Below are 144,179 nucleotides of genomic sequence, written 5' to 3'. Positions count from 1 at the left end.
CGAAATTCCCAATGCCTTGAATAGGAAATTTGTTTCCTCTTTTCTTTTGGCAAGTATCTTCATACATTAATGCACAAAAGGAACTCTCTTTCTCTTTGGGTAGTGGGCGCCTATTATGCTCTAGAAAGGCCTTCTAGAAGCTTTTCCATTTGTTCATGACAACATGAAAAAAGCCCATTAAGAATTTTCAATAAAATTCTTATGAAATGAAATTAATTCACAAGGCCCAATGAACAAGTCATGGCCGAGTGACATTAAGTCATCAAATGAACTTGTCAAAAAATTTATTGACATTCATTTCATCCTTTGTCTCAAAAGACAAAAATACCCTTTTGACAATTTTCGTTCTTGTTTTGACTTATCTTCCAGTTTAACTATTCCTATCGATGTGATTCGTGACAGTGACCTCATGGACCCAAATGAACAAAGCTTGAGCTAAACACTTGGACTCAAAAGTTCACAAACCTTTTCCAAGTTTAGCTTAATGCCAACTGACTCCACTAAAGAGTTGACACTGAAAATCTCTCGGTTCAAATGAATTTATTTTCTACTCAAGAATTCACCTAATTATAATGAGCGGATCCACTGAATATTATCTATGCTACCCTTCATGAATGTCATCAGCTAGTCGGGATTTACTAAATTACCATTTTACCCTTCTAGCTGTTATTTCCTCAACTCATTTGTCGCTTGTGAATAAGTTAGAAACAATTTATTGACGAGGAGCTAACAACTCACATCGTTTCATCCAAAAGAGTCAGGACTCAATTTGGACACTGGCCAGTTCATTTATTCACACTCCAAGGAACAAAGCATGAGGTGACATACATTGCATTTCAGCAATCTTGTACATGAATTCCATATCTATGAGAACTTCACAAAGTTACTCATGACATACTCACAACTTAGTACTTCACCAATAGGCCCTGTTCGGAATCACATAGTGAGTCGGAACTCTGACTTTCTCAAATGAGAATACTAATCTGTGAAATGGCATGTCTCATTTCAGGATTAAGGTAAGCATGATGCAATTCATACATAGTGACTTCGAGACAGAAGAGGTTAAATGGTTTGTTCTTATCTTGTCTCTAGAAGTGCACTGGTCAATTCAGTACCTTCGGAAGATACCTAGAAGAACTATAGAGTCTCCAACTCTAAATGCCTCATAACCAGACATCATAGATTCTTCTAACAATCGTACTGAGGTCAATAGTCCTTTGACCCTAAGATTGCGAATATATCGTTTTAAGCAAACTACGAAGAGTTTGTTCATGCAAATCTACATTTGTCTCTTCGTAAGTTGTTTAGTTTGTTTATGGACTAAAAGACTAAGGTTTTATCATAAAGCTTCAAACAAAGAAAGAATGAATGAACGTTTCAACTTTATATTAATGAATAAGCAATTACAAGCAAGAGTCTTCGTAAGACTATATGACATCAAATGTGCATAAATAGACACTACTACTCTTCTTGTGGGCACCATTGACAACAGTAGCGTGTTGTGCGCGCGGCGAATGGCTCGTCTTGCCGGACTCTTGCGGGCCTTCAGGGGTCTTCGAATATCATTCTTGCCACGTGAAATATGAAGGCTCGACTCGAGGAGAACGACTCGAGGCTCGACTCGAGGAGCACGACTCGAGGCTCGACTCGAGGAACAACTCAAGGCTCGACTCGAGGAGCACGACTCGAGGCTCGACTCGAGGAACAACTCAAGGCTCGACTCGAGGAGCGACCCGAGGCTCGACTCGAGGAACGTGAGGATTTGGCACGAGGACCTTTCAGCCGACTCGTGACAGAAGGCTTGCCGCTCTTCAGGACCTCCGGCCTGACCATCGGCCCTTTGCACGGCGTGTCTTCTTGGCGTCTCGGGTTTTCCGAAAACGACCGACAACATAGTACACGAAAAAATTGCAAAATTTGAAACCGCCATAACTCTTTCATATGGTGTGAGATTTTGAAGATTCTTGTCGCTTTTTGGTCGATGGTTACCATGTTTTCGAGAATATGTAGAAGTAGCATTAGTTTTCGTTGCCTATAAAAATTTCACAAATCCTCTTCAAAGCCAAAGGGGTTAGTACACGAAAAAATTACAAAATTTGAAATTGCCGTAACTCTTTCATATGGTGTGAGATTTTTAAGATTTTTGTCTCTTTTGGTCGATGGTTACTGTTGTTGGCCCGTCTAGGGCCAACGGGAACAAGGGCATCTCTTCGACCCACATGGCTAGTACGAGGTATTGGGCGGCGGAACCCTGACTCAACCAGGAGCCGGCCCAAACCAATGGCCAAGTCAAAGCCCAGCCATGGGCCGAGTCAATGGCTCACTCGGCCATTGGCTGGGTCAAATGGCTCACTCGGCCATTGGACAGTTCACTCGGCCAATGGCCGAGTGAACCCTTCAGCCACCAAGGCAGTTCACTCGGCCATTGGCCGAGTGAACCTTCCAGCAGTTCACTCGGCCAACGGCCGAGTGAACCCTTCAGCCACCAAGGCAGTTCACTCGGCCATTGGCCGAGTGAACCTTCCAGCAGTTCACTCGGCCAATGGCCGAGTGAACCTCCCAGCCGCCTCAGCAGTTCACTCGGCCATTGGCCGAGTGAACCTTCCAGCAGTTCACTCGGCCAATGGCCGAGTGAACCTCCCAGCTGCCTCAGCAGTTCACTCGGCCATTGGCCGAGTGAACCTTCCAGCAGTTCACTCGGCCAATGGCCGAGTGAACCTCAGCCGGCCCAAGACCTTCACTCGGCCAATGGCCGAGTGAACCTCACCACCATGTTCACTCGGCCATTGGCCGACCCAGCCTCCTCCAAGGCCGACCCAAACATGCTCACTCGGCCAAGGGGTCTTCAAACCACCCCTTGGCCGCCTATAAATACCAAGGCACACCCTTTGGTCCAGGTAATCCATTCTTGAGTACTGAAGCGCTGCCAAACTCGTACCTCGCTTGTTTCTCTCAAGCTTTGGCCTCTAAACACCCCTAAAACCTCTATACTCCACCTCAATCCCACTAATGTTGAGCGTCGGAGAGGTAAACAGGGGCACCCCCCCTGTTTCCCCTTTGTAGTTCACGTGTTCTCTACTCCTTTTCAGGTACTCTGACGAACTCAAGGGACGTCCACAGCTAAGGGACGACTCGGGATACCGGGTCCGACACGCTCGAGTCAAGACGAGACCACTTGGTCCGGCCTTGGGTCTAACCGTCTTTGGCTCCTAAATAGTTGTCCGAAAAACAGGGACAACAGTTACCATGTTTTTGAGAATATATAGACGTAGCATTAGTTTTCGATGCCTATAAAAATTTCACAAATCCTCTTCAAAGCCAAAGGGGTTAGTACACGAAAAAATTGCAAAATTTGAAACTGCCATAACTCTTTCATATGGTGTGAGATTTTGAAGATTCTTGTCTCTTTATGTCGATGGTTACCATGTTTTCGAGATTATGTAGAAGTAGCATTAGTTTTCGATGCCTATAAAAATTTCACAAATCCTCTTCAATGCCAAAGGGATTAGTACACGAAAAAATTACAAAATTTGAAACCGCCATAACTCTTTCATATGGTGTGAGATTTTGAAGATTTTTGTCTCTTTTGGTCGATGGTTAACATATTTTTGAAAATATGTAGGTGTATCATTAGTTTTGGATCCCTATAAAAATTTCACAAATCCTCTTCAAAGCCTAAGGGGTTAGTACACGAAAAAAGTTTAAAAATTTGAAATTGCCAAACCTCTTTCATATGGTGTGAGATTTTGAAGATTTTTGTCTCTTTTGGTCGATGGTTACCATGTTTTCGAGAATATGTAGACGTAGCATTAGTTTTCGATGCCTATAAAAATATCACAAATCCTCTTCAAAGCAAAGGGGTTAGTACACGAAAAAATTGCAAAATTTGAATATGCCATAACTCTTCCATATGGTGTGAGATTTTGAAGATTCTTGTCTCTTTTGGTCTATGGTTACCATATTTTTTAGAATATTTAGGCGTATCATTAGTTTTCGATGCCTATAAAAATATCACAAATCCTCTTCAAAGCCAAAGGGGTTAGTACACGAAAAAATTGCAAAATTTGAATATGCCATAACTCTTTCATATGGTGTGAGATTTTGAAGATTCTTGTCTCTTTTGGTCTATGGTTACCATATTTTTTAGAATATGTAGGCGTATCATTAGTTTTCGATCCCTATAAAAATTTCACAAATCCTCTTCAAATCCAAAGGGGTTAGTACACGAAAAAATTGCAAAATTTGAAATTGCCATAGCTCTTTCATATGGTGTGAGATTTTGAAGATTCTTGTCTCTTTTGGTCGGTGGTTACCATGTTTTCGAGAATATGTAGACGTAGCAATAGTTTTTTATGCCTATAAAAATTTAACAAATCCTCTTCAAAGCCAAAGGGGTTAGTACACGAAAAAAATTGCAAAATTTGAAACTGCCATAACTCTTTCATATGGTGTGAGATTTTGAAGATTCTTGTCTATTTTGGTCGATGGTTACCATGTTTTCGAGGATATGTAGACGTATCATTAGTTTTCGATGCCTATAAAAATATCACAAATCCTCTTCAAAACAAAAGGGGTTAATACACGGAAAAATTGCAAAATTTGAAACTGCCATAACTCTTTCATATGGTGTGAGATTTTGAAGATTCTTGTCTCTTTTGGTCGATGGTTACCATGTTTTCGAGGATGTGTAGACGTATCATTAGTTGTCGATGCCTATAAAAATATCACAAATCCTCTTCAAAACAAAAGGGGTTAGTACACGAAAAAATTGCAAAATTTGAATATGCCATAACTCTTTCATATGGTGTGAAATTTTGAAGATTCTTGTCTCTTTTGGTCTATGGTTACCATATTTTTGAGAATATGTAGGCGTATCATTAGTTTTGGATCCCTATAAAAATTTCACAAATCCTCTTCAAAGCCAAAGGGGTTAGTACACGAAAAAAATGCAAAATTTGAAATTGCCATAACTCTTTCATATGGTGTGAGATTTTCAAGATTCTTGTCTATTTTGGTCGATGGTTACCATGTTTTGGAGAATATGTAGACGGAGCATTAGTTTTTGATGCCTATAAAAATTTCACAAATCCTCTTCAAAGCCAAAGGGGTTAGTACACGAAAAAATTACAAAATTTGAAACTCCCATAACTCTTTCATATGGTGTGAGATTTTGAAGATTCTTGTCTCATTTGGTCGATGGTTAACATATTTTTGAGAATATGTAGGCGTATCATTAGTTTTGGATCCCAATAAATATTTCACAAATCCTCTTCAAAGCCAAAGGGGTTACTACACGAAAAAATTACAAAATTTGAATCTGCCATAACTCTTTCTTATGGTGTGAGATTTTGAAGATTCTTGTCTCTTTATGTCGATGGTTACCATGTTTTCGAGATTATGTAGAAGTAGCATTAGTTTTCGATCCCTATAAAAATTTCACAAATCCTCTTCAATGCCAAAGGGATTAGTACACGAAAAAATTACAAAATTTGAAACCGCCATAACTCTTTCATATGGTGTGAGATTTTGAAGATTCTTGTCTCTTTTGGTCGATGGTTAACATATTTTTGAAAATATGTAGGTGTATCATTAGTTTTGGATCCCTATAAAAATTTCACAAATCCTCTTCAAAGCCTAAGGGGTTAGTACACGAAAAAATTGAAAAATTTGAAATTGCCATAACTCTTTCATATAGTGTGAGATTTTGAAGATTTTTTTCTCTTTTGTTCGATGGTTACCATATTTTCGAGAATATGCAGACGTAGCATTAGTTTTCGATGCCTATAAAAATATCACAAATCCTCTTCAAAGCAAAGGGGTTAGTACACGAAAAAATTGCAAAATTTGAATATGCCATAACTCTTTCATATGGTGTGAGATTTTGAAGATTATTGTCTCTTTTGGTCTATGGTTACCATATTTTTTAGAATATGTAGGCGTATCATTAGTTTTCGATGCCTATAAAAATATCACAAATCCTCTTCAAAGCCAAAGGGGTTAGTACACGAAAAAATTGAAAAATTTGAATATGCCATAACTCTTTCATATGGTGTGAGATTTTGAAGATTCTTTTCTCTTTTGGTCTATGGTTACCATATTTTTTAGAATACGTAGGCGTATCATTAGTTTTCGATCCCTATAAAAATTTCACAAATCCTCTTCAAATCCAAAGGGGTTAGTACACGAAAAAATTGCAAAATTTGAAATTGCCATAACTCTTTCATATGGTGTGAGATTTTGAAGATTCTTGTCTCTTTTGGTCGGTGGTTACCATGTTTTTGAGAATATGTAGACGTAGCAATAGTTTTTGATGCCTATAAAAATTTCACAAATCCTCTTCAAAGCCAAAGGGGTTAGTACACGAAAAAAATTGCAAAATTTGAAACTGCCATAACTCTTTCATATGGTGTGAGATGTTGAAGATTCTTGTCTCTTTTGGTCGATGGTTAGCATGTCTTCGAGAATAAGTAGACGTAGCATTAGTTTTTGATGCCTATAAAAATATCACAAATCCTCTTTAAAGCCAAAGGGGTTACTACACGAAAAAATTGCAAAATTTGAATATGCCATAACTCTTTCATATGGTGTGAGATTTTGAAGATTCTTGTCTCTTTTGGTCTATGGTTACCATATTTTTTAGAATATGTAGGCGTATCATTTGTTTTCGATCCCTATAAAAATTTCACAAATCCTCTTCAAATCCAAAGGGGTTAGTACACGAAAAAATTGCAAAATTTGAAATTGCCATAACTCTTTCATATGGTGTGAGATTTTGAAGATTCTTGTCTCTTTTGGTCGATGGTTACCATATTTTTTAGAATATGTAGGAGTATCATTAGTTTTCGATCCCTATAAAAATTTCACAAATCCTCTTCAAAGCCAAAGGGGTTAATACACGGAAAAATTGCAAAATTTGAAACTGCCATAACTCTTTCATATGGTGTGAGATTTTGAAGATTCTTGTCTCTTTTGGTCGATGGTTACCATGTTTTCGAGGATATGTAGACGTATCATTAGTTTTCGATGCCTATAAAAATATCACAAACCCTCTTCAAGGCAAAAGGGGTTAGTACACGAAAAAATTGCAAAATTTGAATATGCCATAACTCTTTCATATGGTTTGAAATTTTGAAGATTCTTGTCTCTTTTGGTCTATGGTTACCATATTTTTGAGAATATGTAGGCGTATCATTAGTTTTGGATCCCTATAAAAATTTCACAAATCCTCTTCAAAGCCAAAGGGGTTAGTACACGAAAAAAATGCAAAATTTGAAATTGCCATAACTCTTTCATATGGTGTGAGATTTTGAAAATTCTTGTCGCGGGTCGCCAGGCGCGGCGCGCGGTGCGCGGCGCAGGACGTGCGGCGCAGGATGCGCGGCACGGGATGCGCGGCGCATGGAGCGCGCGGCGCGGGCGTGTCATCGCGTGGCGCGCGGTCTGCCTGGCGCGGCGCGCAGGTTGCTGTGCTTGGTTGGCCGGCGCGTAGTTTCGCCAAGGGGCGCGTGGTGCATGATCCGTCTTGTCGGCCTCTTGTGTGGGCCTTATGGGTCTTTGGATACCACGTTCGCCATGCGAAATATGAAGGTTTCCACTTGACGAGAGTGACTCGACTCGGGGAGCGAAGCTCGACTCGAGGAGACTGACTCAAGGCTCGACTCGAGGAGACTGACTCAAGGCTCAACTCGAGGAGCGAAGCTCGACTCGAGGAGACTGGCTCGAGGCTCGACTCGAGGAGCGAAGCTCGACTCGAGGAGACTGAATGAAGTCTCGACTCGAGGAGCGAGGCTCAACTCGGGGAGCCGACTCAAGTCTCGACTCGAGGGGCTAGGCTCGATTCAAGGAGTCAAGAATTTGGGCGAGGGCTTGAAGACTTGCCGCTCTTCAGGACCTTCGGCCTGACCATCGGCCCTTTGAGCGACGTGCCTTCTCGGCATCTCGGGTTTTCCGAAAACGACCGACAACATTAGCCCCCCAAGTTCATTGCTCGGGAGGCCCCGTGCGGTGAACTTTTAGTTGTTTCCGCCGGGTGTTTGAGGAAAATAGACTTCTTAGAGCTTAAATGTTACGAAGCCTTTGTGATTATAAAGAATATTCTCACAACTGTAAGTGCTTTTCCGTCTCTCTCGACACGAGTGTGTGATCGACATGTGGAGGAGGATCCAAGCGGATAGGAGGCATAGCTCAACGTGGGCGAGGCGAACGCGCTTGCGTCCGTCGCTCTAGCCCCGGAGCAACGGGGATATGCACGCGCAAGTAGGGCGTGCATTTGTGGAGAGGCGTACCAGCGTGTCGCGGTATGTTGGTCTTTTGGTGAAGTCACGTTTTGTTTAAAGATATTTTCAAGCGGAGTCCGTGGGACTCGATTGTGAATAGCAGGGCGACGATCGTGTAATCGTGACCTGTTTAGGGGAAGATCATGGCGTCCATCTCGGCCAGCTTGGAAGGCGACTGCGCTTTTGCGTTTTGCAAAGGCGTGCTCATTCCGAGGTCTCGAAGACGGAGGTTGATGCTGCGGGCTGATGCTTCGAGAAGACGGAGTGGCACCTGGCGGAAGGCTCTGCCGCACCGGAGGGCTTCGACTACTCGGGGATAAACGCGAAAAGTTTGACCACGCATCAAGCATAAGTCGGTCTCACGGGGCATCTGCCATTCCCGCCTTGGTGACGCTTCTTCGTCTGCATTCGGAAGATCGGCCCTTATTCCCCAGACGTGAGCGTGGGTCTCTGCTTTGGCTGACCTGTTCTTCAGGCCGGTACAGGTGTTTGCTCGAGGAGCGGGAATCGACTTGAGGAGAATGGCTCGACTCGATGAGCAAGGCTCGACTCGAGGAAAATGATTTGACTCGAGGAGCGAAGCTCGACTTGAGGGGAATGACTCGACTCCAGGAGCAAAGCTCGACTTGAGGAGAATGACTCGACTCGAGGAGCGAGGCTCGACTTCGAGGAGAATGACTCGACACAAGGAGTGAAGCTCGACTTCAAGGAGAATGACTCGACTCAATGAGCGAAGCTTGACTCGAGGAGAATGACTCGACTCGAGGAGCGGGGCTCGACTCGAGGAGAATGACTCGACTCGAGGAGCGGGGCTCGACTCGAGGAGAATGATTTGACTCAGGGAGCAAGGCTCGACTCGGGGACAGTGATTTGACTCGATGAGCGAAGCTCGACTTTGAGGAGAATGACTCGACTCGAGGAGCAAAGCTCGACTTGAGGAGAATGACTCGACTCGAGGAGCGAGGCTCGACTTCGAGGAGAATGACTCGAATCAAGGAGCGAAGCTCGACTTCAAGGAGAATGACTCGACTCAAGCAGCGAAACTCGACTTGAAGAGAATGACTCGACTCGAGGAGCAAAGCTCGACTTGAGGAGAATGACTCGACTCGAGGAGCGGGGCTCGACTCGAGGAGAATGATTTGACTCGGGGAGCAAGGCTCGACTCGAGGACATTGATTTGACTCGAGGAGCGAAGCTCGACTTGAGGAGAATGACTCGACTCGAGGAGCAAAGCTCGACTTGAGGAGAATGACTCGACTCGAGGAGCGAGGCTCGACTTGAGGAGAATGACTCGACTCGAGGAGCGGGGCACGACTCGAGGAGAATGATTTGACTCGGGGAGCAAGGCTCGACTCGAGGACAGTGATTTGACTCGAGGAGCGAAGTTCGACTCGAGGAGAGTGACTTGTCTCGAGGAGCGAAGCTCGACTCGAGGAGGATGACTCGACTCGAGGAGCGAAGCTCGACTCGAGGAGAGTGACTTAACTCGAGGAGCATGACTCGACTCGAGGAGCGAGGCTCAGTTCGAGGAGAATGACTCGACTCGAGGAACGAGGCTCGACTCGAGGAGAATGACTCGATTCGAGGAGCTAAGCTCGACTTGAGGAGAATGACTCGACTCGAGGAGCGAGGCTCGACTTGAGGAGAATGACTCGACTCGAGAAGCGGGGCACGACTCGAGGAGAATGATTTGACTCGGGGAGCAAGGCTCGACTCGAGGACAGTGACTTTTCTCGAGGAGCGAAGCTCGACTCGAGGAGGATGACTCGACTCGAGGAGCGAAGCTCGACTCGAGGAGAGTGACTTGACTCAAGGAGCATGACTCGACTCGAGGAGCGAGGCTCGGTTCGAGGAGAATGACTCGACTCGAGGAATGAGGCTCGACTCGAGGAGAATGACTCGATTTGAGGAGGAAAGCTCGACTCGAGGAGAGTGACTCGAATTGAGGAGCAAGGCTCGACTCGAGGAGAATGACTCAACGCGAGGAGCGAGGCTCGACTCAAGGGGAATGACTTGACTCGAGGAGCGAAGCTCGACTCGAGGAGAGTGACTTGTCTCGAGGAGCGAAGCTCGACTCGAGGAGCGAAGTCTCAGCTAGTTCAGGCCGAGCGAGGTTCTTGCTCAGAAGCAGGGTTCGCGAGGCTTTACGAGCAACTTCAATTAGCTCGCACGGAATGGGGAGTCTCCTAAGGCGAGTGTGATTGCGCTCAGTAGGCGGTGGTGAAGATGGCACGACCTGCGCCTTGTATGGCAGTTCAGGTGCGTTGCGATTAGTCATCATACGCAGCGCCTTGCGGTGACTCAGAGCGCGTCGTTAGAGACGGCTCTGTACGTTGTTTTAGGCATCGTAGGCACGTCGTGAGGGATGGCCTAGATGCGGCGTGTAGGTTACTTAGGTGCGTCACGAGTGACGACTTAGTTGCGCCATGTGGGGGTCTTAAGTCGCACCAGGTAGGCGTTTTAAGCGCGCCATGTAGGCGTCTTGGGTTGCGCCATGTAGGCGTCTTACGTGCGCCATGTAGGCGTCTTAAGTGCGCCATGTAGGCGTCCTAGGTTGCGCCATGTAGGCGTCTTACGTGCGCCATGTAGGCGTCTTAAGTGCGCCATGTAAGCGTCTTAGGTTGCGCCATGTAGGCGTCTTACGGGTTGCGCCTTTACGTGTCTTACGTGCGCCATGTAGGCGTCTTAAGTGCGCCATGTAGGTGTCTTAGGTTGCGCCATGTAGGCGTCTTACGGGTTGCGCCTTTACGCGTCTTACGTGCGCCATGTAGGCGTCTTAAGTGCGCCATGTAGGCGTCTTAGGTCGCGCCATGTAGGCGTCTTACGGGTTGCGCCTTTACGCGTCTTACGTGCGCCATGTAGGCGTCTTAAGTGCGCCATGTAGGCGTCTTAGGTTGCGCCATGTAGGCGTCTTAGGGGTTGCGCCTTTACGCGTCTTACGTGTGCCATGTAGGCGTCTTAACTGCGCCATGTAGGCGTCTTAGGTTGCGCCATGTAGGCGTCTTATGTGCGCCATGTAGGCGTCTTAAGTGCGCCATGTAGGCGTCTTAGGTCGCGCCATGTAGGCGTCTTACGTGCGCCATGTAGGCGTCTTAAGTTGCGCCATGTAGGCGTCTTAGGTTGCGCCATGTAGGCGTCTTATAGGTTGCGCCTTTACGCATCTTACATGCGCCATATAGGCGTCTTAGGTTACGCCATTTAGGCGTCTTAGGTTGCGCCATGTAGGCGTCTTATAGGTTGCGCCTTTACGCGTCTTACGTGCGCCATGTAGGCGTCTTAAGTGCGCCATGTAGGCGACTTAGGTTGCGCCATTTAGGCGTCTTACGTTCGCCATGTAGGCGTCTTAAGTGCGCCATGTAGGCGTCTTAGGTCGCGCTATGTAGGCGTTTTAGGTTGCGCCATTTAGCCGTCTTAGGTGCGCCATGTAGGCGTCTTAGCCTGCATCTCTGGGATGGCTTATGGCGCGCCGCGGAGGCGTCTTAGACTGCATCTCTGGGATGGCTTGTGGCGCGCCGCGGAGGCGTCTTAGCCTGCATCTCTAGGATGGCTTGTGGCGCGCCGCTGAGGCGTCTTACGTGCACGCTCGTTCCCGTTTTATGTTCGGGTGTTTTGTTTTGATGGAGCGTGCTTTCTTTTTGTGGAGAGTACTTTCTTGAGGATTCTGAGCGTACTTACCATTGCCTATGTCACTAGCCCCCCGAGTTTTGGGTTTACAAGTGTAATCTTTGATGATTGAAAATCTTTGATAAAGTGGATTTTGAAAGAAAAACCTCGAACTTTATTAATATTGCAAAAATTTGAAATCCTAAAACATTGGCTCTTAGGCCTTATTGAATGTTGGAAAGCAAAGAAATAAAATGGAGGGAAGCGCTGGATACTGGTAGTACTTTCTCAAGTGTTCCGCATTCCACAGGCGATAGATCGGTGTCTCGTCCATGTATGACTTGGTAGACTCTGTGGGGTCCCTGATGAGGACGCCGTTACCTTGCACTTGGGTGTCATGCAGGTGTCTTCATTGACTTCGCGGAGGACCTTGGTCGACTCGACGCTATCTCTGAGCTGGGATATTGTGTTAACCGTTTTTCTAGCAGTTTTTCCATCGATTCCCTGGATGTAGCATATTCTGGCTTGGGATTGATCTCCAGCCATGATGCCGATTCCATCCTTGGTAGGGAACTTCACCAGTAGGTGGTATGTTGAAGTGATTTCCCTTAGTCGGTTCAACGTGGGTCGCCCAACGATTACGTTGTAGGGGGACTCTTGGTCGACCACTAGGAATGGGACCATGTGAATGACTTCAATGCCTCCGGGAGTTCCGAAGGTGACCAGTAGATCGATGATGCCTTCGGTCATGACTCTCTCCCCAGTCAACCGGAATAAAGGTGTTCGGGTCGGAGTTGGGCGTAGCCCCCCGAGCTTCATGCGCTCTAGGGTGGACTTGAAAATTATGTCGGCAGCGCTGCCGTTGTCGATGAGAACTCTTTTCACCAAGTTATTAGCCAGTTGGGCTTTGAGCACAATCGCGTCATTGTGCGGATGCACAACTCACTTGGCCTCTTTGTTGGTGAAGTAAATCGTCTCGTGAGGCACGGACGGAGGCTCTTCGTGCGTAAAGTTTAAAGCTCGACTCGAGGAGCGAAGCTCGATTCGAGGAGAGTGACTCGTCTCGAGAAGCATGGCTCGACTCGAGGAGAACGACTCGACTCGAGGCTCAACTCGAGGAGAATGACTCGACTCGAGGGGCGAAGCTCGACTCGAAGAGAATGAATCGTCTCGAGGAGCAAGGCTCGACTCGAGGAGAATGACTCTATTCGAGCAGCGAAGCTCGACTCGAGGAGAATGACTTGTCTCGAGGAGCGAGGCTCGACTCAAGGGAGTGACTCGACTCGAGGAGCGAGTCTTGACTTGAGGAGAATGACTCGTCTCGAGGAGCAAGGCTCGACGCGAGGAGAATGACTCGACTCGAGAAGCAAGGCTTGACACGAGGAGAATGACTGGACTCGAGGAGTGAGGCTCGACTCGAGGAGAATGACTTGTCTCGAGGAGCAAAGCTCGATTCGAGGAGAATGACTCGTCTTGAGGAACAAGGCTCGACTCGAGGAGAATGACTCTGCTCGAGGAGCGAGGCTCGACTTCGAGAAGAATGACTCGATTCGAGCAGCGAAGCTCGACTCAAGGAGAATGACTTGTCTCGAGGAGCAAGGCTCGACTCGAGGAGTGTGACTCGACTCGAGGAGCGAGGCTCGATTCGAAGAGAATGACTTGTCTCGAGGAGCGAAGCTCGACTCGAGGAGAATGACTCGTCTCAAGGAGCAAGGCTCGACTCGAGGAGTGTGACTCGTCTCGAAGAGCATGGCTCGGCTCGAGGAGTATGACTCGTCTCGAAGAGCATGGCTCGGCTCGAGGAGTATGACTCGTCTCGAGGAGCAAGGCTCGACTCGAGGAGAATGACCTGTCTCGAGGAGTAAGGGTCGACTCGAGGAGAGTGACTCGACTCGAGGAGCGAGGCTTGACACAAGGAGAATGACTCGACTCGAGGAGCAAGGCTCGACTCGAGGAAAATGACTTGTCTCGAGGAGCGAAGCTCGATTCGATGAGAATGACTCGTCTCAAGGAGCAAGGCTCGACTCGAGGAGTGTGACTCGTCTCGAAGAGCATGGCTCGGCTCGAGGAGTATGACTCGTCTCGAAGAGCATGGCTCGGCTCGAGGAGTATGACTCGTCTCGAGGAGCAAGGCTCGACTCGAGGAGAATGACCTGTCTCGAGGAGTAAGGCTCGACTCGAGGAGAGTGACTCGACTCGAGGAGCGAGGCTTGACACAAGGAGAATGACTCGACTCGAGGAGCAAGGCTCGACTCGAGGAAAATGACTTGTCTCGAGGAGCGAAGCTCGATTCGAGGAGAATGACTCGTCTCAAGGAGCAAGGCTCGACTCGAGGAATGTGACTCGTCTCGAAGAGCATGGCTCGGCTCGAGGAGTATGACTCGTCTCGGAGAGCATGGCTCGGCTCGAGGAGTATGACTCGTCTCGAGGAGCAAGGCTCGACTCGAGGAGAATGACCTGTCTCGAGGAGTAAGGCTCGACTCGAGGAGAGTGACTCGACTCGAGGAGCGAGGCTTGACACAAGGAGAATGACTCGACTCGAGGAGCAAGGCTCGACTCGAGGAGAATGACTTATCTCGAGAAGCGAAGCTCGATTCGAGGAGAATGACTAGTCTGGAGGAGCAAGGCTCGACTCGAGGAGTGATGCTCGACTCGACTTCGCAGCCAGTCGGTTGTGGTACCTCGCGTTCTTCGCCTTTAGTTGGCGGATACTCTCCTCCAGCTCCATGATGCGGTTGTCCCTGCTATCAGGATATGGAGATAGTGAGCGGGTCGAGCTCTCTTCGTGGAGCGACTCTTCGTCACCATGCGCTCGGGAGCGCAAGAAGTATTTCTTGGTCCCAATGACGTTTTCGGGGTTGTTCACGCCCTCAGAACGTACGGGTGGTTGAGTACTCATCTTTTCTCAAGTTCGAGAAAGCTGAGTTTGTAGAAGAAAAGAAGAAGATGAACAGAAGGGATTTCGGCCTGAACAGGTCGGGAAGTCCCCTCCTTCTAGCGCCAAAATGTTGTCGCACGAAAATGAACAACTATTTAAAACCTCGGGCGGTTCGATCCAAGGCCGGACCAAGTGATCGCACCCGGGCCAAGAGTGTGAACTCGATAGTCTCGAGCTAGGGTTTTCTCCGATCAACCCGCCTCTCGGGAGAGGTAGGGGGTGAGGAGGAGGAGTGACCGTGCCTTGGGTGTCGGCTGCCTACGTACCCGTGTGTGGGATCAGGTCAGAACGTAGTTCAAGCGTGTTAGACACAGTATGACGCGCGGAGCCTTGGTGGAGAGGCGTGCTCAACGAAGGAGACGAGGCGCGGAGTAGTCCTCGGTGACGTCTCAGAACTTCGGAGATTGCGTATGCGAGAGAGAATGTGTGTTTCCTCTCTTTTGGAGACGTGGAAGACTCTAAGTCAAGAGTTCCTTGTTGTGGCGGAGATTCCGGACGCGTAGGCGATTCCTAGTTGGAAATGCCGGACGCGTAGGCGATTTCTTGTCAGAAATGATGGACGCGTCTAGGGTGCTAGACGCGTAGGCGATTTTCAGTCGAAAACCGTTAGAGCACTCGTGGGCTCAAGATTAATCGTTCGATCAAGAGAGGCGGCACTCGGGAGTCCCCGGAAAGCGCTTCAGAATCTCTGAGAACGAGAAATCGAGGAGAATCTGCTTCATGCCAAGGATGGCATCCAGAGAAGCAGAGAGAAGTCTCAAGTTCCTTGAGAATGAATGGGATCGCTTTCTCCTCAATGAGAATGGGTATTCTTAGAAGGCTTCTTTTTCGTCAATTGGAGGCGCACGGAGCGCGCGGCGCGCGGGTCACCAGGCGCGGCGCGCGGTGCGCGGCGCAGGATGCGCGACGAGGGATGCCCGGCGCATGGAGCGCGCGGCGCGCGGTCTGCCTGGCGCGGCGCGCGGACTGTCTGGCACGGCGCGCAGGTTGCTGTGCTTGGTTGGCCGGCGCGTAGTTTCGCCAAGGGGCGCGTGGTGCATGGTCCGTCTTGTCGGCCTCTTGTGTGGGCCTTATGGGTCTTTGGATACCACGTTCGCCATGCGAAATATGAAGGTTTCCACTTGACGAGAGTGACTCGACTCGAGGAGCGAAACTCGACTCGAGGAGACTGACTCAAGGCTTGACTCGAGGAGCGAAGCTCGACTCGAGGAGACTGACTCAAGGCTCAACTCGAGGAGCGAAGCTCGACTCGAGGAGACTGACTCAAGGCTCGACTCGAGGAGCGAAGCTCGACTCGAGGAGACTGAATGAAGTCTTGACTCGAGGAGCGAGGCTCAACTCGGGGAGCCGACTCAAGTCTCGACTCGAGGGCCTAGGCTCGACTCAAGGAGTCAAGAGTTTGGGCGAGGGCTTGAAGACTTGCCGCTCTTCAGGACCTTCGGTCTGACCATCGGCCCTTTGAGCGACGTGCCTTCTCGGTGTCTCGGGTTTTCCGAAAACGACCGACAACACCTATAAAAATTTCACAAATCCTCTTCAAAGCCAAAGGGGTTAGTACACGAAAAAATTAAAATATTTGAAACTCCCATAACTCTTTCATATGGTGTGAGATTTTGAAGATTCTTGTCTCTTTTGGTCGATGGTTACCATATTTTTTAGAATATGTAGGCGTATCATTAGTTTTGGATCCCAATAAATATTTCACAGATCCTCTTCAAAGCCAAAGGGGTTACTACACGAAAAAATTACAAAATATGAATCTGCCATAACTCTTTCATATGGTGTGAGATTTTGAAGATTCTTGTCTCTTTATGTCGATGGTTACCATGTTTTCGAGATTATGTAGAAGTAGCATTAGTTTTCGATGCCTATAAAAATTTCACAAATCCTCTTCAATGCCAAAGGGATTAGTACACGAAAAAATTACAAAATTTGAAACCGCCATAACTCTTTCATATGGTGTGATATTTTGAAGATTCTTGTCTATTTTGGTCGATGGTTACCATATTTTCTAGAATATGTAGGCGTGTCATTAGTTTTCGATCCCGATAAAAATTTCACAAATCCTCTTCAAAGGCAAAGGGGTTAGTACACGAAAAAAATGCAAAATTTGAAATTGCCATAACTCTTTCATATGGTGTGAGATTTTGAAGATTCTTGTCTCTTTTGGTCGATGGTTACCATGTTTTCGAGAATATGTAGACGGAGCATTAGTTTTCGATGCCTATAAAAATTTCACAAATCCTCTTCAAAACCAAAGGGGTTGTTAGTACACGAAAAAATTACAAAATTTGAAACTGCCATAACTCTTTCATATGGTGTGAGATTTTGAAGATTCTTGTCTCTTTTGGTCTATGGTTACCATATTTTTTAGAATATGTAGGCGTATCATTAGTTTACGATGCCTATAAAAATATCACAAATCCTCTTCAAAGCCAAAGGGGTTAGTACACGAAAAAATTGCAAAATTTGAATATGCCATAATTCTTTCATATGGTGTGAGATTTTGAAGATTCTTGTCTCTTTTGGTCTATGGTTACCATATTTTTTAGAATATGTAGGCGTATCATTAGTTTTCGATCCCTATAAAAATTTCACAAATCCTCTTCAAATCCAAAGGGGTTAGTACACGAAAAAATTGCAAAATTTGAAATTGCCATAACTCTTTCATATGGTGTGAGATTTTGAAGATTCTTGTCTCTTTTGGTCGGTGGTTACCATGTTTTCGAGAATATGTAGACGTTGCAATAGTTTTTGATGCCTATAAAAATTTCACAAATCCTCTTCAAAGCCAAAGGGGTTAGTACACGAAAAAAATTGCAAAATTTGAAACTGCCATAACTCTTTAATATGGTGTGAGATTTTGAAGATTCTTGTCTCTTTTGGTCGATGGTTAGCATGTTTTCGAGAATATGTAGACATAGCATTAGTTTTCGATGCCTATAAACATATCACAAATCCTCTTCAAAGCCAAAGGGGTTAGTACACGAAAAAATTGCAAAATTTGAATATGCCATAATTCTTTCATATGGTGTGAGATTTTGAAGATTCTTGTCTCTTTTGGTCTATGGTTACCATATTTTTTAGAATATGTAGGCGTATCATTAGTTTTCGATCCCTATAAAAATTTCACAAATCCTCTTCAAATCCAAAGGGGTTAGTACACGAAAAAATTGCAAAATTTGAAATTGCCATAACTCTTTCATATGGTGTGAGATTTTGAAGATTCTTGTCTCTTTTGGTCGGTGGTTACCATGTTTTGGAGAATATGTAGACGTAGCAATAGTTTTTGATGCCTATAAAAATTTCACAAATCCTCTTCAAAGCCAAAGGGGTTAGTACACGAAAAAAATTGCAAAATTTGAAACTGCCATAACTCTTTCATATGGTGTGAGATTTTGAAGATTCTTGTCTCTTTTGGTCGATGGTTAGCATGTTTTCGAGAATATGTAGGCGTAGCATTAGCTTTCGATGCCTATAAAAATATCACAAATCCTCTTCAAAGCCAAAGGGGTTAGTACACGAAAAAATTGCAAAATTTGAATATGCCATAACTCTTTCATATGGTATGAGATTTTGAAGATTCTTGTCTCTTTTGGTCTATGGTTACCATACTTTTTAGAATATGTAGGCGTATCATTAGTTTTCGATCCCTATAAAAATTTCACAAATCCTCTTCAAAGCCAAAGGGGTTAGTACACGAAAAAAATTGCAAAATTTGAAATTGCCATAACTCTTTCTTATGGTGTGAGATTTTGAAGATTCTTGTCTCTTTTGGTCGATGGTTAGCATGTTTTCGAGAATATGTAGACGTAGCATTAGTTTTCGATGCCTATAAAAATTTCACAAATCCTCTTCAAAGCCAAAGGGGTTAGTACACGAAAATATTGCAAAATTTGAAACTGCCATAACTCTTTCATATGGTGTGAGATTTTGAAGATTCTTGTCTATTTTGGTCGATGGTTACCATATTTTCGAGAATATGTAGGCGTGTCATTAGTTTTCGATGCCTATTAAAATTTCACAAATCCTCTTCAAAGCCAAAGGGGTTGTTAGTACACGAAAAAATTACAAAATTTGAAACTGCCATAACTCTTTCATATGGTGTGAGATTTTGAAGATTCTTGTCTCTTTTGGTCGATGGTTAGCATGTTTTCGAGAATATGTAGACATAGCATTAGTTTTCGATGCCTATAAAAATTTCACAAATCCTCTTCAAAGCCAAAGGGGTTAGTACACGAAAAAATTGCAAAATTTGAAACTGCCATAACTCTTTCATATGGTGTGAGATTTTGAAGATTCTTGTCTCTTTTGGTCGGTGGTTACCATGTTTTGGAGAATATGTAGACGTAGCAATAGTTTTTGATGCCTATAAAAATTTCACAAATCCTCTTCAAAGCCAAAGGGGTTAGTACACGAAAAAAATTGCAAAATTTGAAACTGCCATAACTCTTTCATATGGTGTGAGATTTTGAAGATTCTTGTCTCTTTTGGTCGATGGTTAGCATGTTTTCGAGAATATGTAGGCGTAGCATTAGCTTTCGATGCCTATAAAAATATCACAAATCCTCTTCAAAGCCAAAGGGGTTAGTACACGAAAAAATTGCAAAATTTGAATATGCCATAACTCTTTCATATGGTATGAGATTTTGAAGATTCTTGTCTCTTTTGGTCTATGGTTACCATACTTTTTAGAATATGTAGGCGTATCATTAGTTTTCGATCCCTATAAAAATTTCACAAATCCTCTTCAAATCCAAAGGGGTTAGTACACGAAAAAATTGCAAAATTTGAAATTGCCATAACTCTTTCTTATGGTGTGAGATTTTGAAGATTCTTGTCTCTTTTGGTCGGTGGTTACCATGTTTTCGAGAATATGTAGACGTAGCAATAGTTTTTGATGCCTATAAAAATTTCACAAATCCTCTTCAAAGCCAAAGGGGTTAGTACATGAAAAAAATTACAAAATTTGAAACTGCCATAAGTCTTTCATATGGTGTTAGATTTTGAAGATTCTTGTCTCTTTTGGTCGATGGTTAGCATGTTTTCGAGAATATGTAGACGTAGCATTAGTTTTCGATGCCTATAAAAATTTCACAAATCCTCTTCAAAGCCAAAGGGGTTAGTACACGAAAATATTGCAAAATTTGAAACTGCCATAACTCTTTCATATGGTGTGAGATTTTGAAGATTCTTGTCTATTTTGGTCTATGGTTACCATATTTTCGAGAATATGTAGGCGTGTCATTAGTTTTCGATGCCTATTAAAATTTCACAAATCCTCTTCAAAGCCAAAGGGGTTGTTAGTACACGAAAAAATTACAAAATTTGAAACTGCCATAACTCTTTCATATGGTGTGAGATTTTGAAGATTCTTGTCTCTTTTGGTCGATGGTTAGCATGTTTTCGAGAATATGTAGACATAGCATTAGTTTTCGATCCCTATAAAAATTTCACAAATCCTCTTCAAAGCCAAAGGGGTTAGTACACGAAAAAATTGCAAAATTTGAAATTGCCATAACTCTTTCTTATGGTGTGAGATTTTGAAGATTCTTGTCTCTTTTGGTCGGTGGTTACCATGTTTTCGAGAATATGTAGACGTAGCAATAGTTTTTGATGCCTATAAAAATTTCACAAATCCTCTTCAAAGCCAAAGGGGTTAGTACATGAAAAAAATTACAAAATTTGAAACTGCCATAAGTCTTTCATATGGTGTTAGATTTTGAAGATTCTTGTCTCTTTTGGTCGATGGTTAGCATGTTTTCGAGAATATGTAGACGTAGCATTAGTTTTCGATGCCTATAAAAATTTCACAAATCCTCTTCAAAGCCAAAGGGGTTAGTACACGAAAATATTGCAAAATTTGAAACTGCCATAACTCTTTCATATGGTGTGAGATTTTGAAGATTCTTGTCTATTTTGGTCGATGGTTACCATATTTTCGAGAATATGTAGGCGTGTCATTAGTTTTCGATGCCTATTAAAATTTCACAAATCCTCTTCAAAGCCAAAGGGGTTGTTAGTACACGAAAAAATTACAAAATTTGAAACTGCCATAACTCTTTCATATGGTGTGAGATTTTGAAGATTCTTGTCTCTTTTGGTCGATGGTTAGCATGTTTTCGAGAATATGTAGACATAGCATTAGTTTTCGATCCCTATAAAAATTTCACAAATCCTCTTCAAAGCCAAAGGGGTTAGTACACGAAAAAATTGCAAAATTTGAAATTGCCATAACTCTTTCTTATGGTGTGAGATTTTGAAGATTCTTGTCTCTTTTGGTCGGTGGTTACCATGTTTTCGAGAATATGTAGACGTAGCAATAGTTTTTGATGCCTATAAAAATTTCACAAATCCTCTTCAAAGCCAAAGGGGTTAGTACATGAAAAAAATTACAAAATTTGAAACTGCCATAAGTCTTTCATATGGTGTTAGATTTTGAAGATTCTTGTCTCTTTTGGTCGATGGTTAGCATGTTTTCGAGAATATGTAGACGTAGCATTAGTTTTCGATGCCTATAAAAATTTCGCAAATCCTCTTCAAAGCCAAAGGGGTTAGTACACGAAAATATTGCAAAATTTGAAACTGCCATAACTCTTTCATATGGTGTGAGATTTTGAAGATTCTTGTCTATTTTGGTCGATGGTTACCATATTTTCGAGAATATGTAGGCGTGTCATTAGTTTTCGATGCCTATTAAAATTTCACAAATCCTCTTCAAAGCCAAAGGGGTTGTTAGTACACGAAAAAATTACAAAATTTGAAACTGCCATAACTCTTTCATATGGTGTGAGATTTTGAAGATTCTTGTCTCTTTTGGTCGATGGTTAGCATGTTTTCGAGAATATGTAGACATAGCATTAGTTTTCGATCCCTATAAAAATTTCACAAATCCTCTTCAAAGCCAAAGGGGTTAGTACACGAAAAAATTGCAAAATTTGATATTGCCATAACTCTTTCTTATGGTGTGAGATTTTGAAGATTCTTGTCTCTTTTGGTCGGTGGTTACCATGTTTTCGAGAATATGTAGACGTAGCAATAGTTTTTGATGCCTATAAAAATTTCACAAATCCTCTTCAAAGCCAAAGGGGTTAGTACATGAAAAAAATTACAAAATTTGAAACTGCCATAAGTCTTTCATATGGTGTTAGATTTTGAAGATTCTTGTCTCTTTTGGTCGATGGTTAGCAGGTTTTCGAGAATATGTAGACGTAGCATTAGTTTTCGATGCCTATAAAAATTTCACAAATCCTCTTCAAAGCCAAAGGGGTTAGTACACGAAAATATTGCAAAATTTGAAACTGCCATAACTCTTTCATATGGTGTGAGATTTTGAAGATTCTTGTCTATTTTGGTCGATGGTTACCATATTTTCGAGAATATGTAGGCGTGTCATTAGTTTTCGATGCCTATTAAAATTTCACAAATCCTCTTCAAAGCCAAAGGGGTTGTTAGTACACGAAAAAATTACAAAATTTGAAACTGCCATAACTCTTTCATATGGTGTGAGATTTTGAAGATTCTTGTCTCTTTTGGTCGATGGTTAGCATGTTTTCGAGAATATGTAGACATAGCATTAGTTTTCGATGCCTATAAAAATTTCACAAATCCTCTTCAAAGCCAAAGGGGTTAGTACACGAAAAAATTGCAAAATTTGAAACTGCCATAACTCTTTCATATGGTGTGAGATTTTGAAGATTCTTGTCTCTTTTGGTCGGTGGTTACCATGTTTTGGAGAATATGTAGACGTAGCAATAGTTTTTGATGCCTATAAAAATTTCACAAATCCTCTTCAAAGCCAAAGGGGTTAGTACACGAAAAAAATTGCAAAATTTGAAACTGCCATAACTCTTTCATATGGTGTGAGATTTTGAAGATTCTTGTCTCTTTTGGTCGATGGTTAGCATGTTTTCGAGAATATGTAGGCGTAGCATTAGCTTTCGATGCCTATAAAAATATCACAAATCCTCTTCAAAGCCAAAGGGGTTAGTACACGAAAAAATTGCAAAATTTGAATATGCCATAACTCTTTCATATGGTATGAGATTTTGAAGATTCTTGTCTCTTTTGGTCTATGGTTACCATACTTTTTAGAATATGTAGGCGTATCATTAGTTTTCGATCCCTATAAAAATTTCACAAATCCTCTTCAAATCCAAAGGGGTTAGTACACGAAAAAATTGCAAAATTTGAAATTGCCATAACTCTTTCTTATGGTGTGAGATTTTGAAGATTCTTGTCTCTTTTGGTCGGTGGTTACCATGTTTTCGAGAATATGTAGACGTAGCAATAGTTTTTGATGCCTATAAAAATTTCACAAATCCTCTTCAAAGCCAAAGGGGTTAGTACATGAAAAAAATTACAAAATTTGAAACTGCCATAAGTCTTTCATATGGTGTTAGATTTTGAAGATTCTTGTCTCTTTTGGTCGATGGTTAGCATGTTTTCGAGAATATGTAGACGTAGCATTAGTTTTCGATGCCTATAAAAATTTCACAAATCCTCTTCAAAGCCAAAGGGGTTAGTACACGAAAATATTGCAAAATTTGAAACTGCCATAACTCTTTCATATGGTGTGAGATTTTGAAGATTCTTGTCTATTTTGGTCGATGGTTACCATATTTTCGAGAATATGTAGGCGTGTCATTAGTTTTCGATGCCTATTAAAATTTCAGAAATCCTCTTCAAAGCCAAAGGGGTTGTTAGTACACGAAAAAATTACAAAATTTGAAACTGCCATAACTCTTTCATATGGTGTGAGATTTTGAAGATTCTTGTCTCTTTTGGTCGATGGTTAGCATGTTTTCGAGAATATGTAGACATAGCATTAGTTTTCGATGCCTATAAAAATATCACAAATCCTCTTCAAAGCCAAAGGGGTTAGTACACGAAAAAATTGCAAAATTTGAATATGCCATAACTCTTTCATATGGTGTGAGATTTTGAAGATTCTTGTCTCTTTTGGTCTATGGTTACCATATTTTTTAGAATATGTAGGCTTATCATTAGTTTTCGATCCCTATAAAAATTTCACAAATCCTCTTCAAAGCCAAAGGGGTTAGTACACGAAAAAATTGCAAAATTTGAAACTGCCATAACTCTTTCATATGGTGTGAGATTTTGAAGATTCTTGTCTCTTTTGGTCGGTGGTTACCATGTTTTCGAGAATATGTAGACGTAGCAATAGTTTTTGATGCCTATAAAAATTTCACAAATCCTCTTCAAAGCCAAAGGGGTTAGTACACGAAAAAAATTGCAAAATTTGAAACTGCCATAACTCTTTCATATGGTGTGAGATTTTGAAGATTCTTGTCTCTTTTGGTCGATGGTTAGCATGTTTTCGAGAATATGTAGACGTAGCATTAGTTTTCGATTCCTATAAAAATATCACAAATCCTCTTCAAAGCCAAAGGGGTTAGTACACGTAAAAATTGCAAAATTTGAATATGCCATAACTCTTTCATATGGTGTGAGATTTTGAAGATTCTTGTCTCTTTTGGTCTATGGTTACCATATTTTTTAGAATATGTAGGCGTATCATTAGTTTTCGATCCCTATAAAAATTTCACAAATCCTCTTCAAAGCCAAAGGGGTTAGTACACGAAAAAATTGCAAAATTTGAAACTGCCATAACTCTTTGATATGGTGTGAGATTTTGAAGATTCTTGTCTATTTTGGTCGATGGTTACCATATTTTCGAGAATATGTAGGCGTGTCATTAGTTTTCGATGCCTATAAAAATTTCACAAATCCTCTTCAAAGCCAAAGGGGTTGTTAGTACACGAAAAAATTACAAAATTTGAAACTGCCATAACTCTTTCATATGGTGTTAGATTTTGAAGATTCTTGTCTCTTTTGGTCGATGGTTAGCATGTTTTCGAGAATATGTAGACGTAGCATTAGTTTTCGATGCCTATAAAAATTTCACAAATCCTCTTCAAAGCCAAAGGGGTTAGTACACGAAAATATTGCAAAATTTGAAACTGCCATAACTCTTTCATATGGTGTGAGATTTTGAAGATTCTTGTCTATTTTGGTCGATGGTTACCATATTTTCGAGAATATGTAGGCGTGTCATTAGTTTTCGATGCCTATTAAAATTTCACAAATCCTCTTCAAAGCCAAAGGGGTTGTTAGTACACGAAAAAATTACAAAATTTGAAACTGCCATAACTCTTTCATATGGTGTGAGATTTTGAAGATTCTTGTCTCTTTTGGTCGATGGTTAGCATGTTTTCGAGAATATGTAGACGTAGCATTAGTTTTCGATTCCTATAAAAATATCACAAATCCTCTTCAAAGCCAAAGGGGTTAGTACACGTAAAAATTGCAAAATTTGAATATGCCATAACTCTTTCATATGGTGTGAGATTTTGAAAATTCTTGTCTCTTTTGGTCTATGGTTACCATATTTTTTAGAATATGTAGCCGTATCATTAGTTTTCGATCCCTATAAAAATTTCACAAATCCTCTTCAAAGCCAAAGGGGTTAGTACACGAAAAAATTGCAAAATTTGAAACTGCCATAACTCTTTCATATGGTGTGAGATTTTGAAGATTCTTGTCTATTTTGGTCGATGGTTACCATATTTTCGAGAATATGTAGGCGTGTCATTAGTTTTCGATGCCTATAAAAATTTCACAAATCCTCTTCAAAGCCAAAGGGGTTGTTAGTACACGAAAAAATTACAAAATTTGAAACTGCCATAACTCTTTCATATGGTGTGAGATTTTGAAGATTCTTGTCTCTTTTGGTCGATGGTTACCATATTTTCGAGAATATGTAGGCGTATCATTAGTTTTCGATCCCTATAAAAATTTCACAAATCCTCTTCAAAGCCAAAGGGTTTAATACACGGAAAAATTGCAAAATTTGAAACTGCCATAACTCTTTCATATGGTGTGAGATTTTGAAGATTCTTGTCTCTTTTGGTCGATGGTTACCATGTTTACGAGGATATGTATACGTATCATTAGTTTTCGATGCCTATAAATATATCACAAATCCTCTTCAAAGCAAAAGGGGTTAGTACACGAAAAAATTGCAAAATTTGAATATGCCATAACTCTTTCATATGGTGTGAAATTTTGAAGATTCTTGTCTCGTTTGGTCTATGGTTACCATATTTTTTAGAATATGTAGGCGTATCATTAGTTTTGGATCCCTATAAAAATTTCACAAATTCTCTTCAAAGCCAAAGGGGTTAATACACGGAAAATTTGAAATTGCCATAACTCTTTCATATTGTGTGAGATTTTGAAGATTCTTGTCTCTTTTGGTCGATTGTTACCATGATTTCGAGAATATGTAGACGGAGCATTAGTTTTCGATGCCTATAAAAATTTCACAAATCCATTTCAAAGCCAAAGGGGTTAGTACACGAAAAAATGCAAAATTTGAAATTGCCATAACTCTTTCATATGGTGTGAGATTTTGAAGATTCTTGTCTCTTTTGGTCGATGCTTACCATGTTTTCGAGAATATGTAGACGGAGCATTAGTTTTCGATGCCTATAAAAATTTCACAAATCCTCTTCAAAGCCAAATGGGTTGTTAGTACACGAAAAAATTACAAAATTTGAAACTGCCATAACTCTTTCATATGGTGTGAGATTTTGAAGATTCTTGTCTCTTTTGGTCGATGGTTACCATATTTTCGAGAATATGTAGGCATATCATTAGTTTTCGATCCCTATAAAAATTTCACAAATCCTCTTCAAAGCCAAAGGGGTTAATACACGGAAAAATTGCAAAATTTGAAACTGCCATAACTCTTTCATATGGTGTGAGATTTTGAAGATTCTTGTCTCTTTTGGTCGATGGTTACCATATTTTCGAGAATATCTAGGCATATCATTAGTTTTCGATCCCTATAAAAATTTCACAAATCCTCTTCAAAGCCAAAGGGGTTAGTACACGAAAAAATTGCAAAATTTGAAATTGCCATAACTCTTTCATATGGTGTGAGATTTTGAAGATTCTTGTCTCTTTTGGTCGATGCTTACCATGTTTTCAAGAATATGTAGACGGAGGATTAGTTTTCGATGCCTATAAAAATTTCACAAATCCTCTTCAAAGCCAAAGGGGTTGTTAGTACACGAAAAAATTACAAAATTTGAAACTGCCATAACTCTTTCATATGGTGTGAGATTTTGAAGATTCTTGTCTCTTTTGGTCGATGGTTACCATATTTTCGAGAATATGTAGGCATATCATTAGTTTTCGATCCCTATAAAAATTTAACAAATCCTCTTCAAAGCCAAAGGGGTTAATACACGGAAAAATTGCAAAATTTGAAACTGCCATAACTCTTTCATATGGTGTGAGATTTTGAAGATTCTTGTCTCTTTTGGTCGATGGTTACCATATTTTCGAGAATATGTAGGCATATCATTAGTTTTCGATACCTATAAAAATTTCACAAATCCTCTTCAAAGCCAAAGGGGTTAGTACACGAAAAAATTTGCAAAATTTGAAATTGCCATAACTCTTTCATATGGTGTGAGATTTTGAAGATTCTTGTCTCTTTTGGTTGGTGGTTACCATGTTTTCGAGAATATGTAGACGTAGCAATAGTTTTGGATGCCTATAAAAATTTCACAAATCCTCTTCAAAGCCAAAGGGGTTAGTACACGAAAAAAATTGCAAAATTTGAAACTGCCATAACTCTTTCATATGGTGTGAGATTTTGAAGATTCTTGTCTCTTTTGGTCGATGGTTACCATATTTTCGAGAATATGTAGGCATATCATTAGTTTTCGATCCCTATAAAAATTTCACAAATCCTCTTCAAAGCCAAAGGGGTTAATACACGGAAAAATTGCAAAATTTGAAACTGCCATAACTCTTTCATATGGTGTGAGATTTTGAAGATTCTTTTTCTTTTGGTCGATGGTTACCATATTTTCGAGAATATGTAGGCATATCATTAGTTTTCGATCCCTATAAAAATTTCACAAATCCTCTTCAAAGCCAAAGGGGTTAGTACACGAAAAAATTGCAAAATTTGAAATTGCCATAACTCTTTCATATGGTGTGAGATTTTGAAGATTCTTGTCTCTTTTGGTCGGTGGTTACCATGTTTTCGAGAATATGTAGGCGTAGCAATAGTTTTTGATGCCTATAAAAATTTCACAAATCCTCTTCAAAGCCAAAGGGGTAAGTACACGTAAAAATTGCAAAATTTGAATATGCCATAACTCTTTCATATGGTGTGAGATTTTGAAGATTCTTGTCTCTTTTGGTCTATGGTTACCATATTTTTTAGAACATGTAGGCGTATCATTAGTTTTCAATCCCTATAAAAATTTCACAAATCCTCTTCAAAGCCAAAGGGGTTAGTACACGAAAAAATTGCAAAATTTGAAACTGCCATAACTCTTTCATATGGTGTGAGATTTTGAAGATTCTTGTCTATTTTGGTCGATGGTTACCATATTTTCAAGAATATGTAGGCGTGTCATTAGTTTTCGATGCCTATAAAAATTTCACAAATCCTCTTCAAAGCCAAAGGGGTTGTTAGTACACGAAAAAATTACAAAATTTGAAACTGCCATAACTCTTTCATATGGTGTGAGATTTTGAAGATTCTTGTCTCTTTTGGTCGATGGTTAGCATGTTTTCGAGAATATGTAGGCGTAGCATTAGCTTTCGATGCCTATAAAAATATCACAAATCCTCTTCAAAGCCAAAGGGGTTAGTACACGAAAAAATTGCAAAATTTGAATATGCCATAACTCTTTCATATGGTGTGAGATTTTGAAGATTCTTGTCTCTTTTGTGTTGTCCATGGTGCCCACAAGAAGAGTAGTAGTGTCTATTTATGTACATTTGATGTCATATAGTCTTACGAAGACTCTTGCTTGTAATTGCTTATTCATTAATAAAGTTGAAACGTTCATTCATTCTTTCTTTGTTTGAAGCTTTATGATAAAACCTTAGTCTTTTAGTCCATAAACAAACGTAACAACTTACGAAGAGACAAATGTAGATTTGCATGAACAAACTCTTCGTAGTTTGCTTAAAACGATATATTCGCAATCTTAGGGTCAAAGGACTATTGACCTCAGTATGATTGTTAGAAGAATCTATGATGTCTGGTTATGAGGCATTGAGAGTTAGGAACTCTATAGTTCTTCTAGGTATCTTCCGAAGGTACTGAATTGACCAGTGCACTTCTAGAGACAAGATAAGAACAAACCATTTAACCTCTTATGTCTCAAAGTCACTATGTATGAATTGCATCATGCTTACCTTAATCCTGAAATGAGACATGCCATTTCACACCTTAGTATTCTCATTTGAGAAAGTCAAAGTTCGGACTCACTATGTGATTCCGAACAAGGCCTATTGGTGAAGTACTAAGTTGTGAGTCTGTCATGAGTAACTTTGTGAAGTTCTCATAGATATGAAATTCATGTACAAGATTGCTGAAATGCAATGTATGTCACCTCATGCTTTGTTCCTTGGAGTGTGAATAAATGAACTGGCCAGTGTCCAAATTGAGTCTTGACTCTTTTGGATGAAACAATGTGACTTGTTAGCTCCTCGTCAATACATTGTTTCTAACTTATTCACAAGCGACAAAGGAGTTGAGGAAATAACAGCTAGAAGGGTAAAATGGTAATTTAGTAAATCCCGACTAGCTGATGACATTCATGAAGGGTAAACATAGATAATATTCAGTGGATCCGCTCATCATAATTAGGTCGAATACTTGAGTAGAAAATAAATTCATTTGAACCGAGAGATTTTCAGTGTCAGCTCTTTAGTGGAGTCAGTTGCCATTAAGCTAAACTTGGAAAAGGTTTGTGAACTTTTGAGTCCAAGTGTTTAGCTAAAGCTTTGTTCATTTGGGTCCATGAGGTCACTGTCACGAATCACATCGATGGGAATAGTTAAACTGGAAGCTAAGTCAAAACAAGAACGAAAATTGTCGAAAGGGTAATTTTGTCTTTTGAGACATAAGGATGAAATGGATGTCAATAAATTTTGACAAGTTCATTTGATGACTTAATGTCACTCGGCCATAATATGATTAATTGGGCCTTGTGAATTAATTTCATTTCATAAGAATTTTATTGAAAATTCTTAATGGGCCTTTCACATGTTGTCATGAACAAATGAAGAAGCTTCTAGAAGCTCCTTCTAGATGTGAAATGGGCGCCCAAATACCCAAGGGAAAGAGAAATTATTTTGTGCATAAATGTATCAAGATACTTGCCAAAAGAAAAAGAGGAAACAAATTTCCTCTATGAGGAAAGCATAAGTTCGGCCAACACAAGGGAAAGAGAGAGACAAACTAAATGAGGAAACAAATCCAAGGCTTATTGAAGCACATGTTGGACGTGCAAAGCAAGGGAAAAAGAGGAAATAAGATTTCCTCATAAAGGCTTGGAAAATAAGAGGAAACTACTTCTTTCCAAGGCCAACCCTTCTCCTATAAATAGGACCCTCATTCCCCTCATTCTATTCATTCAACATAAGTTAGAGATTGAGAGCTTCTCTCTCTAGACCTTGTGGTGGCCGAAAATCCTCTCTCTCTCTCTCTAGTTTATTTTCTATTATTTCTTGTCTTGGCACCTAGGTCCTCACTCGACCTAGTGTTTAGCTCTGCGACTTCGAGACTCGTTCTCAAGTCGTAGTGTTTAAAAGTGCCCACTCACTGATTCCTTCTTTTCGAGTGATTTAGTGATAGAAACTTTCGTGGTTGCTCGAGGTGCCGAGGAAAGGAAGAGAGACGTGCTGCGAGGGGAGACGAGCGTTGTAACTTTCCAAAAGCTTCTACAAGGTTCAAGCTTCAAGAAAGGTTAGTAACTTTAATAGCTCATATTAGTTTTTATTTACATGTACATGCTAGTAAAAACTAGTTTTACTTAAAACGAAAATTTTTAAAATTCCGCCGCTTAACGAAGCGTTAAACTTTTTCTTAAACCCTAGATCGATTCCAACATTTTGGTCTATGGTTACCATATTTTTTAGAATATGTAGGCGTATCATTAGTTTTCGATCCCTATAAAAATTTCACAAATCCTCTTCAAATCCAAAGGGGTTAGTACACGAAAAAATTGCAAAATTTGAAATTGCCATAACTCTTTCTTATGGTGTGAGATTTTGAAGATTCTTGTCTCTTTTGGTCGGTGGTTACCATGTTTTCGAGAATATGTAGACGTAGCAATAGTTTTTGATGCCTATAAAAATTTCACAAATCCTCTTCAAAGCCAAAGGGGTTAGTACATGAAAAAAATTACAAAATTTGAAACTGCCATAAGTCTTTCATATGGTGTTAGATTTTGAAGATTCTTGTCTCTTTTGGTCGATGGTTAGCATGTTTTCGAGAATATGTAGACGTAGCATTAGTTTTCGATGCCTATAAAAATTTCACAAATCCTCTTCAAAGCCAAAGGGGTTAGTACACGAAAATATTGCAAAATTTGAAACTGCCATAACTCTTTCATATGGTGTGAGATTTCGAAGATTCTTGTCTATTTTGGTCGATGGTTACCATATTTTCGAGAATATGTAGGCGTGTCATTAGTTTTCGATGCCTATTAAAATTTCACAAATCCTCTTCAAAGCCAAAGGGGTTGTTAGTACACGAAAAAATTACAAAATTTGAAACTACCATAACTCTTTCATATGGTGTGAGATTTTGAAGATTCTTGTCTCTTTTGGTCGATGGTTACCATATTTTCGAGAATATGTAGGCGTATCATTAGTTTTCGATCCCTATAAAAATTTCACAAATCCTCTTCAAAGCCAAAGGGGTTAATACACGGAAAAATTGCAAAATTTGAAACTGCCATAACTCTTTCATATGGTGTGAGATTTTGAAGATTCTTGTCTCTTTTGGTGGATGGTTACCATGTTTACGAGGATATGTATACGTATCATTAGTTTTCGATGCCTATAAATATATCACAAATCCTCTTCAAAGCAAAAGGGGTTAGTACACGTAAAAATTGCAAAATTTGAATATGCCATAACTCTTTCATATGGTGTGAGATTTTGAAGATTCTTGTCTCTTTTGGTCGATGGTTACCATATTTTCGAGAATATGTAGGCGTGTCATTAGTTTTCGATGCCTATAAAAATTTCACAAATCCTTTTCAAAGCCAAAGGGGTTGTTAGTACACGAAAAAATTACAAAATTTGAAACTGCCATAACTCTTTCATATGGTGTGAGATTTTGAAGATTCTTGTCTCTTTTGGTCGATGGTTAGCATGTTTTCGAGAATATGTATTCGTAGCATTAGCTTTCGATGCCTATAAAAATATCACAAATCCTCTTCAAAGCCAAAGGGGTTAGTACACGAAAAAATTGCAAAATTTGAAACTGCCATAACTCTTTCATATGGTGTGAGATTTTGAAGATTCTTGTCTATTTTGGTCGATGGTTACCATATTTTCGAGAATATGTAGGCGTGTCATTAGTTTTCGATGCCTATAAAAATTTCACAAATCCTCTTCAAAGCCAAAGGGGTTGTTAGTACACGAAAAAATTACAAAATTTGAAACTGCCATAACTCTTTCATATGGTGTGAGATTTTGAAGATTCTTGTCTCTTTTGGTCGATGGTTAGCATGTTTTCGAGAATATGTAGGCGTAGCATTAGCTTTCGATGCCTATAAAAATATCACAAATCCTCTTCAAAGCCAAAGGGGTTAGTACACGAAAAAATTGCAAAATTTGAATATGCCATAACTCTTTCATATGGTGTGAGATTTTGAAGATTCTTGTCTCTTTTGGTCTATGGTTACCATATTTTTTAGAATATGTAGGCGTATCATTAGTTTTCGATCCCTATAAAAGTTTCACAAATCCTCTTCAAATCCAAAGGGGTTAGTACACGAAAAAATTGCAAAATTTGAAATTGCCATAACTCTTTCTTATGGTGTGAGATTTTGAAGATTCTTGTCTCTTTTGGTCGGTGGTTACCATGTTTTCGAGAATATGTAGACGTAGCAATAGTTTTTGATGCCTATAAAAATTTCACAAATCCTCTTCAAAGCCAAAGGGGTTAGTACATGAAAAAAATTACAAAATTTGAAACTGCCATAAGTCTTTCATATGGTGTTAGATTTTGAAGATTCTTGTCTCTTTTGGTCGATGGTTAGCACGTTTTCGAGAATATGTAGACGTAGCATTAGTTTTCGATGCCTATAAAAATTTCACAAATCCTCTTCAAAGCCAAAGGGGTTAGTACACGAAAATATTGCAAAATTTGAAACTGCCATAACTCTTTCATATGGTGTGAGATTTCGAAGATTCTTGTCTATTTTGGTCGATGGTTACCATATTTTCGAGAATATGTAGGCGTGTCATTAGTTTTCGATGCCTATTAAAATTTCACAAATCCTCTTCAAAGCCAAAGGGGTTGTTAGTACACGAAAAAATTACAAAATTTGAAACTGCCATAACTCTTTCATATGGTGTGAGATTTTGAAGATTCTTGTCTCTTTTGGTCGATGGTTACCATATTTTCGAGAATATGTAGGCGTATCATTAGTTTTCGATCCCTATAAAAATTTCACAAATCCTCTTCAAAGCCAAAGGGGTTAATACACGGAAAAATTGCAAAATTTGAAACTGCCATAACTCTTTCATATGGTGTGAGATTTTGAAGATTATTGTCTCTTTTGGTCGATGTTTACCATGTTTACGAGGATATGTATACGTATCATTAGTTTTCGATGCCTATAAATATATCACAAATCCTCTTCAAAGCAAAAGGGGTTAGTACACGAAAAAATTGCAAAATTTGAATATGCCATAACTCTTTCATATGGTGTGAAATTTTGAAGATTCTTGTCTCGTTTGGTCTATGGTTACCATATTTTTGAGAATATGTAGGCGTATCATTAGTTTTGGATCCCTATAAAAATTTCACAAATCCTTTTCAAAGCCAAAGGGGTTAGTACACGAAAAAATGCAAAATTTGAAATTGCCATAACTCTTTCATATGGTGTGAGATTTTGAAGAATCTTGTCTCTTTTGGTCGATGCTTACCATGTTTTGGAGAATATGTAGACGGAGCATTAGTTTTCGATGCCTATAAAAATTTCACAAATCCTCTTCAACTCCAAAGGGGTTGTTAGTACACGAAAAAATTACAAAATTTGAAACTGCCATAACTCTTTCATATGGTGTGAGATTTTGAAGATTCTTGTCTCTTTTGGTCGATGGTTACCATATTTTCGAGAATATGTAGGCATATCATTAGTTTTCGATCCCTATAAAAATTTCACAAATCCTCTTCAAAGCCAAAGGGGTTAATACACGGAAAAATTGCAAAATTTGAAACTGCCATAACTCTTTCATATGGTGTGAGATTTTGAAGATTCTTGTCTCTTTTGGTCGATGGTTAGCATGTTTTCGAGAATACGTAGACGTAGCATTAGTTTTCGATTCCTATAAAAATATCACAAATCCTCTTCAAAGCCAAAGGGGTTAGTACACGTAAAAATTTCAAAATTTGAATATGCCATAACTCTTTCATATGGTGTGAGATTTTGAAGATTCTTGTCTCTTTTGGTCTATGGTTACCATATTTTTTAGAACATGTAGGCGTATCATTAGTTTTCGATCCCTATAAAAATTTCACAAATCCTCTTCAAAGCCAAAGGGGTTAGTACACGAAAAAATTGCAAAATTTGAAACTGCCATAACTCTTTCATATGGTGTGAGATTTTGAAGATTCTTGTCTATTTTGGTCAATGGTTACCATATTTTCGAGAATATGTAGGCGTGTCATTAGTTTTCGATGCCTATAAAAATTTCACAAATCCTCTTCAAAGCCAAAGGGGTTGTTAGTACACGAAAAAATTACAAAATTTGAAACTGCCATAACTCTTTCAGATGGTGTGAGATTTTGAAGATTCTTGTCTCTTTTGGTCGATGGTTAGCATGTTTTCGAGAATATGTAGGCGTAGCATTAGCTTTCGATGCCTATAAAAATATCACAAATCCTCTTCAAAGCCAAAGGGGTTAGTACACGAAAAAATTGCAAAATTTGAATATGCCATAACTCTTTCATATGGTGTGAGATTTTGAAGATTCTTGTCTCTTTTGGTCTATGGTTACCATATTTTTTAGAATATGTAGGCGTATCATTAGTTTTCGATCCCTATAAAAATTTCACAAATCCTCTTCAAATCCAAAGGGGTTAGTACACGAAAAAATTGCAAAATTTGAAATTGCCATAACTCTTTCTTATGGTGTGAGATTTTGAAGATTCTTGTCTCTTTTGGTCGGTGGTTACCATGTTTTCGAGAATATGTAGACGTAGCAATAGTTTTTTATGCCTATAAAAATTTCACAAATCCTCTTCAAAGCCAAAGGGGTTAGTACATGAAAAAAATTACAAAATTTGAAACTGCCATAAGTCTTTCATATGGTGTTAGATTTTGAAGATTCTTGTCTCTTTTGGTCGATGGTTAGCATGTTTTCGAGAATATGTAGACGTAGCATTAGTTTTCGATGCCTATAAAAATTTCACAAATCCTCTTCAAAGCCAAAGGGGTTAGTACACGAAAATATTGCAAAATTTGAAACTGCCATAACTCTTTCATATGGTGTGAGATTTCGAAGATTCTTGTCTATTTTGGTCGATGGTTACCATATTTTCGAGAATATGTAGGCGTGTCATTAGTTTTCGATGCCTATTAAAATTTCACAAATCCTCTTCAAAGCCAAAGGGGTTGTTAGTACACGAAAAAATTACAAAATTTGAAACTGCCATAACTCTTTCATATGGTGTGAGATTTTGAAGATTCTTGTCTCTTTTGGTCGATGGTTACCATATTTTCGAGAATATGTAGGCGTATCATTAGTTTTCGATCCCTATAAAAATTTCACAAATCCTCTTCAAAGCCAAAGGGGTTAATACACGGAAAAATTGCAAAATTTGAAACTGCCATAACTCTTTCATATGGTGTGAGATTTTGAAGATTCTTGTCCCTTTTGGTCGATGGTTACCATGTTTACGAGGATATGTATACGTATCATTAGTTTTCGATGCCTATAAATATATCACAAATCCTCTTCAAAGCAAAAGGGGTTAGTACACGAAAAAATTGCAAAATTTGAATATGCCATAACTCTTTCATATGGTGTGAAATTTTGAAGATTCTTGTCTCGTTTGGTCTATGGTTACCATATTTTTGAGAATATGTAGGCGTATCATTAGTTTTGGATCCCTATAAAAATTTCACAAATCCTTTTCAAAGCCAAAGGGGTTAGTACACGAAAAAATGCAAAATTTGAAATTGCCATAACTCTTTCATATGGTGTGAGATTTTGAAGATTCTTGTCTCTTTTGGTCGATGCTTACCATGTTTTCGAGAATATGTAGACGGAGCATTAGTTTTCGATGCCTATAAAAATTTCACAAATCCTCTTCAACTCCAAAGGGGTTGTTAGTACACGAAAAAATTACAAAATTTGAAACTGCCATAACTCTTTCATATGGTGTGAGATTTTGAAGATTCTTGTCTCTTTTGGTCGATGGTTACCATATTTTCGAGAATATGTAGGCATATCATTAGTTTTCGATCCCTATAAAAATTTCACAAATCCTCTTCAAAGCCAAAGGGGTTAATACACGGAAAAATTGCAAAATTTGAAACTGCCATAACTCTTTCATATGGTGTGAGATTTTGAAGATTCTTGTCTCTTTTGGTCGATGGTTAGCATGTTTTCGAGAATACGTAGACGTAGCATTAGTTTTCGATTCCTATAAAAATATCACAAATCCTCTTCAAAGCCAAAGGGGTTAGTACACGTAAAAATTTCAAAATTTGAATATGCCATAACTCTTTCATATGGTGTGAGATTTTGAAGATTCTTGTCTCTTTTGGTCTATGGTTACCATATTTTTTAGAACATGTAGGCGTATCATTAGTTTTCGATCCCTATAAAAATTTCACAAATCCTCTTCAAAGCCAAAGGGGTTAGTACACGAAAAAATTGCAAAATTTGAAACTGCCATAACTCTTTCATATGGTGTGAGATTTTGAAGATTCTTGTCTATTTTGGTCAATGGTTACCATATTTTCGAGAATATGTAGGCGTGTCATTAGTTTTCGATGCCTATAAAAATTTCACAAATCCTCTTCAAAGCCAAAGGGGTTGTTAGTACACGAAAAAATTACAAAATTTGAAACTGCCATAACTCTTTCATATGGTGTGAGATTTTGAAGATTCTTGTCTCTTTTGGTCGATGGTTAGCATGTTTTCGAGAATATGTAGGCGTAGCATTAGCTTTCGATGCCTATAAAAATATCACAAATCCTCTTCAAAGCCAAAGGGGTTAGTACACGAAAAAATTGCAAAATTTGAATATGCCATAACTCTTTCATATGGTGTGAGATTTTGAAGATTCTTGTCTCTTTTGGTCTATGGTTACCATATTTTTTAGAATATGTAGGCGTATCATTAGTTTTCGATCCCTATAAAAATTTCACAAATCCTCTTCAAATCCAAAGGGGTTAGTACACGAAAAAATTGCAAAATTTGAAATTGCCATAACTCTTTCTTATGGTGTGAGATTTTGAAGATTCTTGTCTCTTTTGGTCGGTGGTTACCATGTTTTCGAGAATATGTAGACGTAGCAATAGTTTTTTATGCCTATAAAAATTTCACAAATCCTCTTCAAAGCCAAAGGGGTTAGTACATGAAAAAAATTACAAAATTTGAAACTGCCATAAGTCTTTCATATGGTGTTAGATTTTGAAGATTCTTGTCTCTTTTGGTCGATGGTTAGCATGTTTTCGAGAATATGTAGACGTAGCATTAGTTTTCGATGCCTATAAAAATTTCACAAATCCTCTTCAAAGCCAAAGGGGTTAGTACACGAAAATATTGCAAAATTTGAAACTGCCATAACTCTTTCATATGGTGTGAGATTTCGAAGATTCTTGTCTATTTTGGTCGATGGTTACCATATTTTCGAGAATATGTAGGCGTGTCATTAGTTTTCGATGCCTATTAAAATTTCACAAATCCTCTTCAAAGCCAAAGGGGTTGTTAGTACACGAAAAAATTACAAAATTTGAAACTGCCATAACTCTTTCATATGGTGTGAGATTTTGAAGATTCTTGTCTCTTTTGGTCGATGGTTACCATATTTTCGAGAATATGTAGGCGTATCATTAGTTTTCGATCCCTATAAAAATTTCACAAATCCTCTTCAAAGCCAAAGGGGTTAATACACGGAAAAATTGCAAAATTTGAAACTGCCATAACTCTTTCATATGGTGTGAGATTTTGAAGATTCTTGTCCCTTTTGGTCGATGGTTACCATGTTTACGAGGATATGTATACGTATCATTAGTTTTCGATGCCTATAAATATATCACAAATCCTCTTCAAAGCAAAAGGGGTTAGTACACGAAAAAATTGCAAAATTTGAATATGCCATAACTCTTTCATATGGTGTGAAATTTTGAAGATTCTTGTCTCGTTTGGTCTATGGTTACCATATTTTTGAGAATATGTAGGCGTATCATTAGTTTTGGATCCCTATAAAAATTTCACAAATCCTTTTCAAAGCCAAAGGGGTTAGTACACGAAAAAATGCAAAATTTGAAATTGCCATAACTCTTTCATATGGTGTGAGATTTTGAAGATTCTTGTCTCTTTTGGTCGATGCTTACCATGTTTTCGAGAATATGTAGACGGAGCATTAGTTTTCGATGCCTATAAAAATTTCACAAATCCTCTTCAAAGCCAAAGGGGTTGTTAGTACACGAAAAAATTACAAAATTTGAAACTGCCATAACTCTTTCATATGGTGTGAGATTTTGAAGATTCTTGTCTCTTTTGGTCGATGGTTACCATATTTTCGAGAATATGTAGGCATATCATTAGTTTTCGATCCCTATAAAAATTTCACAAATCCTCTTCAAAGCCAAAGGGGTTAATACACGGAAAAATTGCAAAATTTGAAACGCCCATAACTCTTTCATATGGTGTGAGATTTTGAAGATTCTTGTCTCTTTTGGTCGATGGTTACCATATTTTCGAGAATATGTAGGCATATCATTAGTTTTCGATCCCTATAAAAATTTCACAAATCCTCTTCAAAGCCAAAGGGGTTAGTACACGAAAAAATTAAAAAATTTGAAATTGCCATAACTCTTTCATATGGTGTGAGATTTTGAAGATTCTTGTCTCTTTTGGTCGGTGGTTACCATGTTTTCGAGAATATGTAGACGTAGTAATAGTTTTTGATGCCTATAAAAATTTCACAAATCCTCTTCAAAGCCAAAGGGGTTAGTACACGAAAAAAATTGCAAAATTTGAAACTGCCATAACTTTTTCATATGGTGTGAGATTTTGAAGATTCTTGTCTCTTTTGGTCGATGGTTAGCATGTTTTCGAGAATATGTAGACGTAGCATTAGTTTTCGATTCCTATAAAAATATCACAAATCCTCTTCAAAGCCAAAGGGGTTAGTACACGTAAAAATTGCAAAATTTGAATATGCCATAACTCTTTCATATGGTGTGAGATTTTGAAGATTCTTGTCTCTTTTGGTCTATGGTTACCATATTTTTTAGAACATGTAGGCGTATCATTAGTTTTCGATCCCTATAAAAATTTCACAAATCCTCTTCAAAGCCAAAGGCGTTAGTACACGAAAAAATTGCAAAATTTGAAACTGCCATAACTCTTTCATATGGTGTGAGATTTTGACGATTCTTGTCTATTTTGGTCGATGGTTACCATATTTTCGAGAATATGTAGGCGTGTCATTAGTTTTCGATGCCTATAAAAATTTCACAAATCCTCTTCAAAGCCAAAGGGGTTGTTAGTACACGAAAAAATTACAAAATTTGAAACTGCCATAACTCTTTAATATGGTGTGAGATTTTGAAGATTCTTGTCTCTTTTGGTCGATGGTTAGCATGTTTTCGAGAATATGTAGGCGTAGCATTAGCTTTCGATGCCTATAAAAATATCACAAATCCTCTTCAAAGGCAAAGGGGTTAGTACACGAATAAATTGCAAAATTTGAATATGCCATAACTCTTTCATATGGTGTGAGATTTTGAAGATTCTTGTCTCTTTTGGTCTATGGTTACCATATTTTTTAGAATATGTAGGCGTATCATTAGTTTTCGATCCCTATAAAAATTTCACAAATCCTCTTCAAATCCAAAGGGGTTAGTACACGAAAAAATTGCAAAATTTGAAATTGCCATAACTCTTTCTTATGGTGTGAGATTTTGAAGATTCTTGTCTCTTTTGGTCGGTGGTTACCATGTTTTCGAGAATATGTAGACGTAGCAATAGTTTTTGATGCCTATAAAAATTTCACAAATCCTCTTCAAAGCCAAAGGGGTTAGTACATGAAAAAAATTACAAAATTTGAAACTGCCATAAGTCTTTCATATGGTGTTAGATTTTGAAGATTCTTGTCTCTTTTGGTCGATGGTTAGCATGTTTTCGAGAATATGTAGACGTAGCATTAGTTTTCGATGCCTATAAAAATTTCACAAATCCTCTTCAAAGCTAAAGGGGTTAGTACACGAAAATATTGCAAAATTTGAAACTGCCATAACTCTTTCATATGGTGTGAGATTTCGAAGATTCTTTTCTATTTTGGTCGATGGTTACCATATTTTCGAGAATATGTAGGCGTGTCATTAGTTTTCGATGCCTATTAAAATTTCACAAATCCTCTTCAAAGCCAAAGGGGTTGTTAGTACACGAAAAAATTACAAAATTTGAAATTGCCATAACTCTTTCATATGGTGTGAGATTTTGAAGATTCTTGTCTCTTTTGGTCGATGGTTACCATATTTTCGAGAATATGTAGGCGTATCATTAGTTTTCGATCCCTATAAAAATTTCACAAATCCTCTTCAAAGCCAAAGGGGTTAATACACGGAAAAATTGCAAAATTTGAAACTGCCATAACTCTTTCATATGGTGTGAGATTTTGAAGATTCTTGTCCCTTTTGGTCGATGGTTACCATCTTTACGAGGATATGTATACGTATCATTAGTTTTCGATGCCTATAAATATATCACAAATCCTCTTCAAAGCAAAAGGGGTTAGTACACGAAAAAATTGCAAAATTTGAATATGCCATAACTCTTTCATATGGTGTGAAATTTTGAAGATTCTTGTCTCGTTTGGTCTATGGTTACCATATTTTGGAGAATATGTAGGCGTATCATTAGTTTTGGATCCCTATAAAAATTTCACAAATCCTTTTCAAAGCAAAAGGGGTTAGTACACGAAAAAATTCAAAATTTGAAATTGCCATAACTCTTTCATATGGTGTGAGATTTTGAAGATTCTTGTCTCGTTTGGTCGATGCTTACCATGTTTTCGAGAATATGTAGACGGAGCATTAGTTTTCGATGCCTATAAAAATTTCACAAATCCTCTTCAAAGCCAAAGGGGTTGTCAGTACACGAAAAAATTACAAAATTTGAAACTGCCATAACTCTTTCATATGGTGTGAGATTTTGAAGATTCTTGTCTCTTTTGGTCGATGGTTACCATATTTTCGAGAATATGTAGGCATATCATTAGTTTTCGATCCCTATAAAAATTTCACAAATCCTCTTCAAAGCCAAAGGGGTTAATACACGGAAAAATTGCAAAATTTGAAACTGCCATAACTCTTTCATATGGTGTGAGATTTTGAAGATTCTTGTCTCTTTTGGTCGATGGTTAGCATGTTTTCGAGAATATGTAGTCGTAGCATTAGCTTTCGATGCCTATAAAAATATCACAAATCCTCTTCAAAGCCAAAGGGGTTAGTACACGAAAAAATTGCAAAATTTGAAACTGCCATAACTCTTTCATATGGTGTGAGATTTTGAAGATTCTTGTCTATTTTGGTCGATGGTTACCATATTTTCGAGAATATGTAGGCGTGTCATTAGTTTTCGATGCCTATAAAAATTTCACAAATCCTCTTCAAAGCCAAAGGGGTTGTTAGTACACGAAAAAATTACAAAATTTGAAATTGCCATAACTCTTTCATATGGTGTGAGATTTTGAAGATTCTTGTCTCTTTTGGTCGATGGTTACCATATTTTCGAGAATATGTAGGCGTATCATTAGTTTTCGATCCCTATAAAAATTTCACAAATCCTCTTCAAAGCCAAAGGGGTTAATACACGGAAAAATTGCAAAATTTGAAACTGCCATAACTCTTTCATATGGTGTGAGATTTTGAAGATTCTTGTCCCTTTTGGTCGATGGTTACCATCTTTACGAGGATATGTATACGTATCATTAGTTTTCGATGCCTATAAATATATCACAAATCCTCTTCAAAGCAAAAGGGGTTAGTACACGAAAAAATTGCAAAATTTGAATATGCCATAACTCTTTCATATGGTGTGAAATTTTGAAGATTCTTGTCTCGTTTGGTCTATGGTTACCATATTTTTTAGAATATGTAGGCGTATCATTAGTTTTCGATCCCTATAAAAATTTCACAAATCCTCTTCAAATCCAAAGGGGTTAGTACACGAAAAAATTGCAAAATTTGAAATTGCCATAACTCTTTCTTATGGTGTGAGATTTTGAAGATTCTTGTCTCTTTTGGTCGGTGGTTACCATGTTTTCGAGAATATGTAGACGTAGCAATAGTTTTTGATGCCTATAAAAATTTCACAAATCCTCTTCAAAGCCAAAGGGGTTAGTACATGAAAAAAATTACAAAATTTGAAACTGCCATAAGTCTTTCATATGGTGTTAGATTTTGAAGATTCTTGTCTCTTTTGGTCGATGGTTAGCATGTTTTCGAGAATATGTAGACGTAGCATTAGTTTTCGATGCCTATAAAAATTTCACAAATCCTCTTCAAAGCCAAAGGGGTTAGTACACGAAAATATTGCAAAATTTGAAACTGCCATAACTCTTTCATATGGTGTGAGATTTCGAAGATTCTTGTCTATTTTGGTCGATGGTTACCATATTTTCGAGAATATGTAGGCGTGTCATTAGTTTTCGATGCCTATTAAAATTTCACAAATCCTCTTCAAAGCCAAAGGGGTTGTTAGTACACGAAAAAATTACAAAATTTGAAATTGCCATAACTCTTTCATATGGTGTGAGATTTTGAAGATTCTTGTCTCTTTTGGTCGATGGTTACCATATTTTCGAGAATATGTAGGCGTATCATTAGTTTTCGATCCCTATAAAAATTTCACAAATCCTCTTCAAAGCCAAAGGGGTTAATACACGGAAAAATTGCAAAATTTGAAACTGCCATAACTCTTTCATATGGTGTGAGATTTTGAAGATTCTTGTCCCTTTTGGTCGATGGTTACCATCTTTACGAGGATATGTATACGTATCATTAGTTTTCGATGCATATAAATATATCACAAATCCTCTTCAAAGCAAAAGGGGTTAGTACACGAAAAAATTGCAAAATTTGAATATGCCATAACTCTTTCATATGGTGTGAAATTTTGAAGATTCTTGTCTCGTTTGGTCTATGGTTACCATATTTTTGAGAATATGTAGGCGTATCATTAGTTTTGGATCCCTATAAAAATTTCACAAATCCTTTTCAAAGCAAAAGGGGTTAGTACACGAAAAAATTCAAAATTTGAAATTGCCATAACTCTTTCATATGGTGTGAGATTTTGAAGATTCTTGTCTCGTTTGGTCGATGCTTACCATGTTTTCGAGAATATGTAGACGGAGCATTAGTTTTCGATGCCTATAAAAATTTCACAAATCCTCTTCAAAGCCAAAGGGGTTGTCAGTACACGAAAAAATTACAAAATTTGAAACTGCCATAACTCTTTCATATGGTGTGAGATTTTGAAGATTCTTGTCTCTTTTGGTCGATGGTTACCATATTTTCGAGAATATGTAGGCATATCATTAGTTTTCGATCCCTATAAAAATTTCACAAATCCTCTTCAAAGCCAAAGGGGTTAATACACGGAAAAATTGCAAAATTTGAAACTGCCATAACTCTTTCATATGGTGTGAGATTTTGAAGATTCTTGTCTCTTTTGGTCGATGGTTAGCATGTTTTCGAGAATATGTAGTCGTAGCATTAGCTTTCGATGCCTATAAAAATATCACAAATCCTCTTCAAAGCCAAAGGGGTTAGTACACGAAAAAATTGCAAAATTTGAAACTGCCATAACTCTTTCATATGGTGTGAGATTTTGAAGATTCTTGTCTATTTTGGTCGATGGTTACCATATTTTCGAGAATATGTAGGCGTGTCATTAGTTTTCGATGCCTATAAAAATTTCACAAATCCTCTTCAAAGCCAAAGGGGTTGTTAGTACACGAAAAAATTACAAAATTTGAAACTGCCATAACTCTTTCATATGGTGTGAGATTTTGAAGATTCTTGTCTCTTTTGGTCGATGGTTAGCATGTTTTCGAGAATATGTAGGCGTAGCATTAGCTTTCGATGCCTATAAAAATATCACAAATCCTCTTCAAAGCCAAAGGGGTTAGTACACGAAAAAATTGCAAAATTTGAATATGCCATAACTCTTTCATATGGTGTGAGATTTTGAAGATTCTTGTCTCTTTTGGTCTATGGTTACCATATTTTTTAGAATATGTAGGCGTATCATTAGTTTTCGATCCCTATAAAAATTTCACAAATCCTCTTCAAAACCAAAGGGGTTAGTACACGAAAAAATTGCAAAATTTGAAATTGCCATAACTCTTTCTTATGGTGTGAGATTTTGAAGATTCTTGTCTCTTTTGGTCGGTAGTTACCATGTTTTCGAGAATATGTAGACGTAGCAATAGTTTTTGATGCCTATAAAAATTTCACAAATCCTCTTCAAAGCCAAAGGGGTTAGTACATGAAAAAAATTACAAAATTTGAAACTGCCATAAGTCTTTCATATGGTGTTAGATTTTGAAGATTCTTGTCTCTTTTGGTCGATGGTTAGCATGTTTTCGAGAATATGTAGACGTAGCATTAGTTTTCGATGCCTATAAAAATTTCACAAATCCTCTTCAAAGCCAAAGGGTAACGTACACGAAAATATTGCAAAACTTGAAACTGCCATAACTCTTTCATATGGTGTGAGATTTTGAAGATTCTTATCTATTTTGGTCGATGGTTACCATATTTTCGAGAATATGTAGGCGTGTCATTAGTTTTCGATGCCTATTAAAATTTCACAAATCCTCTTCAAAGCCAAAGGGGTTGTTAGTACACGAAAAAATTACAAAATTTGAAACTGCCATAACTCTTTCATATGGTGTGAGATTTTGAAGATTCTTGTCTCTTTTGGTCGATGGTTACCATATTTTCGAGAATATGTAGGCGTATCATTACTTTTCGATCCCTATAAAAATTTCACAAATCCTCTTCAAAGCCAAAGGGGTTAATACACGGAAAAATTGCAAAATTTGAAACTGCTATAACTCTTTCATATGGTGTGAGATTTTGAAGATTCTTGTCTCTTTTGGTCGATGGTTACCATGTTTACGAGGATATGTATACGTATCATTAGTTTTCGATGCCTATAAATATATCACAAATCCTCTTCAAAGCAAAAGGGGTTAGTAGACGAAAAAATTGCAAAATTTGAATATGCCATAACTCTTTCATATGGTGTGAAATTTTGAAGATTCTTGTCTCGTTTGGTCTATGGTTACCATATTTTTTAGAATATGTAGGCGTATCATTAGTTTTGGATCCCTATAAAAATTTCACAAATTCTCTTCAAAGCCAAATGGGTTAATACACGGAAAATTTGAAATTGCCATAACTCTTTCATATTGTGTGAGATTTTGAAGATTCTTGTCTCTTTTGGTCGATTGTTACCATGTTTTCGAGAATATGTAGACGGAGCATTAGTTTTCGATGCCTATAAAAATTTCACAAATCCTTTTCAAAGCCAAATGGGTTAGTACACGAAAAAATGCAAAATTTGAAATTGCCATAACTCTTTCATATGGTGTGAGATTTTGAAGATTCTTGTCTCTTTTGGTCGATGCTTACCATGTTTTCGAGAATATGTAGACGGAGCATTAGTTTTCGATGCCTATAAAAATTTCACAAATCCTCTTCAAAGCCAAAGGGGTTGTTAGTACACGAAAAAATTAGAAAATTTGAAACTGCCATAACTCTTTCAAATGGTGTGAGATTTTGAAGATTCTTGTCTCTTTTGGTCGATGGTTACCATATTTTCGAGAATATGTAGGCATATCATTAGTTTTCGATCCCTATAAAAATTTCACAAATCCTCTTCAAAGCCAAAGGGGTTAATACACGGAAAAATTGCAAAATTTGAAACTGCCATAACTCTTTCATATGGTGTGAGATTTTGAAGATTCTTGTCTCTTTTGGTCGATGGTTACCATATTTTCGAGAATATGTAGGCATATCATTAGTTTTCGATCTCTATAAAAATTTCACAAATCCTCTTCAAAGCCAAAGGGGTTAGTACACGAAAAAATTGCAAAATTTGAAATTGCCATAACTCTTTCATATGGTGTGAGATTTTGAAGATTCTTGTCTCTTTTGGTCGGTGGTTACCATGTTTTCGAGAATATGTAGACGTAGCAATAGTTTTTGATGCCTATAAAAATTTCACAAATCCTCTTCAAAGCCAAAGGGGTTAGTACACGAAAAAAATTGCAAAATTTGAAACTACCATAACTCTTTCATATGGTGTGAGATTTTGAAGATTCTTGTCTCTTTTTGTCGATGGTTAGCATGTTTTCGAGAATATGTAGACGTAGCATTAGTTTTCGATTCCTATAAAAATATCACAAATCCTCTTCAAAGCCAAATGGGTTAGTACACGTAAAAATTGCAAAATTTGAATATGCCATAACTCTTTCATATGGTGTGAGATTTTGAAGATTCTTGTCTCTTTTGGTCTATGGTTACCATATTTTTTAGAACATGTAGGCGTATCATTAGTTTTCGATCCCTATAAAAATTTCACAAATCCTCTTCAAAGCCAAAGGGGTTAGTACACGAAAAAATTGCAAAATTTGAAACTGCCATAACTCTTTCATATGGTGTAAGATTTTGAAGATTCTTGTCTATTTTGGTCGATGGTTACCATATTTTCGAGAATATGTAGGCGTGTCATTAGTTTTCGATGCCTATAAAATTTTCACAAATCCTCTTCAAAGCCAAAGGGGTTGTTAGTACACGAAAAAATTACAAAATTTGAAACTGCCATAACTCTTTCATATGGTGTGAGATTTTGAAGATTCTTGTCTCTTTTGGTCGATGGTTAGCATGTTTTCGAGAATATGTAGGCGTAGCATTAGATTTCGATGCCTATAAAAATATCACAAATCCTCTTCAAAGCCAAAGGGGTTAGTACACGAAAAAATTGCAAAATTTGAATATGCCATAACTCTTTCATATGGTGTGAGATTTTGAAGATTCTTGTCTCTTTTGGTCTATGGTTACCATATTTTTTAGAATATGTAGGCGTATCATTAGTTTTCGATCCCTATAAAAATTTCACAAATCCTCTTCAAATCCAAATGGGTTACTACACGAAAAAATTGCAAAATTTGAAATTGCCATAACTCTTTCTTATGGTGTGAGATTTTGAAGATTCTTGTCTCTTTTGGTCGGTGGTTACCATGTTTTCGAGAATATGTAGACGTAGCAATAGTTTTTGATGCCTATAAAAATTTCACAAATCCTCTTCAAAGCCAAAGGGGTTAGTACATGAAAAAAATTACAAAATTTGAAACTGCCATAAATCTTTCATATGGTGTTAGATTTTGAAGATTCTTGTCTCTTTTGGTCGATGGTTAGCATGTTTTCGAGAATATGTAGACGTAGCATTAGTTTTCGATGCCTATAAAAATTTCACAAATCCTCTTCAAAGCCAAAGGGGTTAGTACACGAAAATATTGCAAAATTTGAAACTGCCATAACTCTTTCATATGGTGTGAGATTTTGAAGATTCTTGTCTATTTTGGTCGATGGTTACCATATTTTCGAGAATATGTAGGCGTGTCATTAGTTTTCGATGCCTATTAAAATTTCACAAATCCTCTTCAAAGCCAAAGGGGTTGTTAGTACACGAAAAAATTACAAAATTTGAAACTGCCATAACTCTTTCATATGGTGTGATATTTTGAAGATTCTTGTCTCTTTTGGTCGATGGTTACCATATTTTTGAGAATATGTAGGCGTATCATTAGTTTTGGATCCCTATAAAAATTTCACAAATCCTCTTCAAAGCCAAAGGGGTTAATACACGGAAAAATTGCAAAATTTGAAACTGCCATAACTCTTTCATATGGTGTGAGATTTTGAAGATTCTTGTCTCTTTTGGTCGATGGTTACCATGTTTACGAGGATATGTATACGTATCATTAGTTTTTGATGCCTATAAATATATCACAAATTGTAAGGACGAGCTTTTGCGTCACTCGTATTTGGAGATTTGGAATTTATTAACGAGTTTCCGTTGTTACAACTAAATTCCCGAGTGAATTATACTTCAATGGATTTATCGAATTAATTTTAAATATGTTAAGGTTATGAGAAATCTCGGAATAAATAAAGGAATTATCGAATTTATCTCGATTAATAAATTAATTCCGAGGAAATATTCCAGGAAATTAATTTCAGAAAGACATTCTCAAGAACGAGAATTAATTCCGAGAAAACCTTAAATATATTTTAATTAATCGAGAACGAACGAGAAAAATTCTTGGTTCGAATCATATAATTATAATCCGTTCGGTTATGGATTTAATTAAATAATTATATGAAAAAGATATGGTTGTAACAATTTTATGGGACCCATTTGAAAGAAAATTAAAGAAGAGGGGTTAGATGGTGAATAAGAGGATAAGTTTTGCCTTACCACGTCATCAAAGAAATGGGATTTAATCTTAAGTGATGTATATCACTTGGACGTGTAAAGCAAAACCCATTTGGCCTCTTTGTTTTCACCAACACGAGAGAAAGGAAACAAGGATACCATATTGGTTTGAGAATAAGAGGATAAGTTTGAGTGCCACGTCACTAAGGATTTGGAATCTTTTTACAAGTTATTTATATCACTTGGACGGCCAAAATGTACCAGCCCACGCGAGAAAAAAAAAAATAAGAAAAGAAAGGAAAGAAAAGAAGAAGAAGAAGAAGAAGAAGAAGAGATCACGGGAGAGAGAGAGAGCCGAGAGAGTGAGAGAGAGGAAGAGAGCGAGAGAGCGAGACGAGGGTGAGCTCGCGAAGGGGACGCTCGGCCGACAGACACCAAGCTCGAGCGCCACCCACACGCGGCCGAGAAGGGACCAGCGCCGCCGCGAGCAAGCCGAGGACGCCGGAGCAGAGAAACTCGCCGGAGAAGAAGGAGAGAGGGACGGCGACGGAGAAGGTAAGCTCGATTTTGAACTTCTCTTCCTCTACTGCTCGGATTTGAGAAGAAATTATATATCTAGGGTTTGGAGATTTGGGGGTTTTTGTTTGGATTATCCTCTCGTGGATTCGGTGATGATTCTCTTAAATTTAGAGCTGAGCTCGGTTTCAAAAATGGCTTCTCGTTCATGTGCTTGTCCCGATCAATATTTTGTTGCTCGTTCTCTGTTATATGACCGATGATGCGTTGTTGTTATGTTGTGATGTCTCTGATGTTTTGCTGTGGATTCTCGGTGATGTTTTGCCTTGTTTGTGCCGACTGTTGTTGTTGTTGTCATTGTAAGTTTGGATTGGCCGTGTGAACTGTTGGCCGTGTGAAATTGTTTGGCTTTGGTGAAGTTTGTGTGCGAGTTGTTGTCGAGAGTTAGGCTCGGTTTTAAGTGGGCTGAACAGGGCTCGGGGCAACATCTCTAGACGGCGAGGCGGCGCGGACTTGGAAGGTTCGGGCCTCGGCCCGGGGACTTGAGACGTCTCCGATTAGTTAGGGCGAGTCGGGGTTTGTCCCGAGTCTCGACTCGTGCTAGTTACTCGTGCTAGTTACGAATATTTAATTAATATGTTATTATGTTTATGGTAAAGTTCGTTTCAATATAATTAGTAAAGAAAAATAAATTATTATGTTATTGTTATAAACTCGTTGATTATTTAAGTAACTACTTAATATCCTTATTTAAGATATGTACTAAAAATCGAGTTCGACTATGAGCTCGACTCTTTTAATTTTGAAAAAGAATATCAACGAGAAATATTTTATTTACGTAAGAAAATAGAAATAAAAGAAAGGTTCGACTACGAACCGAGGGTTCGGTTATTTCATAAACATTTTATTAAATCGAACCCAAAATTATTTGCAATATGGTTAGACATTTAAAATAAACGACTTGGTTTATTTTAAATGAAAGGTTTTTACGTTATGTATTTCATTTCTCAAATGGTTATAACTTGTCAATAAAAGAGACAAGTCAAAGATATTTTCTAGAACATATTTGAAAAGTATCGTTTTGAGTTATTTTCATATAACTTACATATGCTATAGATTGTTAGTAATAACTTCTATATACGTTCTTTTCTCTTAGTTTCGACCCTCGGGAACCTATTCTAAGCAGTGGGCTTTACCCAGTCAGAAGAATAGGTGGTCGAATAGTGTAGAACGTTCCTTAGCTTAGATTAGAAAAGCGATGTCAAGGCCTTATTCTTAGGCGTCGATTCTTTTTTTGTGTCTCTGTTTTGTCTTCGTGTATTCTCTGTTTCTCGTGTTTGAGACACTCTGAGTAGCGTGAATAGGAGGACGTTTTGAATACGTTCCTTGTGAACTTTCTTTCCAGTAGAAGTATGTACGCTAGTGTATCGAGGGATGAGATACTAAGTACGCTCGACGTTCGATCTTTCTCTTCCATAGATAAGTCCAGATTGCTATAAGGATTAGCAACGAGCAGAAAGCTTACGTGGACTGGGTTACGTGAAGTTAAGAAGAACCCTTTTGTTTGGAAGAGAAGATTTATGGATTCGTGAGAATCGTTATCCAGGTAAGTGGATTTTAGGCACCTACAATATCAAGAAATATTATATATATCTATATATATACATATATTGTACGTGCATTATTTATTTTTATGTGCTTCTAGTAAGCAAGATTAAGATAAGCCAAAAGATAAGTCACTATCAAGATTAAGGGCTTTAAGCCACTAACGAATTGGAAAACGGAATTAGTCCGGCTAACAAAAATGGCTAGAGATAACTAGGAACCCGAGCCTTTGTTATGTGTTTAGTTAGTTCCCCCTTAGAGATCCAGTCCTAGTAAACTGGGTTATGAGAGACTGTTATTAAGACTCGTATTCAAAAGCGAGGATATTATGATAGGATCTTTGGGAGTCACATCCTGAGATCTTATAAGTCACGAATTAATAAGCGAAAAGAATATATGTAAGATCGGGATTGAACCCGAACTAAACAGTCTCTCATGTTAGGTTAATTAAAGAGAAAACATGGAATGGTACCGCCTCCGACATATACCCCATAGACGGGGATTAGGCAGGAGATTGTGCACCCTCCTGTCTGGCGCCAATAAGACATGTGTCGTGCGGATATCATTAAGGGATCCTGAGCAGAAAATGTATTGTATGATGGGAATTGCCGGGACCTAAGCTGGCATATTCTCAAGTAAGAGGAGTTACCGGGACCTAAGCTGGTAATTCCATAGATTATGATGAAAGTATGTTATGATGTGAATCACCGGGACCTAAGCTGGTGAATTCTTAAGTAAGGGGAATATCTCGGGACCTAAGCTGAGTTATTCCTAAGTAAGATGAATCTATCGGGACCTAAGCCGATTGATTCTTAAGAAAGGTGGATTTATCGGGACCTAAGCCGATACTTCCGCAAGTTATGATAAGATATGAATTGCATGTTATGTATTGCTTATGTGTTATGTGCACGATGCATTAGTTATATAGATATCCGCTTACTGAGTCTTTCGACTCACAGTTATTATCTTGATATTGTAGATAAAGGCAAAGCTAAAGAAGATTAAGCAGAGCATCAGCAAAAGCCGGTAAGTAAGTAGGCGTGTGTATGTACGGCTGCCGACCTGTGGCTAAGTTAAGGGCGAATAAGTCTGTTTTGTTTTCAAAAGACGAGTCTTTTGTTTGTGAAGTTTTAAATAGTATGTTTTAAGAAAAACGAAAAATTCGCCCATATTTTTGAGACGTTTAAGTAAATATTTTAAAAGTTTTTCTAGAAAATGTTTTCCGGAAGCGCTTCCAACAAAGTTTTTATGAATTTTATTTATGTCAAGTAAGATATGGAAGATCTCTGCCGCGGCTCGCGGGCGAGCTAAGGCTCGCGGGTCGTGACACAAATCCTCTTCAAAGCAAAATGGGTTAGTAGACAAAAAAATTGCAAAATTTGAATATGCCATAACTCTTTCATATGGTGTGAAATTTTGAAGATTCTTGTCTCGTTTGGTCTATGGTTACCATATTTTTGAGAATATGTAGGCGTATCATTAGTTTTGGATCCCTATAAAAATTTCACAAATTCTCTTCAAAGCCAAATGGGTTAATACACGGAAAATTTGAAATTGCCATAACTCTTTCATATTGTGTGAGATTTTGAAGATTCTTGTCTCTTTTGGTCGATTGTTACCATGTTTTCGAGAATATGTAGACGGAGCATTAGTTTTCGATGCCTATAAAAATTTCACAAATCCTTTTCAAAGCCAAATGGGTTAGTACACGAAAAAATGCAAAATTTGAAATTGCCATAACTCTTTCATATGGTGTGAGATTTTGAAGATTCTTGTCTCTTTTGGTCGATGCTTACCATGTTTTCGAGAATATGTAGACGAAGCATTAGTTTTCGATGCCTATAAAAATTTCACAAATCCTCTTCAAAGCCAAAGGGGTTGTTAGTACACGAAAAAATTACAAAATTTGAAACTGTCATAACTCTTTCATATGGTGTGAGATTTTGAAGATTCTTGTCTCTTTTGGTCGATGGTTACCATATTTTCGAGAATATGTAGGCATATCATTAGTTTTCGATCCCGATAAAAATTTCACAAATCCTCTTCAAAGCCAAAGGGGTTAATACACGGAAAAATTGCAAAATTTGAAACTGCCATAACTCTTTCATATGATGTGAGATTTTGAAGATTCTTGTCTCTTTTGGTCGATGGTTACCATATTTTCGAGAATATGTAGGCATATCATTAGTTTTCGATCCCTATAAAAATTTCACAAATCCTCTTCAAAGCCAAAGGGGTTAGTACACGAAAAAATTGCAAAATTTGAAATTGCCATAACTCTTTCATATGGTGTGAGATTTTGAAGATTCTTGTCTCTTTTGGTCGGTGGTTACCATGTTTTCGAGAATATGTAGACGTAGCAATAGTTTTTGATGCCTATAAAAATTTCACAAATCCTCTTCAAAGCCAAAGGGGTTAGTACACGAAAAAAATTGCAAAATTTGAAACTGCCATAACTCTTTCATATGGTGTGAGATTTTGAAGATTCTTGTCTATTTTGGTCGATGGTTACCATATTTTCGAGAATATGTAGGCGTGTCATTAGTTTTCGATGCCTATAAAAATTTCACAAATCCTCTTCAAAGCCAAAGGGGTTGTTAGTACACGAAAAAATTACAAAATTTGAAACTGCCATAACTCTTTCATATGGTGTGAGATTTTGAAGATTCTTGTCTCTTTTGGTCGATGGTTACCATATTTTCGAGAATATGTAGGCGTATCATTAGTTTTCGATCCCTATAAAAATTTCACAAATCCTCTTCAAAGCCAAAGGGGTTAATACACGGAAAAATTGCAAAATTTGAAACTGCCATAACTCTTTCATATGGTGTGAGATTTTGAAGATTCTTGTCTCTTTTGGTCGATGGTTACCATGTTTACGAGGATATGTATACGTATCATTAGTTTTCGATGCCTATAAATATATCACAAATCCTCTTCAAAGCAAAAGGGGTTAGTACACGAAAAAAATGAAAAATTTGAAATTGCCATAACTCTTTCATATGGTGTGAAATTTTGAAGATTCTTGTCTCTTTTTGTCTATGGTTACCATATTTTTGAGAATATGTAGGCGTATCATTAGTTTTGGATCCCTATAAAAATTTCTCAAATTCTCTTCAAAGCCAAAGGGGTTAGTACACGAAAAAAATGAAAAATTTGAAATTGCCATAACTCTTTCATATTGTGTGAGATTTTGAAGATTCTTGTGTCTTTTGGTCGATTGTTACCATGTTTTCGAGAATATGTAGACGGAGCATTAGTTTTCGATGCCTATAAAAATTTCACAAATCCTTTTCAAAGCCAAAGGGGTTAGTACACGAAAAAATGCAAAATTTGAAATTGCCTTAACTCTTTCATATGGTGTGAGATTTTGAAGATTCTTGTCTCTTTTGGTCGATGCTTACCATGTTTTCGAGAATATGTAGACAGAGCATTAGTTTTCGATGCCTATAAAAATTTCACAAATCCTCTTCAAAGCCAATGGGGTTGTTAGTACACGAAAAAATTACAAAATTTGAAACTGCCATAACTCTTTCATATGGTGTGAGATTTTGAAGATTCTTGTCTCTTTTGGTCAATGGTTACCATATTTTCGAGAATATGTAGGCATATCATTAGTTTTCGATCCCTATAAAAATTTCACAAATCCTCTTCAAAGCCAAAGGGGTTAATACACGGAAAAATTGCAAAATTTGAAACTGCCATAACTCTTTCATATGGTGTGAGATTTTGAAGATTCTTGTCTCTTTTGGTCAATGGTTACCATGTTTACGAGGATATGTAGACGTATCATTAGTTTTCGATGCCTATAAAAATATTACAAATCCTCTTCAAAGCAATAGGGGTTAGTACACGAAAAAATTGCAAAATTTGAATATGCTATAACTCTTTCATATGGTGTGAAATTTTGAAGATTCTTGTCTCTTTTGGTCTATGGTTACCATATTTTTTAGAATATGTAGGCGTATCATTAGTTTTGGATCCCTATAAAAATTTCACAAATTCTCTTCAAAGCCAAAGGGGTTAGTACACGAAAAAAATGCAAAATTTGAAATTGCCATAACTCTTTCATATTGTGTGAGATTTTTAAGATTCTTGTCTCTTTTGGTCGATGGTTACCATGTTTTCGAGAATATGTAGACGGAGCATTAGTTTTCGATGCCTATAAAAATATCACAAATCCTCTTCAAAGCAAAGGGGTTAGTACAAGAAAAAATTACAAAATTTGAATATGCCATAACTCTTTCATATGGTGTGAGATTTTGAAGATTCTTGTCTCTTTTGGTCTATGGTTACCATATTTTTTAGAATATGTAGGCGTATCATTAGTTTTCGATGCCTATAAAAATATCACAAATCCTCTTCAAAGCCAAAGGGGTTAGTACACGAAAAAATTGCAAAATTTGAATATGCCATAACTCTTTCATATGGTGTGAGATTTTGAAGATTCTTGTCTCTTTTGGTCTATGGTTACCATATTTTTTAGAATATGTAGGCGTATCATTAGTTTTCGATCCCTATAAAAATTTCACAAATCCTCTTCAAATCCAAAGGGGTTAGTACACGAAAAAATTGCAAAATTTGAAATTGCCATAACTCTTTCATATGGTGTGAGATTTTGAAGATTCTTGTCTCTTTTGGTCAATGGTTACCATGTTTTCGAGAATATGTAGACATAGCATTAGTTTTCAATGCCTATAAAAATTTCACAAATCCTCTTCAAACCTAAAGGGGTTACTACACGAAAAAATTGCAAAATTTGAAACTGCCATAACTCTTTCATATGGTGTGAGATTTTGAAGATTCTTGTCTATTTTGGTCGATGGTTACCATATTTTCGAGAATATGTAGGCGTGTCATTAGTTTTCGATGCCTATTAAAATTTCACAAATCCTCTTCAAAGCCAAAGGGGTTGTTAGTACACGAAAAAATTACAAAATTTGAAACTGCCATAACTCTTTCATATGGTGTGAGATTTTGAAGATTCTTGTCTCTTTTGGTCGATGGTTAGCATGTTTTCGAGAATATGTAGACATAGCATTAGTTTTCGATGCCTATAAAAATATCACAAATCCTCTTCAAAGCCAAAGGGGTTAGTACACGAAAAAATTGCAAAATTTGAATATGCCATAACTCTTTCATATGGTGTGAGATTTTGAAGATTCTTGTCTCTTTTGGTCTATGGTTACCATATTTTTTAGAATATGTAGGCTTATCATTTGTTTTCGATCCCTATAAAAATTTCACAAATCCTCTTCAAACCCAAAGGGTATCAGTACACGAAAAAATTGCAAAATTTGAAATTGCCATAACTCTTTCATATGGTGTGAGATTTTGAAGATTCTTTTCTCTTTTGGTCGATGGTTACCATGTTTTCGAGAATATGTAGACGTAGCAATAGTTTTTGATGCCTATAAAAATTTCACAAATCCTCTTCAAAGCCAAAGGGGTTAGTACACGAAAAAAATTGCAAAATTTGAAACTGCCATAACTCTTTCATATGGTGTGAGATTTTGAAGATTCTTGTCTCTTTTGGTCGATGGTTAGCATGTTTTCGAGAATATGTAGACGTAGCATTAGTTTTTGATTCCTATAAAAATATCACAAATCCTCTTCAAAGCCAAAGGGGTTAGTACACGTAAAAATTGCAAAATTTGAATATGCCATAACTCTTTCATATGGTGTGAGATTTTGAAGATTCTTGTCTCTTTTGGTCTATGGTTACCATATTTTTTAGAATATGTAGGCGTATCATTAGTTTTCGATCCCTATAAAAATTTCACAAATCCTCTTCAAAGCCAAAGGGGTTAGTACACGAAAAAATTGCAAAATTTGAAACTGCCATAACTCTTTAATATGGTGTGAGATTTTGAAGATTCTTGTCTATTTTGGTCGATGGTTACCATATTTTCGAGAATATGTAGGCGTGTCATTAGTTTTCGATGCCTATAAAAATTTCACAAATCCTCTTCAAAGCCAAAGGGGTTGTTAGTACACGAAAAAATTACAAAATTTGAAACTGCCATAACTCTTTCATATGGTGTGAAATTTTGAAGATTCTTGTCTCGTTTGGTCTATGGTTACCATATTTTTGAGAATATGTAGGCGTATCATTAGTTTTGGATCCCTATAAAAATTTCAAAAATTCTCTTCAAAGCCAAAGGGGTTAATACACGGAAAATATGAAATTGCCATAACTCTTTCATATTGTGTGAGATTTTGAATATTCTTGTCTCTTTTGGTCGATTGTTACCATGTTTTTGAGAATATGTAGACGGAGCATTAGTTTTCGATGCCTATAAAAATTTCACAAATCCTTTTCAAAGCCAAAGGGGTTAATACACGAAAAAATTCAAAATTTGAAATTGCCATAACTCTTTCATATGGTGTGAGATTTTGAAGATTCTTGTCTCTTTTGGTCGATGCTTACCATGTTTTCGAGAATATGTAGACGGAGCATTAGTTTTCGATGCCTATAAAAATTTCACAAATCCTCTTCAAAGCCAACCGGGTTGTTAGTACACGAAAAAATTAAAAATTTGAAATTGTTATAACTCTTTCATATTGTGTGCGATTTTGAAGATTCTTGTCTCTTTTGGTCTATGGTTACCATATTTTCGAGAATATGTAGGCATATCATTAGTTTTCGATCCCTATAAAAATTTCACAAATCCTCTTCAAAGCCAAAGGGGTTAATACACGGAAAAATTGCAAAATTTGAAACTGCCATAACTCTTTCATATTGTGTGAGATATTGAAGATTCTTGTCTCTTTTGGTCGATGGTTACCATGTTTTCGAGAATATGTAGACGGAGCATTAGTTTTTGATGCCTATAAAAATATCACAAATCCTCTTCAAAGCAAAGGGGTTAGTACAAGAAAAAATTACAAAATTTGTATATGCCATAACTCTTTCATATGGTGTGAGATTTTGAAGATTCTTGTCTCTTTTGGTCTATGGTTACCATATTTTTTAGAATATGTAGGCGTATCATTAGTTTTCGATCCCTATAAAAATTTCACAAATCCTCTTCAAATCCAAAGGGGTTAGTACACGAAAAAATTGCAAAATTTGAAATTGTCATATCTCTTTCATATTGTGTGAGATTTTGAAGATTCTTGTCTCTTTTGGTCGATGGTTACCATATTTTTGAGAATATGTAGGCGTATCATTAGTTTTGGATCCCAATAAATATTTCACAAATCCTCTTCAAAGCCAAAGGGGTTACTACACTAAAAAATTACAAAATTTGAATCTGCCATAACTCTTTCCTATGGTGTGAGATTTTGAAGATTCTTGTCTCTTTATGACGATGGTTACCATGTTTTCGAGATTATGTAGAAGTAGCATTAGTTTTCGATGCCTATAAAAATTTCACAAATCCTCTTCAATGCCAAAGGGATTAGTACACGAAAAAATTACAAAATTTGAAACCGCCATAACTCTTTCATATGGTGTGAGATTTTGAAGATTCTTGTCTCTTTTGGTCGATGGTTAACATATTTTTGAAAATATGTAGGTGTATCATTAGTTTTGGATCCCTATAAAAATTTCACAAATCCTCTTCAAAGCCTAAGGGGTTATTACATGAAAAAATTGAAAAATTTGAAATTGCCATAACTCTTTCATATGGTGTGAGATTTTGAAGATTTTTGTCTCTTTTGTTCGATGGTTACCATGTTTTCGAGAATATGTAGACATAGCATTAGTTTTCGATGCCTATAAAAATATCACAAATCCTCTTCAAAGCAAAGGGGTTAGTACACGAAAAAAATTGCTAAATTTTAATATGCCATAACTCTTTCATATGGTGTGAGATTTTGAAGATTCTTGTCTCTTTTGGTCTATGGTTACCATATTTTTTAGAATATGTAGGCGTATCATTAGTTTTCGATGCCTATAAAAATATCACAAATCCTCTTCAAAGCCAAAGGGGTTAGTACACGAAAAAATTGCAAAATTTGAATATGCCATAACTCTCTCATATGGTGTGAGATTTTGAAGATTCTTGTCTCTTTTGGTCTATGGTTACCATATTTTTTAGAATATGTAGGCGTATCATTAGTTATCGATCCCTATAAAAGTTTCACAAATCCTCTTCAAATCCAAAGGGGTTAGTACACGAAAAAATTGCAAAATTTGAAATTGCCATAACTCTTTCATATGGTGTGAGATTTTGAAGATTCTTGTCTCTTTTGGTCGATGGTTAGTATGTTTTCGAGAATATGTAGGCGTAGCATTAGTTTTCGATGCCCATAAAAATTTTACAAATCCTCTTCAAAGCCAAATGGGTTAGTACACGAAAAAATTGCAAAATTTAAAACTGCCATAACTCTTTCATATGGTGTGAGATTTTGAAGATTCTTGTCTATTTTGGTCGATGGTTACCATATTTTCGAGAATATGTAGGCGTGTCATTAGTTTTCGATACCTATAAAAATTTCACAAATCCTCTTCAAAGCCAAAGGGGTTAGTACACGAAAAAAAATGCAAAATTTGAAATTGCCATAACTCTTTCATATGGTGTGAGATTTTGAAGATTCTTGTCTCTTTTGGTCGATGGTTACCATGTTTACGAGGATATGTAGACGTATCATTAGTTTTCGATGCCTATAAAAATATTACAAATCCTCTTCAAAGCAAAATGGGTTAGTACACGAAAAAATTGCAAAATTTGAATATGCCATAACTCTTTCATATGGTGTGAAATTTTGAAGATTCTTGTCTCTTTTTGTCTATGGTTACCATATTTTTGAGAATATGTAGGCGTATCATTAGTTTTGGATCCCTATAAAAATTTCACAAATTCTCTTCAAAGCCAAAGGGGTTAGTACACGAAAAAAATGCAAAATTTGAAATTTCCATAACTCTTTCATATTGTGTGAGATTTTGAAGATTCTTGTCTCTTTTGGTCGATGGTTACCATGTTTTCGAGAATATGTAGACGGAGCATTAGTTTTTGATGACTATAAAAATATCACAAATCCCCTTCAAAGCAAAGGGGTTAGTACAAGAAAAAATTACAAAATTTGTAAATGCCATAACTCTTTCATATGGTGTGAGATTTTGAAGATTCTTGTCTCTTTTGGTCTATGGTTACCATATTTTTTAGAATATGTAGGCGTATCATTAGTTTTCGATGCCTATAAAAATATCACAAATCCTCTTCAAAGCAAAAGGGGTTAGTACACGAAAAAATTGCAAAATTTGAATATGCCATAACTCTTTCATATGGTGTGAGATTTTGAAGATTCTTGTCTATTTTGGTCGATGGTCACCATATTTTCGAGAATATGTAGGCGTGTCATTAGTTTTCGATCCCTATAAAAATTTCACAAATCCTCTTCAAAGCCAAAGGAGTTAGTACACGAAAAAAATGCAAAATTTGAAATTGCCATAACTCTTTCATATGGTGTGAGATTTTGAAGATTCTTGTCTCTTTTGGTCGATGGTTACCATGTTTTCGAGAATATGTAGACGGAGCATTAGTTTTCGATGCCCATAAAAATTTCACAAATCCTCTTCAAAGCCAAAGGGGTTAATACACGGAAAAATTGCAAAATTTGAAACTGCCATAACTCTTTCATATGGTGTGAGATTTTGAAGATTCTTGTCTCTTTTGGTCGATGGTTACCATGTTTACGAGGATATGTAGACGTATCATTAGTTTTCGATGCCTATAAAAATATCACAAATCCTCTTCAAAGCAAAAGGGGTTAGTACACGAAAAAATTGCAAAATTTGAATATGCCATAACTCTTTCATATGGTGTGAAATTTTGAAGATTCTTGTCTCTTTTGGTCTATGGTTACCATATTTTTGAGAATATGTAGGCGTATCATTAGTTTTGGATCCCTATAAAAATTTCACAAATTCTCTTCAAAGCCAAAGGGGTTAGTACACGAAAAAAATGCAAAATTTGAAATTGCCATAACTCTTACATATTGTGTGAGATTTTGAAGATTCTTGTCTCTTTTGGTCGATGGTTACCATATTTTTGAGAATATGTAGGCGTATCATTAGTTTTGGATCCCAATAAATATTTCACAAATCCTCTTCAAAGCCAAAGGGGTTACTACACTAAAAAATTACAAAATTTGAATCTGCCATAACTCTTTCATATGGTGTGAGATTTTGAAGATTCTTGTCTCTTTATGACGATGGTTACCATGTTTTCGAGATTATGTAGAAGTAGCATTAGTTTTCGATGCCTATAAAAATTTCACAAATCCTCTTCAATGCCAAAGGGATTAGTACACGAAAAAATTACAAAATTTGAAACCGCCATAACTCTTTCATATGGTGTGAGATTTTGAAGATTCTTGTCTCTTTTGGTCGATGGTTAACATATTTTTGAAAATATGTAGGTGTATCATTAGTTTTGGATCCCTATAAAAATTTCACAAATCCTCTTCAAAGCCTAAGGGGTTAGTACACGAAAAAATAGAAAAATTTGAAATTGCCATAACTCTTTCATATGGTGTGAGATTTTGAAGATTTTTGTCTCTTTTGTTCGATGGTTACCATGTTTTCGAGAATATGTAGACATAGCATTAGTTTTCGATGCCTATAAAAATATCAAAAATCCTTTTCAAAGCAAATGGGTTAGTACAAGAAAAAAATTGCAAAATTTTAATATGCCATAACTCTTTCATATGGTGTGAGATTTTGAAGATTCTTGTCTCTTTTGGTCTATGGTTACCATATTTTTTAGAATATGTAGGCGTATCATTAGTTTTCGATGCCTATAAAAATATCACAAATCCTCTTCAAAGCCAAAGGGGTTAGTACACGAAAAAATTGCAAAATTTGAATATGCCATAACTCTTTCATATGGTGTGAGATTTTGAAGATTCTTGTCTCTTTTGGTCTATGGTTACCATATTTTTTAGAATATGTAGGCGTATCATTAGTTATCGATCCCTATAAAAGTTTCACAAATCCTCTTCAAATCCAAAGGGGTTAGTACACGAAAAAATTGCAAAATTTGAAATTGCCATAACTCTTTCATATGGTGTGAGATTTTGAAGATTCTTGTCTCTTTTGGTCGATGGTTAGTATGTTTTCGAGAATTTGTAGGCGTAGCATTAATTTTCGATGCCCATAAAAATTTTACAAATCCTCTTCAAAGCCAAATGGGTTAGTACACGAAAAAATTGCAAAATTTAAAACTGCCATAACTCTTTCATATGGTGTGAGATTTTGAAGATTCTTGTCTATTTTGGTCGATGGTTACCATATTTTCGAGAATATGTAGGCGTGTCATTAGTTTTCGATCCCTATAAAAATTTCACAAATCCTCTTCAAAGCCAAAGAGGTTAGTACACGAAAAAAAATGCAAAATTTGAAATTGCCATAACTCTTTCATATGGTGTGAGATTTTGAAGATTCTTGTCTCTTTTGGTCGATGGTTACCATGTTTACGAGGATATGTAGACGTATCATTAGTTTTCGATGCCTATAAAAATATTACAAATCCTCTTCAAAGCAAAATGGGTTAGTACACGAAAAAATTGCAAAATTTGAATATGCCATAACTCTTTCATATTGTGTGAAATTTTGAAGATTCTTGTCTCTTTTTGTCTATGGTTACCATATTTTTGAGAATATGTAGGCGTATCATTAGTTTTGGATCCCTATAAAAATTTCACAAATTCTCTTCAAAGCCAAAGGGGTTAGTACACGAAAAAAATGCAAAATTTGAAATTTCCATAACTCTTTCATATTGTGTGAGATTTTGAAGATTCTTGTCTCTTTTGGTCGATGGTTACCATGTTTTCGAGAATATGTAGACGGAGCATTAGTTTTTGATGCCTATAAAAATATCACAAATCCTCTTCAAAGCAAAGGGGTTAGTACAAGAAAAAATTACAAAATTTGTAAATGCCATAACTCTTTCATATGGTGTGAGATTTTGAAGATTCTTGTCTCTTTTGGTCTATGGTTACCATATTTTTTAGAATATGTAGGCGTATCATTAGTTTTCGATGCCTATAAAAATATCACAAATCCTCTTCAAAGCAAAAGGGGTTAGTACACGAAAAAATTGCAAAATTTGAATATGCCATAACTCTTTCATATGGTGTGAGATTTTGAAGATTCTTGTCTATTTTGGTCGATGGTCACCATATTTTCGAGAATATGTAGGCGTGTCATTAGTTTTCGATCCCTATAAAAATTTCACAAATCCTCTTCAAAGCCAAAGGGGTTAGTACACGAAAAAAATGCAAAATTTGAAATTGCCATAACTCTTTCATATGGTGTGAGATTTTGAAGATTCTTGTCTCTTTTGGTCGATGGTTACCATGTTTTCGAGAATATGTAGACGGAGCATTAGTTTTCGATGCCCATAAAAATTTCACAAATCCTCTTCAAAGCCAAAGGGGTTAATACACGGAAAAATTGCAAAATTTGAAACTGCCATAACTCTTTCATATGGTGTGAGATTTTGAAGATTCTTGTCTCTTTTGGTCGATGGTTACCATGTTTACGAGGATATGTAGACGTATCATTAGTTTTCGATGCCTATAAAAATATCACAAATCCTCTTCAAAGCAAAAGGGGTTAGTACACGAAAAAATTGCAAAATTTGAATATGCCATAACTCTTTCATATGGTGTGAAATTTTGAAGATTCTTGTCTCTTTTGGTCTATGGTTACCATATTTTTGAGAATATGTAGGCGTATCATTAGTTTTGGATCCCTATAAAAATTTCACAAATTCTCTTCAAAGCCAAAGGGGTTAGTACACGAAAAAAATGCAAAATTTGAAATTGCCATAACTCTTACATATTGTGTGAGATTTTGAAGATTCTTGTCTCTTTTGGTCGATGGTTACCATATTTTTGAGAATATGTAGGCGTATCATTAGTTTTGGATCCCAATAAATATTTCACAAATCCTCTTCAAAGCCAAAGGGGTTACTACACTAAAAAATTACAAAATTTGAATCTGCCATAACTCTTTCATATGGTGTGAGATTTTGAAGATTCTTGTCTCTTTATGACGATGGTTACCATGTTTTCGAGATTATGTAGAAGTAGCATTAGTTTTCGATGCCTATAAAAATTTCACAAATCCTCTTCAATGCCAAAGGGATTAGTACACGAAAAAATTACAAAATTTGAAACCGCCATAACTCTTTCATATGGTGTGAGATTTTGAAGATTCTTGTCTCTTTTGGTCGATGGTTAACATATTTTTGAAAATATGTAGGTGTATCATTAGTTTTGGATCCCTATAAAAATTTCACAAATCCTCTTCAAAGCCTAAGGGGTTAGTACACGAAAAAATTGAAAAATTTGAAATTGCCATAACTCTTTCATATGGTGTGAGATTTTGAAGATTTTTGTCTCTTTTGTTCGATGGTTACCATGTTTTCGAGAATATGTAGACATAGCATTAGTTTTCGATGCCTATAAAAATATCAAAAATCCTCTTCAAAGCAAATGGGTTAGTACAAGAAAAAAATTGCAAAATTTTAATATGCCATAACTCTTTCATATGGTGTGAGATTTTGAAGATTCTTGTCACTTTTGGTCTATGGTTACCATATTTTTTAGAATATGTAGGCGTATCATTAGTTTTCGATGCCTATAAAAATATCACAAATCCTCTTCAAAGCCAAAGGGGTTAGTACACGAAAAAATTGCAAAATTTGAATATGCCATAACTCTTTCATATGGTGTGAGATTTTGAAGATTCTTGTCTCTTTTGGTCTATGGTTACCATATTTTTTAGAATATGTAGGCGTATCATTAGTTATCGATCCCTATAAAAGTTTCACAAATCCTCTTCAAATCCAAAGGGGTTAGTACACGAAAAAATTGCAAAATTTGAAATTGCCATAACTCTTTCATATGGTGTGAGATTTTGAAGATTCTTGTCTCTTTTGGTCGATGGTTAGTATGTTTTCGAGAATTTGTAGGCGTAGCATTAGTTTTCGATGCCCATAAAAATTTTACAAATCCTCTTCAAAGCCAAATGGGTTAGTACACGAAAAAATTGCAAAATTTAAAACTGCCATAACTCTTTCATATGGTGTGAGATTTTGAAGATTCTTGTCTATTTTGGTCGATGGTTACCATATTTTCGAGAATATGTAGGCGTGTCATTAGTTTTCGATCCCTATAAAAATTTCACAAATCCTCTTCAAAGCCAAAGGGGTTAGTACACGAAAAAAAATGCAAAATTTGAAATTGCCATAACTCTTTCATATGGTGTGAGATTTTGAAGATTCTTGTCTCTTTTGGTCGATGGTTACCATGTTTACGAGGATATGTAGACGTATCATTAGTTTTCGATGCCTATAAAAATATTACAAATCCTCTTCAAAGCAAAATGGGTTAGTACACGAAAAAATTGCAAAATTTGAATATGCCATAACTCTTTCATATGGTTTGAAATTTTGAAGATTCTTGTCTCTTTTTGTCTATGGTTACCATATTTTTGAGAATATGTAGGCGTATCATTAGTTTTGGATCCCTATAAAAATTTCACAAATTCTCTTCAAAGCCAAAGGGGTTAGTACACGAAAAAAATGCAAAATTTGAAATTTCCATAACTCTTTCATATTGTGTGAGATTTTGAAGATTCTTGTCTCTTTTGGTCGATGGTTACCATGTTTTCGAGAATATGTAGACGGAGCATTAGTTTTTGATGCCTATAAAAATATCACAAATCCTCTTCAAAGCAAAGGGGTTAGTACAAGAAAAAATTACAAAATTTGTAAATGCCATAACTCTTTCATATGGTGTGAGATTTTGAAGATTCTTGTCTCTTTTGGTCTATGGTTACCATATTTTTTAGAATATGTAGGCGTATCATTAGTTTTCGATGCCTATAAAAATATCACAAATCCTCTTCAAAGCAAAAGGGGTTAGTACACGAAAAAATTGCAAAATTTGAATATGCCATAACTCTTTCATATGGTGTGAGATTTTGAAGATTCTTGTCTATTTTGGTCGATGGTCACCATATTTTCGAGAATATGTAGGCGTGTCATTAGTTTTCGATCCCTATAAAAATTTCACAAATCCTCTTCAAAGCCAAAGGGGTTAGTACACGAAAAAAATGCAAAATTTGAAATTGCCATAACTCTTTCATATGGTGTGAGATTTTGAAGATTCTTGTCTCTTTTGGTCGATGGTTACCATGTTTTCGAGAATATGTAGACGGAGCATTAGTTTTCGATGCCCATAAAAATTTCACAAATCCTCTTCAAAGCCAAAGGGGTTAATACACGGAAAAATTGCAAAATTTGAAACTGCCATAACTCTTTCATATGGTGTGAGATTTTGAAGATTCTTGTCTCTTTTGGTCGATGGTTACCATGTGTACGAGGATATGTAGACGGATCATTAGTTTTCGATGCCTATAAAAATATCACAAATCCTCTTCAAAGCAAAAGGGGTTAGTACACGAAAAAATTGCAAAATTTGAATATGCCATAACTCTTTCATATGGTGTGAAATTTTGAAGATTCTTGTCTCTTTTGGTCTATGGTTACCATATTTTTGAGAATATGTAGGCGTATCATTAGTTTTGGATCCCTATAAAAATTTCACAAATTCTCTTCAAAGCCAAAGGGGTTAGTACACGAAAAAAATGCAAAATTTGAAATTGCCATAACTCTTACATATTGTGTGAGATTTTGAAGATTCTTGTCTCTTTTGGTCGATGGTTACCATATTTTTGAGAATATGTAGGCGTATCATTAGTTTTGGATCCCAATAAATATTTCACAAATCCTCTTCAAAGCCAAAGGGGTTACTACACTAAAAAATTACAAAATTTGAATCTGCCATAACTCTTTCATATGGTGTGAGATTTTGAAGATTCTTGTCTCTTTATGACGATGGTTACCATGTTTTCGAGATTATGTAGAAGTAGCATTAGTTTTCGATGCCTATAAAAATTTCACAAATCCTCTTCAATGCCAAAGGGATTAGTACACGAAAAAATTACAAAATTTGAAACCGCCATAACTCTTTCATATGGTGTGAGATTTTGAAGATTCTTGTCTCTTTTGGTCGATGGTTAACATATTTTTGAAAATATGTAGGTGTATCATTAGTTTTGGATCCCTATAAAAATTTCACAAATCCTCTTCAAAGCCTAAGGGGTTAGTACACGAAAAAATTGAAAAATTTGAAATTGCCATAACTCTTTCATATGGTGTGAGATTTTGAAGATTTTTGTCTCTTTTGTTCGATGGTTACCATGTTTTCGAGAATATGTAGACATAGCATTAGTTTTCGATGCCTATAAAAATATCAAAAATCCTCTTCAAAGCAAATGGGTTAGTACACGAAAAAAATTGCAAAATTTTAATATGCCATAACTCTTTCATATGGTGTGAGATTTTGAAGATTCTTGTCTCTTTTGGTCTATGGTTACCATATTTTTTAGAATATGTAGGCGTATCATTAGTTTTCGATGCCTATAAAAATATCACAAATCCTCTTCAAAGCCAAAGGGGTTAGTACACGAAAAAATTGCAAAATTTGAATATGCCATAACTCTTTCATATGGTGTGAGATTTTGAAGATTCTTGTCTCTTTTGGTCTATGGTTACCATATTTTTTAGAATATGTAGGCGTATCATTAGTTATCGATCCCTGTAAAAGGGTCACAAATCCTCTTCAAATCCAAAGGGGTTAGTACACGAAAAAATTGCAAAATTTGAAATTGCCATAACTCTTTCATATGGTGTGAGATTTTGAAGATTCTTGTCTCTTTTGGTCGATGGTTAGTATGTTTTCGAGAATATGTAGGCGTAGCATTAGTTTTCGATGCCCATAAAAATTTTACAAATCCTCTTCAAAGCCAAATGGGTTAGTACACGAAAAAATTGCAAAATTTAAAACTGCCATAACTCTTTCATATGGTGTGAGATTTTGAAGATTCTTGTCTATTTTGGTCGATGGTTACCATGTTTTCGAGAATATGTAGGCGTAGCATTAGTTTTCGATGCCTATAAAAATTTCACAAATCCTCTTCAATGCCAAAGGGATTAGTACACGAAAAAATTACAAAATTTGAAACCGCCATAACTCTTTCATATGGTGTGAGATTTTGAAGATTCTTGTCTCTTTTGGTCGATGGTTAACATATTTTTGAAAATATGTAGGTGTATCATTAGTTTTGGATCCCTATAAAAATTTCACAAATCCTCTTCAAAGCCTAAGGGGTTAGTACACGAAAAAATTGAAAAATTTGAAATTGCCATAACTCTTTCATATGGTGTGAGATTTTGAAGATTTTTGTCTCTTTTGTTCGATGGTTACCATGTTTTCGAGAATATGTAGACATAGCATTAGTTTTCGATGCCTATAAAAATATCACAAATCCTCTTCAAAGCCAAAGGGGTTAGTACACGAAAAAATTGCAAAATTTGAATATGCCATAACTCTTTCATATGGTGTGAGATTTTGAAGATTCTTGTCTCTTTTGGTCTATGGTTACCATATTTTTTAGAATATGTAGGCGTATCATTAGTTATCGATCCCTGTAAAAGGGTCACAAATCCTCTTCAAATCCAAAGGGGTTAGTACAAGAAAAAATTGCAAAATTTGAAATTGCCATAACTCTTTCATATGGTGTGAGATTTTGAAGATTCTTGTCTCTTTTGGTCGATGGTTAGTATGTTTTCGAGAATATGTAGGCGTAGCATTAGTTTTCGATGCCCATAAAAATTTTACATATCCTCTTCAAAGCCAAATGGGTTAGTACACGAAAAAATTGCAAAATTTAAAACTGCCATAACTCTTTCATATGGTGTGAGATTTTGAAGATTCTTGTCTATTTTGGTCGATGGTTACCATGTTTTCGAGAATATGTAGGCGTAGCATTAGTTTTCGATGCCTATAAAAATTTCACAAATCCTCTTCAATGCCAAAGGGATTAGTACACGAAAAAATTACAAAATTTGAAACCGCCATAACTCTTTCATATGGTGTGAGATTTTGAAGATTCTTGTCTCTTTTGGTCGATGGTTAACATATTTTTGAAAATATGTAGGTGTATCATTAGTTTTGGATCCCTATAAAAATTTCACAAATCCTCTTCAAAGCCTAAGGGGTTAGTACACGAAAAAATTGAAAAATTTGAAATTGCCATAACTCTTTCATATGGTGTGAGATTTTGAAGATTTTTGTCTCTTTTGTTCGATGGTTACCATGTTTTCGAGAATATGTAGACATAGCATTAGTTTTCGATGCCTATAAAAATATCACAAATCCTCTTCAAAGCAAATGGGTTAGTACACGAAAAAAATTGCAAAATTTTAATATGCCATAACTCTTTCATATGGTGTGAGATTTTGAAGATTCTTGTCTCTTTTGGTCTATGGTTACCATATTTTTTAGAATATGTAGGCGTATCATTAGTTTTCGATGCCTATAAAAATATCACAAATCCTCTTCAAAGCCAAAGGGGTTAGTACACGAAAAAATTGCAAAATTTGAATATGCCATAACTCTTTCATATCGTGTGAGATTTTGAAGATTCTTGTCTCTTTTGGTCTATGGTTACCATATTTTTTAGAATATGTAGGCGTATCATTAGTTATCGATCCCTGTAAAAGGGTCACAAATCCTCTTCAAATCCAAAGGGGTTAGTACACGAAAAAATTGCAAAATTTGAAATTGCCATAACTCTTTCATATGGTGTGAGATTTTGAAGATTCTTGTCTCTTTTGGTCGATGGTTAGTATGTTTTCGAGAATATGTAGGCGTAGCATTAGTTTTCGATGCCCATAAAAATTTTACAAATCCTCTTCAAAGCCAAATGGGTTAGTACACGAAAAAATTGCAAAATTTAAAACTGCCATAACTCTTTCATATGGTGTGAGATTTTGAAGATTCTTGTCTATTTTGGTCGATGGTTACCATGTTTTCGAGAATATGTAGGCGTAGCATTAGTTTTCGATGCCTATAAAAATTTCACAAATCCTCTTCAATGCCAAAGGGATTAGTACACGAAAAAATTACAAAATTTGAAACCGCCATAACTCTTTCATATGGTGTGAGATTTTGAAGATTCTTGTCTCTTTTGGTCGATGGTTAACATATTTTTGAAAATATGTAGGTGTATCATTAGTTTTGGATCCCTATAAAAATTTCACAAATCCTCTTCAAAGCCTAAGGGGTTAGTACACGAAAAAATTGAAAAATTTGAAATTGCCATAACTCTTTCATATGGTGTGAGATTTTGAAGATTTTTGTCTCTTTTGTTCGATGGTTACCATGTTTTCGAGAATATGTAGACATAGCATTAGTTTTCGATGCCTATAAAAATATCACAAATCCTCTTCAAAGCCAAAGGGGTTAGTACACGAAAAAATTGCAAAATTTGAATATGCCATAACTCTTTCATATGGTGTGAGATTTTGAAGATTCTTGTCTCTTTTGGTCTATGGTTACCATATTTTTTAGAATATGTAGGCGTATCATTAGTTATCGATCCCTGTAAAAGGGTCACAAATCCTCTTCAAATCCAAAGGGGTTAGTACAAGAAAAAATTGCAAAATTTGAAATTGCCATAACTCTTTCATATGGTGTGAGATTTTGAAGATTCTTGTCTCTTTTGGTCGATGGTTAGTATGTTTTCGAGAATATGTAGGCGTAGCATTAGTTTTCGATGCCCATAAAAATTTTACATATCCTCTTCAAAGCCAAATGGGTTAGTACACGAAAAAATTGCAAAATTTAAAACTGCCATAACTCTTTCATATGGTGTGAGATTTTGAAGATTCTTGTCTATTTTGGTCGATGGTTACCATGTTTTCGAGAATATGTAGGCGTAGCATTAGTTTTCGATGCCTATAAAAATTTCACAAATCCTCTTCAATGCCAAAGGGATTAGTACACGAAAAAATTACAAAATTTGAAACCGCCATAACTCTTTCATATGGTGTGAGATTTTGAAGATTCTTGTCTCTTTTGGTCGATGGTTAACATATTTTTGAAAATATGTAGGTGTATCATTAGTTTTGGATCCCTATAAAAATTTCACAAATCCTCTTCAAAGCCTAAGGGGTTAGTACACGAAAAAATTGAAAAATTTGAAATTGCCATAACTCTTTCATATGGTGTGAGATTTTGAAGATTTTTGTCTCTTTTGTTCGATGGTTACCATGTTTTCGAGAATATGTAGACATAGCATTAGTTTTCGATGCCTATAAAAATATCACAAATCCTCTTCAAAGCAAATGGGTTAGTACACGAAAAAAATTGCAAAATTTTAATATGCCATAACTCTTTCATATGGTGTGAGATTTTGAAGATTCTTGTCTCTTTTGGTCTATGGTTACCATATTTTTTAGAATATGTAGGCGTATCATTAGTTTTCGATGCCTATAAAAATATCACAAATCCTCTTCAAAGCCAAAGGGGTTAGTACACGAAAAAATTGCAAAATTTGAATATGCCATAACTCTTTCATATCGTGTGAGATTTTGAAGATTCTTGTCTCTTTTGGTCTATGGTTACCATATTTTTTAGAATATGTAGGCGTATCATTAGTTATCGATCCCTGTAAAAGGGTCACAAATCCTCTTCAAATCCAAAGGGGTTAGTACACGAAAAAATTGCAAAATTTGAAATTGCCATAACTCTTTCATATGGTGTGAGATTTTGAAGATTCTTGTCTCTTTTGGTCGATGGTTAGTATGTTTTCGAGAATATGTAGGCGTAGCATTAGTTTTCGATGCCCATAAAAATTTTACAAATCCTCTTCAAAGCCAAATGGGTTAGTACACGAAAAAATTGCAAAATTTAAAACTGCCATAACTCTTTCATATGGTGTGAGATTTTGAAGATTCTTGTCTATTTTGGTCGATGGTTACCATGTTTTCGAGAATATGTAGGCGTAGCATTAGTTTTCGATGCCTATAAAAATTTCACAAATCCTCTTCAATGCCAAAGGGATTAGTACACGAAAAAATTACAAAATTTGAAACCGCCATAACTCTTTCATATGGTGTGAGATTTTGAAGATTCTTGTCTCTTTTGGTCGATGGTTAACATATTTTTGAAAATATGTAGGTGTATCATTAGTTTTGGATCCCTATAAAAATTTCACAAATCCTCTTCAAAGCCTAAGGGGTTAGTACACGAAAAAATTGAAAAATTTGAAATTGCCATAACTCTTTCATATGGTGTGAGATTTTGAAGATTTTTGTCTCTTTTGTTCGATGGTTACCATGTTTTCGAGAATATGTAGACATAGCATTAGTTTTCGATGCCTATAAAAATATCACAAATCCTCTTCAAAGCCAAAGGGGTTAGTACACGAAAAAATTGCAAAATTTGAATATGCCATAACTCTTTCATATGGTGTGAGATTTTGAAGATTCTTGTCTCTTTTGGTCTATGGTTACCATATTTTTTAGAATATGTAGGCGTATCATTAGTTATCGATCCCTGTAAAAGGGTCACAAATCCTCTTCAAATCCAAAGGGGTTAGTACAAGAAAAAATTGCAAAATTTGAAATTGCCATAACTCTTTCATATGGTGTGAGATTTTGAAGATTCTTGTCTCTTTTGGTCGATGGTTAGTATGTTTTCGAGAATATGTAGGCGTAGCATTAGTTTTCGATGCCCATAAAAATTTTACATATCCTCTTCAAAGCCAAATGGGTTAGTACACGAAAAAATTGCAAAATTTAAAACTGCCATAACTCTTTCATATGGTGTGAGATTTTGAAGATTCTTGTCTATTTTGGTCGATGGTTACCATGTTTTCGAGAATATGTAGGCGTAGCATTAGTTTTCGATGCCTATAAAAATTTCACAAATCCTCTTCAATGCCAAAGGGATTAGTACACGAAAAAATTACAAAATTTGAAACCGCCATAACTCTTTCATATGGTGTGAGATTTTGAAGATTCTTGTCTCTTTTGGTCGATGGTTAACATATTTTTGAAAATATGTAGGTGTATCATTAGTTTTGGATCCCTATAAAAATTTCACAAATCCTCTTCAAAGCCTAAGGGGTTAGTACACGAAAAAATTGAAAAATTTGAAATTGCCATAACTCTTTCATATGGTGTGAGATTTTGAAGATTTTTGTCTCTTTTGTTCGATGGTTACCATGTTTTCGAGAATATGTAGACATAGCATTAGTTTTCGATGCCTATAAAAATATCACAAATCCTCTTCAAAGCAAATGGGTTAGTACACGAAAAAAATTGCAAAATTTTAATATGCCATAACTCTTTCATATGGTGTGAGATTTTGAAGATTCTTGTCTCTTTTGGTCTATGGTTACCATATTTTTTAGAATATGTAGGCGTATCATTAGTTTTCGATGCCTATAAAAATATCACAAATCCTCTTCAAAGCCAAAGGGGTTAGTACACGAAAAAATTGCAAAATTTGAATATGCCATAACTCTTTCATATCGTGTGAGATTTTGAAGATTCTTGTCTCTTTTGGTCTATGGTTACCATATTTTTTAGAATATGTAGGCGTATCATTAGTTATCGATCCCTGTAAAAGGGTCACAAATCCTCTTCAAATCCAAAGGGGTTAGTACACGAAAAAATTGCAAAATTTGAAATTGCCATAACTCTTTCATATGGTGTGAGATTTTGAAGATTCTTGTCTCTTTTGGTCGATGGTTAGTATGTTTTCGAGAATATGTAGGCGTAGCATTAGTTTTCGATGCCCATAAAAATTTTACAAGTCCTCTTCAAAGCCAAATGGGTTAGTACACGAAAAAATTGCAAAATTTAAAACTGCCATAACTCTTTCATATGGTGTGAGATTTTGAAGATTCTTGTCTATTTTGGTCGATGGTTACCATGTTTTCGAGAATATGTAGGCGTAGCATTAGTTTTCGATGCCTATAAAAATTTCACAAATCCTCTTCAATGCCAAAGGGATTAGTACACGAAAAAATTACAAAATTTGAAACCGCCATAACTATTTCATATGGTGTGAGATTTTGAAGATTCTTGTCTCTTTTGGTCGATGGTTAACATATTTTTGAAAATATGTAGGTGTATCATTAGTTTTGGATCCCTATAAAAATTTCACAAATCCTCTTCAAAGCCTAAGGGGTTAGTACACGAAAAAATTGAAAAATTTGAAATTGCCATAACTCTTTCATATGGTGTGAGATTTTGAAGATTTTTGTCTCTTATGTTCGATGGTTACCATGTTTTCGAGAATATGTAGACATAGCATTAGTTTTCGATGCCTATAAAAATATCACAAATCCTCTTCAAAGCAAATGGGTTAGTACACGAAAAAAATTGCAAAATTTTAATATGCCATAACTCTTTCATATGGTGTGAGATTTTGAAGATTCTTGTCTCTTTTGGTCTATGGTTACCATATTTTTTAGAATATGTAGGCGTATCATTAGTTTTCGATGCCTATAAAAATATCACAAATCCTCTTCAAAGCCAAAGGGGTTAGTACACGAAAAAATTGCAAAATTTGAATATGCCATAACTCTTTCATATGGTGTGAGATTTTGAAGATTCTTGTCTCTTTTGGTCTATGGTTACCATATTTTTTAGAATATGTAGGCGTATCATTAGTTATCGATCCCTGTAAAAGGGTCACAAATCCTCTTCAAATCCAAAGGGGTTAGTACACGAAAAAATTGCAAAATTTGAAATTGCCATAACTCTTTCATATGGTGTGAGATTTTGAAGATTCTTGTCTCTTTTGGTCGATGGTTAGTATGTTTTCGAGAATATGTAGGCGTAGCATTAGTTTTCGATGCCCATAAAAATTTTACAAATCCTCTTCAAAGCCAAATGGGTTAGTACACGAAAAAAATTGCAAAATTTTAATATGCCATAACTCTTTCATATGGTATGAGACTTTGAAGATTCTTGTCTCTTTTGGTCGATGGTTTCCATATTTTTTAGAATATGTAGGTGTATCATTAGTTTTGGATCCCGATAAAAATTTCACAAATCCTTTTCAAAGCCAAAGGGGTTAGCACACGAAAAAATTGCAAAGTTTGAAATTGCCATAACTCTTTCATACGGTGTGAGATTTTGAAGATTCTTGTCTCTTTTGGTCGATGGTTACCATGTTTTCGAGAATATGTAGACGGAGCATTAGTTTTCAATGCCTATAAAAATTTCACAAATCCTCTTCAAAGCCAAAGGGGTTGTTAGTACACGAAAAAATTACAAAATTTGAAACTGCCATAACTCTTTCATATGGTGTGAGATTTTGAAGATTCTTGTCTCTTTTGGTCGATGGTTACCATGTTTTCGAGAATATGTAGACGGAGCATTAGTTTTCGATGCCTATAAAAATTTCACAAATCCTCTTCAAAGCCAAAAGGGTTAGTACACGAAAAAATTGCAAAATTTGAAACTGCCATAACTCTTTCATATGGTGTGAGATTTTGAAGATTCTTGTCTATTTTGGTCGATGGTTACCATATTTTCGAGAATATGTAGGCGTGTCATTAGTTTTCGATCCCTATAAAAATTTCACAAATCCTCTTCAAAGCCAAAGGGGTTACTACACGAAAAAAAATGCAAAATTTGAAATTGCCATAACTCTTTCATATGGTGTGAGATTTTGAAGATTCTTGTCTCTTTTGGTCGATGGTTACCATGTTTTCGAGAATACGTAGACGGAGCATTAGTTTTCGATGCCTATAAAAATTTCACAAATCCTCTTCAAAGCCAAAGGGGTTGTTAGTACACGAAAAAATTACAAAATTTGAAACTGCCATAACTCTTTCATATGGTGTGAGATTTTGAAGATTCTTGTCTCTTTTGGTCGATGGTTACCATATTTTCGATAATATGTAGGCGTATCATTAGTTTTAGATCCCTATCAAAATTTCACAAATCCTCTTCAAAGCCAAAGGGGTTAATACACGGAAAAATTGCAAAATTTGAAACTACCATAACTCTTTCATATGGTGTGAGATTTTGAAGATTCTTGTCTCTTTTGGTCGATGGTTACCATGTTTTCGAGGATATGTAGACGTATCATTAGTTTTCGATGCCTATAAAAATATCACAAATCCTCTTCAAAGCAAAAGGGGGTTAGTACACGAAAATATTGCAAAATTTGAATATGCCATAACTCTTTCATATGGTGTGAAATTTTGAAGATTCTTGTCTCTTTTGGTCTATGGTTACCATATTTTTGAGAATATGTAGGCGTATCATTAGTTTTGGATACCTATAAAAATTTCACAAATCCTCTTCAAAGCCAAAGGGATTAGTACATGAAAAAAATGCAAAATTTGAAATTGCCATATCTTTTTCATATGGTGTGAGATTTTGAAGATTCTTGTCTCTTTTGATCGATGGTTACCATGTTTTCGAGAATATGTAGACGGAGCATTAGTTTTCGATGCCTATAAAAATTTCACAAATCCTCTTCAAAGCCAAAGGGGTTAGTACACGAAAAAATTACAAAATTTGAAACTCCCATAACTCTTTCATATGGTGTGAGATTTTGAAGATTCTTGTCTCTTTTGGTCGATGGTTACCATATTTTCGAGAATATGTAGGCGTATCATTAATTTTCGATCCCTATAAAAATTTCACAAATCCTCTTCAAAGCCAAAGGGGTTAATACACGGAAAAATTGCAAAATTTGAAACTGCCATAACTCTTTCATGTGGTGTGAGATTTTGAAGATTCTTGTCTCTTTTGGTCGATGGTTACTATGTTTTTGAAGATATGTAGACGTATTATTAGTTTTCAATGCTTATAAAAATAACACAAATCCTCTTCAAAGCCAAAGGGGTTAGTACACGAAAAAATTGCAAAATTTGAATATGCCATAACTCTTTCATATGGTATGAGACTTTGAAGATTCTTGTCTCTTTTGGTCGATGCTTTCCATATTTTTTAGAATATTTAGGTGTATCATTAGTTTTGGATCCCTATAAAAATTTCACAAATCCTCTTCAAAGCCAAAGGGGTTAGTACACGAAAAAATTGCAAAGTTTGAAATTGCCATAACTCTTTCATACGGTGTGAGATTTTGATGATTCTTGTCTCTTTTGGTCGATGGTTACCATGTTTTCGAGAATATGTAGACGGAGCATTAGTTTTCAATGCCTATAAAAATTTCACAAATCCTCTTCAAAGCCAAAGGGGTTGTTAGTACATGAAAAAATTACAAAATTTGAAACTGCCATAACTCTTTCATATGGTGTGATATTTTGAAGATTCTTGTCTCTTTTGGTCGATGGTTACCATGTTTTTGAGAATATGTAGACGGAGCATTAGTTTTCGATGCCTATAAAAATTTCACAAATCCTCTTCAAAGCCAAAGGGGTTAGTACACGAAAAAATTACAAAATTTGAAACTCCCATAACTCTTTCATATGGTGTGATATTTTGAAGATTCTTGTCTCTTTTAGGCGTATCATTAGTTTTCGATCCCTATAAAAATTTCACAAATCCTATTCAAAGCCAAAGGGGTTAATACACGGAAAAATTGCAAAATTTGAAACTGCCATAACTCTTTCATATGGTGTGAGATTTTGAAGATTCTTGTCTCTTTTGGTCGATGGTTACCATGTTTTTGAAGATATGTAGACGTATTATTAGTTTTCGATGCTTATAAAAATATCACAAATCCTCTTCAAAGCCAAAGGGGTTAGTACACGAAAAAATTGCAAAATTTGAATGTTATCGTCCTGACGAGGTCCGACGACTCGATCGGCATTTCGGGCGGCCGAGCAAGCTCACTCGGCCATTGGCCGAGTGAAAGCCTATCCAGCCCACACTCGGCCGGCCCATCAACTCACTCGGCCAATGGCCGAGTGAGCCTTCTCTCGGTCCAAGCCCGTCACTCGGCCAATGGCCGAGTGAACTTCTCCATATGTTCACTCGGCCAATGGCCGAACGAGGCCCATCATGCTCACTCGGCCCAAGGCCGAATGAAGCCTCAGACGTCCCAGTGTGTTCGCCCGGCCAAGGGCCGAATGAAGTCTCAAGCCGGCCCACCATGCTCGCTCGGCCAATGGCCGAGTGAGGCCCCGGGCGGCCCAGCACGCTCGGTCGGCCGAAGGCCGAATGAAGACCCCTGCCGGCCCAACAGCTCACTCGGTCAACAGCCGAGTGAGTCTTCTCTCGGCCCAGACTCTTCGCTCGGCCATCACTCGGCCGATGGCCGAGTCAAGCTCACCCGGCGTCCATTCCTTCACTCGGCCATTGGCCGAGTGAATCTCACCCGGCATCCATTCCCTCACTCGGCCATTGGCCGAGTGAATCTCCCTCGGTGACCATCATCTCACTCGGCCATCGGCCGGCCCAACCTCACTCGGCCGATGGCCGACTCAGCCTCACTCGGCCAAGGGACCCTCAACACGTCTCTTGGTCGCCTATAAATAGAGGAGTCCATTCTCTAGTCCAGGTAATCCGAATTTGAGTACTGAAACGCTGTCGAACTCGTACCTCGCTCGTTTCTCTCAAGTCTCGACCTCTAAACACTAAACCCTCTACAAACCACCTCAATCCTACTAATGTTGAGCGTCGGAGAGGTAAACAGAGGCAACCCCTCTGTTTCCCCTTTGTAGTTCACACCTTTCTATTCACGTTTCAGGTGCTTGGACGAGATAGAGATCATCTACAGCTAAGGGACGGCTTGGGATACCAAGCCCGACACGCTCGAGTCGAGACGAGACCTCTTGGTCCGGCCTTGGGTCTAACCGTCTGCGACTCCTAAATCGTTGTCCGAAAAACTGCGACAACATTTTGGCGCTAGAAGGAGGGGATCTCTCGACCTTGACGACGCATTCCCTCTACCAGTTTTCTCCTTTTGTTCTCACGACTCTCGAGAGATGAGTCACAATCCCACTACCTCCGCGGGTACCCGAGCGACGAGCTCGAGGTACGGTCTTCGACGCCTCGCACATCGTCTTGAAGGGCAACCTCGCGATAGCGAGAGCCAGCCCCAAGACCCGATGATTGACCCCGAGGCCGTGCTCCGAGAGGACACGGCCCGGCGGCTTGCGGAGCTCCTTGACCGCCCCGGCGTCGACGGTTCGCTCATAGCCGACCTCCTCGGCTATGACGTTGAAGATAGGTCCGCCAAAGACTACTCCGACTCCGAATATGTGGGGGAGTCGAGGACCAACGAGGCAACGCCTAGCCTCGCCCCTTCGCGGCCCGAGAGGCCCAACGACGCTTTGGCCGGGCCGTCGCACTTAGCGCGGCAGCAGGCACGGTCACATTCCCGGGGACTCGCCCCCTCGGTTTCAAGAGGTGGCCGGACACGGCCCCTCGCCGAGGAGAGAGCGACTCTGGTAGACGATGGGGCCGACAGCCGAAGCGCCCGCCGGACGGCCCGACCAAGGGCGACCTCACCTCGCCCCGCACAGAGTGCGGACCTTAGAGAGCGCTTGACGGCGCAGAGAAACTCCCGAGGGGAGGATCTCCGCCAAAGGCTAAACTCTCGAAGGGACGCGCTCCCCGCCGCAAGTCTCGGCCGGCAGCAGGCCAATGTCGTGGACCAAGCGTCCAACGAACGCTAACCGGTGACTCCCGTGGCCCCGACGGTCGGCCCCGCTAACGGGCTCGACATGGTCACGATGATTCAAAGCCTCCAGAATCAAATCATCGAAATGAGGGAGTCGGGAAGGCAAAGGCCGTACGGAGGGATCGAGGAATCATACTCTCCCTTCGCCGCGCAAATCCTCGCGCAACCATGCGTGGGGAACTTCAAGTTACCGTCCATTCCCCCCTACGATGGACGTACGGACCCCCACTTCCACGTCCAACGCTATGAGACGTGGATGACTATGCAGGGGCAGGCGGACGCCACCCTCTGCCAAGCCTTCAGCCTGACCCTCACAGGCTCGGGGTTTGAATGGTTCCGAAGCTTGAGGCCGGGAAGCATCCCGTCTTTCCGGGCCTTGCGAGAGGCTTTCCTCGCCCGATTCGCCACCCTCGTGGCGTAAAAGAAGCCGAAGACCCACCTCCTCTCTATCCGACAAGGAAGAGACGAGACGTTGAGACAATACCTCGCTCGCTTCACTGAGGAGTCTCACAAGGTCGAAGGGTTCGACGACAGGGACGCCATCACGGCGATCACCGAGGGAGTGCGCACGAGCGACTTCCTCAAGTCTATTGTTGTCCAAGTCCCGCGTGACATGGCGGAGCTGATGACAAGAGCCCGCACATACATGGGAGTCGAGGACTATCTCGATGGCCGAGATGGCCGAAAGGCAGGAGGACAGGGGAGTCGCCACCGCGACGATCGAGATGAAGATCGTCCCGACCCCCGAAAGAGGAGGAATAAGGGAAGCCAGGCCCCTAACGGCCGCTCCCTCCCCGGGCCGAAGCCGTCGCATGTCGACAGCTTTCGGAGGTTCTCGCCATTCACTCCTCTGAACACTCCGCCGTAGCAAATCCTAGCTCTGCACCGTGACAAGTTGGGGAGCCCGACCCCGCTCATGAAGGATCCCGCCAAGAGGGATCAAAGCAAGTACTGTGACTACCATCAAGATCACGGGCACCTGACATCCGAATGCTATAAACTCAAGCGTCAGATTGAGGCCCTGATTCAAGATGGGAAGCTGAAAGAGTACGTCCTGAGAACTATCGGGACGGCCGCGGCGCACGGAGGTCGCCCGCGGCAAGGGAAGAAAGGCCCGGCGACGGTGACTGTCACGGACCGCGCAACAAACGAAGAGCCGGAGAGCTCGCAACTTCACGTCGTGGGTGCAATCTTGGGTGGCCCGGAGTTCGGAGACTCGGCTACGCAAAGGAAGAAGTACGTGCGCGAAGTTTCCCAAGGGAAAATAGCGCACTACATCAACCACACGTACGAGGTCCCTCCTCCGGCCCCCTTCGAGTCCATGTTCTTCACCGGACAAGAAGCAACGCGAGTTCTCCATCCACACAACGACGCGATAGTTGTCTCTGCCCCGGTCGCCAACAACCTCGTCCGGAGAATCCTGATCGACAATGGGAGCTCCGCCGACATAATCTTCAAATCTGCGTTGGACAGGATGAAGCTATCCGGGGTAAGACCGACCCCGATCTCAACCCCGCTCTTCGGCTTCTCTGGGGAGAGGGTTATGACGGAGGGAACTATCGACCTCCCGGTTACCTTCGGTACGCCGGGGGGGCTCGAGGTTACCCACATCGTGTCGTTCCTGGTGGTGGATCAGCCCTCGGCTTACAACATCATCGTCGGCCGCCCGACTCTCAATCGGTTGAAGGCCATAACGTCCACGTACTACCTGATGATGAAGTTCCCGACCGATAAAGGGATCGCCGTGATGTTGGGAGACCAATCCATGGCGAGGATGTGCTACATCCAGGGCGTGGACGGAAAAGGGAAAGGGAAGGTGGTGAGCACCGTCTTCCAACTCGGAGACAAATTCCCGGGCAAGTTAGAGGAAGGAGGCACCTTCGGAGAGCTAGACCAAAGGGACGAAGTCGAGCGTCGAAAGGTGGAGACACCGGACGACCTCGTTCCCGTCGTGTTGGACGACGCCAAACCTGACCAAGTAGTCAAGGTAGGCGCCCAACTCCCGTCTGAGACCCGAATCGAGCTCGCCGCTTTCCTCCGAGAGCACAAAGATGTCTTTGCGTGGACACACGCCGACATGCCGGGGATCGACCCCGAGGTCATGATTCATCGTCTCAACGACGACAAGAGAGTGGCCGAGCGCGTTCAACCGCGACGGGCGTTCAGTGGGGAGAGGTACCAAGCCATTGGTGAAGAAGTTGACAAACTTCTCGCCGCCGACTTCATCAGGGAGGCGGAGCACCCCAAGTGGGTGTCCAATGTGGTAATGGTCAAGAAGCCAAACGGGAAGTGGCGGATCTGCATCGACTACAAAGATCTCAACAAAGCCTGCCTGAAAGACAGCTTCCCTCTCCCGAGGATCGAGCAGCTCGTGGATGCCACTGCGGGCCACGAACTGCTAAGCTTCATGGACGCCTACTCAGGCTACAACCAGATCCGCATGCACGAGCCGGATCAAATTAAAACCACCTTTGTTACGAACCGCGAACTCTACTGTTACAAGGTCATGCCCTTTGGCCTCAAAAACGCGGGAGCAACGTATCAAAGGTTGGTGAACCGCATGTTCGCCAATCAAATTGGCAAGACTATGGAGGTCTACGTGGATGACATGCTTGTCAAAAGCCTCAAAGCCCGCGACCATGTCCGAGACCTTAGGGAAATGTTCACGATTCTGCGGCGCTACAAGATGAAGCTTAACCCCAACAAGTGCGCTTTCGGGGTCAAGTCTGGAAAGTTTCTGGGCTACATGGTGAGCCGCCGCGGGATCGAGGCCAATCCTGAGAAGATTAAGGCGATCTTAGAGATGAGGTCGCCACAAAAGGTCAAAGAAGTTCAAAGCTTGACGGGAAGGATCGCCGCCCTGACGCGATTCGTTTCCAAAGCCACTGATAGGTGCCAACCGTTCTTCAAGGCGCTGAAAAAGACCGACGAGTTTGTATGGACGGAGGAGTGCGAGGAAGCATTTTGAGATATGAAAGCCTATTTCACCTCCCCCCCGTTCCTCGCGAAGCCAAAGAATGGCGAAACCCTATACCTCTACCTCGCGGTTTCCGATAGGGCCGTGAGCGCGGTCCTCATACGCGAAGAGGACAAAGTACAATGGCCAGTCTACTATGTCAGCAAGGCGCTCCTCGACGCCGAAACCCGATACCCCGAGATCGAGAGACTATCCCTCGCCCTCGTCATGAGCGCGAGAAAGCTCCGGCCCTACTTCCAGGCGCACCCCATCGTGGTCCGCTCGGGGCATCCCATCGAGAAGGCCCTTCAAAAAGGGACCTCCTCTCGAATGGCGATATGGTACCAAGAGCTGGGCGAATACGGGGTCGAGTTCCAACCGAGAACCGCCATTAAGGGTCAGGCCCTCGCCGACTTCATCGCCGAGTTCACAAGCGCGCCCCCAACCAACGAGGGCGACGAGAGTAGTAAGACCACGGAAGACAAGGAGGACGACCATAGCAAGTCGTCAAAGAAGAGAACCAACGACCCGATAGGGCCAGTCTGGGACTTGCACGTGGATGGCGCGTCAAACGCCCGGGGGGCTGGCGCCGGCGTTGTGCTCACAAATCCCGATAGGGAAAAGCTGAGATACGCCCTGCGGTTCGAGTTCAAGGCTTCCAACAACGAGGCAGAGTACGAGGCTCTGATCGTTGGCTTGGAGCTAGCGAACAAGTTGGGCGCCCAAAACCTGCGCATCCATTGCGACTCGCAATTGATCGTGAATCAGGTTAAAGGCGACTACGCCGCAAAGGAGCCACACATGATCGCCTACTTGTCCAAGGCCCAAAAGAACTTGGAGGCCCTATCGTGGTTCGAGATCGTCCAGGTTCCTCGAGAGGCGAACGTCGACGCCGACGCCCTAGCTCGCCTCGCGTCTGGGATAGACGAGGAGGGCGAGGGCAGCGTCCCAATCGAAGTGTTGACCCGACCCTACGTCTCGAGAGGCGACGTAGGGGTCATTGACGAGACTCCGCCTCCCTCATGGATGACCCCGCTCGTGGAATTCCTTAAACGAGGAGTCGTCCCCGAGGATAAAGAAGAAGCCAGAAAGCTGAGAGGCTTGGCGCCGAAGTACACAATAAGGGAAGACAACTTGTTCAAGAGAGGCTACTCTATGCCTCTCCTTCGCTGCCTGACCGAGGTAGAGGCAAGGAAAGCACTCCACGAGGTGCACGAGGGGGTGTGCGGTAACCACGCCGCTGGGTAATCTTTGGCATTGAAGCTGCTGAGACTTGGATATTTCTGGCCGACCTTGAAAAAGGACTCCCACGAGTGGGCCAAGAAGTGTGACAAGTGCCAAAGGTTCGCCCACATTCCGCGCCAAGCACCGGCCCCTTTGTGTCCGATTATCGTGCCGCGACCTTTCGCGAAGTGGGGAATCGACCTCATCGGCGAGCTGCCTACGGCCCCGAGACAATACAAGCACGCGATCGTGGCTGTCGATTACTTCACGAAGTGGGTAGAGGCTGAGCCGCTAGCAAAGATCACCGAGGCGAACACGACAAGCTTCATTTGGAAAAGCATCATCTGCCGCTTCGGGATCCCTGCGTCAATTGTAACCGACAACGGAAAACAATTCGACAATGCGCGCCTCCGAGAAATGTGCGAACAACTTGGCATTAGCAAGACTTTCTCCTCTCCCCGCCATCCTCAAGCCAACGGTCAGGTCGAGGCGGTGAACAAGACGATCAAGGAGAACCTGAAGAAGAAGTTGGAGGCAAGAAAAGGGGCTTGGGCCGACGAGCTCCCCATGGTCTTATGGGCATATCGCACCACCGCTCGAAACGCGACCGGCGAAACCCCTTTCGCTCTCGCATTCGGCGTCGAGGCTGTGGTACCCGTCGAGACCAAGCTGCCAACCTTGCGCATCGAGGAGTACGACGAAGCCGCCAACGACGACGCGATTAGGCTCGAGCTAGACCTCATAGACGAAAGGAGGACGGACGCACTCACCCGGCTTGCTGCGCAAAAGAGGAAGGTCGAGAAGTACTACAACTCGAAGATCAAACTGCGGAAGTTCGCCGACGGAAGCCTCGTTCTTCGAAGGGTGTTCCAAAACACCAAGGTGCAAGGCGCGGCAGTTCTAGGCCCCACCTGGGAAGGCCCGTACCGTGTGCGCCGAGCCATCCACAACGGCACGTACGAGCTCGAGAACATGGAGGGACTCGTGTTCACACACCCGTGGAACGCGGAACACCTCCGGCAGTATTACCAGTAGACGTTCATTCGTCCTTTTTTCGCTTTTTGTCTTCATGTAATTTTCAATTCTAGCAAAGGCAATTTACAATTTCAAGTTTGGCCAACGGCCTGGGATGTAATTTTTGAACCATTTCGATAATTTAATAAATTACATTTAACTTCAAAACACTTGGTATCTTAGTTTCTAGCCTCCTCTACGAGCACCCAAGAAACTCGGGGGGCTAAGGAGGATAAGGCGAGAGCAACAAGCTCGCTTACTCCACTTTCCACGCGCCAAACGGTAACAAAACACCCATAAATCGGATCCGCGCCCCGGACCTCCGACTTCGTACCCTCCTCGTGCGACGCTCTCGCACGGGTTGAGGCCGTATGCCGATAGAAAGCGAAACGTCGATGAGTTGGATCCGTGCACCGGACCTCCGGCCTCGCACGTCTTTTGCTGCGACCCTCTCGTGCACCGATGCACCTTGCGCACCGATAGGCGGCAAGTCATCGATGGATCACGTCCGCGCACCGGATTGTCGATCTCGGCAGTCAAAACCCAAAACGTGACACGCGTACCAACGAGTACCACGCTCACTGGGAGCCGCAAACCCATCCCGATACGCACGCCGATAGGTAGCGTACTCGCCGGAGGATGAGCGCGACGGCCACCCAGCTCGCGCGCGCCGATAGGCAGCGAGTCACAAATGGATGGCCGGAAATCGCACCCGCCGGATGAAACTGGTCTAGCCTGCGTCCACGGGAAACTTCGCCGCCAAATGCCGCAGTAAGCCGTGCCAACCGGTTACGCTAAGCATAGTAAGTCGGGCTCGTAAGACACGCACTATTCAAATTGCGCAAATCGATTACACTAAGCGTAGCAAGTCGAGAAAATAAGACGCACGATGAAAAGAAAGCTTCAATCAAAGCAAAACGATATTGTGTAAACAACCCAACAAGAAAAGTACGAAAGTACGACGCAAACATAACAATAATCCGAAAGAAAGCATAAAGCGAGCGCTAAACAATTGCGCGTAAAACTAAAGAGAAGCTGGCTACTCCGAGCTGAAATCGATCTGCTCCTCATCTTCTTCGGGGCAAGAAGCGCCGAACCCGCCAACGGTTTCTCCGTCCGGTTGACGGGTCGTCGATTGCGCAGCCTCGGCAGGGATTCGGGGATGCGGGTCGTCCCCCGGCAGCTCATCGTCGTAAGGAGGGAACATGGTGTTGAAAAAGGAAAACGTGGTCCCGCGAGACGCGTTCTCCTTCTCGGTCGCTTCCCGAACTCGCCTGGCCGCCTCATAACGAGCCGCCTCCAATGCCAAGTCCCAGTCGTCCTCCAAGTCAGTCTTGGATCGCACGGCGTCCTCCTTCTCCTCGGCAAGGGTCTGCATCTCCGTCCGGAGGGTATCCCTCTCCCTCTCGACCTTAACCCGAGCGATCTCGCTCGCCGATAATCGAGCGTGGACGATGCTCAGCTCCGCATCCCGGCTCGAGAGTGCCGTCTGAAGCTTCTTCGTTTCCCCCAGGAAGGTGTCGGCTGCCTGCTCCGCCTTCTCGCGAAGCGCCTTCTCGGTGGCCAATTCCTTGCGAGCTCGCTCTAGCTCCCCCTCGAGCGCCTCAAACTCTTGGGCGGTGCGAGCCCCCGCTAGGGCGGCAGCGTGCGCGGCCGCCGCGCTCGTCTTCTCCTTCTCCATGATTTGCATGCGTCGTAGCATATCTCGGAGAATGCGATCGCTCCGCTCTTGGCGCGCGAGCATCTGCAAGCAAATGAAACGCGGATGATTACAATAAGCACGACAACCATACATAACACAAGCAAAATGAGTCATACCTTTCGAGCGTCGCCGATCCCGTTCTGGAAGTGTTCAAGGTCGCTCGTCGTCAGCAGACCCTTGAAATCTCGCAAGGAGGTCTCGAGGATCCCTCGGGAGCACTGGTCTCTCAACTCTGCCGCCTCCGCTAAGAGCATGGAGTCCAAGCTGTCTGACACCGTCGACGTGTGAGCGCGTTTGTGTCCGGACGGTGACCCGAGAGAAGCCGACGACGACGATCGCTTATTGGAGGAGATCGTCTCATTCCTCGCCCGCGATGGCGACCCCCCACGACGGGCCTCGGCTGGAGGACGGGCCACGACCATAGCATCACCAGTGGGCGCTGCTCTCGGCATTTGCGTGCGCGGTCGATGACGTCGGGCCATGGTTCCTGCAGAGGAGAGAAAAACGTCTGTCAGTTAAAACATAACGGCAAGCACAAATAATGGAAAACAATAATAGCACGATAACGCGAAAGTATATGCGCGGCCAGTACCCCCCGCGTCGGGGGAAGGAGCTGACGAACCCCCCGCCTCGGACTCGGGATCCTCCGTGGCCCCCGCGTCGAGGCCAGGGCGCGAAGGAACATCGTCACTAGGCACGAACCACCCAGTCCTCGCCATAAGGTCCGGGGACTCGAAAAGCGACCCTTGCCGCCTCGAGTCGGGGACCGCTCCGATCACGAGCGCGAGTTCGGAGCTCTCGATGCCGTAGTCGGCCGGGAATTCAGCGACGGGGCCAAAGGCGAGAGGTGCCGTCCCGAAGGCAGATTCGGACACCCATACCCAAGGGTATCGGTGCTTCGAGGTCAGCTTGGTGAGGATGGGGAATCGCTTCCGGTGCTGAACCTTGTAGAAGCCGGGTTTCCCGGGAACATCGAAGACGGCCACGAGATTCCTGATGTCGTCGGCCGTAACGGTTCGACCTTTCGCTCGGTGCAGCATCATGTGGCAGGCGGCCACCATACGGTAAAAGGATGGAGACATCTGGGCCGCATGAACACCGAGCCGAGCTAGAAGGTCCTGGATCACGGGCTGAAAAGGTAGTCGCAACCCCCCGCGAAGACTAGCCTCGTGGACGGCGGCGTATCCCTTCCGAGGGCGAGTCGGGAGATCTTCAGGCAATGGTCGCAGTAGCGACACGGACTCCGGGATACCGAAACGTTTCCTCAGACCTCTAAAGCTCGCGAACGAAAGAGAACTCGGGAAGTCGACGCCGGAACAGTCAAAGCCGTCCCGAATCGCTGATTCTCCGATGGGGAATGACGATGCACGTTCTTCTTCCTGTGCGGTCAAGCTGACTGAGGCGGTCGACAAAGTGCGGCGGCTCGACGCCTCGCCCGAGCCCTCGGCGTTAGGATGGGTCGCTCGAGCCGAAGCGCGCGCATTCGGCTCGACCGGGCCCGTTTCCCGTGTATCGTCTGTGAGAGGGGGCCCTGTCGGCGCATCCGGCCCGGTCGCGGGCCCGTGATGCACGTCGGTCGCTCGAGCCCGGAGGCCGATCTCGCCTAGGGCCGGCCCAAGCGTGCCCTCCCCATGGCCTTGGGTCACTGGGTCGGCCATGGGACCTCCATGTGGCGCATCCGGCCCAAGCGCATGACCCGGCCCAAGAGGGGCCAAATCTTCTTGACCTAGGCCCAGCCCATTGGGCCCTAGGGTTTGCAAGGCAGCCAAGGTGGCCGCCCCCTCCTCTCCAGCCTTGGGCGGTCGGCCTTCTTCATCTCCGGCGTCGGGTGGCCGGTGCTCCTCCTGTCCGGCGCCGCTACCCCCACCTGCAGCGTCGGCCGCCGCCGGCGGCACTCCCCCGCCATGGACGCGCTCCGGCCCGGCTGGGCCCGACCCACCTGGGCTCCCATGGCCGCCGACCGCCTGCAACACAACCCCACCCGAGAGGGTGGGGTCCTCCCCGACGCCAGCGCCGCCCCTGGCGGCGTTCCTCCACGCCAGCGCGTCATCGCCGGCGTCGGCCTCGCCAGACGCGCCGCCCGCATCCTCCACGACCGGCTCGGCCCTCCCAGGGCGAGGTGCGTCTCCCCCGGGTCTGGGTTCGCCCCAGACGACGCCGACTCGGCCGGGCACGGCCTCCTCCACGCCGGCGCCGGCCTCCTCTGCTTCGTCGGCGTGCTCCCCGGTCGGGATCGTCGCGCGCGGCCCTCCTGGCGTGGTCCCGGGGCTGGGTCCAGCGCAGACGGCGCCGACCCAGCCAGGCGCGACTCCCCCGGCGCTGGCGGCGGCCTGCACAGCGCCGCCCGTGGCCGGCCCGCCTCCTCCGGCGCCAGAATCGGCGAGGGCGCCCCCCCCGGCGCCACATGTGTCATCGCCGGCCTCCTGGGCGGTCGGCCCTGTGCGCGCGACCTCCTTGGCGCGTCCTTCGGCCAAGCCAGCCTCGCGCTGGCCGGCCCGGCCGTCCCCGGCGGCTGGTGCCATCAAGCCGGCGCTCCCCTGCCGGTTTGGGTAATCTCCGGCGCGCGTGTCCCCCTCCCCGTCGGCCAACCACGCCTCGATCAATGAAAAATCGCCACCCGTCGTGTCCGCCACGTTCCTGCTCGAGACAAACGAAGACGATGCGTTGTAGTTGGGGGGGGGGGGGGGGGTGGGCGAGAATTGTGCCCAAAAATTATCCAATTCGGCATCTTGATTCTCGAGAAGAGGGAAAAGGTCGTCCTCAACGGACCCACACCCCGACAGGTGGTTGGTGGGATCCATGAGCGCGAATAACGATGAACACGTCAGCAAAAAAAAAATTAAAATAATACCTAAGGTGAGCGGGCTTACCAATTGTTGACGAGACGGTTCGGCGAGACGACTGGAGACGGAGCTGCTTGAGTTTACCACACGGGCTACGCCCGGTGCCAAACTCGGGGGGCTAATGTTATCGGCCCGACGAGGTCCGACGACTCGATCGGCATTTCGGGCGGCCGAGCAAGCTCACTCGGCCATTGGCCGAGTGAAACCCTATCCAGCCCACACTCGGCCGGCCCATCAACTCACTCGGCCAATGGCCGAGTGAGCCTTCTCTCGGTCCAAGCCCGTCACTTGGCCAATGGCCGAGTGAACTTCTCCATATGTTCACTCGGCCAATGGCCGAACGAGGCCCATCATGCTCACTCGGCCCAAGGCCGAATGAAGCCTCAGACGTCCCAGTGTGTTCGCCCGGCCAAGGGCCGAATGAAGTCTCCAGCCGGCCCACCATGCTCGCTCGGCCAATGGCCGAGTGAGGCCCCGGGCGGCCCAGCACGCTCGGTCGGCCGAAGGCCGAATGAAGACCCCTGCCGGCCCAACAGCTCACTCGGTCAACAGCCGAGTGAGTCTTCTCTCGGCCCAGACTCTTCGCTCGGCCATCACTCGGCCGATGGCCGAGTCAAGCTCACCCGGCGTCCATTCCTTCACTCGGCCATTGGCCGAGTGAATCGCACCCGGCATCCATTCCCTCACTCGGCCATTGGCCGAGTGAATCTCCCTCGGCGACCATCATCTCACTCGGCCATCGGCCGGCCCAACCTCACTCGGCCGATGGCCAACTCAGCCTCACTCGGCCAAGGGACCCTCAACACGTCTCTTGGTCGCCTATAAATAGAGGGGTCCATTCTCAAGTCCAGGTAATCCGAATTTGAGTACTGAAACGCTGTCGAACTCGTACCTCGCTCGTTTCTCTCAAGTCTCGACCTCTAAACACTAAACCCTCTACAAACCACCTCAATCCTACTAATGTTGAGCGTCGGAGAGGTAAACAGAGGCAACCCCTCTGTTTCCCCTTTGTAGTTCACACCTTTCTATTCACGTTTCAGGTGCTTGGACGAGATAGAGATCATCTACAGCTAAGGGACGGCTTGGGATACCAAGCCCGATACGCTCGAGTCGAGACGAGACCACTTGGTCCGGCCTTGGGTCTAACCGTCTGCGACTCCTAAATCGTTGTCCGAAAAACTGCGACAACATTGAATATGCCATAACTCTTTCATATGGTGTGAGATTTTGAAGATTCTTGTCTCTTTTGGTCGATGGTTTCCATATTTTTTAGAATATGTAGGTGTATCATTAGTTTTGGATCCCTATAAAAATTTCACAAATCCTCTTCAAAGCCAAAGGGATTAGTACACGAAAAAATTACAAAATTTGAAACTGCCATAACTCTTTCATATGGTGTGAGATTTTGAAGATTCTTGTCTCTTTTGGTCGGTGGTTACCATGTTTTCGTGAATATGTAGACGTAGCATTAGTTTTTGATGCCTATAAAAATTGCACAAATCCTCTTCAAAGCCAAAGGGGTTAGTACACGAAAAAAATTGCAAAATTTGAAACTGCCATAACTCTTTCATATGGTGTGAGATTTTGAAGATTCTTGTCTCTTTTGGTGGATGGTTACCATGTTTTCAAGAATATGTAGACGTAGCATTATTTTTCGATGCCTATAAAAATTTCACAAATCCTCTTCAAAGCCAAAGGGGTAAGTACACGAAAAAATTGCAAAATTTGAAACTGCCATAACTCTTTCATATGGTGTGATATTTTGAAGATTCTTGTCTATTTTGGTCGATGGTTACCATATTTTCTAGAATATGTAGGCGTGTCATTAGTTTTCGATCCCTATAAAAATTTCACAAATCCTCTTCAAAGGCAAAGGGGTTAGTACACGAAAAAAATGCAAAATTTGAAATTGCCATAACTCTTTCATATGGTGTGAGATTTTGAAGATTCTTGTCTCTTTTGGTCGATGGTTACTATGTTTTCGAGAATATGTAGACGGAGCATTAGTTTTCGATGCCTATAAAAATTTCACAAATCCTCTTCAAAGTCAAAGGGGTTGTTAGTACACGAAAAAATTACAAATTTTGAAACTGCCATAACTCTTTCATATGGTGTGAGATTTTGAAGATTCTTGTCTCTTTTGGTCGATGGTTACCATATTTTCGAGAATATGTAGGCGTATTATTAGTTTTTGATCCCTATAAAAATTTCACAAATCCTCTTCTACGCCAAAGGGGTTAATACACGGAAAAATTGCAAAATTTGAAACTGCCATAACTCTTTCATATGGTGTGAGATTTTGAAGATTCTTGTCTCTTTTGGTCGATGGTTACCATGTTTTTGAAGATATGTAGACGTATTATTAGTTTTCGATGCTTATAAAAATATCACAAATCCTCTTCAAAGCCAAAGGGGTTAGTACACGAAAAAATTGCAAAATTTGAATATGCCATAACTCTTTCATATGGTGTGAAATTTTGAAGATTCTTGTCTCTTTTGGTCTATGGTTACCATATTTTTTAAAATATGTAGACGTAGCATTAGTTTTCGATGCCTATAAAAATTTCACAAATCCTCTTCAAAGCCAAAGGGGTTAGTACACGAAAAAATTGCAAAATTTGAAACTGCCATAACTCTTTCATATGGTGTGAGATTTTGAAGATTCTTGTCTATTTTGGTCGATGGTTACCATATTTTCGAGAATATGTAGGCGTGTCATTAGTTTTCGATCCCTATAAAAATTTCACAAATCCTCTTCAAAGCCAAAGGGGTTAGTACACGAAAAAAATGCAAAATTTGAAATTGCCGTAACTCTTTCATATGGTGTGAGATTTTGAAAATTCTTGTCTCTTTTTGTCGATGGTTACCATGTTTTCGAGAATATGTAGACGGAGCATTAGTTTTCGATGCCTATAAAAATTTCACAAATCCTCTTCAAAGCCAAAGGGGTTGTTAGTACACGAAAAAATTACAAAATTTGAAACTGCCATAACTCTTTCATATGATGTGAGATTTTGAAGATTCTTGTCTCTTTTGGTCGATGGTTACCATGTTTTCGAGAATATGTAGACGGAGCATTAGTTTTCGATGCCTATAAAAATTTCACAAATCCTCTTCTACGCCAAAGGGGTTAATACACGGAAAAATTGCAAAATTTGAAACTGCCATAACTCCTTCATATGGTGTGAGATTTTGAAGATTCTTGTCTCTTTTGGTCGATGGTTACCATGTTTTTGAAGATATGTAGACGTATTATTAGTTTTCGATGCTTATAAAAATATCACAAATCCTCTTCAAAGCCAAAGGGGTTAGTACACGAAAAAATTGCAAAATTTGAATATGCCGTAACTCTTTCATATGGTGTGAAATTTTGAAGATTCTTGTCTCTTTTGGTCTATGGTTACCATATTTTTGAGAATATGTAGGCGTGTCATTAGTTTTCGATCCCTATAAAAATTTCACAAATCCTCTTCAAAGGCAAAGGGGTTAGTACACGAAAAAAATGCAAAATTTGAAATTGCCATAACTCTTTCATATGGTGTGAGATTTTGAAGATTCTTGTCTCTTTTGGTCGATGGTTACCATGTTTTCGAGAATATGTAGACGGAGCATTAGTTTTCGATGCCTATAAAAATTTCACAAATCCTCTTCAAAGTCAAAGGGGTTGTTAGTACACGAAAAAATTACAAATTTTGAAACTGCCATAACTCTTTCATATGGTGTGAGATTTTGAAGATTCTTGTCTCTTTTGGTCGATGGTTACCATATTTTCGAGAATATGTAGGCGTATTATTAGTTTTTGATCCCTATAAAAATTTCACAAATCCTCTTCTACGCCAAAGGGGTTAATACACGGAAAAATTGCAAAATTTGAAACTGCCATAACTCTTTCATATGGTGTGAGATTTTGAAGATTCTGGTCTCTTTTGGTCGATGGTTACCATGTTTTTGAAGATATGTAGACGTATTATTAGTTTTCGATGCTTATAAAAATATCACAAATCCTCTTCAAAGCCAAAGGGGTTAGTACACGAAAAAATTGCAAAATTTGAATATGCCATAACTCTTTCATATGGTGTGAAATTTTGAAGATTCTTGTCTCTTTTGGTCTATGGTTACCATATTTTTTAAAATATGTAGACGTAGCATTAGTTTTCGATGCCTATAAAAATTTCACAAATCCTCTTCAAAGCCAAAGGGGTTAGTACACGAAAAAATTGCAAAATTTGAAACTGCCATAACTCTTTCATATGGTGTGAGATTTTGAAGATTCTTGTCTATTTTGGTCGATGGTTACCATATTTTCGAGAATATGTAGGCGTGTCATTAGTTTTCGATCCCTATAAAAATTTCACAAATCCTCTTCAAAGCCAAAGGGGTTAGTACACGAAAAAAATGCAAAATTTGAAATTGCCATAACTCTTTCATATGGTGTGAGATTTTGAAGATTCTTGTCTCTTTTGGTCGATGGTTACCATGTTTTCGAGAATATGTAGACGGAGCATTAGTTTTCGATGCCTATAAAAATTTCACAAATCCTCTTCAAAGCCAAAGGGGTTGTTAGTACACGAAAAAATTACAAAATTTGAAACTGCCATAACTCTTTCATATGATGTGAGATTTTGAAGATTCTTGTCTCTTTTGGTCGATGGTTACCATGTTTTCGAGAATATGTAGACGGATTATTAGTTTTCGATGCCTATAAAAATTTCACAAATCCTCTTCTACGCCAAAGGGGTTAATACACGGAAAAATTGCAAAATTTGAAACTGCCATAAGTCTTTCATATGGTGTGAGATTTTGAAGATTCTTGTCTCTTTTGGTCGATGGTTTCCATATTTTTTAGAATATGTAGGTGTATCATTAGTTTTGGATCCCTATAAAAATTTCACAAATCCTCTTCAAAGCCAAAGGGATTAGTACACGAAAAAATTACAAAATTTGAAACTGCCATAACTCTTTCATATGGTGTGAGATTTTGAAGATTCTTGTCTCTTTTGGTCGGTGGTTACCATGTTTTCGTGAATATGTAGACGTAGCATTAGTTTTTGATGCCTATAAAAATTGCACAAATCCTTTTCAAAGCCAAAGGGGTTAGTACACGAAAAAAATTGCAAAATTTGAAACTGCCATAACTCTTTCATATGGTGTGAGATTTTGAAGATTCTTGTCTCTTTTGGTGGATGGTTACCATGTTTTCAAGAATATGTAGACGTAGCATTAGTTTTCGATGCCTATAAAAATTTCACAAATCCTCTTCAAAGCCAAAGGGGTTAGTACACGAAAAAATTGCAAAATTTGAAACTGCCATAACTCTTTCATATGGTGTGATATTTTGAAAATTCTTGTCTATTTTGGTCGATGGTTACCATATTTTCTAGAATATGTAGGCGTGTCATTAGTTTTCGATCCCTATAAAAATTTCACAAATCCTCTTCAAAGGCAAAGGGGTTAGTACGCGAAAAAAATGCAAAATTTGAAATTGCCATTACTCTTTCATATGGTGTGAGATTTTGAAGATTCTTGTCTCTTTTGGTCGATGGTTACCTTGTTTTCGAGAATATGTAGACGGAGCATTAGTTTTCGATGCCTATAAAAATTTCACAAATCCTCTTCAAAGCCAAAGGGGTTGTTAGTACACGAAAAAAATACAAAATTTGAAACTTCCATAACTCTTTCATATGGTGTGAGATTTTGAAGATTCTTGTCTCTTTTGGTCGATGGTTACCATGTTTTTGAGAATATGTAGACGGAGCATTAGTTTTCGATGCCTATAAAAATTTCACAAATCCTCTTCAAAGCCAAAGGGGTTGTTAGTACACGAAAAAATTACAAAATTTGAAACTGCCATAACTCTTTCATATGGTGTGAGATTTTGAAGATTCTTGTCTCTTTTGGTCGATGGTTACCATGTTTTTGAAGATATGTAGACGTATTATTAGTTTTCGATGCTTATAAAAATATCACAAATCCTCTTCAAAGCCAAAGGGGTTAGTACACGAAAAAATTGCAAACTTTGAATATGCCATAACTCTTTCATATGGTGTGAGATTTTGAAGATTCTTGTCTCTTTTGGTCGATGGTTTCCATATTTTTTAGAATATGTAGGTGTATCATTAGTTTTGGATCCCTATAAAAATTTCACAAATCCTCTTCAAAGCCAAAGGGATTAGTACACGAAAAAATTGCAAAATTTAAAACTGCCATAACTCTTTCATATGGTGTGAGATTTTGAAGATTCTTGTCTCTTTTGGTCGGTGGTTACCATGTTTTCGTGAATATGTAGACGTAGCATTAGTTTTTGATGCCTATAAAAATTGCACAAATCCTCTTCAAAGCCAAACGGGTTAGTACATGAAAAAAATTGCAAAATTTGAAACTGCCATAACTCTTTCATATGGTGTGAGATTTTGAAGATTCTTGTCTCTTTTGGTGGATGGTTACCATGTTTTCAAGAATATGTAGACGTAGCATTAGTTTTCGATGCCTATAAAAATTTCACAAATCCTCTTCAAAGCCAAAGGGGTTAGTACACGAAAAAATTGCAAAATTTGAAACTGCCATAACTCTTTCATATGGTGTGATATTTTGAAAATTCTTGTCTATTTTGGTCGATGGTTACCATATTTTCTAGAATATGTAGGCGTGTCATTAGTTTTCGATCCCTATAAAAATTTGACAAATCCTCTTCAAAGGCAAAGGGGTTAATACTCGAAAAAAATGCAAAATTTGAAATTGCCATTACTCTTTCATATGGTGTGAGATTTTGAAGATTCTTGTCTCTTTTGGTCGATGGTTACCATGTTTTCGAGAATATGTAGACGGAGCATTAGTTTTCGATGCCTATAAAAATTTCACAAATCCTCTTCAAAGCCAAAGGGGTTGTTAGTACACGAAAAAATTACAAAATTTGAAACTGCCATAACTCTTTCATATGGTGTGAGATTTTGAAGATTCTTGTCTCTTTTGGTCGATGGTTACCATGTTTTTGAAGATATGTAGACGTATTATTAGTTTTCGATGCTTATAAAAATATCACAAATCCTCTTCAAAGCCAAAGGGGTTAGTATACGAAAAAATTGCAAACTTTGAATATGCCATAACTCTTTCATATGGTGTGAGATTTTGAAGATTCTTGTCTCTTTTGGTCGATGGTTTCCATATTTTTTAGAATATGTAGGTGTATCATTAGTTTTGGATCCCTATAAAAATTTCACAAATCCTCTTCAAAGCCAAAGGGATTAGTACACGAAAAAATTACAAAATTTGAAATTGCCATAACTCTTTCATATGGTGTGAGATTTTGAAGATTCTTGTCTCTTTTGGTCGATGGTTACCATGTTTTCGAGAATATGTAGACGGAGCATTAGTTTTCGATGCCTATAAAAATTTCACAAATCCTCTTCAAAGCCAAAGGGGTTGTTAGTACACGAAAAAATTACAAAATTTGAAACTGCCATAACTCTTTCATATGGTGTGAGATTTTGAAGATTCTTGTCGCTTTTGGTCGATGGTTACCATATTTTCGAGAATATGTAAGCGTATCATTAGTTTTCGATCCCTATAAAAATTTCACAAATCCTCTTCTACGCCAAAGGGGTTAATACACGGAAAAATTGCAAAATTTGAAACTGCCATAACTCTTTCATATGGTGTGAGATTTTGAAGATTCTTGTCTCTTTTGGTCGATGGTTACCATGTTTTTGAATATATGTAGACGTATTATTAGTTTTCGATGCTTATAAAAATATCACAAATCCTCTTCAAAGCCAAAGGTGTTAGTACACTAAAAAATTGCAAAATTTGAATATGCCATAACTCTTTCATATGGTGTGAAATTTTGAAGATTCTTGTCTCTTTTGGTCTATGGTTACCATATTTTTTAGAATATGTAGACGTAGCATTAGTTTTCGATGCCTATAAAAATTTCACAAATCCTCTTCAAAGCCAAAGGGGTTAGTACACGAAAAAATTGCAAAATTTGAAACTGCCATAACTCTTTCATATGGTGTGAGATTTTGAAGATTCTTGTCTATTTTGGTCGATGGTTACCATATTTTCGAGAATATGTAGGCGTGTCATTAGTTTTCGATCCCTATAAAAATTTCACAAATCCTCTTCAAAGCCAAAGGGGTTAGTACACGAAAAAAATGCAAAATTTGAAATTGCCATAACTCTTTCATATGGTGTGAGATTTTGAAGATTCTTGTCTCTTTTGGTCGATGGTTACCATGTTTTCGAGAATATGTAGACGTAGCATTAGTTTTCGATGCCTATAAAAATTTCACAAATCCTCTTCAAAGCCAAAGGGGTTGTTAGTACACGAAAAAATTACAAAATTTGAAACTGCCATAACTCTTTCATATGGTGTGAGATTTTGAAGATTCTTGTCTCTTTTGGTCGATGGTTACCATGTTTTTGAAGATATGTAGACGTATTATTAGTTTTCGATGCTTATAAAAATATCACAAATCCTCTTCAAAGCCAAAGGGGTTAGTACACGAAAAAATTGCAAAATTTGAATATGCCATAACTCTTTCATATGGTGTGAGATTTTGAAGATTCTTGTCTCTTTTGGTCGATGGTTTCCATATATTTTAGAATATGTAGGTGTATCATTAGTTTTGGATCCCTATAAAAATTTCACAAATCCTCTTCAAAGCCAAAGGGATTAGTACACGAAAAAATTGCAAAATTTAAAACTGCCATAACTCTTTCATATGGTGTGAGATTTTGAAGATTCTTGTCTCTTTTGGTCGGTGGTTACCATGTTTTCGTGAATATGTAGACGTAGCATTAGTTTTTGATGCCTATAAAAATTTCACAAATCCTCTTCAAAGCCAAAGGGGTTAGTACACGAAAAAAATTGCAAAATTTGAAACTGCCATAACTCTTTCATATGGTGTGAGATTTTGAAGATTCTTGTCTCTTTTGGTCGATGGTTACCATGTTTTCAAGAATATGTAGACGTAGCATTAGTTTTCGATGCCTATAAAAATTTCACAAATCCTCTTCAAAGCCAAAGGGGTTAGTACACGAAAAAATTGCAAAATTTGAAACTGCCATAACTCTTTCATATGGTGTGAGATTTTGAAGATTCTTGTCTATTTTGGTCGATGGTTTCCATTTTTTCGAGAATATGAAGGCGTGTCATTAGTTTTCGATCCCTATAAAAATTTCACAAATCCTCTTCAAAGGCAAAGGGGTTAGTACACGAAAAAAATGCAAAATTTGAAATTGCCATAACTCTTTCGTATGGTGTGAGATTTTGAAGATTCTTGTCTCTTTTGGTCGATGGTTACCATGTTTTCGAGAATATGTAGGCGTATCATTAGTTTTCGATCCCTATAAAAATTTCACAAATCCTCTTCTACGCTAAACGGGTTAATACACGGAAAAATTGCAAAATTTGAAACTGCCATAACTCTTTCATATGGTGTGAGATTTTGAAGATTCTTGTCTCTTTTGGTCGATGGTTACCATGTTTTCGAGGATATGTAGACGTATCATTAGTTTTCGATGCCTATAAAAATATCACAAATCCTCTTCAAAGCAAAAGGGGTTAGGTTAGTACACGAAAAAATTGCAAAATTTGAATATGCCATAACTCTTTCATATGGTGTGAAATTTTGAAGATTCTTGTCTCTTTTGGTCTATGGTTACCATATTTTTTAGAATATGTAGGCGTATCATTAGTTTTAGATCCCTATAAAAATTTCACAAATCCTCTTCAAAGCCAAAGGGGTTAGTACACGAAAAAAAATTCAAAATTTGAAATTTCCATAACTCTTTCATATGGTGTGAGATTTTGAAGATTCTTGTCTCTTTTGGTCGATGGTTACCATGTTTTCGAGAATATGTAGACGGAGCATTAGTTTTCGATGCCTATAAAAATTTCACAAATCCTCTTCAAAGCCAAAGGGGTTAGTACACGAAAAAATTACAAAATTTGAAACTCCCATAACTCTTTCATATGGTGTGAGATTTTGAAGATTCTTGTCTCTTTTGGTCGATGGTTACCATATTTTCGAGAATATGTAGACGGAGCATTAGTTTTCGATGCCTATAAAAATTTCAGAAATCCTCTTCAAAGCCAAATGGGTTGTTAGTACACGAAAAAATTACAAAATTGGAAACTGCCATAACTCTTTCATATGGTGTGAGATTTTGAAGATTCTTGTCTCTTTTGGTCTATGGTTTCCATATTTTTTAGAATATGTAGGCGTATCATTAGTTTTACATCCCTATAAAAATTTCACAAATCCTCTTCAAAGCCAAAGGGGTTAGTACACGAAAAAAATGCAAAATTTGAAATTGCCATAACTCTTTCATATGGTGTGAGATTTTGATGATTCTTGTCTCTTTTGGTCGATGGTTACCATGTTTTCGAGAATATGTAGACGGAGCATTAGTTTTCGATGCCTATAAAAATTTCACAAATCCTCTTCAAAGCCAAAGGGGTTAGTACACGAAAAAATTACAAAATTTGAAACTCCCATAACTCTTTCATATGGTGTGAGATTTTGAAGATTCTTGTCTCTTTTGGTCGATGGTTACCATATTTTCGAGAATATGTAGGCGTATCATTAGTTTTCGATCCCTATAAAAATTTCACAAATCCTCTTCAAAGCCAAAGGGGTTAATACACGGAAAAATTGTTAAATTTGAAACTGCCATAACTCTTTCATATGGTGTGAGATTTTGAAGATTCTTGTCTCTTTTGGTCGATGGTTACCATGTTTTTGAAGATATGTAGACGTATTATTAGTTTTCGATGCTTATAAAAATATCACAAATCCTCTTCAAAGCCAAAGGGGTTAGTACACGAAAAAATTACAAAATTTGAATATGCCATAACTCTTTCATATGGTGTGAGATTTTGAAGATTCTTGTCTCTTTTGGTCGATGGTTTCCATATTTTTTAGAATATGTAGGTGTATCATTAGTTTTGGATCCCTATAAAAATTTCACAAATCCTCTTCAAAGCCAAAGGGATTAGTACACGAAAAAATTGCAAAATTTGAAACTGCCATAACTCTTTCATATGGTGTGAGATTTTGAAGATTCTTGTCTCTTTTGGTCGGTGGTTACCATGTTTTCGTGAATATGTAGACGTAGCATTAGTTTTTGATGCCTATAAAAATTTCAAATCCTCTTCAAAGCCAAAGGGGTTAGTACACGAAAAAAATTGCAAAATTTGAAACTGCCATAACTCTTTCATATGGTGTGAGATTTTGTAGATTATTGTCTTTTTTGGTCGATGGTTACCATGTTTTCAAGAATATGTAGACGTAGCATTAGTTTTCGATGCCTATAAAAATTTCACAAATCCTCTTCAAAGCCAAAGGGGTTAGTACACGAAAAAATTGCAAAATTTGAAACTGCCATAACTTTTTCATATGGTGTGAGATTTTGAAGATTCTTGTCTATTTTGGTCGATGGTTACCATATTTTCGAGAATATGTAGGCGTGTCATTAGTTTTCGATCCCTATAAAAGTTTCACAAATCCTCTTCAAAGCCAAAGGGGTTAGTACACGAAAAAATCCAAAATTTGAAACTGCCATAACTCTTTCATATGGTGTGAGATTTTGGAGATTCTTGTCTCATTTGGTCTATGGTTACCATGTTTTCGAGAATATGTAGACGGAGCATTAGTTTTCGATGGCTATAAAAATTTCACAAATCCTCTTCAAAGCCAAAGGGGTTGTTAGTACACGAAAAAATTACAAAATTTGAAACTGCCATAACTCTATCATATGGTGTGAGATTTTGAAGATTCTTGTCTATTTTGGTCGATGGTTACCATATTTTCGAGAATATGTAGTCGTGTCATTAGCTTTCGATCCCTATAAAATTTCACAAATTCTCTTCAAAGCCAAAGGGGTTAGTACACGAAAAAATCCAAAATTTGAAATTGCCATAACTCTTTCATATGGTGTGAGATTTTGAAGATTCTTGTCTCATTTGGTCTATGGTTACCATGTTTTCGAGAATATGTAGACGGAGCATTAGTTTTCGATGGCTATAAAAATTCACAAATCCTCTTCAAAACCAAAGGGGTTGTTAGTACACGAAAAAATTACAAAATTTGAAACTGCCATAACTCTTTCATATGGTGTGAGATTTTGAAGATTATTGTCTCTTTTGGTCGATGGTTACCATGTTTTCAAGAATATGTAGACGTAGCATTAGTTTTCGATGCCTATAAAAATTTCACAAATCCTCTTCAAAGCCAAAGGGGTTAGTACACGAAAAAATTGCAAAATTTGAAACTGCCATAACTCTTTCATATGGTGTGAGATTTTGAAGATTATTGTCTCTTTTGGTCGATGGTTACCATGTTTTCAAGAATATGTAGACGTAGCATTAGTTTTCGTTGCCTATAAAAATTTCACAAATCCTCTTCAAAGCCAAAGGGGTTAGTACACGAAAAAATTGCAAAATTTGAAACTGCCATAACTCTTTCATATGGTGTGAGATTTTGAAGATTCTTGTCTATTTTGGTCGATGGTTACCATATTTTCGAGAATATATAGGCGTGTCATTAGTTTTCGATCCCTATAAACATTTCACAAATCCTCTTCAAAGCCAAAGGGGTTAGTACACGTAAAAATCCAAAATTTGAAATTGCCATAACTCTTTCATATGGTGTGAGATTTTGAAGATTCTTGTCTCATTTGGTCTATGGTTACCATGTTTTCGAGAATATGGAGACGGAGCATTAGTTTTCGATGGCTATAAATATTTCACAAATCCTCTTCAAAGCCAAAGGGGTTGTAAGTACACGAAAAAATTACAAAATTTGAAACTGCCATAACTCTTTCATATGGTGTGAGATTTTGAAGATTCTTGTCTATTTTGGTCGATGGTTACCATATTTTCGAGAATATGTAGGCGTGTCATTAGTTTTCGATCCCTATAAAAATTTCACAAATCCTCTTCAAAGCCAAAGGGGTTAGTACACGAAAAAATCCAAAATTTGAAATTGCCATAACTCTTTCATATGGTGTGAGATTTTGAAGATTCTTGTCTCATTTGGTCCATGGTTACCATGTTTTCGAGAATATGTAGACGGAGCATTAGTTTTCGATGGCTATAAAAATTTCACAAATCCTCTTCAAAGCCAAAGGGGTTGTTAGTACACGAAAAAATTACAAAATTTGAAACTGCCATAACTCTTTCATATGGTGTGAGATTTTGAAGATTCTTGTCTATTTTGGTCGATGGTTACCATATTTTCGAGAATATGTAGGCGTGTCATTAGTTTTCGATCCCTATAAAAATTTCACAAATCCTCTTCAAAGCCAAAGGGGTTAGTACGCGAAAAAATCCAAAATTTGAAATTGCCATAACTCTTTCATTTGGTGTGAGATTTTGAAGATTCTTGTCTCATTTGGTCTATGGTTACCATGTTTTCGAGAATATGTAGACGGAGCATTAGTTTTCGATGGCTATAAAAATTTCACAAATCCTCTTCAAAGCCAAAGGAGTTGTTAGTACACGAAAAAATTACAAAATTTGAAACTGCCATAACTCTTTCATATGGTGTGAGATTTTGAAGATTCTTGTGTATTTTGGTCGATGGTTACCATATTTTCGAGAATATGTAGGCGTGTCATTAGTTTTCGATCCCTATAAAAATTTCACAAATCCTCTTCAAAGCCAAAGGGGTTAGTACACGAAAAAATCCTAAATTTGAAATTGCCATAACTCTTTCATATGGTGTGAGATTTTGAAGATTCTTGTCTCATTTGGTCTATGGTTACCATGTTTTCGAGAATATGTAGACGGAGCATTAGTTTTCGATGGCTATAAAAATTTCACAAATCCTCTTCAAAGCCAAAGGGGTTGTTAGTACACGAAAAAATTACAAAATTTGAAACTGCCATAACTCCTTCATATGGTGTGAGATTTTGAAGATTCTTGTCTATTTTGGTCGATGGTTACCATATTTTCGAGAATATGTAGGCGTGTCATTAGTTTTCGATCCCTATAAAAATTTCACAAATCCTCTTCAAAGCCAAAGGGGTTAGTACACGAAAAAATCCAAAATTTGAAATTGCCATAACTCTTTCATATGGTGTGAGATTTTGAAGATTCTTGTCTCATTTGGTCTATGGTTACCATGTTTTCGAGAATATGTAGACGGAGCATTAGTTTTCGATGGCTATAAAAATTTCACAAATCCTCTTCAAAGCCAAAGGGGTTGTTATTAGTACACGAAAAAATTACAAAATTTGAAACTGCCATAACTCTTTCATATGGTGTGAGATTTTGAAGATTATTGTCTCTTTTGGTCGATGGTTACCATGTTTTCAAGAATATGTAGACGTAGCATTAGTTTTCGATGCCTATAAAAATTTCACAAATCCTCTTCAAAGCCAAAGGGGTTAGTACACGAAAAAATTGCAAAATTTGAAACTGCCATAACTCTTTCATATGGTGTGAGATTTTGAAGATTATTGTCTCTTTTGGTCGATGGTTACCATGTTTTCAAGAATATGTAGACGTAGCATTAGTTTTCGATGCCTATAAAAATTTCACAAATCCTCTTCAAAGCCAAAGGGGTTAGTACACGAAAAAATTGTAAAATTTGAAACTGCCATAACTCTTTCATATGGTGTGAGATTTTGAAGATTCTTGTCTATTTTGGTCGATGGTTACCATATTTTCGAGAATATGTAGGCGTGTCATTAGTTTTCGATCCCTATAAAAATTTCACAAATCCTCTTCAAAGCCAAAGGGGTTAGTACACGAAAAAATCCAAAATTTGAAATTGCCATAACTCTTTCATATGGTGTGTGATTTTGAAGATTCTTGTCTCATTTGGTCTATGGTTACCATGTTTTCGAGAATATGTAGACGGAGCATTAGTTTTCGATGCCTATAAAAATTTCACAAATCCTCTTCAAAGCCAAAGGGGTTCTTAGTAGACGAAAAAATTACAAAATTTGAAACTGCCATAACTCTTTCATATGGTGTGAGATTTTGAAGATTCTTGTCTATTTTGGTCGATGGTTACCATATTTTCGAGAATATGTAGGCGTGTCATTAGTTTTCGATCCCTATAAAAATTTCACAAATCCTCTTCAAAGCCAAAGGGGTTAGTACACGAAAAAATCCAAAATTTGAAATTGCCATAACTCTTTCATATGGTGTGAGATTTTGAAGATTCTTGTCTCATTTGGTCTATGGTTACCATGTTTTCGAGAATATGTAGACGGAGCATTAGTTTTCGATGGCTATAAAAATTTCACAAATCCTCTTCAAAGCCAAAGGGGTTGTTAGTACACGAAAAAATTACAAAATTTGAAACTACCATAACTCTTTCATATGGTGTGAGATTTTGAAGATTATTGTCTCTTTTGGTCGATGGTTACCATGTTTTCAAGAATATGTAGACGTAGCATTAGTTTTCGATGCCTATAAAAATTTCACAAATCCTCTTCAAAGCCAAAGGGGTTAGTACACGAAAAAATTTCAAAATTTGAAATTGCCATAACTCTTTCATATTGTGTGAGATTTTGAAGATTCTTGTCTATTTTGGTCGATGGTTACCATATTTTCGAGAATATGTAGGCGTGTCATTAGTTTTCGATCCCTATAAAAATTTCACAAATCCTCTTCAAAGCCAAATGGGTTAGTACACAAAAAAATCCAAAATTTGAAATTGCCATAACTCTTTCATATGGTGTGAGATTTTGAAGATTCTTGTCTCATTTGGTCTATGGTTACCATGTTTTCGAGAATTTGTAGACGGCGCATTAATTTTCGATGGCTATAAAAATTTCACAAATCCTCTTCAAAGCCAAAGGGGTTAATACACGGAAAAGTTGCAAAATTTGAAACTGCCATAACTCTTTCATATGGTGTGAGATTTTGAAGATTCTTGTCTCTTTTGGTCGATGGTTACCATGTTTTTGAAGATATGTAGACGTATTATTAGTTTTCGATGCTTATAAAAATATCACAAATCCTCTTCAAAGCCAAAGGGGTTAGTACACGAAAAAATTGCAAAATTTGAATATGCCATAACTCTTTAATATGGTGTGAGATTTTGAAGATTCTTGTCTCTTTTGGTCGATGGTTTCCATATTTTTTAGAATATGTAGGTGTATCATTAGTTTTGGATCCCTATAAAAATTTCACAAATCCTCTTCAAAGCCAAAGGGATCAGTACACGAAAAAATTGCAAAATTTGAAACTGCCATAACTCTTTCATATGGTGTGAGATTTTGAAGATTTTTGTCTCTTTTGGTCGGTGGTTACCATGTTTTCGTGAATATGTAGACATAGCATTAGTTTTTGATGCCTATAAAAATTTCACAAATCCTCTTCCAAGCCAAAGGGGTTAGTACACGAAAAAAATTGCAAAATTTGAAACTGCCATAACTCTTTCATATGGTGTGAGATTTTAAAGATTCTTGTGTCTTTTGGTCGATGGTTACCATGTTTTCAAGAATAGGTAGACTTAGCATTAGTTTTCGATGCCTATAAAAATTTCACAAATCCTCTTCAAAGCCAAAAGGGTTAGTACACGAAAAAATTACAAAATTTGAAACTGCCATAACTCTTTCATATGGTGTGAGATTTTGAAGATTCTTGTCTATTTTTGTCGATGGTTACCATATTTTCGAGAATATGTAGGCGTGTCATTAGTTTTCGATCCCTATAAAAATTTCACAAATACTCTTCAAAGCCAAAGGGGTTAGTACACGAAAAAAATGCAAAATTTGAAATTGCCATAACTCTTTCATATGGTGTGAGATTTTGAAAATTCTTGTCTCTTTTTGTCGATGGTTACCATGTTTTCGAGAATATGTAGACGGAGCATTAGTTTTCGATGCCTATAAAAATTTCACAAATCCTCTTCAAAGCCAAAGGGGTTAGTATACGAAAAAATTACAAAATTTGAAACTGCCATAACTCTTTCATATGGTGTGAGATTTTGAAGATTCTTGTCTCTTTTGGTCGATGGTTACCATGTTTTCGAGAATATGTAGACGGAGCATTAGTTTTCGATGCCTATAAAAATTTCACAAATCCTCTTCAAAGCCAAAGGGGTTAGTACACGGAAAAATTGGAAAATTTGAAACTCCCATAACTCTTTCATATGGTGTGAGATTTTGAAGATTCTTGTCTCTTTTGGTCGATGGTTACCATGTTTTCGAGAATATGTAGACGGAGCATTAGTGTTCGATGCATATAAAAATTTCACAAATCCTCTTCAAAGCCAAAGGGGTTGTTAGTACACGAAAAAATTACAAAATTGGAAACTGCCATAACTCTTTCATGTGGTGTGAGATTTTGAAGATTCTTGTCTCTTTTGGTCTATAGTTACCATATTTTTTAGAATATGTAGGCGTATCATTAGTTTTAGATCCCTATAAAAATATCACAAATCCTCTTCAAAGCCAAAGGGGTTAGTACACGAAAAAAATGCAAAATTTGAAATTGCCATAACTCTTTCATATGGTGTGAGATTTTGAAGATTCTTGTCTCTTTTGGTCGATAGTTACCATGTTTTCGAGAATATGTAGACGGAGCATTAGTTTTCGATGCCTATAAAAAATTCACAAATCCTCTTCAAAGCCAAAGGGGTTAGTACACGAAAAAATTAGAAAATTTGAAACTCCCATAACTCTTTCATATGGTGTGAGATTTTGAAGATTCTTGTCTCTTTTGGTCGATGGTTACCATATTTTCGAGAATATGTAGGCGTATCATTAGTTTTCGATCCCTATAAAAATATCACAAATCCTCTTCAAAGCCAAAGGGGTTAATACACGGAAAAATTGGAAAATTTGAAACTCCCATAACTCTTTCATATGGTGTGAGATTTTGAAGATTCTTGTCTCTTTTGGTCATTGGTTACCATGTTTTCGAGAATATGTAGACGGAGCATTAGTGTTCGATGCGTATAAAAATTTCACAAATCCTCTTCAAAGCCAAAGGGGTTGTTAGTACACGAAAAAATTACAAAATTGGAAACTGCCATAACTCTTTCATGTGGTGTGAGATTTTGAAGATTCTTGTCTCTTTTGGTCTATGGTTACCATATTTTTTAGAATATGTAGGCGTATCATTAGTTTTAGATCCCTATAAAAATTTCACAAATCCTCTTCAAAGCCAAAGGGGTTAGTACACGAAAAAAATGCAAAATTTGAAATTGCCATAACTCTTTCATATGGTGTGAGATTTTGAAGATTCTTGTCTCTTTTGGTCGATGGTTACCATGTTTTCGAGAATATGTAGACGGAGCATTAGTTTTCGATGCCTATAAAAATTTCACAAATCCTCTTCAAAGCCAAAGGGGTTAGTACACGAAAAAATTACAAAATTTGAAACTCCCATAACTCTTTCATATGGTGTGAGATTTTGAAGATTCTTGTCTCTTTTGGTCGATGGTTACCATATTTTCGAGAATATGTAGGCGTATCATTAGTTTTCGATCCCTATAAAAATATCACAAATCCTCTTCAAAGCCAAAGGGGTTAATACACGGAAAAATTGGAAAATTTGAAACTGCCATAACTCTTTCATATGGTGTGAGATTTTGAAGATTCTTGTCTTTTTTGGTCGATGGTTACCATGTTTTTGAAGATATGTAGACGTATTATTAGTTTTCGATGCTTATAAAAATATCACAAATCCTCTTCAAAGCCAAAGGGGTTAGTACACGAAAAAATTGCAAAATTTGAATATGCCATAACTCTTTCATATGGTGTGAGATTTTGAAGATTCTTGTCTCTTTTGGTCGATGGTTTCCATATTTTTTAGAATATGTAGGTGTATCATTAGTTTTGGATCCCTATAAAAATTTCACAAATCCTCTTCAAAGCCAAAGGGATTAGTACACGAAAAAATTGCAAAATTTGAAACTGCCATAACTCTTTCATATGGTGAGAGATTTTGAAGATTCTTGTTTCTTTTGGTCGGTGGTTACCATGTTTTCGTGAATATGTAGACGTAGCATTAGTTTTTGATGCCTATAAAAATTTCACAAATCCTCTTCAAAGCCAAAGGGGTTAGTACACGAAAAAAATTGCAAAATTTGAAACTGCCATAACTCTTTCATATGGTGTGAGATTTTGAAGATTCTTGTCTCTTTTGGTCGATGGTTACCATGTTTTCAAGAATATGTAGACGTAGCATTAGTTTTCGATGCCTATAAAAATTTCACAAATTCTCTTCAAAGCCAAAGGGGTTAGTACACGAAAAAATTGCAAAATTTGAAACTGCCATAACTCTTTCATATGGTGTGAGATTTTGAAGATTCTTGTCTATTTTGGTCGATGGTTACCATATTTTCGAGAATATGTAGGCGTGTCATTAGTTTTCGATCCCTATAAAAATTTCACAAATCCTCTTCAAAGCCAAAGGGGTTAGTACACGAAAAAATCCAAAATTTGAAATTGCCATAACTCTTTCATATGGTGTGAGATTTTGAAGATTCTTGTCTCATTTGGTCTATGGTTACCATGTTTTCGAGAATATGTAGACGGAGCATTAGTTTTCGATGGCTATAAAAATTTCACAAATCCTCTTCAAAGCCAAAGGGGTTAATACACGGAAAAGTTGCAAAATTTGAAACTGCCATAACTCTTTCATATGGTGTGAGATTTTTAAATTCTTATCTCTTTTGGTCGATGGTTACCATGTTTTTGAAGATATGTAGACGTATTATTAGTTTTCGATGCTTATAAAAATATCACAAATCCTCTTCAAAGCCAAAGGGGTTAGTACACGAAAAAATTGCAAAATTTGAATATGCCATAACTCTTCCATATGGTGTGAGATTTTGAAGATTCTTGTCTCTTTTGGTCGATGGTTTCCATATTTTTTAGAATATGTAGGTGTATCATTAGTTTTGGATCCCTATAAAAATTTCACAAATCCTCTTCAAAGCCAAAGGGATTAGTACACGAAAAAATTGCAAAATTTGAAACTGCCATACCTCTTTCATATGGTGTGAGATTTTGATGATTCTTGTCTCTTTTGGTCGGTGGTTACCATGTTTTCGTGAATATGTAGACGTAGCATTAGTTTTTGATGCCTATAAAAATTTCACAAATCCTCTTCAAAGCCAAAGGGGTTAGTACACGAAAAAAATGCAAAAATTTGAAATTGCCATAACTCTTTCATATGGTGTGAGATTTTGAAGGTTCTTGTCTCTTTTGGTCGATGATTACCATGTTTTCAAGAATAGGTAGACGTAGCATTAGTTTTCGATGCCTATAAAAATTTCACAAATCCTCTTCAAAGCCAAAAGGGTTAGTACACGAAAAAATTGCAAAATTTGAAACTGCCATAACTCTTTCATATGGTGTGAGATTTTGAAGATTCTTGTCTCTTTTGGTCGATGGTTACCATGTTTTCGAGAATATGTAGACGGAGCATTAGTTTTCGATGCCTATAAAAATTTCACAAATCCTCTTCAAAGCCAAAGGGGTTAGTACACGAAAAAATTACAAAATTTGAAACTCCCATAACTCTTTCATATGGTGTGAGATTTTGAAGATTCTTGTCTCTTTTGGTCGATGGTTACCATATTTTCGAGAATATGTAGGCGTATCATTAGTTTTCGATCCCTATAAAAATATCACAAATCCTCTTCAAAGCCAAAGGGGTTAATACACGGAAAAATTGGAAAATTTGAAACTGCCATAACTCTTTCATATGGTGTGAGATTTGGAAGATTCTTGTCTTTTTTGGTCGATGGTTACCATGTTTTTGAAGATATGTAGACGTATTATTAGTTTTCGATGCTTATAAAAATATCACAAATCCTCTTCAAAGCCAAAGGGGTTAGTACACGAAAAAATTGCAAAATTTGAATATGCCATAACTCTTTCATATGGTGTGAGATTTTGAAGATTCTTGTCTCTTTTGGTCGATGGTTTCCATATTTTTTAGAATATGTAGGTGTATCATTAGTTTTGGATCCCTATAAAAATTTCACAAATCCTCTTCAAAGCCAAAGGGATTAGTACACGAAAAAATTGCAAAATTTGAAACTGCCATAACTCTTTCATATGGTGAGAAATTTTGAAGATTCTTGTTTCTTTTGGTCGGTGGTTACCATGTTTTCGTGAATATGTAGACGTAGCATTAGTTTTTGATGCCTATAAAAATTTCACAAATCCTCTTCAAAGCCAAAGGGGTTAGTACACGAAAAAAATTGCAAAATTTGAAACTGCCATAACTCTTTCATATGGTGTGAGATTTTGAAGATTCTTGTCTCTTTTGGTCGATGGTTACCATGTTTTCAAGAATATGTAGACGTAGCATTAGTTTTCGATGCCTATAAAAATTTCACAAATTCTCTTCAAAGCCAAAGGGGTTAGTACACGAAAAAATTGCAAAATTTGAAACTGCCATAACTCTTTCATATGGTGTGAGATTTTGAAGATTCTTGTCTATTTTGATCGATGGTTACCATATTTTCGAGAATATGTAGGCGTGTCATTAGTTTTCGATCCCTATAAAAATTTCACAAATCCTCTTCAAAGCCAAAGGCGTTAGTACACGAAAAAATCCAAAATTTGAAATTGCCATAACTCTTTCATATGGTGTGAGATTTTGAAGATTCTTGTCTCATTTGGTCTATGGTTACCATGTTTTCGAGAATATGTAGACGGAGCATTAGTTTTCGATGGCTATAAAAATTTCACAAATCCTCTTCAAAGCCAAAGGGGTTAATACACGGAAAAGTTGCAAAATTTGAAACTGCCATAACTCTTTCATATGGTGTGAGATTTTTAAATTCTTGTCTCTTTTGGTCGATGGTTACCATGTTTTTGAAGATATGTAGACGTATTATTAGTTTTCGATGCTTATAAAAATATCACAAATCCTCTTCAAAGCCAAAGGGGTTAGTACACGAAAAAATTGCAAAATTTGAATATGCCATAACTCTTTCATATGGTGAGAGATTTTGAAGATTCTTGTCTCTTTTGGTCGATGGTTTACATATTTTTTAGAATATGTAGGTGTATCATTAGTTTTGGATCCCTATAAAAATTTCACAAATCCTCTTCAAAGCCAAAGGGATTAGTACACGAAAAAATTGCAAAATTTGAAACTGCCATACCTCTTTCATATGGTGTGAGATTTTGAAGATTCTTGTCTCTTTTGGTCGGTGGTTACCATGTTTTCGTGAATATGTAGACGTAGCATTAGTTTTTGATGCCTATAAAAATTTCACAAATCCTCTTCAAAGCCAAAGGGGTTAGTACACGAAAAAAATGCAAAATTTGAAATTGCCATAACTCTTTCATATGGTGTGAGATTTTGAAGATTCTTGTCTCTTTTGGTCGATGGTTACCATGTTTTCAAGAATAGGTAGACGTAGCATTAGTTTTCGATGCCTATAAAAATTTCACAAATCCTCTTCAAAGCCAAAAGGGTTAGTACACGAAAAAATTGCAAAATTTGAAACTGCCATAACTCTTTCATATGGTGTGAGATTTTGAAGATTCTTGTCTCTTTTGGTCGGTGGTTACCATGTTTTCGAGAATATGTAGACGGAGCATTAGTTTTTGATGCCTATAAAAATTTCACAAATCCTCTTCAAAGCCAAAGGGGTTAGTACACGAAAAAATCCAAAATTTGAAATTGCCATAACTCTTTCATATGGTGTGAGATTTTGAAGATTCTTGTCTCTTTTGGTCGATGGTTACCATGTTTTCAAGAATAGGTAGACTTAGCATTAGTTTTCGATGCCTATAAAAATTTCACAAATCCTCTTCAAAGCCAAAAGGGTTAGTACACGAAAAAATTGCAAAATTTGAAACTGCCATAACTCTTTCATATGGTGTGAGATTTTGAAGATTCTTGTCTCTTTTGGTCGGTGGTTACCATGTTTTCGTGAATATGTAGACATAGCATTAGTTTTTGATGCCTATAAAAATTTCACAAATCCTCTTCAAAGCCAAAGGGGTTAGTACACGAAAAAAATTGCAAAATTTGAAACTGCCATAACTCTTTCATATGGTGTGAGATTTTGAAGATTCTTGTCTCTTTTGGTCGATGGTTACCATGTTTTCAAGAATAGGTAGACGTAGAATTAGTTTTCGATGCCTATAAAAATTTCACAAATCCTCTTCAAAGCCAAAAGGGTTAGTACACGGAAAAATTACAAAATTTGAAACTGCCATAACTCTTTCATATGGTGTGAGATTTTGAAGATTCTTGTCTATTTTGGTCGATGGTTACCATATTTTCGAGAATATGTAGGCGTGTCATTAATTTTCGATACCTATAAAAATTTCACAAATACTCTTCAAAGCCAAAGGGGTTAGTACACGAAAAAAATGCAAAATTTGAAATTGCCATAACTCTTTCATATGGTGTGAGATTTTGAAAATTCTTGTCTCTTTTTGTCGATGGTTACCATGTTTTCGAGAATATGTAGACGGAGCATTAGTTTTCGATGGCTATAAAAATTTCACAAATCCTCTTCAAAGCTAAAGGGGTTAGTACACGAAAAAATTACAAAATTTGAAACTCCCATAACTCTTTCATATGGTGTGAGATTTTGAAGATTCTTGTCTCTTTTGGTCGATGGTTACCATATTTTCGAGAATATGTAGGCGTATCATTAGTTTTCGATCCCTATAAAAATTTCACAAATCCTCTTCAAAGCCAAAGGGGTTAATACACGAAAAAATTGGAAAATTTGAAACTCCCATAACTCTTTCATATGGTGTGAGATTTTGAAGATTCTAGTCTCTTTTGGTCAATGGTTACCATGTTTTCGAGAATATGTAGACGGAGCATTAGTGTTCGATGCCTATAAAAATTTCACAAATCCTCTTCAAAGCCAAAGGGGTTGTTAGTACACGAAAAAATTACAAAATTGGAAACTACCATAACTCTTTCATATGGTGTGAGATTTTGAAGATTCTGGTCTCTTTTGGTCTATGGTTACCATATTTTTTAGAATATGTAGGCGTATCATTAGTTTTAGATCCCTATAAAAATTTCACAAATCCTCTTCAAAGCCAAAGGGGTTAGTACACGAAAAAAATGCAAAATTTGAAATTGCCATAACTCTTTCATATGGTGTGAGATTTTGAAGATTCTTGTCTCTTTTGGTCGATGGTTACTTTGTTTTCGAGAATATGTAGACGGAGCATTAGTTTTCGATGCCTATAAAAATTTCACAAATCCTCTTCAAAGCCAAAGGGGTTAGTACACGAAAAAAATTGCAAAATTTGAAACTGCCATAACTCTTTCATATGGTGTGAGATTTTGAAGATTCTTGTCTATTTTGGTCGATGGTTACCATATTTTCGAGAATATGTAGGCGTGTCATTAGTTTTCGATCGCTATAAAAATTTCACAAATCCTCTTCAAAGCCAAAGGGGTTAGTACACGAAAAAATCCAAAATTTGAAATTGCCATAACTCTTTCATATGGTGTGAGATTTTGAAGATTCTTGTCTCATTTGGTCTATGGTTACCATGTTTTCGAGAATATGTAGACGGAGCATTAGTTTTCGATGGCTATAAAAATTTCACAAATCCTCTTCAAAGCCAAAGGGGTTAATACACGGAAAAGTTGCAAAATTTGAAACTGCCATAACTCTTTCATATGGTGTGAGATTTTTAAATTCTTGTCTCTTTTGGTCGATGGTTACCATGTTTTTGAAGATATGTAGACGTATTATTAGTTTTCGATGCTTATAAAAATATCACAAATCCTCTTCAAAGCCAAAGGGGTTAGTACACGAAAAAATTGCAAAATTTGAATATGCCATAACTCTTTCATATGGTGTGAGATTTTGAAGATTCTTGTCTCTTTTGGTCGATGGTTTCCATATTTTTTAGAATATGTAGGTGTATCATTAGTTTTGGATCCCTATAAAAATTTCACAAATCCTCTTCAAAGCCAAAGGGATTAGTACACGAAAAAATTGCAAAATTTGAAACTGCCATACCTCTTTCATATGGTGTGAGATTTTGAAGATTCTTGTCTCTTTTGGTCGGTGGTTACCATGTTTTCATGAATATGTAGACGTAGCATTAGTTTTTGATGCCTATAAAAATTTCACAAATCCTCTTCAAAGCTAAAGGGGTTAGTACACGAAAAAAATGCAAAATTTGAAATTGCCATAACTCTTTCATATGGTGTGAGATTTTGAAGATTCTTGTCTCTTTTGGTCGATGGTTACCATGTTTTCAAGAATAGGTAGACGTAGCATTAGTTTTCGATGCCTATAAAAATTTCACAAATCCTCTTCAAAGCCAAAAGGGTTAGTACACGAAAAAATTGCAAAATTTAAAACTGCCATAACTCTTTCATATGGTGTGAGATTTTGAAGATTCTTGTCTCTTTTGGTCGGTGGTTACCATGTTTTCGAGAATATGTAGACGGAGCATTAGTTTTTGATGCCTATAAAAATTTCACAAATCCTCTTCAAAGCCAAAGGGGTTAGTACACGAAAAAATCCAAAATTTGAAATTGCCATAACTCTTTCATATGGTGTGAGATTTTGAAGATTCTTGTCTCTTTTGGTCGATGGTTACCATGTTTTCAAGAATAGTTAGACTTAGCATTAGTTTTCGATGCCTATAAAAATTTCACAAATCCTCTTCAAAGCCAAAAGGGTTAGTACACGAAAAAATTGCAAAATTTGAAACTGCCATAACTCTTTCATATGGTGTGAGATTTTGAAGATTCTTGTCTCTTTTGGTCGGTGGTGACCATGTTTTCGTGAATATGTAGACATAGCATTAGTTTTTGATGCCTATAAAATTTCACAAATCCTCTTCAAAGCCAAAGGGGTTAGTACACGAAAAAAATTGCAAAATTTGAAACTGCCATAACTCTTTCATATGGTGTGAGATTTTGAAGATTCTTGTCTCTTTTGGTCGATGGTTACCATGTTTTCAAGAATAGGTAGACGTAGAATTAGTTTTCGATGCCTATAAAAATTTCACAAATCCTCTTCAAAGCCAAAAGGGTTAGTACACGGAAAAATTACAAAATTTGAAACTGCCATAACTCTTTCATATGGTGTGAGATTTTGAAGATTCTTGTCTATTTTGGTCGATGGTTACCATATTTTCGAGAATATGTAGGCGTGTCATTAGTTTTCGATCCCTATAAAAATTTCACAAATACTCTTCAAAGCCAAAGGGGTTAGTACACGAAAAAAATGCAAAATTTGAAATTGCCATAACTCTTTCATATGGTGTGAGATTTTGAAAATTCTTGTCTCTTTTTGTCGATGGTTACCATGTTTTCGAGAATATGTAGACGGAGCATTAGTTTTCGATGCCTATAAAAATTTCACAAATCCTCTTCAAAGCCAAAGGGGTTAGTACACGAAAAAATTACAAAATTTGAAACTCCCATAACTCTTTCATATGGTGTGAGATTTTGAAGATTCTTGTCTCTTTTGGTCGATGGTTACCATATTTTCGAGAATATGTAGCCGTATCATTAGTTTTCGATCCCTATAAAAATTTCACAAATCCTCTTCAAAGCCAAAGGGGTTAATACACGAAAAAATTGGAAAATTTGAAACTCCCATAACTCTTTCATATGGTGTGAGATTTTGAAGATTCTAGTCTCTTTTGGTCAATGGTTACCATGTTTTCGAGAATATGTAGACGGAGCATTAGTGTTCGATGCCTATAAAAATTTCACAAATCCTCTTCAAAGCCAAAGGGGTTGTTAGTACACGAAAAAATTACAAAATTGGAAACTACCATAACTCTTTCATATGGTGTGAGATTTTGAAGATTCTGGTCTCTTTTGGTCTATGGTTACCATATTTTTTAGAATATGTAGGCGTATCATTAGTTTTAGATCCCTATAAAAATTTCACAAATCCTCTTCAAAGCCAAAGGGGTTAGTACACGAAAAAAATGCAAAATTTGAAATTGCCATAACTCTTTCATATGGTGTGAGATTTTGAAGATTCTTGTCTCTTTTGGTCGATGGTTACCTTGTTTTCGAGAATATGGAGACGGAGCATTAGTTTTTGATGCCTATAAAAATTTCACAAATCCTCTTCAAAGCCAAAGGGGTTAGTACACGAAAAAAATTGCAAAATTTGAAACTGCCATAACTCTTTCATATGGTGTGAGATTTTGAAGATTCTTGTCTCTTTTGGTCGATGGTTACCATGTTTTCAAGAATAGGTAGACGTATAATTAGTTTTCGATGCCTATAAAAATTTCACAAATCCTCTTCAAAGCCAAAAGGGTTAGTACACGAAAATATTACAAAATTTGAAACTGCCATAACTCTTTCATATGGTGTGAGATTTTGAAGATTCTTGTCTATTTTGGTCGATGGTTACCATATTTTCGAGAATATGTAGGCGTGTCATTAGTTTTCGATCCCTATAAAAATTTCACAAATACTCTTCAAAGCCAAAGGGGTTAGTACACGAAAAAAATGCAAAATTTGAAATTGCCATAACTCTTTCATATGGTGTGAGATTTTGAAAATTCTTGTCTCTTTTTGTCGATGGTTACCATGTTTTCGAGAATATGTAGACGGAGCATTAGTTTTCGATGCCTATAAAAATTTCACAAATCCTCTTCAAAGCCAAAGGGGTTAGTACACGAAAAAATTACAAAATTTGAAACTCCCATAACTCTTTCATATGGTGTGAGATTTTGAAGATTCTTGTCTCTTTTGGTCGATGGTTACCATATTTTCGAGAATATGTAGGCGTATCATTAGTTTTCGATCCCTATAAAAATTTCACAAATCCTCTTCAAAGCCAAAGGGGTTAATACACGAAAAAATTGGAAAATTTGAAACTCCCATAACTCTTTCATATGGTGTGAGATTTTGAAGATTCTAGTCTCTTTTGGTCAATGATTACCATGTTTTCGAGAATATGTAGACGGAGCATTAGTGTTCGATGCCTATAAAAATTTCACAAATCCTCTTCAAAGCCAAAGGGGTTGTTAGTACACGAAAAAATTACAAAATTGGAAACTGCCATAACTCTTTCATATGGTGTGAGATTTTGAAGATTCTTCTCTCTTTTGGTCTATGGTTACCATATTTTTTAGAATATGTAGGCGTATCATTAGTTTTAGATCCCTATAAAAATTTCACAAATCCTCTTCAAAGCCAAAGGGGTTAGTACACGAAAAAAATGCAAAATTTGAAATTGCCATAACTCTTTCATATGGTGTGAGATTTTGAAGATTCTTGTCTCATTTGGTCTATGGTTACCATGTTTTCTAGAATATGTAGACGGAGCATTAGTTTTCGATGGCTATAAAAATTTCACAAATTCTCTTTAAAGCCAAAGGGGTTAATACACGGAAAAGTTGCAAAATTTGAAACTGCCATAACTCTTTCATATGGTGTGAGATTTTGAAATTCTTGTCTCTTTTGGTCGATGGTTACCATGTTTTTGAAGATATGTAGACGTATTATTAGTTTTCGATGCTTATAAAAATATCACAAATCCTCTTCAAAGCCAAAGGGGTTAGTACACGAAAAAATTGCAAAATTTGAATATGCCATAACTCTTTCATATGGTGTGAGATTTTGAAGATTCTTGTCTCTTTTGGTCGATGGTTTCCATATTTTTTAGAATATGTAGGTGTATCATTAGTTTTGGATCCCTATAAAAATTTCACAAATCCTCTTCAAAGCCAAAGGGATTAGTACACGAAAAAATTGCAAAATTTGAAACTGCCATAACTCTTTCATATGGTGAGAAATTTTGAAGATTCTTGTTTCTTTTGGTCGGTGGTTACCATGTTTTCGTGAATATGTAGACGTAGCATTAGTTTTTGATGCCTATAAAAATTTCACAAATCCTCTTCAAAGCCAAAGGGGTTAGTACACGAAAAAATCCAAAATTTGAAATTGCCATAACTCTTTCATATGGTGTGAGATTTTGAAGATTCTTGTCTCTTTTGGTCGATGGTTTCCATATTTTTTAGAATATGTAGGTGTATCATTAGTTTTGGATCCCTATAAAAATTTCACAAATCCTCTTCAAAGCCAAAGGGATTAGTACACGAAAAAATTGCAAAATTTGAAACTGCCATACCTCTTTCATATGGTGTGAGATTTTGAAGATTCTTGTCTCTTTTGGTCGGTGGTTACCATGTTTTCGTGAATATGTAGACGTAGCATTAGTTTTTGATGCCTATAAAAATTTCACAAATCCTCTTCAAAGCCAAAGGGGTTAGTTCACGAAAAAATCCAAAATTTGAAATTGCCATAACTCTTTCATATGGTGTGAGATTTTGAAGATTCTTGTCTCTTTTGGTCGATGGTTACCATGTTTTCAAGAATAGGTAGACGTAGAATTAGTTTTCGATGCCTATAAAAATTTCACAAATCCTCTTCAAAGCCAAAAGGGTTAGTACACGGAAAAATTACAAAATTTGAAACTGCCATAACTCTTTCATATGGTGTGAGATTTTGAAGATTCTTGTCTATTTTGGTCGATGGTTACCATATTTTCGAGAATATGTAGGCGTGTCATTAGTTTTCGATCCCTATAAAAATTTCACAAATACTCTTCAAAGCCAAAGGGGTTAGTACACGAAAAAAATGCAAAATTTGAAATTGCCATAACTCTTTCATATGGTGTGAGATTTTGAAAATTCTTGTCTCTTTTTGTCGATGGTTACCATATTTTCGAGAATATGTAGATGGAGCATTAGTTTTCGATGCCTATAAAAATTTCACAAATCCTCTTCAAAGCCAAAGGGGTTAGTACACGAAAAAATTACAAAATTTGAAACTCCCATAACTCTTTCATATGGTGTGAGATTTTGAAGATTCTTGTCTCTTTTGGTCGATGGTTACCATATTTTCGAGAATATATAGGCGTATCATTAGTTTTCGATCCCTATAAAAATTTCACAAATCCTCTTCAAAGCCAAAGGGGTTAATACACGAAAAAATTGGAAAATTTGAAACTCCCATAACTCTTTCATATGGTGTGAGATTTTGAAGATTCTAGTCTCTTTTGGTCAATGGTTACCATGTTTTCGAGAATATGTAGACGGAGCATTAGTGTTCGATGCCTATAAAAATTTCACAAATCCTCTTCAAAGCCAAAGGGGTTGTTAGTACACGAAAAAATTACAAAATTGGAAACTACCATAACTCTTTCATATGGTGTTTGATTTTGAAGATTCTGGTCTCTTTTGGTCTATGGTTACCATATTTTTTAGAATATGTAGGCGTATCATTAGTTTTAGATCCCTATAAAAATTTCACAAATCCTCTTCAAAGCCAAAGGGGTTAGTACACGAAAAAAATGCAAAATTTGAAATTGCCATAACTCTTTCATATGGTGTGAGATTTTGAAGATTCTTGTCTCTTTTGGTCGATGGTTACCTTGTTTTCGAGAATATGGAGACGGAGCATTAGTTTTCGATGCCTATAAAAATTTCATAAATCCTCTTCAAAGCCAAAGGGGTTAGTACACGAAAAAAATTGCAAAATTTGAAACTGCCATAACTCTTTCATATGGTGTGAGATTTTGAAGATTCTTGTCTCTTTTGGTCGATGGTTACCATGTTTTCAAGAATAGGTAGACGTAGAATTACTTTTCGATGCCTATAAAAATTTCACAAATCCTCTTCAAAGCCAAAAGGGTTAGTACACGAAAAAATTACAAAATTTGAAACTGCCATAACTCTTTCATATGGTGTGAGATTTTGAAGATTCTTGTCTATTTTGGTCGATGGTTACCATATTTTCGAGAATATGTAGGCGTGTCATTAGTTTTCGATCCCTATAAAAATTTCACAAATACTCTTCAAAGCCAAAGGGGTTAGTACACGAAAAAAATGCAAAATTTGAAATTGCCATAACTCTTTCATATGGTGTGAGATTTTGAAGATTCTTGTCTCATTTGGTCTATGGTTACCATGTTTTCGAGAATATGTAGACGGAGCATTAGTTTTCGATGGCTATAAAAATTTCACAAATCCTCTTCAAAGCCAAAGGGGTTAGTACACGAAAAAATTGCAAAATTTGAATATGCCATAACTCTTTCATATGGTGTGAGATTTTGAAGATTCTTGTCTCTTTTGGTCGATGGTTTCCATATTTTTTAGAATATGTAGGTGTATCATTAGTTTTGGATCCCTATAAAAATTTCACAAATCCTCTTCAAAGCCAAGGGGATTAGTACACGAAAAAATTGCAAAATTTGAAACTGCCATACCTCTTTCATATGGTGTGAGATTTTGAAGATTCTTGTCTCTTTTGGTCGGTGGTTACCATGTTTTCGTGAATATGTAGACGTAGCATTAGTTTTTGATGCCTATAAAAATTTCACAAATCCTCTTCAAAGCCAAAGGGGTTAGTACACGAAAAAATCCAAAATTTGAAATTGCCATAACTCTTTCATATGGTGTGAGATTTTGAAGATTCTTGTCTCTTTTGGTCGATGGTTACCATGTTTTCAAGAATAGGTAGACGTAGCATTAGTTTTCAATGCCTATAAAAATTTCACAAATCATCTTCAAAGCCAAAAGGGTTAGTACACGAAAAAATCGCAAAATTTGAAACTGCCATAACTCTTTCATATGGTGTGAGATTTTGAAGATTCTTGTCTCTTTTGGTCGGTGGTTACCATGTTTTCGTGAAAATGTAGACATAGCATTAGTTTTTGATGCCTATAAAAATTTCACAAATCCTCTTCAAAGCCAAAGAGGTTAGTACACGAAAAAAATTGCACAATTTGAAACTGCCATAACTCTTTCATATGGTGTGAGATTTTGAAGATTCTTGTCTCTTTTGGTCGATGGTTACCATGTTTTCAAGAATAGGTAGACGTAGAATTAATTTTCGATGCCTATAAAAATTTCACAAATCCTCTTCAAAGCCAAAAATGTTAGTACACGAAAAAATTACAAAATTTGAAACTGCCATAACTCTTTCATATGGTGTGAGATTTTGAAGATTCTTGTCTATTTTGGTCGATGGTTACCATATTTTCGAGAATATATAGGCGTGTCATTAGTTTTCGATCCCTATAAAAATTTCACAAATACTCTTCAAAGCCAAAGGGGTTAGTACACGAAAAAAATGCAAAATTTGAAATTGCCATAACTCTTTCATATGGTGTGAGATTTTGAAAAATTACTGTCTCTTTTTGTCGATGGTTACCATGTTTTCGAGAATATGTAGACGGAGCATTAGTGTTCGATGCCTATAAAAATTTCACAAATCCTCTTCAAAGCCAAAGGGGTTGTTAGTACACGAAAAAATTTCAAAATTGGAAACTGCCATAACTCTTTCATATGGTGTGAGATTTTGAAGATTCTGGTCTCTTTTGGTCTATGGTTACCATATTTTTTATGTTGCGTATCATTAGTTTTAGATCCCTATAAAAATTTCACAAATCCTCTTCAAAGCCAAGGGGGTTAGTACACGAAAAAAATGCAAAATTTGAAATTGCCATAACTCTTTCATATGGTGTGAGATTTTGAAGATTCTTGTCTCTTTTGGTCGATGGTTTCCATATTTTTTAGAATATGTAGGTGTATCATTAGTTTTGGATCCCTATAAAAATTTCACAAATCCTCTTCAAAGCCAAAGGGATTAGTACACGAAAAAATTGCCAAATTTGAAACTGCTATAACTCTTTCATATGGTGTGAGATTTTGAAGATTCTTGTCTCTTTTTGTCGGTGGTTACCATGTTTTCGTGAATATGTAGACGTAGCATTAGTTTTTGATGCCTATAAAAATTTCACAAATCCTCTTCAAAGCCAAAGGGGTTAGTACACGAAAAAATCCAAAATTTGAAATTGCCATAACTCTTTCATATGGTGTGAGATTTTGAAGATTCTTGTCTCATTTGGTCTATGGTTACCATGTTTTCTTGAATATGTAGACGGAGCATTAGTTTTCGATGGCTATAAAAATTTCACAAATCCTCTTCAAAGCCAAAGGGGTTGTTAGTACACGAAAAAATTACAAAATTTGAAACTGCCATAACTCTTTCATATGGTGTGAGATTTTGAAGATTCTTGTCTATTTTGGTCGATGGTTACCATATTTTCGAGAATATGTAGGCGTTTCATTAGTTTTCGATCCCTATAAAAATTTCACAAATCCTCTTCAAAGCCAAAGGGGTTAGTACGCGAAAAAATCCAAAATTTGAAATTGCCATAACTCTTTCATATGGTGTGAGATTTTGAAGATTCTTGTCTCATTTGGTCTATGGTTACCATGTTTTCGAGAATATGTAGACGGAGCATTAGTTTTCGATGGCTATAAAAATTTCACAAATCCTCTTCAAAGCCAAAGGGGTTGTTAGTACACGAAAAAATTACAAAATTTGAAACTGCCATAACTCTTTCATATGGTGTGAGATTTTGAAGATTCTTGTCTATTTTGGTCGATGGTTACCATATTTTCGAGAATATGTAGGCGTGTCATTAGTTTTCGATCCCTATAAAAATTTCACAAACCCTCTTCAAAGCCAAAGGTGTTAGTACACGAAAAAATCCAAATTTGAAATTGCCATAACTCTTTCATATGGTGTGAGATTTTAAAGATTCTTGTCTCATTAGGTCTATGGTTACCATGTTTTCGAGAATATGTAGACGGAGCATTAGTTTTCGATGGCTATAAAAATTTCACAAATCCTCTTCAAAGCCAAAGGGGTTGTTAGTACACGAAAAAATTACAAAATTTGAAACTGCCATAACTCTTTCATATGGTGTGAGATTTTGAAGATTATTGTCTCTTTTGGTCGATGGTTACCATGTTTTCAAGAATATGTAGACGTAGCATTAGTTTTCGATGCCTATAGAAATTTCACAAATCCTCTTCAAAGCCAAAGGGGTTAGTACACGAAAAAATTGCAAAATTTGAAAGTGCCATAATTCTTTCATATGGTGTGAGATTTTGAAGATTCTTGTCTATTTTGGTCGATGATTACCATATTTTCGAGAATATGTAGGCGTGTCATTAGTTTTCGATCCCTATAAAAATTTCACAAATCCTCTTCAAAGCCAAAGGGGTTAGTACACGAAAAAATCCAAAATTTGAAATTGCCATAACTCTTTCATATGGTGTGAGATTTTGAAGATTCTTATCTCATTTGGTCTATGGTTACCATGTTTTCGAGAATATGTAGACGGAGCATTAGTTTTCGATGGCTATAAAAATTTCACAAATCCTCTTCAAAGCCAAAGGGGTTAATACACGGAAAAGTTGCAAAATTTGAAACTGCCATAACTCTTTCATATGGTGTGAGATTTTGAAATTCTTGTCTCTTTTGGTCGATGGTTACCATGTTTTTGAAGATATGTAGACGTATTATTAGTTTTCGATGCTTATAAAAATATCACAAATCCTCTTCAAAGCCAAAGGGGTTAGTACACGAAAAAATTGCAAAATTTGAATATGCCATAACTCTTTCATATGGTGTGAGATTTTGAAGATTCTTGTCTCTTTTGGTCGATGGTTTCCATATTTTTTCGAATATGTAGGTGTATCATTAGTTTTGGATCCCTATAAAAATTTCACAAATCCTCTTCAAAGCCAAAGGGATTAGTACACGAAAAAATTGCAAAATTTGAAACTGCCATAACTCTTTCATATGGTGTGAGATTTTGAAGATTCTTGTCTCTTTTGGTCGGTGGTTACCATGTTTTCGTGAATATGTAGACGTAGCATTAGTTTTTGATGCCTATAAAAATTTCACAAATCCTCTTCAAAGCCAAAGGGGTTAGTACACGAAAAAATCCAAAATTTGAAATTGCCATAACTCTTTCATATGGTGTGAGATTTTGAAGATTCTTGTCTCATTTAGTCTATGGTTACCATGTTTTCGAGAATATGTAGACGGAGCATTAGTTTTCGATGGCTATAAAAATTTCACAAATCCTCTTCAAAGCCAAAGGGGTTGTTAGTACACGAAAAAATTACAAAATTTGAAACTGCCATAACTCTTTCATATGGTGTGAGATTTTGAAGATTCTTGTCTAATTTGGTCGATGGTTACCATATTTTCGAGAATATGTAGACGTGTCATTAGTTTTCGATCCCTATAAAAATTTCACAAATCCTCTTCAAAGCCAAAGGGGTTAGTACACGAAAAAAATGCAAAATTTGAAATTGCCATAACTCTTTCATATGGTGTGAGATTTTGAAAAATTCTTGTCTCTTTTTGTCGATGGTTACCATGTTTTCGAGAATATGTAGACGGAGCATTAGTTTTCGATGCCTATAAAAATTTCACAAATCCTCTTCAAAGCCAAAGGGGTTAGTACACGAAAAAATTACAAAATTTGAAACTCCCATAACTCTTTCATATGGTGTGAGATTTTGAAGATTCTTGTCTCTTTTGGTCGATGGTTACCATATTTTCGAGAATATGTAGGCGTATCATTAGTTTTCGATCCCTATAAAAATTTCACAAATCCTCTTCAAAGCCAAAGGGGTTAGTACACGAAAAAATTACAAAATTTGAAACTGCCATAACTCTTTCATATGGTGTGAGATTTTGAAGATTCTTGTCTATTTTGGTCGATGGTTACCATATTTTCGACAATATGTAGGCGTGTCATTATTTTTCGATCCCTATAAAAATTTCACAAATCCTCTTCAAAGCCAAAGGGGTTAGTACACGAAAAAATCCAAAATTTGAAATTGCCATAACTCTTTCATATGGTGTGAGATTTTGAAGATTCTTGTCTCATTTGGTCTATGGTTACCATGTTTTCGAGAATATGTAGACGGAGCATTAGTTTTCGATGGCTATAAAAATTTCACAAATCCTCTTCAAAGCCAAAGGGGTTGTTAGTACACGAAAAAAATGCAAAATTTGAAATTGCCATAACTCTTTCATATGGTGTGAGATTTTGAAGATTCTTGTCTCATTTGGTCTATGGTTACCATGTTTTCGAGAATATGTAGACGGAGCATTAGTTTTCGATGGCTATAAAAATTTCACAAATCCTCTTCAAAGCCAAAGGGGTTAATACACGGAAAAGTTGCAAAATTTGAAACTGCCATAACTGTTTCATATGGTATGAGATTTTGAAATTCTTGTCTCTTTTGGTCGATGGTTACCATGTTTTTGAAGATATGTAGACATATTATTAGTTTTCGATGCTTATAAAAATATCACAAATCCTCTTCAAAGCCAAAGGGGTTAGTACACGAAAAAATTGCAAAATTTGAAACTGCCATACCTCTTTCATATGGTGTGAGATTTTGAAGATTCTTGTCTCTTTTGGTCGGTGGTTACCATGTTTTCGTGAATATGTAGACGTAGCATTAGTTTTTGATGCCTATAAAAATTTCACAAATCCTCTTAAAAGCCAAAGGGGTTAGTACACGAAAAAATCCAAAATTTGAAATTGCCATAACTCTTTCATATGGTGTGAGATTTTGAAGATTCTTGTCTCTTTTGGTCGATGGTTACCATGTTTTCAAGAATAGGTAGACGTAGCATTAGTTTTCAATGCCTATAAAAATTTCACAAATCATCTTCAAAGCCAAAAGGGTTAGTACACGAAAAAATCGCAAAATTTGAAACTGCCATAACTCTTTCATATGGTGTGAGATTTTGAAGATTCTTGTCTCTTTTGGTCGGTGGTTACCATGTTTTCGTGAAAATGTAGACATAGCATTAGTTTTTGATGCCTATAAAAATTTCACAAATCCTCTTCAAAGCCAAAGAGGTTAGTACACGAAAAAAATTGCAAAATTTGAAACTGCCATAACTCTTTCATATGGTGTGAGATTTTGAAGATTCTTGTCTCTTTTGGTCGATGGTTACCATGTTTTCAAGAATAGGTAGACGTAGAATTAATTTTCGATGCCTATAAAAATTTCACAAATCCTCTTCAAAGCCAAAAGGGTTAGTACACGAAAAAATTACAAAATTTGAAACTGCCATAACTCTTTCATATGGTGTGAGATTTTGAAGATTCTTGTCTATTTTGGTCGATGGTTACCATATTTTCGAGAATATGTAGGCGTGTCATTAGTTTTCGATCCCTATAAAAATTTCACAAATACTCTTCAAAGCCAAAGGGGTTAGTACACGAAAAAAATGCAAAATTTGAAATTGCCATAACTCTTTCATATGGTGTGAGATTTTGAAAAATTCGTGTCTCTTTTTGTCGATGGTTACCATGTTTTCGAGAATATGTAGACGGAGCATTAGTTTTCGATGCCTATAAAAATTTCACAAATCCTCTTCAAAGCCAAAGGGGTTAGTACACGAAAAAATTACAAAATTTGAAACTCCCATAACTCTTTCATATGGTGTGAGATTTTGAAGATTCTTGTCTCTTTTGGTCGATGGTTACCATATTTTCGAGAATATGTAGGCGTATCATTAGTTTTCGATCCCTATAAAAATTTCACAAATCCTCTTCAAAGCCAAAGGGGTTAATACACGAAAAAATTGGAAAATTTGAAACTCCCATAACTCTTTCATATGGTGTGAGATTTTGAAGATTCTAGTCTCTTTTGGTCAATGGTTACCATGTTTTCGAGAATATGTAGACGGAGCATTAGTGTTCGATGCCTATAAAAATTTCACAAATCCTCTTCAAAGCCAAAGGGGTTGTTAGTACACGAAAAAATTACAAAATTGGAAACTGCCATAACTCTTTCATATGGTGTGAGATTTTGAAGATTCTGGTCTCTTTTGGTCTATGGTTACCATATTTTTTATGTTGCGTATCATTAGTTTTAGATCCCTATAAAAATTTCACAAATCCTCTTCAAAGCCAAAGGGGTTAGTACACGAAAAAAATGCAAAATTTGAAATTGCCATAACTCTTTCATATGGTGTGAGATTTTGAAGATTCTTGTCTCTTTTGGTCGATGGTTACCATGTTTTCGAGAATATGTAGACGGAGCATTAGTTTTCGATGCCCATAAAAATTTCACAAATCCTCTTCAAAGCCAAAGGGGTTAGTACACGAAAAAATTACAAAATTTGAAACTCCCATAACTCTTTCATATGGTGTGAGATTTTGAAGATTCTTGTCTCTTTTGGTCGATGGTTACCATATTTTTGAGAATATGTAGGCGTATCATTAGTTTTCGATCCCTATAAAAATATCACAAATCCTCTTCAAAGCCAAAGGGGTTAATACACGGAAAAATTGGAAAATTTGAAACTGCCATAACTCTTTCATATGGTGTGAGATTTTGAAGATTCTTGTCTCTTTTGATCGATGGTTACCATGTTTTTGAAGATATGTAGACGTATTATTAGATTTCGATGCTTATTAAAATATCACAAATCCTCTTCAAAGCCAAAGGGGTTAGTACACGAAAAAATTGCAAAATTTGAATATGTCATAACTCTTTCATATGGTGTGAGATTTTGAAGATTCTTGTCTCTTTTGGTCGATGGTTTCCATATTTTTTAGAATATGTAGGTGTATCATTAGTTTTGGATCCCTATAAAAATTTCACAAATCCTCTTCAAAGCCAAAGGGATTAGTACACGAAAAAATTGCCAAATTTGAAACTGCTATAACTCTTTCATATGGTGTGAGATTTTGAAGATTCTTGTCTCTTTTTGTCGGTGGTTACCATGTTTTCGTGAATATGTAGACGTAGCATTAGTTTTTGATGCCTATAAAAATTTCACAAATCCTCTTCAAAGCCAAAGGGGTTAGTACACGAAAAAATCCAAAATTTGAAATTGCCATAACTCTTTCATATGGTGTGAGATTTTGAAGATTCTTGTCTCATTTGGTCTATGGTTACCATGTTTTCGAGAATATGTAGACGGAGCATTAGTTTTCGATGGCTATAAAAATTTCACAAATCCTCTTCAAAGCCAAAGGGGTTGTTAGTACACGAAAAAATTACAAAATTTGAAACTGCCATAACTCTTTCATATGGTGTGAGATTTTGAAGATTCTTGTCTATTTTGGTCGATGGTTACCATATTTTCGAGAATATGTAGGCGTGTCATTAGTTTTCGATCCCTATAAAAATTTCACAAATCCTCTTCAAAGCCAAAGGGGTTAGTACGCGAAAAAATCCAAAATTTGAAATTGCCATAACTCTTTCATATGGTGTGAGATTTTGAAGATTCTTGTCTCATTTGGTCTATGGTTACCATGTTTTCGAGAATATGTAGACGGAGCATTAGTTTTCGATGGCTATAAAAATTTCACAAATCCTCTTCAAAGCCAAAGGGGTTGTTAGTACACGAAAAAATTACAAAATTTGAAACTGCCATAACTCTTTCATATGGTGTGAGATTTTGAAGATTCTTGTCTATTTTGGTCGATGGTTACCATATTTTCGAGAATATGTAGGCGTGTCATTAGTTTTCGATCCCTATAAAAATTTCACAAACCCTCTTCAAAGCCAAAGGTGTTAGTACACGAAAAAATCCAAATTTGAAATTGCCATAACTCTTTCATATGGTGTGAGATTTTAAAGATTCTTGTCTCATTAGGTCTATGGTTACCATGTTTTCGAGAATATGTAGACGGAGCATTAGTTTTCGATGGCTATAAAAATTTCACAAATCCTCTTCAAAGCCAAAGGGGTTGTTAGTACACGAAAAAATTACAAAATTTGAAACTGCCATAACTCTTTCATATGGTGTGAGATTTTGAAGATTATTGTCTCTTTTGGTCGATGGTTACCATGTTTTCAAGAATATGTAGACGTAGCATTAGTTTTCGATGCCTATAGAAATTTCACAAATCCTCTTCAAAGCCAAAGGGGTTAGTACACGAAAAAATTGCAAAATTTGAAACTGCCATAATTCTTTCATATGGTGTGAGATTTTGAAGATTCTTGTCTATTTTGGTCGATGATTACCATATTTTCGAGAATATGTAGGCGTGTCATTAGTTTTCGATCCCTATAAAAATTTCACAAATCCTCTTCAAAGCCAAAGGGGTTAGTACACGAAAAAATCCAAAATTTAAAATTGCCATAACTCTTTCATATGGTGTGAGATTTTGAAGATTCTTATCTCATTTGGTCTATGGTTACCATGTTTTCGAGAATATGTAGACGGAGCATTAGTTTTCGATGGCTATAAAAATTTCACAAATCCTCTTCAAAGCCAAAGGGGTTAATACACGGAAAAGTTGCAAAATTTGAAACTGCCATAACTCTTTCATATGGTGTGAGATTTTGAAATTCTTGTCTCTTTTGGTCGATGGTTACCATGTTTTTGAAGATATGTAGACGTATTATTAGTTTTCGATGCTTATAAAAATATCACAAATCCTCTTCAAAGCCAAAGGGGTTAGTACACGAAAAAATTGCAAAATTTGAATATGCCATAACTCTTTCATATGGTGTGAGATTTTGAAGATTCTTGTCTCTTTTGGTCGATGGTTTCCATATTTTTTCGAATATGTAGGTGTATAATTAGTTTTGGATCCCTATAAAAATTTCACAAATCCTCTTCAAAGCCAAAGGGATTAGTACACGAAAAAATTGCAAAATTTGAAACTGCCATAACTCTTTCATATGGTGTGAGATTTTGAAGATTCTTGTCTCTTTTGGTCGGTGGTTACCATGTTTTCGTGAATATGTAGACGTAGCATTAGTTTTTGATGCCTATAAAAATTTCACAAATCCTCTTCAAAGCCAAAGGGGTTAGTACACGAAAAAATCCAAAATTTGAAATTGCCATAACTCTTTCATATGGTGTGAGATTTTGAAGATTCTTGTCTCATTTAGTCTATGGTTACCATGTTTTCGAGAATATGTAGACGGAGCATTAGTTTTCGATGGCTATAAAAATTTCACAAATCCTCTTCAAAGCCAAAGGGGTTGTTAGTACACGAAAAAATTACAAAATTTGAAATTGCCATAACTCTTTCATATGGTGTGAGATTTTGAAGATTCTTGTCTATTTTGGTCGATGGTTACCATATTTTCGAGAATATGTAGACGTGTCATTAGTTTTCGATCCCTATAAAAATTTCACAAATCCTCTTCAAAGCCAAAGGGGTTAGTACACGAAAAAAATGCAAAATTTGAAATTGCCATAACTCTTTCATATGGTGTGAGATTTTGAAAAATTCTTGTCTCTTTTTGTCGATGGTTACCATGTTTTCGAGAATATGTAGACGGAGCATTAGTTTTCGATGCCTATAAAAATTTCACAAATCCTCTTCAAAGCCAAAGGGGTTAGTACACGAAAAAATTACAAAATTTGAAACTCCCATAACTCTTTCATATGGTGTGAGATTTTGAAGATTCTTGTCTCTTTTGGTCGATGGTTACCATATTTTCGAGAATATGTAGGCGTATCATTAGTTTTCGATCCCTATAAAAATTTCACAAATCCTCTTCAAAGCCAAAGGGGTTAGTACACGAAAAAATCCAAAATTTGAAATTGCCATAACTCTTTCATATGGTGTGAGATTTTGAAGATTCTTGTCTCATTTGGTCTATGGTTACCATGTTTTCGAGAATATGTAGACGGAGCATTAGTTTTCGATGGCTATAAAAATTTCACAAATCCTCTTTAAAGCCAAAGGGGTTGTTAGTACACGAAAAAATTACAAAATTTGAAACTGCCATAACTCTTTCATATGGTGTGAAATTTTGAAGATTCTTGTCTATTTTGGTCGATGGTTACCATATTTTCGAGAATATGTAGGCATGTCATTAGTTTTCGATCCCTATAAAAATTTCACAAATCCTCTTCAAAGCCAAAGGGGTTAGTACGCGAAAAAATCCAAAATTTGAAATTGCCATAACTCTTTCATTTGGTGTGAGATTTTGAAGATTCTTGTCTCATTTGGTCTATGGTTACCATGTTTTCGAGAATATGTAGACGGAGCATTAGTTTTCGATGGCTATAAAAATTTCACAAATCCTCTTCAAAGCCAAAGGAGTTGTTAGTACACGAAAAAATTACAAAATTTGAAACTGCCATAACTCTTTCATATGGTGTGAGATTTTGAAGATTCTTGTCTATGTTGGTCGATGGTTACCATATTTTCGAGAATATGTAGGCGTGTCATTAGTTTTCGATCCCTATAAAAATTTCACAAATCCTCTCCAAAGCCAAAGGGGTTAGTACACGAAAAAATCCAAAATTTGAAATTGCCATAACTCTTTCATATGGTGTGAGATTTTGAAGATTCTTGTCTCATTTGGTCTATGGTTACCATGTTTTCGAGAATATGTAGACGGAGCATTAGTTTTCGATGGCTATAAAAATTTCACAAATCCTCTTCAAAGCCAAAGGGGTTGTTAGTACACGAAAAAATTACAAAATTTGAAACTGCCATAACTCCTTCATATGGTGTGAGATTTTGAAGATTATTGTCTCTTTTGGTCGATGGTTACCATGTTTTCAAGAATATGTAGACGTAGCATTAGTTTTCGATGCCTATAGAAATTTCACAAATCCTTTTCAAAGCCAAAGGGGTTAGTACACGAAAAAATTGCAAAATTTGAAACTGCCATAACTCTTTCATATGGTGTGAGATTTTGAAGATTCTTGTCTATTTTGGTCGATGGTTACCATATTTTCGAGAATATGTAGACGGAGCATTAGTTTTCGATGGCTATAAAAATTTCACAAATCCTCTTCAAAGCCAAAGGGGTTAGTACACGGAAAAGTTGCAAAATTTGAAACTGCCATAACTCTTTCATATGGTGTGAGATTTTGAAATTCTTGTCTCTTTTGGTCGATGGTTACCATGTTTTTGAAGATATGTAGACGTATTATTAGTTTTCGATGCTTATAAAAATATCACAAATCCTCTTCAAAGCCAAAGGGGTTAGTACACGAAAAAATTGCAAAATTTGAATATGCCATAACTCTTTCATATGGTGTGAGATTTTGAAGATTCTTGTCTCTTTTGGTCGATGGTTTCCATATTTTTTAGAATATGTAGGTGTATCATTAGTTTTGGATCCCTATAAAAATTTCACAAATCCTCTTCAAAGCCAAAGGGATTAGTACACGAAAAAATTGCAAAATTTGAAACTGCCATAACTCTTTCATATGGTGTGAGATTTTGAAGATTCTTATCTCTTTTGGTCGGTGGTTACCATGTTTTCGTGAATATGTAGACGTAGCATTAGTTTTTGATGCCTATAAAAATTTCACAAATCCTCTTCAAAGCCAAAGGGGTTAGTACACGAAAAAATCCAAAATTTGAAATTGCCATAACTCTTTCATATGGTGTGAGATTTTGAAGATTCTTGTCTCATTTAGTCTATGGTTACCATGTTTTCGAGAATATGTAGACGGAGCATTAGTTTTCGATGGCTATAAAAATTTCACAAATCCTCTTCAAAGCCAAAGGGGTTGTTAGTACACGAAAAAATTACAAAATTTGAAATTGCCATAACTCTTTCATATGGTGTGAGATTTTGAAGATTCTTGTCTATTTTGGTCGATGGTTACCATATTTTCGAGAATATGTAGGCGTGTCATTAGTTTTCGATCCCTATAAAAATTTCACAAATCCTCTTCAAAGCCAAAGGGGTTAGTACGCGAAAAAATCCAAAATTTGAAATTGCCATAACTCTTTCATATGGTGTGAGATTTTGAAGATTCTTGTCTCATTTGGTCTATGGTTACCATGTTTTCGAGAATATGTAGACGGAGCATTAGTTTTCGATGGCTATAAAAATTTCACAAATCCTCTTCAAAGCCAAAGGGGTTGTTAGTACACGAAAAAATTACAAAATTTGAAACTGCCATAAATCCTTCATATGGTGTGAGATTTTGAAGATTATTGTCTCTTTTGGTCGATGGTTACCATGTTTTCAAGAATATGTAGACGTAGCATTAGTTTTCGATGCCTATAGAAATTTCACAAATCCTTTTCAAAGCCAAAGGGGTTAGTACACGAAAAAATTGCAAAATTTGAAACTGCCATAACTCTTTCATATGGTGTGAGATTTTGAAGATTCTTGTCTATTTTGGTCGATGGTTACCATATTTTCGAGAATATGTAGGCGTGTCATTAGTTTTCGATCCCTATAAAAATTTCACAAATCCTCTTCAAAGCCAAAGGGGTTAGTACACGAAAAAATTAAAAATTTGAAATTGCCATAACTCTTTCATATGGTGTGAGATTTTAAAGATTCTTGTCTCATTTGGTCTATGGTTACCATGTTTTCGAGAATATGTAGACGGAGCATTAGTTTTCGATGGCTATAAAAATTTCACAAGTCCTCTTCAAAGCCAAAGGGGTTAATACACGGAAAAGTTGCAAAATTTGAAACTGCCATAACTCTTTCATATGGTGTGAGATTTTGAAATTCTTGTCTCTTTTGGTCGATGGTTACCATGTTTTTGAAGATATGTAGACGTATTATTAGTTTTCGATGCTTATAAAAATATCACAAATCCTCTTCAAAGCCAAAGGGGTTAGTACACGAAAAAATTGCAAAATTTGAATATGCCATAACTCTTTCATATGGTGTGAGATTTTGAAGATTCTTGTCTCTTTTGGTCGATGGTTTCCATATTTTTTAGAATATGTAGGTGTATCATTAGTTTTGGATCCCTATAAAAATTTCACAAATCCTCTTCAAAGCCAAAGGGGTTGTTAGTACACGAAAAAATTACAAAATTTGAAATTGCCATAACTCTTTCATATGGTGTGAGATTTTGAAGATTCTTGTCTATTTTGGTCGATGGTTACCATATTTTCGAGAATATGTAGGCGTGTCATTAATTTTCGATCCCTATAAAAATTTCACAAATCCTCTTCAAAGCCAAAGGGGTTAGTACGCGAAAAAATCCAAAATTTGAAATTGCCATAACTCTTTCATATGGTGTGAGATTTTGAAGATTCTTGTCTCATTTGGTCTATTGTTACCATGTTTTCGAGAATATGTAGACGGAGCATTAGTTTTCGATGGCTATAAAAATTTCACAAATCCTCTTCAAAGCCAAAGGGGTTGTTAGTACACGAAAAAATTACAAAATTTGAAACTGCCATAACTCTTTCATATGGTGTGAGATTTTGAAGATTCTTGTCTATTTTGGTCGATGGTTACCATATTTTCGAGAATATGTAGGCGTGTCATTATTTTTCAATCCCTATAAAAATTTCACAAATCCTCTTCAAAGCCAAAGGGGTTAGTACACGAAAAAATCCAAAATTTGAAATTGCCATAACTCTTTCATATGGTGTGAGATTTTGAAGATTCTTGTCTCTTTTGGTCGGTGGTTACCATGTTTTCGTGAATATGTAGACGTAGCATTAGTTTTTGATGCCTATAAAAATTTCACAAATCCTCTTCAAAGCCAAAGAGGTTAGTACACGAAAAAAATTGCAAAATTTGAAACTGCCATAACTCTTTCATATGGTGTGAGATTTTGAAGATTCTTGTCTCTTTTGGTCGATGGTTACCATGTTTTCAAGAATATGTAGACGTAGCATTAGTTTTCGATGCCTATAAAAATTTCACAAATCCTCTTTAAAGCCAAAGGGGTTAGTACACGAAAAAATTGCAAAATTTGAAACTGCCATAACTCTTTCATATGGTGTGAGATTTTGAAGATTCTTGTCTCTTTTGGTCGATGGTTTCCATATTTTTTAGAATATGTAGGTGTATCATTAGTTTTGGATCCCTATAAAAATTTTACAAATCCTCTTCAAAGCCAAAGGGATTAGTACACGAAAAAATTGCAAAATTTGAAACTGCCATAACTCTTTCATATGGTGTGAGATTTTGAATATTCTTGTCTCTTTTGGTCGGTGGTTACCATGTTTTCGTGAATATGTAGACGTAGCATTAGTTTTTGATGCCTATAAAAATTTCACAAATCCTCTTCAAAGCCAAAGAGGTTAGTACACGAAAAAAATTGCAAAATTTGAAACTGCCATAACTCTTTCATATGGTGTGAGATTTTGAAGATTCTTGTCTCTTTTGGTCGATGGTTACCATGTTTTCAAGAATATGTAGACGTAGCATTAGTTTTCGATGCCTATAAAAATTTCACAAATCCTCTTTAAAGCCAAAGGGGTTAGTACACGAAAAAATTGCAAAATTTGAAACTGCCATAACTCTTTCATATGGTGTGAGATTTTGAAGATTCTTGTCTATTTTGGTCGATGGTTATCATATTTTAGAGAATATGTAGGCGTGTCATTAGTTTTCGATCCCTATAAAAATTTCACAAATCCTCTTCAAAGCCAAAGGGGTTAGTACACGAAAAAATGCAAAATTTGAAATTGCCATAACTCTTTCATATGGTGTGAGATTTTGAAGATTCTTGTCTCATTTGGTCTATCGTTACCATGTTTTCGAGAATATGTAGACGGAGCATTAGTTTTCGATGGCTATAAAAATTTCACAAATCCTCTTCAAAGCCAAAGGGGTTGTTAGTACACGAAAAAATTACAAAATTTGAAACTGCCATAACTCTTTCATATGGTGTGAGATTTTGAAGATTCTTGCCTCTTTTGGTCGATGGTTACCATATTTTCGAGAATATGTAGGCGTATCATTAGTTTTCGATCCCTATAAAAATTTCACAAATCCTCTTCAAAGCCAAAGGGGTTAATACACGGAAAAGTGGCAAAATTTGAAACTGCCATAACTCTTTCATATGGTGTGAGATTTTGAAGATTCTTGTCTCTTTTGGTTGATGGTTACCATGTTTTTGAAGATATGTAGACGTATTATTAGTTTTCGATGCTTATAAAAATATCACAAATCCTCTTCAAATCCAAAGGGGTTAGTACACGAAAAAATTGCAAAATTTGAATATGCCATAACTCTTTCATATGGTGTGAGATTTTGAAGATTCTTGTCTCTTTTGGTCGATGGTTTCCATATTTTTTAGAATATGTAGGTGTATCATTAGTTTTGGATCCCTATAAAAATTTCACAAATCCTCTTCAAAGCCAAAGGGATTAGTACACGAAAATATTGCAAAATTTGAAACTGCCATAACTCTTTCATATGGTGTGAGATTTTGAAGATTCTTGTCTCTTTTGGTCGGTGGTTACCATGTTTTCGTTAATATGTAGACGTAGCATTAGTTTTTGATGCCTATAAAAATTTCACAAATCCTCTTCAAAGCCAAAGGGGTTAGTACACGAAAAAAATTGCAAAATTTGAAACTGCCATAACTCTTTCATATGGTGTGAGATTTTGAAGATTCTTGTCTCTTTTGGTCGATGATTACCATGTTTTCAAGAATAGGTAGACGTAGCATTAGTTTTCGATGCCTATAAAAATTTCACATATCCTCTTCAAAGCCAAAAGGGTTAGTACACGAAAAAATTGCAAAATTTGAAACTGCCATAACTCTTTCATATGGTGTGAGATTTTGAAGATTCTTGTCTATTTTGGTCGATGGTTACCATATTTTCGAGAATATGTAGGCGTGTCATTAGTTTTCGATCCCTATAAAATTTTCACAAATACTCTTCAAAGCCAAAGGGGTTAGTACACGAAAAAAATGCAAAATTTGAAATTGCCATAACTCTTTCATATGGTGTGAGATTTTGAAGATTCTTGTCTCTTTTGGTCGATGGTTACCATGTTTTCGAGAATATGTAGACGGAGCATTAGTTTTCGATGCCTATAAAAATTTCACAAATCCTTTTCAAAGCCAAAGGGGTTAGTACACGAAAAAATTACAAAATTTGAAACTCCCATAACTCTTTCATATGGTGTGCGATTTTGAAGATTCTTGTCTCTTTTGGTCGATGGTTACCATATTTTCGAGAATATGTAGGCGTATCATTAGTTTTCGATCCCTATAAAAATTTCACAAATCCTATTCAAAGCCAAAGGGGTTAATACACGGAAAAGTTGCAAAATTTGAAACTGCCATAACTCTTTCATATGGTGTGAGATTTTGAAATTCTTGTCTCTTTTGGTCGATGGTTACCATGTTTTTGAAGATATGTAGACGTATTATTAGTTTTCGATGCTTATAAAAATATCACAAATCCTCTTCAAAGCCAAAGGGGTTAGTACACGAAAAAATTGCAAAATTTGAATATGCCATAACTCTTTCATATGGTGTGAGATTTTGAAGATTCTTGTCTCTTTTGGTCGATGGTTTCCATATTTTTTAGAATATGTAGGTGTATCATTAGTTTTGGATCCCTATAAAAATTTCACAAATCCTCTTCAAAGCCAAAGGGGTTGTTAGTACACGAAAAAATTACAAAATTTGAAATTGCCATAACTCTTTCATATGGTGTGAGATTTTGAAGATTCTTGTCTATTTTGGTCGATGGTTACCATATTTTCGAGAATATGTAGGCGTGTCATTAATTTTCGATCCCTATAAAAATTTCACAAATCCTCTTCAAAGCCAAAGGGGTTAGTACGCGAAAAAATCCAAAATTTGAAATTGCCATAACTCTTTCATATGGTGTGAGATTTTGAAGATTCTTGTCTCATTTGGTCTATTGTTACCATGTTTTCGAGAATATGTAGACGGAGCATTAGTTTTCGATGGCTATAAAAATTTCACAAATCCTCTTCAAAGCCAAAGGGGTTGTTAGTACACGAAAAAATTACAAAATTTGAAACTGCCATAACTCTTTCATATGGTATGAGATTTTGAAGATTCTTGTCTATTTTGGTCGATGGTTACCATATTTTCGAGAATATGTAGGCGTGTCATTATTTTTCAATCCCTATAAAAATTTCACAAATCCTCTTCAAAGCCAAAGGGGTTAGTACACGAAAAAATCCAAAATTTGAAATTGCCATAACTCTTTCATATGGTGTGAGATTTTGAAGATTCTTGTCTCTTTTGGTCGGTGGTTACCATGTTTTCGTGAATATGTAGACGTAGCATTAGTTTTTGATGCCTATAAAAATTTCACAAATCCTCTTCAAAGCCAAAGAGGTTAGTACACGAAAAAAATTGCAAAATTTGAAACTGCCATAACTCTTTCATATGGTGTGAGATTTTGAAGATTCTTGTCTCTTTTGGTCGATGGTTACCATGTTTTCAAGAATATGTAGACGTAGCATTAGTTTTCGATGCCTATAAAAATTTCACAAATCCTCTTTAAAGCCAAAGGGGTTAGTACACGAAAAAATTGCAAAATTTGAAACTGCCATAACTCTTTCATATGGTGTGAGATTTTGAAGATTCTTGTCTCTTTTGGTCGATGGTTTCCATATTTTTTAGAATATGTAGGTGTATCATTAGTTTTGGATCCCTATAAAAATTTTACAAATCCTCTTCAAAGCCAAAGGGATTAGTACACGAAAAAATTGCAAAATTTGAAACTGCCATAACTCTTTCATATGGTGTGAGATTTTGAATATTCTTGTCTCTTTTGGTCGGTGGTTACCATGTTTTCGTGAATATGTAGACGTAGCATTAGTTTTTGATGCCTATAAAAATTTCACAAATCCTCTTCAAAGCCAAAGAGGTTAGTACACGAAAAAAATTGCAAAATTTGAAACTGCCATAACTCTTTCATATGGTGTGAGATTTTGAAGATTCTTGTCTCTTTTGGTCGATGGTTACCATGTTTTCAAGAATATGTAGACGTAGCATTAGTTTTCGATGCCTATAAAAATTTCACAAATCCTCTTTAAAGCCAAAGGGGTTAGTACACGAAAAAATTGCAAAATTTGAAACTGCCATAACTCTTTCATATGGTGTGAGATTTTGAAGATTCTTGTCTATTTTGGTCGATGGTTATCATATTTTAGAGAATATGTAGGCGTGTCATTAGTTTTCGATCCCTATAAAAATTTCACAAATCCTCTTCAAAGCCAAAGGGGTTAGTACACGAAAAAATGCAAAATTTGAAATTGCCATAACTCTTTCATATGGTGTGAGATTTTGAAGATTCTTGTCTCATTTGGTCTATTGTTACCATGTTTTCGAGAATATGTAGACGGAGCATTAGTTTTCGATGGCTATAAAAATTTCACAAATCCTCTTCAAAGCCAAAGGGGTTGTTAGTACACGAAAAAATTACAAAATTTGAAACTGCCATAACTCTTTCATATGGTGTGAGATTTTGAAGATTCTTGTCTATTTTGGTCGATGGTTACCATATTTTCGAGAATATGTAGGCGTGTCATTATTTTTCAATCCCTATAAAAATTTCACAAATCCTCTTCAAAGCCAAAGGGGTTAGTACACGAAAAAATCCAAAATTTGAAATTGCCATAACTCTTTCATATGGTGTGAGATTTTGAAGATTCTTGTCTCTTTTGGTCGGTGGTTACCATGTTTTCGTGAATATGTAGACGTAGCATTAGTTTTTGATGCCTATAAAAATTTCACAAATCCTCTTCAAAGCCAAAGAGGTTAGTACACGAAAAAAATTGCAAAATTTGAAACTGCCATAACTCTTTCATATGGTGTGAGATTTTGAAGATTCTTGTCTCTTTTGGTCGATGGTTACCATGTTTTCAAGAATATGTAGACGTAGCATTAGTTTTCGATGCCTATAAAAATTTCACAAATCCTCTTTAAAGCCAAAGGGGTTAGTACACGAAAAAATTGCAAAATTTGAAACTGCCATAACTCTTTCATATGGTGTGAGATTTTGAAGATTCTTGTCTCTTTTGGTCGATGGTTTCCATATTTTTTAGAATATGTAGGTGTATCATTAGTTTTGGATCCCTATAAAAATTTTACAAATCCTCTTCAAAGCCAAAGGGATTAGTACACGAAAAAATTGCAAAATTTGAAACTGCCATAACTCTTTCATATGGTGTGAGATTTTGAATATTCTTGTCTCTTTTGGTCGGTGGTTACCATGTTTTCGTGAATATGTAGACGTAGCATTAGTTTTTGATGCCTATAAAAATTTCACAAATCCTCTTCAAAGCCAAAGAGGTTAGTACACGAAAAAAATTGCAAAATTTGAAACTGCCATAACTCTTTCATATGGTGTGAGATTTTGAAGATTCTTGTCTCTTTTGGTCGATGGTTACCATGTTTTCAAGAATATGTAGACGTAGCATTAGTTTTCGATGCCTATAAAAATTTCACAAATCCTCTTTAAAGCCAAAGGGGTTAGTACACGAAAAAATTGCAAAATTTGAAACTGCCATAACTCTTTCATATGGTGTGAGATTTTGAAGATTCTTGTCTATTTTGGTCGATGGTTATCATATTTTAGAGAATATGTAGGCGTGTCATTAGTTTTCGATCCCTATAAAAATTTCACAAATCCTCTTCAAAGCCAAAGGGGTTAGTACACGAAAAAATGCAAAATTTGAAATTGCCATAACTCTTTCATATGGTGTGAGATTTTGAAGATTCTTGTCTCATTTGGTCTATCGTTACCATGTTTTCGAGAATATGTAGACGGAGCATTAGTTTTCGATGGCTATAAAAATTTCACAAATCCTCTTCAAAGCCAAAGGGGTTGTTAGTACACGAAAAAATTACAAAATTTGAAACTGCCATAACTCTTTCATATGGTGTGAGATTTTGAAGATTCTTGCCTCTTTTGGTCGATGGTTACCATATTTTCGAGAATATGTAGGCGTATCATTAGTTTTCGATCCCTATAAAAATTTCACAAATCCTCTTCAAAGCCAAAGGGGTTAATACACGGAAAAGTGGCAAAATTTGAAACTGCCATAACTCTTTCATATGGTGTGAGATTTTGAAGATTCTTGTCTCTTTTGGTTGATGGTTACCATGTTTTTGAAGATATGTAGACGTATTATTAGTTTTCGATGCTTATAAAAATATCACAAATCCTCTTCAAATCCAAAGGGGTTAGTACACGAAAAAATTGCAAAATTTGAATATGCCATAACTCTTTCATATGGTGTGAGATTTTGAAGATTCTTGTCTCTTTTGGTCGATGGTTTCCATATTTTTTAGAATATGTAGGTGTATCATTAGTTTTGGATCCCTATAAAAATTTCACAAATCCTGTTCAAAGCCAAAGGGATTAGTACACGAAAATATTGCAAAATTTGAAACTGCCATAACTCTTTCATATGGTGTGAGATTTTGAAGATTCTTGTCTCTTTTGGTCGGTGGTTACCATGTTTTCGTTAATATGTAGACGTAGCATTAGTTTTTGATGCCTATAAAAATTTCACAAATCCTCTTCAAAGCCAAAGGGGTTAGTACACGAAAAAAATTGCAAAATTTGAAACTGCCATAACTCTTTCATATGGTGTGAGATTTTGAAGATTCTTGTCTCTTTTGGTCGATGATTACCATGTTTTCAAGAATAGGTAGACGTAGCATTAGTTTTCGATGCCTATAAAAATTTCACATATCCTCTTCAAAGCCAAAAGGGTTAGTACACGAAAAAATTGCAAAATTTGAAACTGCCATAACTCTTTCATATGGTGTGAGATTTTGAAGATTCTTGTCTATTTTGGTCGATGGTTACCATATTTTCGAGAATATGTAGGCGTGTCATTAGTTTTCGATCCCTATAAAATTTTCACAAATACTCTTCAAAGCCAAAGGGGTTAGTACACGAAAAAAATGCAAAATTTGAAATTGCCATAACTCTTTCATATGGTGTGAGATTTTGAAGATTCTTGTCTCTTTTGGTCGATGGTTACCATGTTTTCGAGAATATGTAGACGGAGCATTAGTTTTCGATGCCTATAAAAATTTCACAAATCCTTTTCAAAGCCAAAGGGGTTAGTACACGAAAAAATTACAAAATTTGAAACTCCCATAACTCTTTCATATGGTGTGCGATTTTGAAGATTCTTGTCTCTTTTGGTCGATGGTTACCATATTTTCGAGAATATGTAGGCGTATCATTAGTTTTCGATCCCTATAAAAATTTCACAAATCCTATTCAAAGCCAAAGGGGTTAATACACGGAAAATTTGGAAAATTTGAAACTGCCATAACTCTTTCATATGGTGTGAGATTTTGAAGATTCTTGTCCCTTTTGGTCGATGGTTACCATGTTTTCGTGAATATGTAGACGTAGCATTAGTTTTTGATGCCTATAAAAATTTCACAAATCCTCTTCAAAGCCAAAGAGGTTAGTACACGAAAAAAATTGCAAAATTTGAAACTGCCATAACTCTTTCATATGGTGTGAGATTTTGAAGATTCTTGTCTCTTTTGGTCGATGGTTACCATGTTTTCAAGAATATGTAGACGTAGCATTAGTTTTCGATGCCTATAAAAATTTCACAAATCCTCTTTAAAGCCAAAGGGGTTAGTACACGAAAAAATTGCAAAATTTGAAACTGCCATAACTCTTTCATATGGTGTGAGATTTTGAAGATTCTTGTCTATTTTGGTCGATGGTTATCATATTTTAGAGAATATGTAGGCGTGTCATTAGTTTTCGATCCCTATAAAAATTTCACAAATCCTCTTCAAAGCCAAAGGGGTTAGTACACGAAAAAATGCAAAATTTGAAATTGCCATAACTCTTTCATATGGTGTGAGATTTTGAAGATTCTTGTCTCATTTGGTCTATCGTTACCATGTTTTCGAGAATATGTAGACGTAGCATTAGTTTTCGATGGCTATAAAAATTTCACAAATCCTCTTCAAAGCCAAAGGGGTTGTTAGTACACGAAAAAATTACAAAATTTGAAACTGCCATAACTCTTTCATATGGTGTGAGATTTTGAAGATTCTTGCCTCTTTTGGTCGATGGTTACCATATTTTCGAGAATATGTAGGCGTATCATTAGTTTTCGATCCCTATAAAAATTTCACAAATCCTCTTCAAAGCCAAAGGGGTTAATACACGGAAAAGTGGCAAAATTTGAAACTGCCATAACTCTTTCATATGGTGTGAGATTTTGAAGATTCTTGTCTCTTTTGGTTGATGGTTACCATGTTTTTGAAGATATGTAGACGTATTATTAGTTTTCGATGCTTATAAAAATATCACAAATCCTCTTCAAATCCAAAGGGGTTAGTACACGAAAAAATTGCAAAATTTGAATATGCCATAACTCTTTCATATGGTGTGAGATTTTGAAGATTCTTGTCTCTTTTGGTCGATGGTTTCCATATTTTTTAGAATATGTAGGTGTATCATTAGTTTTGGATCCCTATAAAAATTTCACAAATCCTCTTCAAAGCCAAAGGGATTAGTACACGAAAATATTGCAAAATTTGAAACTGCCATAACTCTTTCATATGGTGTGAGATTTTGAAGATTCTTGTCTCTTTTGGTCGGTGGTTACCATGTTTTCGTTAATATGTAGACGTAGCATTAGTTTTTGATGCCTATAAAAATTTCACAAATCCTCTTCAAAGCCAAAGGGGTTAGTACACGAAAAAAATTGCAAAATTTGAAACTGCCATAACTCTTTCATATGGTGTGAGATTTTGAAGATTCTTGTCTCTTTTGGTCGATGATTACCATGTTTTCAAGAATAGGTAGACGTAGCATTAGTTTTCGATGCCTATAAAAATTTCACATATCCTCTTCAAAGCCAAAAGGGTTAGTACACGAAAAAATTGCAAAATTTGAAACTGCCATAACTCTTTCATATGGTGTGAGATTTTGAAGATTCTTGTCTATTTTGGTCGATGGTTACCATATTTTCGAGATTATGTAGGCGTGTCATTAGTTTTCGATCCCTTTAAAAATTTCACAAATACTCTTCAAAGCCAAAGGGGTTAGTACACGAAAAAAATGCAAAATTTGAAATTGCCATAACTCTTTCATATGGTGTGAGATTTTGAAGATTCTTGTCTCTTTTGGTCGATGGTTACCATGTTTTTGAGAATATGTAGACGGAGCATTAGTTTTCGATGCCTATAAAAATTTCACAAATCCTTTTCAAAGCCAAAGGGGTTAGTACACGAAAAAATTACAAAATTTGAAACTCCCATAACTCTTTCATATGGTGTGAGATTTTGAAGATTCTTGTCTCTTTTGGTCGATGGTTACCATATTTTCGAGAATATGTAGGCGTATCATTAGTTTTCGATCCCTATAAAAATTTCACAAATCCTATTCAAAGCCAAAGGGGTTAATACACGGAAAATTTGGAAAATTTGAAACTGCCATAACTCTTTCATATGGTGTGAGATTTTGAAGATTCTTGTCTCTTTTGGTCGATGGTTACCATGTTTTTGAAGATATGTAGACGTATTATTAGTTTTCGATGCTTATAAAAATATCACAAATCCTCTTCAAAGCCAAAGGGGTTAGTACACGAAAAAATTGCAAAATTTGAATATGCCATAACTCTTTCATATGGTGTGAGATTTTGAAGATTCTTGTCTCTTTTAGTCGATGGTTTCCATATTTTCGAGAATATGTAGGCGTGTCATTAGTTTTCGATCCCTATAAAAATTTCACAAATCCTCTTCAAAGCCAAAGGGGTTAGTACACGAAAAAATGCA

Source organism: Urtica dioica, chromosome 4, assembly GCF_054948205.1.
Source record: "Urtica dioica subsp. dioica isolate 48M chromosome 4, U.dioica_male_clone48M_v1_H2, whole genome shotgun sequence".
Taxonomy (NCBI): Eukaryota; Viridiplantae; Streptophyta; class Magnoliopsida; order Rosales; family Urticaceae; genus Urtica; species Urtica dioica.
Note: the sequence above shows the minus strand (reverse complement) of the source record.